Below are 107529 nucleotides of genomic sequence, written 5' to 3' on the forward strand. Positions count from 1 at the left end.
AGGGAAGAAAGGCTGGATAGAACTGAGCAATTTCTGCTATCATTAGCAGACACATGGACAACGTTCCAGTTCACCTCAGGGGCCAATGCAAGGTGCACCTAATAGAAGCGCTCATCCATTATCAAGTGGGACAAATTCCGACCCTGCTGAGTCCCGGAGTGGGCCCACCTTTGCGGCACCACAATACTAATTAGTGTGCATGCACGTGAAGGTAATAAATGTATGTGAAATACTCTAATAATGGCCAGTCGGCACTGAACTCGGGGAAGAAAGGCTGGATAGAACTGAGCAATTTCTGCTATCATTAGCAGACATGTGGACAACGTTCCAGTTCACCTCAGGGGCCAATGCAAGGTGCACCTAATAGAAGTGCTCGTCCATTATCAAGTGGGACAAATTCCGACCCTGCTGAGTCCCGGAGTGGGCCCACCTGTGCGGCACCACGATACTGATTAGTGTGCATGCACATGAAGGTAATAAATGTATGTAAAATACTCTAATGGCCAGTCGGCACTGAACTCAGGGAAGAAAGGCTGGATAGAACTGAGCAATTTCTGCTATCATTAGCAGACACGTGGACAACGTTCCAGTTCACCTCAGGGGCCAATGCAAGGTGCACCTAATAGAAGTGCTCGTCCATTATCAAGTGGGACAAATTCCGACCCTGATGAGTCCCGGAGTGGGCCCACCTTTGCGGCACCAAGATACTGATTAGTGTGCATGCACGTGAAGGTAATAAATGTATGTGAAATACTCTAATGGCCAGTTGGCACTGAACTGAGGGAAGAAAGGCTGGATAGAACTGAGCAATTTCTGCTATCATTAGCAGACACGTGGACAACGTTCCAGTTCACCTCAGGGGCCAATGCAAGGTGCACCTAATAGAAGTGCTCGTCCATTATCAAGTGGGACAAATTCCGACCCTGCTGAGTCCCGGAGTGGGCCCACCTTTGCGGCACCACGATACTGATTAGTGTGCATGCACGTGAAGGTAATAAATGTATGTGAAATACTCTAATGGCCAGTCGGCACTGAACTCAGGGAAGAAAGGCTGGATAGAATTGAGCAATTTCTGCTATCATTAGCAGACACGTGGACAACGTTCCAGTTCACCTCAGGGGCCAATGCAAGGTGCACCTAATAGAAGTGCTCGTCCATTATCAAGTGGGACAAATTCCGACCCTGCTGAGTCCCGGAGTGGGCCCACCTTTGCGGCACCACGATACTGATTAGTGTGCATGCACGTGAAGGTAATAAATGTATGTGAAATACTCTAATGGCCAGTCGGCACTGAACTCAGGGAAGAAAGGCTGGATAGAACTGAGCAATTTCTGCTATCATTAGCAGACACGTGGACAACGTTCCAGTTCACCTCAGGGGGCAATGCAAGGTGCACCTAATAGAAGTGCTCGTCCATTATCAAGTGGGACAAATTCCGACCCTGCTGAGTCCCGGAGTGGGCCCACCTTTGCGGCACCATGATACTGATTAGTGTGCATGCACGTGAAGGTAATAAATGTATGTGAAATACTCTAATGGCCAGTCGGCACTGAACTCAGTGAAGAAAGGCTGGATAGAATTCAGCAATTTCTGCTATCATTAGCAGACACGTGGACAACGTTCCAGTTCACCTCAGGGGCCAATGCAAGGTGCACCTAATAGAAGTGCTCGTCCATTATCAAGTGGGACAAATTCCGACCCTGCTGAGTCCCGGAGTGGGCCCACCTTTGCGGCACCACGATACTGATTAGTGTGCATGCACGTGAAGGTAATAAATGTATGTGAAATACTCTAATGGCCAGTCGGCACTGAACTCAGTGAAGAAAGGCTGGATAGAATTCAGCAATTTCTGCTATCATTAGCAGACACGTGGACAACGTTCCAGTTCACCTCAGGGGCCAATGCAAGGTGCACCTAATAGAAGTGCTCGTCCATTATCAAGTGGGACAAATTCCGACCCTGCTGAGTCCCGGAGTGGGCCCACCTTTGCGGCACCACGATACTGATTAGTGTGCATGCACGTGAAGGTAATAAATGTATGTGAAATACTCTAATGGCCAGTCGGCACTGAACTCAGGGAAGAAAGGCTGGATAGAACTGAGCAATTTCTGCTATCATTAGCAGACACGTGGACAACGTTCCAGTTCACCTCAGGGGCCAATGCAAGGTGCACCTAATAGAAGTGCTCGTCCATTATCAAGTGGGACAAATTCCGACCCTGCTGAGTCCCGGAGTGGGCCCACCTTTGCGGCACCACGATACTGATTAGTGTGCATGCACGTGAAGGTAATAAATGTATGTGAAATACTCTAATGGCCAGTCGGCACTGAACTCAGGGAAGAAAGGCTGGATAGAACTGAGCAATTTCTGCTATCATTAGCAGACACGTGGACAACGTTCCAGTTCACCTCAGGGGGCAATGCAAGGTGCACCTAATAGAAGTGCTCGTCCATTATCAAGTGGGACAAATTCCGACCCTGCTGAGTCCCGGAGTGGGCCCACCTTTGCGGCACCACGATACTGATTAGTGTGCATGCACGTGAAGGTAATAAATGTATGTGAAATACTCTAATGGCCAGTCGGCACTGAACTCAGTGAAGAAAGGCTGGATAGAATTCAGCAATTTCTGCTATCATTAGCAGACACGTGGACAACGTTCCAGTTCACCTCAGGGGCCAATGCAAGGTGCACCTAATAGAAGTGCTCGTCCATTATCAAGTGGGACAAATTCCGACCCTGCTGAGTCCCGGAGTGGGCCCACCTTTGCAGCACCACGATACTGATTAGTGTGCATGCACGTGAAGGTAATAAATGTATGTGAAAATAATCTTCTGTATGCCTGAGTTCTGTCTACAACTTTCACCCGCCGTGGTTGCTCAGTGGCTATGGTGTTGGGCTGCTGAGCACGAGGTCGCAGGATCGAATCCCAGCCACAGCGGCCGCATTTCGATGGGGGCGAAATGCGAAAACACCTCTACTTCCCCTCAACCCACCCCCACCCCCATGGTACTACAGCTGAGCAAAGAATTCAAGATTCTCAGAAGACAGAACGTGCAGCTGGAAACTAAACTCAATTGGAAAAGGATAGGGCAGAGTCACTGGATCCAGCAACAATGGATGAGGGGGACGACTCCGCACCAGTGTGCTCAAGGTTTGCTCAGATGTTGCACTCCCCTGTAATCGCTAACTTGGAAAGCTGCATAACAGCGCTTGAGCAAACCATGGCCGAACAAATGACCCAGCTTATTGGTCTGATTGCATAGACCATTCAAGCTCAGTTTCAACAAATTGCAGCCACCATCACCCAACAGGTGACACTACATGTAACACAAAGCATCAAGGCCTGGATCCAGGCTAGTCCAAAACTGTTTAGGCACACAGGACCTGTCAAAGAGGTGACCACATATCAAAAATGTGTCGTTCTGTCGAGACGATGAAAATGGTGATACCCCTGTAACAATTGCGCAGAGTACTGGAGCAGTTGCAGTCGTGGGTGGGGTGCACAAACTAGTCTTGAGTCAGCAGCATGGCCCAGGGAACTAATCAGTCGCCTCGCAAACCAAAACAGGAATCTTATTAATACAGTGGAATTGCAGAAGATTCCGTGATCGGCATAAAAGAGCCCACCTCTGCCTCTAGCTCGAAACTCGAATTCCTAACAGCCATTGTAGCTCTGCAAGAGCATGGTTCATCTGCCAAAATCTCAGGCTACAACAGATTCCACTGAGACCCATCCAGCTGTATCCTTGTACAGTCATGGATAGCCTAAGCTGAAACAAAATAACAGCAGACGACAGATAATGGTGGCGTGGCCCAGCCGCGAGAACGGAAAGCTGCGATGAGATAAAATGTGTTCGAGAGTGCCCTTAGCTGCTGCCGTGCGAACCAGCCAGTTTCGTCTGCTACACTACTGAGAAGCTTTCACGCAAGCATTTTCTGCACTCTACCTCATCTGGAAACCTTTTGTTGCGTCAAGCCAATCTTTTTATGACGTAATCGGCAAAAGTGAATATAGATGGGACATCATGACGCCTGAAACACATTTGTTACTTAAGCTGTTGACGGCAGTTGCTAATTTTTTTTTTCGAGAAGCAACCACGCGCATACCGACAGAACGGATTGCTATTATTGAAATGTCGAAAGCCAAGGTACTGCAACGTGAAAGTGCAAAAAAGATGAGCTGGTCGTTCAGAACTGAACCGAATCTGCCAAGCCTTCGCCCAAGAGGGCCGCTTACACGACGCCCCAAGCCTCACGTCTTCTCGAACGATGATGCCTAAGGTGGACCTGCTAATTGTCGGGGCATGTGTAGCAAACCCCCTGAGAGATCCCTCTGACAATGCCCGAATCTTTTTGGACCCTAGCAAGCAGCTAGGGTGGAAGTCTCCGCCGCAGCTCCAGTTTCCCCGCACGTGGTTAGTCAACCGCATTTTTGCCAGGGCACAGCTGCCCATATCCCCAGCGGTTAAGTCGGAAAACCTTCTTCACCTAGCGTATTATTCTCCTCGAGGGAACCGTCAGAGATGTCAACTGTAGCTAGCTGGCCTGCTCGTAGTGTTATACCCGTGCCACACGGGCACAGAAAATGGTACTAACTTGCTAATGCCTTAAATTTTAATGTCATTTGCATGATGCCACACGGACAAACCTAATGTCATTTGCCTTAATGCCATTCGTTATTGAATGCGTTTGCCAAAACTCACTCGACTGAGAAATGCTTACTCTTGACGTCGTAGCTTCGCAAAGGCGTCAAGAGTACACATTTCTCAGTATAATTAAAGTATTTGAAACGTTTAAAGCTGTAAGAAAACATTTATACATAACTTTCAAGTACAAGCGGCACTTTTATGAGTAGAAACCTTTTGATTTATAGTAAACTTTGAGAAGAACACAAGGATTGCTGCAACTAGGGAAGCTGCACGAAAAGGTTGCAACCTGCGAAGCATACAAAGGTCGCCTGGGGATGGAATATATTTGTTGCACGGTGATCTTTCATTGCGCGCAAGCCATTCCCATGCAGCTCTTCTCAGCGCGTTTGTTTACGTGCTCCACATGGTGGAAAACAAAAATGCAATGTCCCAACTACCGCGCCAGTTGGCGGCCAACAAGGAGACTGAAGTTTTGATCAGGCTATGGGATGAAAATATGGGCTGTCTTCGCATGAAGAGACTCATCGGAAGGTAAACACCAAATTGAAGCCACCAGCTCCGCTGTTTCATCAGTCTTTGTGACGTTAAGTAAGTGAAGCTTCGCTGCAGCCAGAAAAGAAATGGAAAGATATATGAATCCATCACAGCCGCATTGGCGAGGTGCGGAATTGTCAAGACTAGAGCACAGGTGCACTCAAAAATGGAAAATCTGCCGAGCAAGAACAGATATGGGTTTTCTTTCACGTTTATGTAGCAGTGGGAGTTGTGTCGTGCATGTGGCACAAATGTGTGTCTGTGCATGCGAGGAGGGTGTGTGCTGTAGGGCTGTAAGGAATTCGGACTTGGTGTCTGGTGGCGTTAAGTATTGGTCTGAAGCACCTGAAATGAAAACAGTGCTCGTGTTACGTGGGCAACGGTAGTTCAGTTGTGTTCCAGTCAGCGCACTGTTGTGGTAATATGCACGCAAGTGGCCTAGTCGCGAAAATTTTTGCTACCGTGTGCATGCATCTGCTGCTTTGAATAAATCGTTAAAAAGCGTCAGCGTCCACATATAATGCCCGCAACAGGTATGGCAGCTAAGTTTTCGCCAATGTCAGTGTGCACATGCATGGGCCACCTAGTTTGTTTTATGGCTTCTGTCATTTGTTATGAATGTATCTTTTTTTTGTCATTTTTGACATAACCACAGGGTCTGGAGGAGTTCTGTGGAAATTTTATTGGAAGTTACACAAGTTCCTGGGAACATTACCAGCAAATGATGCCAGTCTCGCTGTTGAAACGCAGCTGTAGGGAGCTGTCAGTCTGAAGAAGGCATACACGAATCTTTCAACACCCCCTAGGATGAATAGTTACAAACTATTACTAAATAACACTGAATAGTATACATTCAGTATCTGTAACTGGATCTCTTCATGTCAGCAATGCCTTTGCAACCTTTTACAGATTGTCCGAAGCATGAAGACTGGGTAGTCGTGCGAGGTGAGTTGTGTTATTAGACAAAGTTTTCAGCCTGGAACCCCCAGAAAAGGAAGGGAACGGTGCATCACCATGCATTTTATATGTGTCAAACCCAACAGCACTGGACAATCAATCGGGTTGGCCAGCCTTCCACAAGCCACTGTTCCCCTGCCAGATCAGCTGCAGGCAAAAAAACGAAGAAGCAGGGACCGCGTGCTAGGCGATATTGTCCAAGAACAGAAGACATTTCAGATGAGTTCGCTCGATTTGAAAACACAAGAACTGGAACTATACAAAAGCAATCAAGCTACAAGAAGCAAATCAAGCTACAAGAAGCAGCTAGGAAGAGGGATACTCAACTCACTGATATCCTGAAGGATTTTTTTTTGTTGCATTCATAAACGTTGCATTCCGAAAGTTCTGCGCAGCTATTGTACACAGACTGAAGTTGCGTAACAAAAGGTTCCCCAGAGGACACGAAGTTTCCGAGCACTTGCGCCATTTCATGGCTGTCTCCGGATTCAGCAAATGCATGGGCACCATGGATGAATGCCACAATGAAGTGACCCCCCCCCCCCCCAAAGGACCATGCCACTGATTATTATTAATTATAAAGGGTGTTACAACGTTAGAATGCTGGCCGTTGTCTACCGCACCTATAAGTTTACACAGTGTAGGATCATCTGGAACGAATATGACGAGTCTTCCACCGGTCACGGCTTCTGAAAGTGCTGGCTGGGAGCTTGTTAACAAGCAAAACAAAAGTATTTCAGGGTGTTCACATTTGTTATATGCTGCTTGCCGACCAGGTCTTCCCTTTGAAGCCAACCATAATGAAACCATATGCACAGCCTTGCCGGGTCAGGTCACCTACACAGATTTTGAACTAGTGCCAGCCGAGTGCCAGGTGTGCGATTGCATTATGCTAAAGCGTGCCTTCAGCTGGCCGAATGCATTTTCATGTCCACGTCGATGGACTTGAGGTAAATATTTTGAACTTCATAATACGTCGTGTGTAAGGACTTAAGACAATATTTTCAATTAACTAGCTTTGTATATAGTTTGTCATGTGTCAGGTTTTGATATTGGGTTTATAACGCAGTGCTTTCTTCATATATGTATTTTTCTTACGCTCACGCCCCTAAAGGCTTTTCCCAACTCAAACGTTCCTTGCGTTGTGTTTACCACCCTGAGACCGTGACACTGATCACCTTGCTCAGTTACTGAAGATGGATCTACCATTCTGTATCGAAGAGAGTTGACACAGAAAAGAAAGTGCAGCTTGTTTTCGTTTCGTCAATGGTGCAGACTGCTGCAAGGTGATCCTACAGCTTGAACAGGATGTGGTCTTGGCAGAGGCACAAGAGAAATGCCAGACTTTAATTAGGAGTTATTTCAAAAGGGTCAGGCGAAAACGCCGTGTCCAGCAGACACGCGGGGAGCGAAGTAGTGTTTTAATATTTAGCAGCACGTTCGCATGACTAACACGTTCAGGCAACTTGTATTTCGGTTATTCCATTTTTTTTTTCTTTCACCATGCACATCCTTTACCCAGTATCTTAACTCGCTAATTGTAAAGCAATACTAACAGTAAAGAGCAGAAAAGTGCCAGCTAGGAAAGAAAGAGGTATCACAGGCACATTGTTGGAAGTGGTTACCGGGAGCCACACTAGGTAAAGATGGCTGCCACTGAGGTTTGTCAGGAAAGCACCTGCACTTCTCTGAAACTCGAGCGACAAAAAGTTCTGCGCACACAAGGCATGAAAGCTCGGGCCAGGCCCCTATGCCATTTTTCATGGCAGCCAATGGTAGGCTGTGCCAAGAGGCATGTCCCAGGGCTTTCGCAAAGTCAAGTGTCGCACAAAGTTTAAGGCATTTTGTGCATAAACGATGCACACTGCAATGAAACTTGCTTACTGGTGGATTGGGCAACAAGTCAAGCTCTGTAGACTTCTGCCACTAAAAGCAAGAGAACAAACAGCACATGCAAGCAAAAAAGAGCCAAGTCCAGGAACATGCGCCCTACAAGCCTCTGTGATGTCTCACTGAGGGGCTTAAGGACTGCCGAAAGACGCCTGAGAATGATCCACAGAATCAGTGGAATCTCCAGCAATATGTATTATGCCAAACTTACATGTCCCCATCAATAAGAACGTCCTTCAGTAGTGCTGTGAATCGGATTCATTCGAGTCTTTCCCCCTCTATAACAGAGTGGAACCGATTGCATAAAGGAGTTATATTGTAAGAAACCGAGGGGTCGCCGCGGAGCGCCCGACCAAGAGGACCAGCTCAGCAGGCTTTCAGAACGGACTGGCACGTGCCGTGCTGGCGCCGCTAGCACGCGCTGCCCAACTTTATTCTCCTCGCCATCCGCGGCCGGCCCCAAAGCGCCGGCCGAGAGCGCCGACCTTAACATCTCCGCATAGCAGCGTCGGTGGGCGCTACAATATCTTATGATGTCTAATAAGGTATTTGCATTATCATTGTGATGTTCTTGTGTTTTGCAATTGTTTCTTGTCACAATTGCTTTGATTGCTTCTGACCTGTTTGTATGTATCAATCATTCTTCCCAGGTTCCGCTTTTCGAAGCGGGACCACCACCACTCTGCCCAACTTCTCTCCATGCCACCACTTCTACAGCTCCCCCGTGGCCCTCTGTTTTTACGGCGTCGGAACTTTTCAAATGATCACTGGTGACTTGGTCAACATCTCCCAGATTACAGTGTCTTGCATCATTCAGCATATGACTGATCGCAGCGACGTTGTTCCCAGCACTCGTGAAGCTCCCCGATGCCGCAGAAGCACCTCGAATTCACTATGCCCAGTGACCAGCCTGAGCAGGGTGTAGCATGAATATTGGTGCTCTTGACACTGGTGATAAATGTGCCATGCTACCTGTCTTCTTACTGTTGAAGTGAGTGGGAATGCACGTGGATTCCAATGTCTTCAGAGAGGCAGCGCGCGATTGTCATGCATTGATTATGCGCGCACTCGCGAAGGGTAGTGTGGAGAGGGCACCTATCGCAGCTCCTGCTGCTGCCTTTCATGCCTTGCTGTGACGTTGTGGCCAGGGCACCTCATTCCTTTGTTTCCCCGTCCTTCGAACTAGGGAGACTCTCTCCACCACTTGGGAGGAGCGCAGTTCCCCTGATGCTTTTTTGTCTTTTGGCTGACAAGCTTGTGGCTGGCCGCAGCTCAACTCAGCCGTAGAGACCACAGAGACTGCAAAGGTGCTAGCGAGCGACTGCCGCTTTGCTGGCACGGTGCGATCCAGAGAAAGGTCGTCCACACACCTGAATTTGAGTAACACCTCCTATAGGTGGCAAGAGGGAAGGCAGTTGCTAGAGAGTACGCTAAATGATATTATTGTCAATGATGTGCTCCACTTGATTGGAGTTCAAAGCAAGATTGAATTCCACTGAAATGACAAGGCTTGAGCACCTTGAGACAAAATCTGGCCGAGATAATTATTGCAACAGCTATTTCCTTTTGTCTCCACTCGAAACCGTACATCTTTCAGATCACCCGAATGAGTGCTTTGAGTATCTTCCCATTCTAGAAACTATAAACGCTGTTGCTGGAGTGCCACAAGCTGCTGGTAGAACTCAAAAAATGCTGTGAAACCCCCCTGCGGGATATATACAATGACAGCTACTTCAAGGGGCATAGTATGCTTAAAAATGCCACCAATGAGAAATTACTGGCGCTTCAGCTTTATTTTGATGAGTTTTTGATGAATATGGTTTTCCCCAAAAGTGCACTGTGTGAGTAAAATTATAGGGACATAAAAATGCACCATATTGCGGTACCGTAATTTCTGCATTTACACATTGATGTACTTTACCAAAAAGGAATAGTTGGCAACACTAGCCCATTACATTTGTGCTGGGGTCACTGCTGAGCCAATAGAGAGTTTTAGAATAGGGGCCCCAAACGTTTTGGGGCCCCAAAGAAATAGCGTCGACACCACTGCGCATGCGTGAGACGCTAACTGCGTTTGGGTTTTGCGTTGGGCACGCTATTTCACCGATTTAGCGGGAGCCCCAAAAGCCGCCCCAAAAGCTTTGCGTCAACAAACATGGCAGCACCCATCGAAGCGACGGCTCTCTGAGTACCAAACTCGGCTTGATTCGTGGTAACGCGTGAAGTTCGTAAGCTAGGAGAAGTGACTGCGGTTATCGCTTTCTCTCAACTAACGTGTGTAATGAAGATTGATTCATTAGACGCCGCTGATTCCGAATTCGATTGTCGATTTATTGGCTCGTAGGCCTAACGTGGATTAGCTTGGCTGGTGAAGGCACGTCAAGTTGGTTACTCAAAATTAGGCGCAACAAATCGCTTGCTGCTTATAGAATAACCTCTCAATTGTAATTAAACGCAAAACCACGAAAGTCAAAATTACTCTTTTTATCATAAAATGGTATAGTTTATTTTAATATTTATACTAGTTTTTCTTTGACACCGTAGTGGCGCTGCAAGCGCAAGACGCTATTCGCTAACGCAAAGCCCTATTCTAAATCTCTTCACTCTTGCATGCCCCAACGCTAACACCCGCAAAGCTCTTTGGGGCCCCAAACATTTTGGGCCCCTATTCTAAAACTCTCTATTAGTGGTGCATTTTCTTGGCAGTGGCACGAGACTTTGTTGCTCAGGGTGACGTAGAAAGGAAGATCAACAAACATGACATCGAAGTAGTAATGCGTTCCCTGGTCCTTTCAATAAGTTTTGATGTAAATGCTCACTAAGGCAATTTATAGGCATCTGCCTTTGGCAGATGCCTATAAATTTCAACTCCAAATGTAAACACCAAATGTGACAAAGACCTCAAGCCTTTTATACATCACAAAGATTTACATGTTGTGACTGCTCCATTTTTTTTTTTTCTTTTCAGGACACTTCTGTCAACAACTGCAGCACGCCACCAGTCATTTTACGGCATGACCGCAGCAACTTTCAAAGTATACGAGCTTTATCACCCAACAGACAGTGTTCAGCTCTTGGGGCCACTGTGGGCACATTGTGCCTTTTCATTGAAGAGTGGGAATAGGCGTCTTGTAAAGTCTGTGACTGCTGCTCATTGGCCTGCCCCATCAGATTGTTGAGCAAGTGGTTATGGGACAATATCTAGAGCACTTCAGCGCCACAGCAAATATCTCAGAAGAAGACAGAGCAATGTGCGATCGTTTCCTCAGGCACCCCCACATATCCAGAATGCAGCTGAAGAAGGTGGTGCAACGTGTCTTGGCCTGAACAAGCATGCTACGTTCAGTGTTTCTGAAGTGCATGCCCTCAATGTGACTGGCTATGATGATAGTGTTGTTAAATGTTGCGAGTCTGATATTTTGGAAACAGTTGTTCCACAGCACAGTTTACAAAAGGCCAACTAAAAGCGACAGCACATTCGTGCACACATCCCAAGGCTTCTCCCGCATAGAGAAAATGATGCGCGTGTTGTTTTGGGAAGGCCATGGTTGCTTGCTGTGTTACGGAAAAGTGCTTTTCCTGGAACACAGGTAACTACACTGAACTCCTCCAGCCATGTTTTCTGTCAGCAAAGGCTTCATCCAAAGTTCAGAGACCATCGAACATTATGAAAAGTGTATACCTAAAATTCAGCAATCCAAAAAAAGCATTTTTCTGCCCTATGCCTCTCATAATTGAAAGGGATTGAAGAATGAAATGATGTGCCAGACCTATTATTGATCGATGGAGTTTAATAATGCAAAGTTATGAGGTATGGCTGTATAGCAGGTGTGCTGCCCATAGAGGCACTTTCGCATAGCTCGGGATGGATAACTAAGCACGGAGCGACACCCTCCCCTTAACTACATTTTTTCTTTATTTCTTATCACTTTCTTTCCTTACTGCAGCCCTGGCCAGCTCACAGTTTCGCGTGCTGCACCCTCCTGGCCCCTGTGTGAGATTGGCTCCCTTAAGGGGGGAGGCTACGCTCAGATACCGACTTTTTTGTTTATTAAAATATCTTAATAAAATTTTCAGGATAGACTCATAGCAAAAGCATTAGTAGAAAGACAAAGTTTCATGCAGTTATCTTTACTGGTTCTCAAGTTACAGGGGAACTGGAGGAGGGCGCTTACAAGGGCTTCGGGGCCGGTCCTGGCCTTGGTGGGACTCAGCAGCGCAACCGGCGTGTGTGCGCCATTTTTTCAGCCCCAGGAGCAGGTGAGAATCAAAACCAAGCCCTACGCTACTGCCATCGAGCAGGCAGGTTCGTCTTATGTGAGGAGATATGTGTATCGCGCGATTTGCAGCTTTTATCATCTTCCACCTGCGCCTATTCAACAAAATGAACCACAGTGCCTGCCCGTCCGTATTTTTAAACATCTTTACCGCAGGCACCGCCGCCGCCTACCATTGGCGTACCACGGGTAGCCTGGGTGTTGGTCGGCACTAGACCAGGAGCAAGTGGTGTCGCACGTAAGCAACTTTTGCACATTCTGGCAGCCCCCCTCCCCTTTCTTCATTCGCATTGCGCACTATATATGTTATCCCTTCCCTATTGGATGTAGCATTATGTTAAATAAAGCTACGTTGTACATTTAGTAATCATTTCCAAAACCCATCTGGGGTGCTGCTGTGTGCTAAAGCCGACGGAACTGACAAGCGTACACCGCTAGTTATCGGGAAGAGTGCAAGGCCCCATTGCTTCAAAGGGAATAGGAGCCTTCCCGTAAAATATGTGGCCAACAGCCAATCTTGGATGACGCAGGCCATTTCTCGGAATGGGTCAGAGCATTTGGCTGCGACATGAGGAGGCAGGGCTGGCGGGTGTGCTTGTTCCTGGACAATTGCTCCACCCATCATATTCCGGATTCAGAGCTCACAAATGTGGAGCTCAAGTACTTCTCGCCCAAATGAACTTCTATAATCCAGCCACTTGACCATGGTGTAATAAGAAGCCAAAGTGCACCTACCACGAAGCAAGTGATGCAGCATCTCCTACTGCATGTAGAGACTGGTCAAGACACAAAGTTGGACCTATACATGGCACTGCAGATGATGGCTGTTGCATAGGCTACAATCGGACGTCCAACCTTTCCCAACTGTTTCATGCATGCGGGCTTCGAGCTCGGAGACCCAGATGATGACTACGCTGAGGATCCTGCCGACTGCAATGAAGCAGTGCATCCGCGGGTAGAGGCAATTGCATCCTGGGTGGCCCTTTAAGATCCCGGAAATGTGCCATCCGGTGTTGAGAAATTAGTTACCCTCGGTGAGAAGATGGGTCTTTCTGGAGCTGAACCACCGAAGTAGGTTAGCCAGAAAGAAAATGAAGCTGTAGGAAAAGAGAGAAGCTAGCGGCCGAAAGGGCCAAAGAAGAAAGAGAGGCAAAGGAGCAAAAAGAAGAAAGGTGAAGGAGCGACAGATAAAAGAACAAAGAGAAGCTACGAGTGAGAACGCTAATGGCTTCATTAGCAGCAGCGCACAGATGCTCCCGCTCAGGCAGGAGTCGATAGCACGGAAAAGGAAGAAACTAAGCTTCTGTCTGAACCCAAGCAAGCTGGTTGTGGCATTCGATGAAAGAAAAGATGACCTGGATGCTTACTTCCACAGGCTTGACACAGTTGCTAAAAGCCAGAATTGGACAGAGGATCAATGGGCCTCTGCGTTGAGCACGTGTTTCAGTGGCGAAGCACTTAGAGTGTGCGGTAGGCTGACGCCAATGGATACCTCTAATTATGGAAGGGTGAAAGCTGCTCTACTAAGAGATTTAGGTTCACTGTAGAAGGCTTCCGAGATAAGTTTAGGACTTTTCGAAAGCTCGCCAGTGGCAAGACTGCTATGCAATTTGCCGCGTGGCTCAGCCACTATTTTGATACGTAGACCAAACTTTCAGAGATTGCACAGGAATACGGTGCGCTTAGAGAGCTGATCAAGGAGCAATTTCTTATCAGTTGCCACCAGAGCCTGTCTATCTATCTGAAAGAAAGGAAAGCTATGCTTCAAGATATGCTGGAATTCGCAGACCAATTTTTGGAAGCGCAGAGAGGCACCAATCTCTCCAAGATCAAAAAAGAGGCGCCAGAGGACACAAAGAAACCGGCATCCGACGAATAGAGAAATCCTCGAAGCCTGTTCCGAGGCGTTACCTTAGTAACTGACTAGGCCACCATGCCAGCAATTGTCGGAGCAATTTAACGCACCCCAATGATGCTTCCCTTTTACCCAATGGCCAACGGGATGGTAGAAAATTTTAACGGCACCCTAAAAATGATGCTCAAGCGCATGTGAGCAGAAAAACCAAGAAACTGGGACCATTACCAAGGGCCATTGCTATTTACGTACAGAGGTACCCCAGGCAAGCCTCGGATTTTCACCCATTGAGCTACTATATGGCCGACATGTCCGAGGGCCTCTGGAGATGCTGAAGGAAGTATGGACCAACCAAGAGTTGGGCGAGGATCTTAAGACAACCTACGAATACGTATTGGACCTCCGAAACCGACTGGAAGCCACGTGTCGCTTGGGTCACAAGGAACTTCAAGAAGCGGGAGCACACTACGTGAAACACTGCAATTGGAAAACCAAGGACTGGAAATTCAAGCCAGGTGAAAGACCCCATCTTCCTCCCATCTGAGAACAAGCTCCGACTTCATTGGAAGAGGCTATTCGAAGTCCAAGCAACAATCGGGGACTTACACTACACAGTAAGGACGCCTAGCGGGTGAGAAATCTTCTACGCTAACTTACTAAAGAAATACACACAGCGAGAAGCAACCAGAGACACACCGAATCAATGTCCGGACATCCTAGGGGTAAGCGACACAGGCGAAGAAAAAGACATCCCCGTCTTGGAATACGTTAAGACAGAAGGGGTAGAAGACGTGAAAATTTCTTGCAAATTGACCAGTCAGCAAAAGGAGGAACTAGAGGAAGCAATGTCAATGTATTGTCGTGAAGAACGTATGCCGCGGCCGACCTTGAAGAATCCCGAAACGGGTTTGAATGAGTGTGTGCACGTGTATAGCGCGGTCGCTCCACGCGCGGCTGTATCGGGGGGGAAAGGTTCATTTGGCATGGTCAAACTTGTTGTTCACGGTCTATTGTCGCGACCATGTCTGCGTGGTCCCTAAAACTCTGGCCCCTATTGGAGCACGACGGCTTGCCTGATTGGCTAGAATTGGCGATCGGTGCAGAGGCTTGTGTCTCCCACGGGTCCGCGGGCCCCGTGAATGCTGTAGAAACACATTTAAGGAAGGGGTTTTGGGTCATTTTGAGTGAGCAAGGACACAGCAGCCCACGGCGCCACTTCACCACGGGAGACCAGGCCGGTCAGGCAGGCCGTCGACGATCGGTATGACATCGTTTCATGTATAATATGTGTGTGTACAGTTTTAAGGTGCCAAGTTAAATGCCAAGTTAAATAAATCTAGTTTCTTCAAATGTTACTCCGCGTTGTCGTCGTACCTGCCGATCTGCACCTGCCGCTGCCAGAGCTCATCCCCCTTCATCGTCGTCTTCCTGGTGAGCTGATGCGTCCGAAAACTAACTGCTGCGTCACTTCGCTACAAGTGGTGGAGGTTGCTGGGTAGCGAAGTCCACGCTCTAATGGTCATGGGCCGTGGTAACAAACCTCAGGGACCTACCTCTGACAGCTCTACTATGACCAAAGCCCCTACTTTTATCGCTACCATGTCCGCCCCTCAAGCTAAACCTTTCGTCGGACCGCAAGTCTTTAGAGGCACGCCAGAAGAATCAATCGCCGAGTGGCTGCTTTGCTACGAACATGTAGCCTCACTGAACAACTGGGATCAAGCGACAAAAGTTAAATTTTTGTATCTGGCATTGGACGGGGACGCAAAAAAGTGGCACACAACTCAAATTTTAACGGGTGCCCCTAATTCATGGGAAGAGTGGGCGACTCTCCTAAAAATGTCGTTTACTAGTCGTCACTCAGTTGAAATCGCCTATTTGCGACTGCAAAACCGGACCCAGCTGCCATCAGAGTCCCCCGAGCAATATTACTACGATGTTGTGCAGCTGTGCGCCAGAGTTATCCCTTCCATGACGGAAGACGATCGGTTGCGGCACCTAATGCGTGGCTTGCGTCTGGACATGCAAGAGAAAATAATCATCGCGAACCCGGACAGCTGCTCTGCCTTCCTCCAATTCTGCAGTGTATTAATCATGCTGCTTTGATGACCCGTGCGTCCCAGCCACAATCAATCGGCACCCATTTCTCTGACGGCCCGCAGTCATGGATCCCATATGGCTCGACACCTCCCGTCGGAGTGACACACTCATGTACCAGCAATGCAGCCGCCTCCGACCTGTTTCGCTACTTGCGCTGCGGCGGAGCGTCATTGCCCGCGAGAGGCCACAGACCGCGACAGGCACCTAAAGGGGATCGCGGATTCCATAGCCTCGTTATCCGACCGCCTGAAGGCTATTGAAGACGTACGTCGCCCTCCCTTGCATTGGCCACCGAGAAGTTCCGCCGACGACGACAGCCGACCCCGATGCCAGCTGTGCGGCCGGATCGGCCACCTCGCGCCCCAGTGCTGGCAACGGTTCCAAGAAGACGGACCCCAACGGAGGGAGCAACGCGTTACTCACAGTGAGCAGTTCTACCCCTCGGAAAACGGGGACGGCCCGGGCGTAGGGGGCCCGTCTGGCCTACCATTTTGTAATCTGTCGAAAAGTCAGCCCCTCGCATTGCCTGTCCGAGCAAAGGGGACCGACCGCAAAGTTACGGCAGCGCTTTAGCTATGAACATGGAAACCCCGCTAAGCTTGCCCACCTTCCGCATGATTCCGCACCAGTAAGCGAAGAAAACCCGTTACCGCTGCTCGTGCTGGATCATGTGGAGGTTGGAAAAAAGCAGAGGGAAGATTCATGGATGAAGGAAGTGATACAGCACCTAGAGCAGCCGAGTGCGCCCGTTGTCAGAAAAACGAAAAGAACGGCACGGAGCTTTCGGTTAGTTGATGGTGTTTTGCACAGAAGGGCAAACGGCTTTCATGAAAGTCGCACGGCACTCGTTGTCCCATCGTGTTTGAGGCCGGAGGTTTTATGGCACTGTCATGTCGACACTACGGCAGGCCACCTCGACTTCGGGCGCACATGGGGGAAAGTTCGGCGCCGCTATTTCTGGCCAAAGATGTTCTCGCATGTCAGCAAGTACGTTCTATCCTGCTATGACTGCCAGAACCAAAAGCTCTCACCCAGAAAGACGGCCAGCGTCGACCCCTTTGTGGTCCCTAAGAATGAACCGATGCTGCAGGTAGATATAGGACAAGGTGCGCTACGCCGCATGGAAGACGTCAGAAAAGAATCCTATGGACTGCAGCCTCATAAAAAACTAGTGGACCAAACCAGGAAAAAACGTCGCGTTGTGAATGTTGCATGGTTAAAACCTTCCCACGTCCGAAAGTGCTCCAATGATGACGACGCAGACGACGAGTCTGTTGACGAACGTCGTAAGAAAAAGAAAAAGTGTGATCTTCGTCGTGGTGTGCGCAAGTGCCGGCCGAGTGCTGACCAGAGGCTTGCCTCGTGTGATCGTGTGTGTGAGACAGAGACCAACGACAGAGTGCGCGCAGCAGAAAGCTCGGACGCTGTGACTAAACTTTACTCCGACTGGAGGCATTCACTGCTTACGACACAGACACTGATGTGTATCACAGCGCAAGTGAATGAACTTTAGTGTTACTTTTGTTGTGTTTCGCGATTGTTCGGGTTTTGTTACATTTTTGTTAAACGTGCGTGTTCATTTTTGTTTTTATTTTTTTCCATTATTTCTTACACAAACCCCTCATGTATGTGTTTAATTTCTAGGGCCATTTTTTCACTTTTCACGTTCGAAGTACTCTGTAAAAACGAGTGGGACACTCTTTTTCTCAGGGGGAAGGTGTCGCGAAGAACCTATGCCGCGGCCGACCTTGAGGAATCCCGAAACGGGTTTGAACGAGTGTGTGCACGTGTATAGCGCGGTCGCTCCACGCGCGGCTGTATCGGGGGGGAAAGGTTCATTAGGCATGGTCAAACTTGTTGTTCACGGTCTATTGTCGCGACCATGTCTGCGTGGTCCCCAAAACTCTGGCCCCTATTGGAGCACGACGGCTTGCCTAATTGGCTAGAATTGGCGATTGGTGCAGAGGCTTGCGTCTCCCATGGGTCCGCGGGCCCCGTGAATGCTGTAGAAACACATTTAAGGAAGGGGTTTTGGGTCATTTTGAGTGAGCAAGGACACAGCAGCCCACGGCGCCACTTCACCACGGGAGACCAGGCCGGTCAGGCAGGCCGTCGACGATTGGTATGACATTGTTTCATGTATAATATGTGTGTGTACAGTTTTAAGGTGCCAAGTTAAATGCCAAGTTAAATAAATCTAGTTTCTTCAAATGTTACTCCGCATTGTCGTCGTACCTGCAGATCTGCACCTGCCGCTGCCAGAGCTCATCCCCCTTCATTGTCGTCTCCCTGGTGAGCTGATGCGTCCAAAAACTAACTGCTGCGTCACTTCGCTACAGTATTCCAGCATCTCTTTCAATGTTCTGGGCAAGAATGACTGGATAGAATGCCACCTGCAGTTAACAACAGACGCCCCAATTCATGTCAAACAGTACGTTTTATCATTTGCTACTTCTAAGGACATCGAAGCCAAGGTACACGAGATGAAGACGCTCGACATAATTGAGGTCTTGAGGTCGCCCTGTAATTTCCCCGTACTACTCGTGAATAAGCCCAACAAAACCAAACGCTTTGTTGTCAGTTTCTGGCGTCTGTATGACGTACTAATTGCAGATTCAGAACCCATGCCCAGAGCAAACGCAAACAAAAAATACTTCTCTAAGTTAGACCTCGTGAAGGGATACTGGCAAGTCCCATTTTCCGATGAGTCTAAATCCAAAACGGTTTTTTCGACGAAATCCGGCCTATACCGGTTCCACTATGTGGCCTTCGGTATAACGGCAGCACCCGCCGTCTTCGCCAGGTTGATGCAACAGATTATCCAGGGAATTCCTGGCGTCGAGCACAACTACGACGACATGCTTATAGCGAGCGCAATCTGGGAGGGGCCCATCTTGTCCCTAAGGCATCTTTTCGCTCGAATTGAAACAGGGGGGCTGACCGTGCGTCCAAGCAAGTGCAAATTCGGAATGGAATAAATCGATTTCTTGGGACACCGAATCGGGAAGAACAAGTTTGCACCACTGGGAAAAACCCTGGATAAAATCCAAGCTGCACCAGCACCGAAGACAAAGCGTGAGGTGCGAGCTTTTTCCGGTTTGACCAGCTGTTACCGAGAATTCATTCCAAATTATGCCGAGATCAGCGCCCTCCACTCACCAAGCTGACTAGAAAGGGTGAGAACAACAACGTCCAATAGACGGCGACACACGAGGACGCGTTTAAACAGCTTAAACAATGCATCTCCAGCCCCCTGGTGTTTCGCCTTCCCGACCTCTCGCAAGATGTTTGTACTGCGCACTGACGCTTCCGAGACCAGCCTCGACGCCGTACTCATGCACTCATGAAGGGACGCTCCATCCGATAGCTTATGCCAGTCGCAAACTGCTTCCCCAAGAGGCTTCCTATAGCACCATTGAAAGGGAATTTCTCGCTCTTGTTTGGGGAATCAAGAAATTTAGCATGTATTTGTACGGAGTGCCTTTCTTGGTCCAGACAGACCATCAGCCCAATCCACTAAATTAAACAAGCCAAAAATCTCAACAGTAGGGTCTTATGATGGAGTCTGCTGCTCCAAGGATATCAGTTACGAGTCGAACATGTCAAGGGTAGTGAGAATGTAGGTGCCGATTACCTTGGTCGGATTTAAATATGTTGATTATGTGTGGTGCAAAGTGTTTTAATGGGTGAACCGAGTGTTTATTCATGCATCATGAGCAGAGAGTTGGTTTGTTTGTGCTATGTAAACTATCCTGCCACAGTTTTGTATACTTGTACAACTGTTTCATATTGCTGCCTTCTTACACTGAGATGTGTTATTGTGTAGTACAAGTGTACTTGTGTGACTAGTGTTTGTACATGAAGTATTGCGAGTGAAGTGACGTGTGATTGGCGGTGGACTGATTTATGGACCTACGGACTCGTGCATAGTGGACTTTCGTGTGCGCTACTTTTGTGATTTATTGAGATATTATTGCATAGGGTTCTTAAAGTGGGGGCAGTGTTAGAAAAGTGCACATAATTAAAGCGCTCGCCACGAATCATCTAAGCTAGCAACGGAGCACGTCGGCCCCACAGCAGCTTCGACAAGGAGAGAGCACATACGCCACAGACAGCCGACGCGATCCACGGAAGCTAGAAGCTTCAGCAACATACGCGAAGGTTACGGTATCGAGAGAGAGAGAGAGAGAGAGGGCGCGTGCCTAAACACCCTCTCAGACCCTGACACACACACTGCGAACAGAGCGAGAGAGGGGGTACGACAACCCGAGTGTGCGCTAACAGATGAGTCACCCACCCGCCTCTAATACTTCGTCGGCCAAAACGCAACAAATGTCTAGAAGATTTCCAGGGTTTGTTCATGTTACGGGAGCACGATTCTGTCAGAAGGTTCGAGAAACGCCGGCGAAGGCAGTAAAAGCAGAGTGCGGGAGTCAGTAGGGGCATCAGACTGCGCCGGTGAAGAGATGCGACGTGAAGACTGACCATCTGTGGAAGAAGGGGATTCCCCGGCAAGCTAGCCAACAAGTTCCTTGAGCATCTGCATTTCCGGAAGAAGTTCCTTCTTCGAGATTTGCCTCAAGCTACGCCAAGTCGTCCGGCTCAAGACCAACACAGGTGAATACGAGTGCACACTTTGTGCTCCTATTCATTCTGTACTGTACGTGTTCGACTCTTAGTGCTTGTCGTTAATTGCATTGTGATGTGCCTAGCCGAAGTGTACATGTGTGTATGTAACTGCCTTGTTTGAAGAATATATTTTGTGTTTTGGCAACTCTGGGACCTGACTTTGGACCACAACCGGCATTCCCTGGCGCACCAGAAGGCCTCTTATTAATTGTCCGTGCTTTCGTGGGGTTATTTTCGGAAGCTGACAAGCCGGCTTTGGAATTTGGCCTGGCGTTGGCACCTCGTTCCCGGGGTGTGTGACATTAACCGACCGGGCTACAAGATATAAATCACTTCAGTAAAAGCTATTCGCTTTGGCAAGGGTCACCACAGGGCTCACCACTTGATCATTGAAAAAACAGAAAACAAAAAAGTCGCCACATCGCAACACCCTCTGTTTGAGGCCGCACAGGCCGCCTGGGCACAAACTGTCCCGGCGGTATTGCCCTTAAACAGTGGACACCCAAATTTCTTGGACCAAACTGCGCACCAGGCCATCGGTGCAGCTACCAGATTCCACACGTACTGGCAGTGGGCAGAGCCCCTCAGACTTGTCGGAGTGAAGACCCACTCGTTGCCTACTGGGTACTCCGACCTCTCTGCCCACCTCCCCGCGCGTGTGGTTTGTATCGCACAACATCTTGCTGGAGCCACGAACGAGCTCGAAGTGACTTCATTGTTCCAGCAGTTGTCTTTGAATGACACCCCCGTCGGTGACTTCCAGGCAGGTCGGCTATTCTCTGTCCCTATGGCTCGGGATACTCGTGCCATGGCCTGCTTGGTTGCCGCTCTCGCCCAGGGCGTTTCGGGTACAAAGGATGAAGCACCGTTCTTGCGGGCCGTGCTGATTTCTGAGTGCCTGATCAAGGCTGTAAACGTCCCACTCGCCACCCAGCTTCCGGTGCGGGTGGCTGGTGACCTTAAGGTTACGGGCGTGAAGAGAATGGTGGCGAAGTATTCATCTTCCGCCCCCGACGGGAAAATCATGGCCGTAGACCTGGCCAGATTTATGTCCATGTACGCGAACGTCGGCGCGACAGAACCCTGTTTCGCCGAGTTTCTGCGTGACACGTGGGGCAACTCCACAGCAGTTGTCCCCTTCCGAACGGACCTCTCTGGTCTCAGAGCGGCGGGCCCCTACATCCTATCCTTTTTGGACACGATGTACTGGAACGCCAGGACCAAGTACGTTCTCGAATGCTGCGCCTTTGCATCGGCAGATGACAAAGTGGACCTCATCACCATGCCTAACGCATCGTTGGGTGTGGTTGATGGAGAGGTGAACGTGCTGTTGGTCTTGGTTGACCAGGTTGTCAAGACTAACAACCGTCTTGAGCTCACCATCGGAGACCAGAAGGTCCCAGTCACCGGCAACCTTCGTCTGACCGCAGACCCAACGTTCGAGCCGCCCATCGCCACAAGTCGCACCGGACGCGGGCGGTTCAGTGGCGGCGGGCGGTTGGAGCAACCGGGCACAAAATTCGATTCACGCTGGGACCGCGCAAGCGGTGCCGTACGCATGCGCCCTCTGGCTGGCAAAACAGATAACCAGCGACTGGAAACCACGACCTACTGGAACTCCAGACCTGCACAGATATCCGGCTTCTATGGGAGCCGCTTGCGCCCACTTTCGTTCAACCGGTGGCCATAGGTGGCACTTTTATAACCTGTTCGTCGCTACTCAGCGGGCGGCGTTCGAATGTGTGCGCCTGCTCTTCTGTAGCGGGCTGCTAGCATATATGAATTTCTCGCGAAGACAACAGCTAGTATGTCCACATTGTTTAAGTGTACTCATTGTAGTGGTATGTAATAACGCGTAAAATAGTACACGAATACTTTCTAGGTTTGCCATACACGTATACATGTTTATCTTTCACCGGTTGCCGCTTTCCACCGGCTAACAAATGTTAAACGTTATCTCTCGGCGCAGGACGCGCCTGTATCAGAAGTTTCTAGAACATTATCGATGCTTCTTTCGGTTGCCTGTTTTCACCGACACTTATGTTATCTGATTGTATGGCCGACGCGAATTGTCTAGAACTTTCTGGAAGACACTGCGGGTACCAGGGATTAATCTGTAACATTCGATGACTCATGTATAAAAGCCGGCGCGTTTCACCGCAGATCCCTGGTCCCCTGGTCACCTACCACGACATTACCCAGCACTATCGCCTCAAACGGTACGCCTACCCACCCCCACATGGCAGTCTTCCCAAGCGGTCTGAGATCGCCTGGCGTTGCCTCAAGACTCGCACCTTTCTGTGCCCCCTAGTGTATTCGCACATCAACCCTGGTGCCATCGATCCACGCTGCTGCCTATGCAGCGACGTTGCCTCATTAAACCACATCCTCTGGGGCTGCCCGGAAGATCCCCCCGCCTGCTGACCTCGTCTCGCCACCCCCCACCAACGAACAATGGGACGCCCTTCTCTCCAGCACAGACCGAGACATCCAGAAACGGGTCCTGGCACGAGCTGAATACGCCATCATGAAACACAGCCTGGCAGCCTACGTAACTTAGCCTCCCTTACCCCTTCTAATAATAAAGTGGACGCTCACTCACTATCCGTTGTCTATTGTCACCGACGCTTATGTTATCCGATTGTATGGGCGAGGCGAATTGTCTAGTACTTTCTGGAAGAGGCCATCCGCACCAGGGATTACTCTGTAACCTTCAATGAGTCATCTATAAAAAGCGACGCGTTTCGCCACAGATCAGATTTTGGACGATCACCGACTGTGTTCGTCGCTATCGTGCTTCGAGTGTAGCTTTTTTTGTGGGCACAGGTTCGCCCAATAAAGAATCAGTTTTGTCATTCACAGTTTTACGACCGTTTCCTTCACCATCACTACCTAACGTCTGGTGGAGGTGCTTTTGTGTTCATGCACCAGACGCCCCCGAAAAGCTGTAATCCAAGCCCGAACCCCGAAGACAGTACCAGCGTTGTCCCAGACCATCGAGCTAGCCTCAGGCTACGAAACCAGCCCTCGGAGTACTGACTTCTGCCAGAGAAGACCAGGAAATTCACAGCCACGACCGCATCAACAATTACAGCACCAGTGCCGCCTACACCGATCGTGTTACAGCACCCCCGGGAGCCACCGACGTTCCGCGGATCAACATTTGAGGATCCGGAAAGCTGGCTGGAGACATATGAAAGGGTCGCCGTATTTAACAACTGGAACAGTGACGACAAGCTACGCCATGTCTTCTTCTCATTGGAAGATGCTGCCAGGACATGGGTTGAGAATCGGGAGTCGACTTTGACAACATGGGACCTGTTCCTCCCCCGGCTTACAGCAGACCTTTACAAGCATGCGCAAGGAAAGGGCCGAAGTTCTCCTTGAAGCCCGGGTGCAACTGCCCAACGAGAACATCGCGATTATCACGGAGGAGATGACTCGCCTGTTCAAGCACGCCAACCCCAACATGCCAGAAGAGAAAAAAGTTCGCTTCTTGATGAGGGGTGTCAAGCAAGAGCTCTTTGCCGGATTGATACGCAGCCCGCCCAAGACTGCTGCTGAATTTGTTTCTGAGGCCACAACCGTGAAGACACTCTATGTGCGGACAAGGCAATATAACCGCCAAACACTGGTCAAGAAAAACATTGACGTTCAAGCACTTGGCCGCGATGACCTGTGCGAGACCATCACAGCGGTCGTTCGGAAGGAACTGCAGAAGCTCTTTCCCAGGTCGCAGTCTCAAGTGGGATCCATCGCCGACATCGTCAAAGAAGTTCAGAGCTCACTTGTATTTCCCAATGTGCAGCCACAATCACCGCAACCCCAGCCAGAAGCAATGACATATGCCGCCGTCGCCCGCCATCAAGGTCCCCCTCCACGCCCTCACCAGGGCCCCGTAACGACGCAGTTCCGTCGTCCACCGCCGCCACCAGCATATCCTGCCCGTCGCCCAGTGCAGTTACCCGAGAAAGACATTTGGCGTGCCCCCGACCACTGCCCGCTTTGCTATCACTGCGGGGAAGCCGGCCATGTCTACCGCCGATGCCCATATCGCGAGATGGGCTTACGAGGGTCCGCCGTCAACACGCCACGTCAACAGCTTAGTAAGCGGCCACGTGAAATTGCCAACTACATCACCGGAACGCAGTGGAGCCTGTGGTGAAAGACGACGACGATGACAACAACATATGCGACACGACAAATAAGTGAGCATGGGGGTTGGTGGCACAAAAAAGGAAGAAGACACGAGCGAACGGGCAGCTACGGCCACGAGGGCCGATCGAACGAGGGTCGAGCGAGGTTCGTGGAAGCAGCCCCGAGAGGGCTACCCGGGTGTATCGCTGGGCAGCCTCGTGACAGGTCGCAAGCCACTGAACCGAGGTCCTGCCCGTGTCCGTGCCTGGCCGGTTCCCGAGATCTGGCAGTTCCTGTGCTCTCGGGAGTCTGGTGCGTTCGCAGTTCCGGCATCAGAATCCTGAGCCACCACCCAAGCGGCTGTCGCTGCGTCACCGCCACTGCCTACTCAAGCCGCGTCCGACGCATTCGGCATGTCAACGAAGGTTCTGACTACACGTGGGCACCACTGGGGGGCCGTATACCGCGACGCCCGGACTTTGCACGTTAGTGGGCGAGTGACTGAAACTTTGTAGTCTGCCGCGTCATAAGACTTCATACGCTATCAGATAATATGTGTTGATAATCTTACCTGTGTGAGTGTAAAAGGACAGTGTGAATTATATGTCTGTCTGTACAACACGTCCCAATATCGCCTTTGAGTCTTTCCTCACGGCACCGCACACCAACAAACGTGACGGTCCACGTTATTCCTTCACAGAGCCCTCGACGTCCTTTGCGTTCGCTATCGCCACGACGCTACCTGTTGCCGTAGCGCCGACCATACACTTTACCAGCCTGGTGCCAATCCGTGAGCCCATATCCGGGAAACTAAAAGCGGCAACCGATGGAGGTGCGGTTGCTGTACGACGCAATACCGAAGATCCTCAGCCAGAGCCAACGACGATTCGTGCATCATCACAACGAGGTATCAGCCCGCCGCCTGGCAAGAGCCTTGACAACAACAGTTCGCCGCCGAAAGAAGACCTGGCGACGTGATGTAGCAGCAGCGAAGCAAGCCGACGCAGCTGTGATCCGATGCCATGATTTAACCGCAACACCAGATGACGGTCTACCGACTGTTGCATACGGACCCTTTCCCGGAATCAATCAAGTTTCCCCACCATCTCAAAAGGCCGTCGCATGCTCGGCGCACCAACCACACTACCGGACCCGTCAGACAGGTTGGCGACTCCTACCTCACGCACCGCACGTCGAGCTATTGTCTCTCCCCCTGCTTGACTCTTCCCAAAAGTGGAACGGGAGGCTGGCCCGGTTCCAGGAAGGAAGCCTTGGTCGAGTGCAAAGCGGTTTTGCAGCTCTGGAGGGCCGTTCCGAGAACATCCCGTCTCCTTCAGCCGAGCGCTTCCAGGCGAGGAGGCAAAACCGGAGGTAAACCAGCCATCGGACAATGAAGCCCTCGGAGCGTCCCCATTGGCCGAATATGACGGCACTTGCACGGGCCAATACCAAGGGATGAAAATGACGACACCTGAGCTGGCTCGACGATTGGCCAAAAATGACGGGACCCCGAGAGACCCCGAGGGACCGAAGGGGTTAAAAGAGCGACAACTCGAGGAGAGGGGTCTCTTCTTGTCACGGGCCGCAGCGTCCGATTTGCTGCCGGCCGTCGATCACTGTATGACTGTTCATTTTTCACTGTAAATAATGTAAATAAACCTCCATTTCCCAAAGTCCGTCCTCGACGTCCCCCGACTCCCGCACTCAACGGCAAGATCTAATACGGACCTAGACGTGCTAATCGATGGTCATAACGTTACCGCTCTCGTCAATACTGCAGCTGACTATTCCATCTTCAGTGGCCCGTTCGCCGCCAAGGCTTGGCAGAGACCCGATATCCGGACAGCGGGAGGCCACCTAATAACGCCGGCTGAAATCTGCACAGCACGAGTCGTGACCTGGCGAGCTTCGTAATCCTGCAGCACTGCTCCAGGAATGTCACATCCTAGGCATACACTTTCTAAACCAACACGGTGCAGTCATCGGCTTAAGGTCCAAGTCGATAACGCTTTCAAAGCACAAAGCGATACCAGCTGGATACAAACAACAGTTACCATGCCTTGAATGTGCTTGAAGAACAAGTCACCGTTCCGCCTCGCTCAAGCGTAATGATATCCGTCTGTACCAAAGTGCCTGCAGACATGGAGGGAATCGTAGAGGGCGGTCATCACTTGCTGCTCGACCGTGAGATTTGCGTCGCTAGAGGCATAGCTGAGCTACGTGAAGGGAAAGCAAGAGTGATACTCACAAACTTCAGCCACAACTACAAACACATTAACAAAGGCACCACAGTTGCCTGCATCGATCAAATAGTACAAGCCAGCCGTGCATTCGCCTTCACGGACTCTAGAGAACCTGCAACGACGACTGTAGTACCTGAACCAGCTTTCAACGTAAATGAGAACCTTCTCAGGCATAAGAAATAACAGCTAAAAGCCCTGCTCCTCCAATACAAGGACTGCTTCTCGTCGTCATCAAAAAAGACGAACGGTTGATGAAGCTGCATTGTGTAGTCAGCCGGCTTTCATCGTTTCATGTTGTACAGTTTGTTAGTTTACCGTAAATATGGCTTGATTTGTACTCAACAGTGGAGAAAGGCCCCAGGGACCAGAGATTGACGCATCGTGAGTGAAGGAACAGAAGTGATTAATGGTAAAGCTGCTTGACTCGGCATGTTCGAATTCGCAAAGTGCCGAATTTGTCGCCGTGTGGTGTACGCTTGTGTGCTCGTTATGTGCTGTCATAGCGCAGACATATTTGCGTTGAGTGTGTTTCCCTTCGTCTACAAAACTCTGCACGCTGCGGCATCGGAGAAATTGTCCTGTGTTCGGGTGCACATATGCGCTTGGATGCGGGATAGCCTGTCCTCAACAGATGTTCGTCTATGTGCGCTTGTAACTTGCGCATGAGGCAAGCCCATTGTAATTCTGTTCGGTTTGCATAGCGTAGGTGTTAAGATGATGTGTGGCAAGCTGGCGTCGTGAACAGAACTGTTGTTTCAAAAGGCCAGTAAACTGCGTCTTAGGGCAAAAATGGCGCGTGAATGGGAAAAAGGATCACATATAACTTCAGATCGATCTCAATGGTAGCGCAATCGAAATTTTCTGTGGCGCTTATAACCTCTTGCTCACTTGCATTAAAAATGTAGAATAAGAGTGCATTCCATTGCGCACACAACTTGTATTGACGCTTGTACTGGCTTGAAAGCAGTGGTTTACTACGTGTGATAGTTGCCTTCTAGCTTGCATGCACTTTATCATTCTAGTGACCAAAAAAATTGTTAGCTCTGCTGTGTCTTTCCTTCGTGCTACTGCTTGTGATGCAGCGAGTCGTTTTGCTTCAAATGTTGTTTGGGCAGTCAAAGCATTCATGTCATGTAGCTAGCTGTAAATGTTGAATCAGTTGCAAAAAAAGTTGCACATACCAGAGAAGTGAATGCAATCACCATAGACTGCATTTAAGCTGTTAAACTGCTTAAATGGAGAGTAGATATGCATGAAAATCAGATGATTGTGCTGATACTTAGCAAGAACAAGGTAACAACATTACTAATTCAATATTTTCTTTTACAGAAAGACTAGTTGCTGTTGTCCTGCTGAAGCTGAGAAGAGGTCTGCTGCCTGCCATGTGCCCATGCACGGCCGCTCGATAAAACGCACGAGGTGCGGCCTGCCACGTCACGCGGCGAAGTATGGGCGGAGCTGTGAAGCGCAAGTTGACATTTGCCGCCGCTTTTTTTGGGGTGGCGCTGCTGCTGCGGGACTGCTCTTCCTCCGGGAAGGCGCCGCGGGAGAGATTTCGCGTCTTGCTTGCACGCCTTTTGTCCACACACGGGGTAGTATAAATGTACTTCTGCCCTCAGCAGTTGTGCACTATTATCACGGCATTTCTTTTTCTAACTCATTTTGCTTATTATAGAGGGATTACTGCCTGTGTACATAGGAAACAAATCACATGGGCAATCAAAAGCCAACAGTGTGTAAACATGCAACGTTGAGCATTTTGATGGTTCAGAATAAGTAGAAATACAGAATACACAACTTTTACTTGACACAACGCTAGAGCATACAGTAACCGTACTTGCCTGCTGTAGCCCAGTGCCAAGTAAATTTCAGTTCTAGTACAGCTTTCCCGTGTATGCTTCTTGCATCCTGTCAGAGGGCTGGCAACATCTTTCACATTTCTAGCAGCCAACTAGCTTGTCTAGTAACAGTAGTATAATGTGGCAACTATATTTTTAACGATATGCTTGAATGTGCAGGAAAACAAAAGCCATAGAATCAATACAGTGATGCGACTTTCTGTTCACATGTCACAGGTTGAGAAAAGTAAGGTGGGAGCTGTTTCCAATGTTCCAACTAGAAAGCAAAGCCGGTATAAAAGGTCGCACACCACTGATCTCTATTACAATACGGGGCTGGATGGCACATCGAGTGCCCTGTACTGAAGCCAACCTTGTCCCAGAAGTTGGTACTTCACCACCTTGCAGTGGCATTTAGCCCGCGCAGGATTGCAGCATTTCATCCACTAAAATATGTGCCTGTTATGCCATAAACTATTGAAGCAGTCCAGAGAAGTATTTCGAAAAGAGGTCTAGAATTTTCCATCACAGTGCCGACAGCGTCGCTAACATGAGTGGCGCGTGCTTAAAACACTGGTGAATGAGCTTTCTGTAAGAAAAACTATCGTGTACGGGTTGAGCACATCATAAAAGCTTTTACCAGACATGTGGAGACATTTAAAATGCGGAAAACCATGAAGAAAAATTTTTACGCCAGCAATATTACGAGACCGCACGCACTAATGGCTGGATGTTGTATTTCAGTTCTTGAAAATAAAAGCTTTGTTTACAACAGGCCTGCTAGCTTCATTTCGTTTACCCTTACATTGCTGAACATAAGCATAACAAAAGTGCAACTGCATAATGATGGTTAATAATAAATGCAGGAGGCTACTGTCACACATGAAATTACTAAAGTCGAACAAGGAAATATTTAAGCCATATATGCAATTTGATTTTAGCTAAGCAAAGGGACAAACGTGGCTAGCATACCTGCATTTTTTTAGCTAGGCTATGAAGTATGAACGCACAGTTTTCTAATTCATTAGTGGACTACCGGCCATAATCTTGATACAAAAATCATTTTAGGTTAGCTTGACAAGGCATGAAATCGTATATTTGGTCACCAACCCTCTAATTTAACAAGATTCATTTTTTTTTACGATTGCCCGATAACTCAGAAAATTTAAAGCCCCTTCCACATAAGCAAAATCCATCGGTTAGGATAGGCAGCAAATCGCCTAAGAGTTGCCATCTTCCTTTTCCACAAGGTGCTATTGTGACAAATACTATGTGGCCTCAACAAATATAGCGCTTGCTAAAGGTATTTAAAGAATCTAAAGTGTGCCAAAATTAAAAACAAATAAGAGTGTGAACTGCTTTCAACTGAAACCAACAGAAGCGCAAGGAAAATGAAAGCTTCTGCGAACAAACGGAGCTACGCTTCCATTGAAGTTGCCTGTGGCACCACCTCTTGGATGCGACGTTAAGGAAGCGTCAAAGGAACGGCTGAGTAAGGCCCGCTGCCCCCTTCGAGGGCACACTATCTTTGTCTCGCTTTTTACAGCAAGCTGCTTATGGCTAGGCTTCTGTGCACTTTTCATGTGTGTGGGCCGATCCTGGTGATTGTGCAGAAAGTGTCCGAAGTGCAATGGCACATACCCCTGTGGACTCCCGAGTGGTGGGCGGCGGTACCTGCAACCCAAAGTGGTCGCGGAACAAGGATAACAACAGGGGCGCGATCGGAGATCGTTGTTCAAAACACGTGTGTCTAGTCTAGGTGACAACACTGGCGCCACTGGCGGCGTGTAAGGGCCAACAGAAACTGATATACTACAAAGGTGCCGTTCTTTATTGTGAATTTCACTTCTCTCGTCGTAATGGGGAGGCCGCGTGTAGTGCGCACTCCTGCCGTCGCTCTTTGTAGGCGCGTTGCTCCTCGGGAGCCCGGACTATATGCAGCCACCCCATTCTGTGTCACCCTTGCGCCGTGTGCTAAACAGCTTCGCTGGTCATCCACCTTCACAGAATGGAATGGCTCACGATTTTTTTTTTTCCTTTTCAAAAACGGCTCTTTGCAGAGGCACTCCCCAACCATTTACGAGTGGTTTTTGAGGCACAATGAACTAGAAATAATTTTTCGAACTATTTTCCCAATATATATACGCATGAGAGGTGGTACTGCCATGCCCTGTCGACCAGTGCATGCATGCTTTCTTACGTGTCGTGAACATCCTCGGCCGTCGCCGCCGTTGTTGTCGATCTGTCGACGCTCGGCACAGGGCTTGGTGCGTCTCCTCAAAAAAGTTCCCGCCTCGAGGCGCTCGTTGTCTGCTGTCCCATACACTCATACTGCTGAAAGTTACGTTTGTTCGCCATGACGACACCAAACGTTTTAAACGCGCACTCGCAAGCACCAAAATACAAAGAATGTACGGACGCTGTACTCAGACATGCCGAGGCCGCCGGCTGCCAGCGAACTGAAACTAAGTGGTTCGTTGGGAAAGGGGAAAGGTTGGCGCTATCTTCAGCAGCCCTTGAGGGAGCACGGCTCAGCGCCATCAACTGAAAACTAAGCACGTGGTAACGCACGGAGGCCCTTCCTCCATGTGGTAACGTGATCACTGCAATCACGTGATGAACAACAGCACTCATAGAGCATTGAAGTGGAGGGGTTCTGAGGGATGCTGGTAGCATGGCTGGTAGCGCCACTTATCGGTGAAGTAACAGCTAGCGCCACTACAAAAATTTTGAAAATAGAGAAATAAACTAATTCAAGCGCAGCGTGTTTCAGCATATAATGTTCGAGAAAACCTTTCAAACGCACAAACATATTGTTTAGCGTTGGAAGTACCGCTAAACGTTTACTGACACGTACTGAAGGCTGTTTGGCAGAACAGCTGTGGCTGTAGTGCCTCCTTCAGTTACACTAGTACTGACAAGTTAACGACGCTAACTAGCGCTAACATTCTACAAGCTACACAGACAGAGCAAGAGAGGCAGGACAACTAAAGGTATAGTATTAATGAGGCGCTTTTATTGTGGACGATGATAGAGCTGTACCGGCCTCAACGCACGCCTCTGGAGACGGGTTCAGTGTACTAAAGCACTGGATTTCTTGGGGCCTTTGTCCCTTTGGCATCGCTCCATACACTACTTGTGTGTTTGCTATGGCGGCGGGAATAAGCGAAGGATGACAACTTGATATGACTGATTTGACACTCTTGGATGCCCTGCGAGAGGTTCGAGGGAACTCCGGCATAATTCACGGTCGCCGGTGAACTTCTTCAAGAATTTACGAGACCAAGATAAGCTGCTGCTGTAAGTGAGTTTACATTGCCGGTACGCTGGTGACAACAAAGTTTGCCTGGATGCCGGCGTTCTGGTCAAACAGCGATGATGCGTGAACATTGGTCAAAAGAGAGCGATAATTTTCGTGCGCGTGTGGGGGTACGTAGATCACGTTCAAACGTTTAGTGCAAGATGTAGAAACTACGAATGCATAAAGCGCGGAGTGCATATTTTTCGCGAAGCTACAATCTTTAAAGCTTCGTACAGCGCAAACAGCTTTGCAGTTCGGTATCGAGTTATCGCCTTTCCTTATCTGACGGAACGCCTATGCTCCAGTCAGCTCGCGACGAGCCTGAACACGTTTCGTCGCCTTACATCACAGATATTGAAGATATTCGCCCCTAATTGATAGGCTCATATTCACATACAAATATTTTAGCCGTGCCGAAAGGCTTTCAGCAGCCCTTTGCCACCTGAGCTGCGCACATGTATTTTAAAGTCAGGGGGGCTGCAGTGCTCTTTTTTGTGTGTTTGTGTGTCTGAAAAGGATACCACTGAAAAATCCAATGGGACGCCGAATATACGTTCAGATTCGGCTAAATGAGCTTTTCCGCAGGCCTTAGAGCACTGGTCTTGACGGTTTTGTTTAGTTCTCTACTTGCATATCTAATAATTTATCGGTATTTTGATCTCTGATAACGTGGCCTTCTGATATCTTTCGGAAACACCATTTTTCACATGATGCATTGCCCCCTATTACTAGCCAAGTGAAGTGGTATCGAGGCATCAGCAAATTGCGTGCTTGCTGTTAACTCGCAGCATGTAGCAGATAAGGCACTCTTATCGCACACCTGCTCTTTTTCTGTTTCTTATGTGCCCCTTCAGGCGCCAGTTAATGATTTCCATGGAAGTGTAGTTTCACAATATTTCTTGCATCTTTAGAATCGTGAAAAGTGCACAGCTGAAGAACGGATTACGAATTTTCAACTCGCTGAGCTTGCTAAGTGTGGACTTCATGCGAGAAGTCTCTACAAGAATGTCAGACATGAGAACATCAACTATTTATTTCATTTCTGGAATTCTGAGAAGACGCCTATCTAACCTCTCGGGAAAATGTGGCTGATGTAAAACACAGTGAAAAATAAAAGCGGTGAACTTGCTGCATGGTGACATACTGATGCCGAGAGCAAACATCCAGTCTTCTACATTCAGACTTGTTTTATACTAAGACGCTTTGAACAAATTATTCAAACTTGCAGCTTGGGTCCAGACCGAAGTGTTTCAAGGTGTATGCAACACATTCTATATATTGTTATTCTCATCAGTACTGCACACGGCAGCAGAAGGGGATGTACATTGGAGCTCTGTAACCTGGCAGAACATGTTGTAGCGACCTGTGGGATGTGGTGTACAATTGAAAGTCTGCACCGGTAAGAGAAAACTGTATTAGGGCAGGTATTGGTGAAGAGCACGAAAAATGTAACTCTTTAGTAGTAGCCCATTTTGCTGGGTAAGTGCACCAAAAGCAACGTTCTGTTGCAGTATTGGTTATTTCTTTAGTTTCGTAATATGAGCCACGTGTAATTTGCATTAGCTCAATGTTATTCTCACAGTTTCTTAATACCTATTGGTTAAGACTATACAGTTTTAAACTGTCTGAAGTTATGTACTTGCATTTTCATTCCAGAATTTTCTGGAATGCAGAATGTCTTGCCGAATTGTGTTGTGTATTTGTGTAAAGGGAACCGAGACTCCATCGGGCATTGCTCACCATTTATCTCGGCCTCCTCTTAGACCATGTCTTAGGAAAAGGAAAAAAGTTAGCAGCACACTCTTGCGCAGCGGGAATTGAAGCACTATTTGCAAATTGTGTTGATCAGTGCTCTCGAACCTCTTGATTTTTTCAGGCGTGCGTTCCTCATCTTCGTGTTCAACTTCCTTACGCTGGCTTGGAAGGTCAACGACAACTGACTGATGGCTTTCGAGGTATGTCAAAGAGGGTGCAATGCCCCACACATTCTGCAAGTTCGCAAGACAGTTTGCAATAGAGATGAGCATAGGAATAGTGCTAGATAGGGAAAAGACGCATTAGTTAGATTTCCAGCTGCTGGTGGAGGCAAAATTACGTGAAATTTGTTGTTGGAATATAGGTAGTTTCGGACGCTTTTCTCGGTCTCCTTCTAGTTCGAAAAAGTTGGATCAGTGGATGGGGGGGGGGGGGGTACGGTCAACCTTAGTATAACAAAGTAAATAAACAAAAAAAACTTTTCTCACGGATAGCATTGTGTAGCGAACATATGCTTATAGTGAATGTCTGATGCGACTTTGCTATAATGAGATTCGACTGCATGCTGTTGTCTATTGGTACAGGAAGCCATGAGGCCATGAAATTTAGAGTTCAGCCGTAGTTCGATTTTAAAGCGAATAGCTTTCTTTAGCTCTTTAGCCCGTTTTCTTGGTTTGTTGTCGGTGGTTGGCAGTCGGGACTTTCAGTCAGCGCATGCTCTCGCGGCACCATGTTGCAGGTTACTTTCATCAACAACGGTAAACTTATCACATTTGAAAAAAAAAAAAGAAACAATGCAAACTTAGTTCTCACAACCTACGAGTTCTAGATATGGCATTTGCAACGATGAAATAAATATTCTGTCATTTTTCATTAAGCATCCAGGGCTATTGCAAAAGTTGTGAAGATAGGCAATGGGTGACAGTGCGATGGTAGAACACGGCACCATTGAAGACATGCCTTCATGATGTTGGTGTGCATGTAATCTAATAGCTGGTTCTCTCAGGCGCGTGGCACACAGCCTCTTGGCACAGAGCTTTGGGGTGTCTAAAGGGCGTCTAAAGGAGTGCTTGGGTAGGATTGCCCTCCCCCAGTGGCATCTGCAGGTGAGGGCTCCGGCACTGCTACAGGTGTACTGGTTAAGTGTTCTGTTCTCCGCAGAACTATGCTAAACAACAAATGCTACCTAAATTTCCTGTCTGCAACAGATAAACACCTTCAAGGGCACCATTCCTTTAATAAAGCGAATAGCTTTCTAAAAGTGTTCGGCTGTTTGAAATCATCATTGCTCGTTCCTGCAGGTTTTTTCTTTTTTTTTTCGGAGTGAATGAGCTCACTGATCATTCTCTCCCTTTTTCCTGGGCAAATTCCGGTGCTAAGTGTGCTCTGTTGCTTGCTTCCTGGTGCAGCTGGAGGTATGTGTGGACTCGGTGGCATCGGCGCTGACGGCTGCAGAGTCTGGGGCCACACGACTGGAGCTATGTGCTGGTTTGGCTGTCGGAGGACTCACACCCAGCTTTGGTGAGCTGCATGTCGATTCCTATATGTATATATATATATATATATATATATATATATATATATATATACACATACATACAGGGTGTGCCATCGATTATGCACCAAGTTAAAAAAAAAGGAAGAGCAATCTTCTATGCGAATGAAACCAACTGCAGTGTGGGATCAGCAGCAACCTGAATACTTGTTGCATATATTTTCTGGTAATCCTAATTCGTTTGCAATTACTAACCTTTGCAATTATTATATTTACGGCATACTGTATGTCAGCACTGTGTTTCAGAATGCATTCGAATACTACACCAGTTGCAATTGTTTAAAGTGCGCTGTCAACTTCGTGGATTTTTCCCGTTTGCTTAAAAAAAAGCACGCAAAGTAGTATATAAAAAAAAGCTGAACCCAATACCTCGCTTGTGTGCCACAGCATTGCTGCTCTCAAACATGCAGCAATTGAACTAGTGACTGTTTCGGACACAACATATCACATGTCAGCTTTTTTCCGAGGTGGCTGCTTTATCCGTGCCTATGTATGGATTGATGCCACAGGGTGAACTGACAGCATCTGCTGCGATATTTGATAACTTGTCTTTGGCAGTCTTCCGAGTGCTTCCAGAAGTGGTTGTGCACTTGGCCGCGGGGCTTGTTGCAGTAGCAGGAATTTCTTGGCCATACAAGATAAACACGTTCTCAAAAAAAATTTTTTTTAATCATCGACCATGTTAGGTGTGGAGTGCATTTAGTTCCCTTATGGCATTTTTGAGAGCGTCACTGTTGTGTGATGTGCGAGAAAATGGGTTAGTTTTTTAAATATTTTATAGGCTTTTTTCTGAAGATGAAAAAGTCTGACACGAGGTGCTGCACCACAAAAGTTAAAATTGTTGTTTTTGAGTGTGCTGTAACACATAGTGATAAGAAATCTGCCATAAATGTAACAACTAAAAATTTTGCTATTCACTCATTAAAGACGAAATGGTAAAAACAAAAAAAGATACACGAGGTTTCTTTAGGAGGATGCTGACAATATACAATGGGTTTCGTCTGCATAGAAGGCTTTGCTTTTCTCTAGGGGTTGTTGCATGGTAGCTAGGACACCCTGAACATCTTTTTTCTATCTGAGCACACCTATATTCCACCCTCCCATACCAGTCTCAGAGCAAAAGGGTCAGGGGAAAACAAAAAAATATGCCACAGCGTACTAGCTCACTTGGATTGTGCATAGCACTGTCTGCGCAGCAATTGGGAGATGAATCAAATGCCTTCCTCTATCCTATATAACTGCTTGCATTACATATCCTTGTCTCCACTACTTCCACTACCTTTAACCGAGATTCTGATGGTGCCTATGGTAGTTTATTTTCTTTTTGGTACTTTTAGCCTCATATTCATAAAGGAATTTAATCACTAATCTAAGCCAGTCTTGTATTGTGCTGTAATTTTTTTTTCTTTATTGTACCTTCAGGGCCAATAGCATTACAGAGAGGAGTGGGTTATGAGAAATAAATGCTACAATTGTAAATGTGCAGGTTATAATAAGTTCCTGATCATACAGCTTTAGTTTAGAAATATCAGTTATTCAACACTAGGACAGCATGTTTTCTGTTAATTTATCAGTATCCAATAACTGACAAAAAGTACATTTGGGCTTTATACTATAAAAAAAAATAAAAGCAATCACCAGACTCCTTGGTGTACAGTCAAACTTCGTTATAATGAAGTTGCCACTAACACTAAAATTATTTCGTTATATCCGATACTCATTGTCAAAGCACGCAGTAATATAGGTGAAAGAAATCCAAGATTGCGCCTGCACAAGCGAAGTGCATGCATGACTCTGTGCATTGGCACCGCTAGCCACCCAACAGGGGCGGTATTCTCAGTCGTTCACTTTTGGGAATACAATAGCTTTGGCAAGATTTCGCGTGACTGGCAACTGACGTGACGGGCTACTAGCATCCTTCTTGCACAATACCAAGCATGCTGTCGGACATGACTGGCACGCCACGGCACCATCATCACCGGGTTCGTCCCCGCGGCGTGCCAGTGATGTCATCATCGTCGTCAGTCTATGTATGTGCACTGCAGGACAAAGGCCTCTCCCAGCTATCTCCACTTGCCCCTCTCCTGAGCCACCTTACCCCATCTCATGCCACCACCTAATTCTTTGCCGTCCTCGACTCCGCTTTCTTTACCTTGGCACCCATTCTGTAACTTTCATAGGCCACTGCGCCATGCATTACATGACCTGCCCAGCTCCATTTTAGAGTGCAGCTCTTAGCTGCCCATTCCTGCATTGAGCGTTGGCGTAAACGGCAGAACGAGCGGAGCGCAGCGGAGGATGAAAGACGCTCCAACGTCCTTGAACCACGCTAACACTTCTTTGACACCAGAATGCAGTAGAACCTCGGTGATACGAACCTCGCGGGGTTGCGTGAAATATTCCTATCACCCAAAATTCGTATCGTCAAAACATGTGCAAAACAAAAAAAAAATGAATTTATTTTTAGCAGAAAAAATTCCTAATAGTGGAACCCCGTTGATATGTTCCTCGCTGCTGCGTTTTCCCGGCAGCTATGTCATGTTTTCGCGGTCCCGACCTTAATCCTACATTTACTTCCTACTATTAAGTTCCCATTGATACGTCGCCAATCTGTAATTTTCCTGCATCTTACGTTGCATTTGAATGCGGCAGTCACGTAAATTTAGCGGTGCAGCCAGCTTGTACGTTGCAACAAACGATCGACAGGCACGCTGTCGATATGGCGCGTGCGCTGTATCACATGGCCGTATCTTGAAAGCGATCTGCGACTTGCGCAAAGTGGACGGGCACGCGGGCCTCACCTTCAAAATGATCTGCGATATTCACACAGTGCGCCTAGTGCCGGATAGCATAGCTGTGCTTTTGACATTTAGTTCGCGTTGAAGCGAGAGACAGCTGCTGCTGCCTTCCGTACTCCAGCGTTATGACAGCTAGCTCCCACGGTCATCCAGCGAGATGGGTTCGTGTTTACCTGTGCGTGCGTGACACCGTGCTCATCTATTTAGTTAGTAAGCGAATGTTTACAGCTTTATACGGCCCATTAAAACTACTATCCTTGCTTCGTACAGTTGTTTACTAATTTGCTATCGCAATCGTTGCCTCGTCTTTCAGGTGAAACTGCAATTTTTTTTTTTCTTTCTCGGTCCCTTGAAAAGCGTATCAACGGGGTTCTACTATCTGTGTGCGTTTTCTTGTTGCCCAAATCGGCATTGGTCGCCTTCTGAAAGGCGTAAAAGTGCGCATGCGTGATCTGACGAATGTTTTTGCACGCCGCTGAACGTCTCAACACGTCGAATGCAGGGAGAGTTTTGCCCGTCGTAGCTGCTGCCACGGTCATCGTTGCTGTTGCGGCCCTCGTCTTCTTTCTCGCCAGTCAAAGCACTAGCTAGGCTGTGATGTGGTCCGGTCCGCTTGACGGGGGAACCAATGAGAGATTGCGCAGCAGCATGACATAGCCGATTGCTTGGCGACTATGGATCCCGTCCAGATCCCGCCCTGGTCCCGCTGTGCCGGCTTGTCTGTGCCGGTCGCTCCGCTGGCTCGGTCGCCGCTGCTGTTACTCATGCGTTTGTATGATACGCAGCGGCGCGGCAATGCGTTCATAACAGCCAATGTTTTTCGTATTAAGAGCAATGTATTTCGGCCGGGGAATGTTACGAATTCGTATCACACCGAAATTCATACCAGCCGTGATCGTATCGCCGGGTTTTTACTGTAATTGCAAAACCTGACATGCTTTCTGTAATGCTTCAGTATTGTTGACGTAGGGGCCTTCAGTTGTCCTTCTTGGCCTTATAATTGACGACGTAGACCTTTGCCCCAACCCGAATTACACTGCTACATCCTTCTCCTTGCAACCACCATCCAAAACTTTCAAAACTTTAATTTTTGTTTCGAGAGACGGTTCTTTACACTTTACCGTCATTTTGCCGTACACGGGGGAGCATCGTGATAAATGAAGCCTTCCGAGACAAGCCCAGCATTGTGCTGTCAAGCCACTGGCCAAAACGCTGGCGCATACGGGGCTGTATTCATTGTCAATAGCTTTGCGGTATACGATCACGTTTTCCAGATGTCACGCAACTTAGTACCAGAAGTGTCACTATCTATAGGTGGCAGCGTTCCTCGCATAGCGCACAGTGCAAGCAACACTGTTGCTCCTAGTCGCTGACGTGTTCTGTTCCGAATCACGCAAAACAATCATATCCCCAAATGGGGCTGATCGCCAATACCATTCGAGAGTGTGTCTCCCGAAAAATGTGTTTTTAACTGCATGTGAACAAACATTTACTTTGCCATAGCCAGTATTGTGTTGAATTGCATATTTTCGGTTTCATCATGGCCTAGGTTAGCCCGTTCAGATAATGCGTGGGCAACGAAATTTTTAGGGTGCCTCGTATTTTGTGTTTGCTAAATCAAGGTTCGACTGCACAATCTAATTAGCTATGGTCGCATGAGAATGTGTAGAATTATTTATCGCTCTCTAATTGCCATACACTGCAAATTCATGATATAATATACTTGGCTCCTACAGACGTGCAACCTTTTTATGTTGAACATTGAACCACTGCTGCCAACATCGCGCAGGCTTGTTCCAGGCAATCCGGCAGCGAGTTCCCCTGCCGATCATGGTGCTGGTGCGGCCGAGGGCTGGCAACTTCTGCTACACGGTTGAGGAAGTTGAGGCCATGGTGACAGACATCACCCTGTTTCGGCAGAACGGCGCACACGGCTTTGTCATTGGGGCACTCACCAGGTGATGATTGTGACTAGTTTCCCAACTGCTTGGAGCTGAATTGTCGTTTACAAACAAAGGAGGAGAATGATCTTGTACTTTAAAGCATGCAAAGATCTTGATTAAGTACTGTTTTTAATGATATTTATAAATTGTGTATGTTTATTATGTCCTCGTATTTCCTTTACATCTATTTTATTGCAACTTCTGTCGCCCATAACTTATATCTTAGCCCGTATCTTTCTTACGGCCGCGGGTAAGTTGAAGTGACCACTGGGAAGTGAAGGCAGCGACAATGCTCATGGCTCTTCATTTCCTGCCCCCCCCCCCCCCCCCCATTGTTATTAAACCATATATGTATGCCCAGTGCCCTATATGTAGAACACTTCTTTGATGGCCGATAGCCTCTTAATTATACCTGAAGACTAGCGCTACCTGCAGTAAAACCAGCACATTCTTACCTCTTTGCATGCAAGCCAATATATTTGTGGCTCCACTCATTTCCACATGCGGACAGTTTGTTCGCAGTGTGTGCATGCTGTTACGATGGCACGAATATTCCAATGCTTCTTCAGCTCGTTCCTGTGCTGCTAGAAGTTCATGTCACCAAGTTTTGCTGCGACATTCGAAAGACGTCATAAATTAGAAGGCTTCAACTTTGGCCGTCCTATATATAGAACGCTGGGCAAATAGGGTGCGATAGTATGTTGTAAATGGCCAGAAAATTATTTCTGTACTTTTGGTAAATAAAGAGCAAACAGCTCTATTCCTTTGGATGAACGCTTACTTCATTTGTTTATTTTTCTTGCTCAAGGAATGAAACATGTGGAGTTTTATTCGAAAACACCGGGAAGGCTTAATGATGTCTTGGACAGCACTGATGCTGGCGCCAACATGCCATCAACAGTAGCTATACTGGCGCCAGAGAGTAGAGACGGAAGCGACACATACATTGCACCCTTTCCTGGAATGGTTCTTCACACAGAGGTTCTTGGCTTCGATAACATGTCCAGCAAAGAGCATCCACACGACGATGAACCACTAAAGAAAAGTAATGTCACATTGATAAACCGTGTCCTCAAGACAAACCTGTCTCAAGTAGAATGGCCCAATAACGTTAAAGACGAACCCCTGTCACATGGCAGATCTAATACCATTTCCAATTAGTGATATTTGGTGAGGTTTTATGTCATTATCAGCGCACGCCATCACAGGGCAAAAACTAATGTCATTTGAAAATGATGACAATGACGATAGTAAAAAAAAGAGGCAAAAACAGTGGCAAACCTAATTTTGTTCACTCCTTATTTTCCAATATGCTAAAATTCATTAAAATATTTTAGTGACCCTCCCTTTCACATCGTGCTGTTGGATCACTAACTCATTACACTGGCAACCAAGTCAAGCCAAGCAGAAGATCAGGCAAACAACATGGCAGAAAGCACGACGGGCGCTTTAACTTTTTTTTGGGGGGGGGGGGGGGGTTGCAGGTCTCCTAAATGGTCCTGCCAGACTCTTTATCAGTGCGTGGGTGTCCCCTTTGGACCATTACGCGTGGCTCCTAATGTCCATATCGCTGTCTTGTGCCATAGCAAAACACTGCGTGCTCAACCAAAGTAACCGAAGCGGCCGCGGCTGGTGCAAACACGATTGCCACAGCCAAGGCCAAAGATAGCTGTCTAGCCACTGGATTGAGAGTAGCTTTCTGAAATTGTGCACTGTGATGCACTTAAATGTCATTAAATTAATAATTATGCAACAAAATTGACAGAATAGTTTTTTTTTATTAAACAATAAAAAAGGATGCACTGTTTGCGAAGCTGATAGGCTCTTGGTATCGAAGGTATGCACATTCACCCCGTCGACGTAGTGCTTCAGGTACAAAAAAGGGAATTTCGACTTATTTTATGTTTTCCAATAATCAGCATTTGTTTTGCAGAGGAGCTATAACATAATTTTGAAAAATCCTCCGCCACTCTAACAGAGTCAATCTTACAAGAGGTCTCGCTGTAACATAGCGGTTGTTGGGAGAACAGACGCTGCTCATTCTCAGCGATGGCGGGAGATAAGTGCATTCCGTGTGGTGAGGTGTTGGTCTCCTTTTTTTTTTTTTTTTTTTTTCTAGGGAAGGTGATGTTGACATGCCCACCTGCCAGCGGCTGCTTGGTGAGTGCTGGCTTTTGTTTGTGCACTTGATGCAGGTCGTGCACACCTAGTGCGCACACACTGAATGTACTAGTAACTACCAAAGTGAAGCTGCACTGCATAGTTTAACAAGACACAAAGCTGAGATTGCCACACATGCAGGACAATGTGCAAACTATGTTAATCCTCATTCAGGAGGCAAAATGTTCAGGATGAAACAAGCAGGACAGTGCATAAAACTAACTAGAACTGATGGCCAAAAACTAACAACTGTTTTACTCGTATTCAAAGGGCAGAATGCAGAAGATACATCATACATGAGCTAGATTATTGGAGAGGCGAACATTACTAGCTTGAGGAATCGAAACACAGATTCCACTAATTAAAAAAAAAGTCCACTAATTAGCTTCTCAATTACTTTACGGCACATATTGCAATTTATTAATCGTAGACTGCCATAGAACACGCACACACATTCACAGTGCCAGGGCTGCTCATTGTTACATCTGAGTATTATCAAAACTGGGGTCATTATAACTGGTTTCAACTGTTGTAGGGGAGTCCTGTAAATGAGATACTCGAATAGCTCAGTGTAGCCAAAGTGGCATCAGAGGCATTGCAAATACAGAGCCCAGACTATGCTTTTGTTCTTTTCTATTCATGCTTTTGCTTGTGCATCCTCACAGTTGTGTGAAATGAAGGTGTTAGCCACGCTTGCCATCCAGGTTTTCTGTGAGCCATATGCTGTGCCTGTTAGTGCACTCCAGTCAACGTCAACCCATTCTAATGGTTAATTTGTGTCTTTCTGTCTGCTAACACCAATGCTTTTGGCTAGTTGGTTGTTAGATTCTCAATACAAGTTATAAGTGCAAATTCAAACGGGATGCAACTGTGTCCACACAACAAACTGTGTCTTCTCTCTGTGTACCACTTGATTCTGTGCTGGTAACATGTATCGTAAGTTTCCTCTACTGATCTCTGCGCACACTTCTGCTGGGCTGTCTGAGAAATATTCTAGTGTTGAGTAGAGCTTTAGAAATAGCGGACCCAATGTTACGGGACGGGGACGTCCATTGCACAAAAGAACTCGTAAAGGTGTACAAAGGAGTTCGTGTTCCTGGGTGCGCAAAGCTGCTTTCCATGCTATTTCTAAATCTCCCTTATACATGAATGGTCAGTTGTATTATACCATTTTATAATTATGCAGCTGCTGCTGGTCCGCAAGCGGACACCACCTTCCACAGAGGTAAGCACCAGCTGAATGGTCTCTCGGATGCCCGACCTTAAAGGGCCCCTGTGACACTTTTCTTCCAAACTGAGAACGCACTGATGCGAGTTCAGTGTCTTTCAGTCAATACATTCCTGCATAAGTTTCTGAAAAAGGCCTACCGTATTTATTCGATTCTAACGCACCCTCGATTGTAACGCGCACCCGTTTTCCATGACCGAAAAAAAAAATCCTTTACAGTACTATGCACCTCATGCTTTCATACAGAAATACAACTTTCTCTCATTTGGAAAAAACGAATATTTACTCCCGATGCACTAAAGTTGCGATTAATAGAAAAAAGTCGCAGTTTCGCCTGAAAGACGAAGCAACGATTACGATAGCAAATTAGTAGACAGCTATGCGAAATAAGGATAGCGGTTTTATTGGCCATATAAACTTGGAAACATTCACTTACTAAATTAACAAACATCTCGCTCGTTGACCACGGAAACTAGCTGTCAAAACGCGAGTGACAAAGCGTGGCGATTGAATTGACCTTCATGCTAGCATGCCTGTCGCTTCAGCGCGAAATATAAACGGTGAAAACACCACGCGCGGCCAACTCTCCCCATCGCAGATCGCTTTCAAGATAGGGTTAACGTATTGCCGAGTGGATCGTCGCACAATACGTTCCGCTTCAGTCCACTGAAACCCTTCCGCGTTGCTTTGCTGGCGAAAATCCTCTCTTGTTTGTGCCAGTCCCGCACGCTAGTTTCGGATTAGCCGAACGCCCGTGATGCGGCCCGATTTCCGTCCGTCTCGTGCACATGATCACTTTCCTTTTAAATGTGGCATCGTGATGAACTCGGCAGTTCACGCTGATAGAGCAAATGCAGAAAACAGGAAGACAGACGGTAGACTAATGCCGAAGCACAAGTGCTGCAGCACATAGTGAAAGTTACGACAGCTAGGCTCGAAGCGCGCACGAGGCGGCCATTTTGAAATGCCGATGGCTATATGGTAGCGCAGATTTAGAGTCGTACTCGATTCTAATGCGCACGCAATTTTTGGACCTGTTTTATAGGGAAAAAGTGCGCGTTAGATTCGAGTAAATAGGTAATACAGTCGCCGGCCGAATTTCCAGCCCTCGCAGAGACTGAAAAATCCGCATGGTTCGTTCAGCCCCCAAAAAATTACATTTATTAGGCCCTTAGAGCTGCTTTAAAAAAAATTGCGAAGAATTTGCACAAGAGTCATGTCGTCTCCGTATACAGACAACAGAGCGTCAGCGATCTCCGCCAGCAGAGATAAAGATTAAAGAAACGACGCTCGTTTTTTTCGCACCTCTCGGCTCTCACGAAGGCACAGGAGGTGGCACCAAGCACACAAAGATGCGACAATGTCTCCGAGACACAGTTGTTCTGTGGACGCACCACGTGCAGAATGCCAACCGAAACTGAAGAAAAAAAAAAAGACAACATGGATCCTGTGTCAAGTGAATGTGACGATAGTGCTGACCGAAATAGAAAACAAAGAGCGCCCCCTGGAGGGCTTTGTCAGCCAAAGAGCGAGCATGGCCTCCGAGACCGAAGGATGGTGTGCGCTCTCTACTGACAGCGTGCACCTCCCAATCTTGGAGGCTATAGAGCGGGCCACTGGAAGCCTAACCTGACCAAGCCGGGTGGAAAATCTGGCATGGCGGTCTCCCAAGATCGTGTAGCATGGCTCAGAACGAGTGATTTAGTCAGGAAAATCGAACTTTAGGGCCTAAGTTGGGCCAGAAAATCTGTTGCAAAATTGCATTAGCTCTATGCGAACCCTGACAGTGCATTTATGAAGTCCGGAATATCCATCAAGTCCAAATTTTCGGAGTCCAAATAATTCGTCGGCAACTGCAATTACGAAGATTTGAAGAGTGCAATGTTTACTTTTTCCAATCCTCTTCAATGCTGCTGGTGTGCTGCTGATAGCAGTGTCCTGCCTGCTGTTCCTTTCTTGCATTTTCTTGTCTCCGCAGTGCATTTATGGTAACTAAAGGTGTGCAAACATTCGAAATTTCGAAGACTAGTTATTGCTATTCTATTTGAGAATTTGCTATTCAAAATTGTTGCATATTTCTTTCTGTTCGAATATAAGGGATAACAGTTAAAATCTTGACGGAGAGATGATGCGAAAGAGGCAGAGGCATCAGTTCCTGAGCGAACGCACGGAGTAGACAATGCCTGCTCACGAACTTCTACTCAATAAATTTGGATGCCTTGCTTTTAGGGAATCTATACACGAATCGGGTGTCTCAAATTAGGCAAAGCAATATATTGTTTAACCAGTCTAACCTATTTCTATTCCTTTAAAACCATGCGGCTTGCTGTAGTAACACACATCTCTTGTTCAGCAAACACCACACTCAACATACCTTTGATGCTCTGATGTTTATAGCTGCCATTCTCAGTGTTGCACCAGATAACTGAAAGTTGTTTTCTTATTCACAAGCTACTCACTTGACCGGACATCCAGTTGCAAGCACCATTACATGATGTATGTACAATACCATAAATAAGCTTAATTTTTTAAAAACCAGAAGGACTCCGCACTTTATATTTACTTTGTTTAAAATAATGAAACATCTGATTCGAATAGAAAATTCTACTATTTGATCACCCTTAATAGTAACTCTTCAGGATTGGCGTTTAGCAAAGGTACCCAGAGCACCAAAAGCCCCATTTGCTGGAAGATTGGACGAGTGTGCAGGGCAGGTTGAAGTGGGCCGCTTCATTGAAGGGTCCGTGAGAAGCTCGTCACGAGCAGGAAAGGTATTGTAGAAAACAAAATAACATTTAATGAACAATGAACTTGGAGTAAACTCACACAGTTAAGCACGGCACATGCACCAGAAACGCGCTCGCAAGTTAACCTAGGCCCCGGTGCGCCAGGGTGAATGATTTGCCGTTGATCAATGATGAATGCACATCACCATGCCATGATGACAACAATCCCGACAAGTTTCAGCTTTTATGCAGAGTATCTCGTGATCAAGAATAGTCGGCCAAAGACTGCGGTCTCTGGGATGTCAAGCGCTGGTCATAATAGAGGGGGGGGCCTTGAAAAGTTTTGGGTTACAGTGAGTGATCTTTTGTGCAAGATTGTGGGCTCCTTGTTGAACGCAGCAGAAGAATATTTGACTCGCTTATTTCTGGCAGCATCGTCTACAGCAGGGGTTCTCAGGTACGTTCATCCCAGGGAACCCTGCTAAGCTCCATAAAGTGCCAAGGAACCCCCCCCCCCCCCCCCCCCCCCCCCCGATTTAACCGAATTATCGAGGGTATCAAGAAAACAAACAAATGCTGCACTACGTCAACACGCTTTTATTTACTCAATGAATCGTCAAATCTTGTTTCTACTTAGCACAAGACCAGTGCGGAAGCTGAAATTCTCTTCATCTCATGACTGATTAGCGCTAGCAGCGGCGAAGGCCACGCGACATCCTTCGCGGCGCGCTTTGCACCAACGGGCGCACATCCCGATTATTTTTTCGCCACTCAGCTGCTCGCCAACAAATTGTCCGTCCATCGCGATGTAGCCAGTGCTTTTTATCTTTGACAGCTTTGCACTAAGTAAAAGCGAAACTACTGCTTGCCGCACTGCTGTCGACGAAACCGCGGCCACTATCGACGCGATCATGGACGGCGATCTTGCGGTTCAGAAGGCAGGCGGCTGACGCACGCACCAAGTCAAGACGAAACTACCTTTCGCTGCAAGAAGTGCGGACGAAACTGCGGTCGCTATCGACGCAGCCGACGCGCGCATCGAGTGAAAACGAAACTACTATTTGCCACAACCGCTGCGGACGAAACTACGGTGGTTATCGACGCGATCAGAGATAGCGACTACGCACTACGGAGGCACGCGGCTAGCCGCCAACGCGGTGTTACGCGTGGCGATAAACGCAAGAATAAAGGCTTTAAAGGCACAATTAGGCACGAAGCGCTTCGGCGTTGCTGTCAGTCACGTGCCTCGTACGATTGCCGCTAAGGACCACGGCGATGCGGACTGCGCCGCTTCGTTTCGGTTGGACGCTAGGCCGTTCTTGCTCTTCTGCGACGCGCATTTGCGGTGCTCCGCGTTTTTTTTTTTTCTCCCCTTCAACGTATAGGTCAGTGCGCACGCTATCGGCACCTACCCTATCTACAAATAGGAGAAAGGCGCATGGTGGTAAGTTACGGCCTCCGAGATTCAAGTGCGAAAGCTTAGGCGCGCTGCCCGTTCTCAGAGGTTGGGTGGCTACAAGCTGCTTGCGTATTTATTGCACAGTTCGCGCGTTGCTGTTACGCACTGTGATGTGCTTTTTGACACTCGGGCATGGGTAATGGAGGTTCTTTGGATCAAGCGCACCTCGTGTTCGCCGTTTTAGACACTTGTCGGGAGCGGGACCAGGGAAAATTTATCAGTGGCTCGCGGAACCCCGAGCAGGGGCCTGCGGAACCCGTAGGTACCGCGGAAGCCACTTTGAGAACCCATGGTCTACAGGACAAACATTTTTCTTACCACACTTAAAAAATATTGCAGTGCTCCTTAATGTACAAAAAAGCACGCACTCTACACTATAAAAATAGTTTACACACTTTGGGGTAAATCTTTGTCCCCCACTAGTAATCGTATCTATCTTGCGTACCTTTCCTTACTTTACCGATGCAAGCCCAGTGCTTCGAGATCAGGAATGGCATGTGCATTATTGGCGTGACATAGCATTCTTGACAGGAAAGTAGTGAGCACAGAGTTAGAAAAGCCAATGCACGAAAGACAGATGACGATTATTGTTGTGGGACAAAGATATGCTCCAAAGGGTGTAGACTATTTTTAGTGTGTACATATTAGACGATCAAGCAAGAATGCAGTACGCCTGCATAGTACAGTCCGCCCTGTTTGCATAAGGATGCACACGATCTAACTCGCCCAACTAGCAGTTCCTCTGGGACCGACTGACCATTGTTGCTCACCTGTGCAGCATTTGACGTGGCCCGGAATCCACAGACAGCCTTGGAGCAGGTGATCGAGCTTGGCTTTCGGCGTCTGCTAACCAGCGGCCAAGCTGCCAGCGTGGATCACGGCCTGGAGCTGCTCGCTAGACTTGCCGACCAGGTGAGTGCACTAGCAGCTGGTTGCCTGACTTGTCGTCGTGTTTTCTACAATCGTGAACAAATAGAATGCGAACGTGGCCTGCTGCAATGTTCTTTAGCTTATTTGATGTCTACTTTTCTCGATGGCTCAAACATCTTCATTGTTCGAGCCTTTGACGAAGATGGGTCCACTTAACAAAACATCGGCCAGCCATTTTGGGGCATGTTACCCCTGTTCATCCAACTTTTATCCCCCAGTATGTTTCCCTCTGTAGGCTGACTTTGCATTTTCGTTGCTTCCTAGTACAGTACCCCACTGATACGTATTTCACGGGACCGTAAAAAATAACGTAAGAGCCGGGAAACAGGAAACATTGAGAAATGGGAGTAGTGTTGAACTGCACACAATATTATTTAATTCTTACGTGCGAAAAAAAGTCGTAGTTTCGCCCGACAGCCGAAGTATTGATTGCGATAAGCTATACAAAGTAAGAATACTAGTTTTATCGTCCGTATAAACTTGTAAACATTCGCTTATTATTTAATTAACAAGCATGGTGTCAACGCCCACAGGCAAACATGAACATATCACACTCGATGAGCGCGGACATGCGCTGTCAAACGCTGGCAGTGAGGAATTTACGCGCCGCTGCAGAAGCGAGCGAAGTGACCTTCGTACTGTTGTCTATTGCTTCAACGGAAACTGAGCGCTGAGAACACACAGCACCCACAAAGCTATGAGCCGCCGACGCACCTACACTGCATAGACTCTGCCCCCACCGCAGATCGCTTTCAAGATACGGCCCACGCGACCTTGCGCTTCCAGCGCAGTACAGCAGCTGATGCCAGAGCACAACGCTGCCCACTATCCCTCCCCCCCTCTCCTCCTTCGCCGGTGCCTCGAGCGCAACGGAAGAAGGCGCGCTTCCTCCCTGCTTTTCTTTCTTTCGGGCGCGAGATTTAGACGCGGTCATCGGTGCCCCTCGCACGCTTTCACTCACACATACGGCGACGGCGTTATCACTCTTGGATTTTATACGGAACATCCATGAGCCAAAACCAATTTTAGGGTCGCAAGTGCATCATAGACGTCATCTTTAAATAGCAAATGCGAATCTCAAGGGCCATGCTTTTGCTGGCGGAAACCAAAAATACCTCATAAGTGTCGCCCCCGTCACTTTGGGCGGTCAATGCCATCGTTAAGCAACCAAGCCAAGCGACCTTAAAAGTCAAAATGGCCGCTCGGGCCGGCGTGGGGTGGCAGTTCGCAACGTATGATGCGGGAACGGTCCCACAGTTGTGACGTAACAGCGGGGTTTCCAATACATTGGGTTCTATGGGAGCTGTGTCGGGACCGGCTGAAAACGACGTAACAGCCGGGAAAACGCAGCACCCGGGAACATAACAGCGGGGTTCTACTGTACTAGCACGAGAGGGCCATTTCCTACTGCTACTTTTCTGTCCCCATTGGTGGTCCAGGCCTCAAAAGTGTGCAACAAGTGGAAACCAATCTGCCATAATGACAAGTCTCCAAAGAAAACAAAAAAATTACACCATCTTCCCGTAGGGGAACCCTGAGTAGTATGCAAAGCAGCCATGGGGTCCACTCAAGCTACAGTGGCGCCCCCCAGCTAAGTATGCAGCGCCTACCGTCGCGCCTCTATTCTAAGCTGCTTCGCATTATCGCGCGCGGAGCCGCAGGTGTTGCCATTCGTTGCGCAATCCGGAGAGGAGAGGAGATGAGACAAGGAGAGGAGGGGGAGGAGGATGCGCAGTGCGGGTGTGGACGCTGCACGGCGAATGGATGGAGGGAGGGAGAGAGTGACATAGCCCCGACCATAAGCTGCTTTGCATCTAAAAAACGAAAGAATGTGTTGTAGTTAGCCATAACTTGTTCACACTTCATTTTTCCGTGATAGTGCAATAGCACTGCATATAAATAAGCATTTGCTAACTAACTGCAGCAGACGCAACCCACTGCGGTAGCTTAGTGGCTTCAGCGTTGCATTGCTGAGCACGACGTCGCAGAATGAAATCCTGGCCACAGCAGCTGCATTTGGATGGGGGCTAAGTGCAAAAACGCTCGCATACTTAGGTTTAGGTGCTTGTTTAAACCCCAGATGGTCCAAATTAATCTGGACTCACCTGCTAGGGTGTACCTCATAATCAGATTGTGGTTTTGGCACATAAAACTCCAGAATTTAATTAACTAACCTATCGTTGTTCATGCCATCACTTGTGCAGCCCTTGTGTCAAGTGATTGACTTGTTCTATTTCTTATTTCTTTTCAGGCCAAGGGCAGAATACAGCTGATGCCAGGTGAGTGCTGTCTGTACACTATATCTTAGGTGTTTAAACATTAAGGGACACTAAAGGAAAATATTAAGTCAACTGTGGACTGTCAAAAGTCAATTACAGGAACATCGCAGCGCTCGTTTCGTGCCCAGGAATGACGTAGTTTAAAAGAAAATAGGTTTTTTTTTTCCTCTTGTTTAATTCGACCTGCCAGATAATTTGACCAAATTCAGCGGTCCCGTCAGGGTCAAATTAACGGGAGTTGACAGTATACTAAATAAGGGTGCATTTAGCTTAGTACAGTTAAACCTCGATATAATGAACTTCAGTGTAGTGAAGTTCTTGCCATAACAATGTATTTAATTTTTTTTATCTTCTTCTCCATAGAACACCGTTTATTTAGAACCTCAATATAATGAAGTGTGTTTATACATGATTTCAAGATAAGATTTCACTGCCACTGCAAAGGAATACCGAATACTAAATGGAAACTACCGCAGATGCAGATGATCAAATAGTTGAATTACAAGCAGCTGCCTTGCGCAAGCACCTATCAATTCGCGCGCTGGGCGACCAAGAGCAACCGCTGAACCGGAGCTGCGTCACGTTTCGTGTAAAGTCCAAGTTCCCATCGCGCCCCGTGCACTGTATGTTTTGAGTGCAAGTGACAGCGTGCGAGGGTGAGCCGAGAAAGATGGTGGCTTGATGAGCACTCTGTTCCCACACGAGCAAGGGGGAAAGGGGTCGAGGGGAGTGAGCTAGCTCGTGGTAACGTGATCAAGCCCTTGCGACGATGGGGTTGAGGAAGCAGGTTGGTGCACGTCTCATGACTATCAGCGCAGCTGAGCGCATATGCAGCCTGCACACCCTGTTTTAGAGGCAATCTGCTGCGGGTGCAAAGGCTGGGCGTGCCGAGATGGCATGGCATCATGTGGGCTGTCTTCCCGTGCATTTAGTGCTAGAGGTTGCGTAATCTCGGGTTTCGGAGACACGTTGAAGCGAGAGGGAAGTGGTGCATTCGCGCCTCACTGCTGGCACTTTGCATGATAGCATCATCCCACGTACTGCGGGCGACACTCGGGACGCTATCAGCCGCGGGGGTGGAGTGGAGTGCCTACTTCGCTTCGTACTGCCGATGTGAAGATATGCATGGAACCCTATTATTCGTCGGAGACTCTCAAATCCGACGAAATTATTTTTTTTTTTCTGATTGCCCAATAATTCAGAAAATTTTACGGCCCCTTCCGTGTGAGAAAAATCCATTGCTGACTGTAGTCATTTGCATAAAAGGTTGAATATCAGTGTAACAAAATTTTGATATAACAAAGCAAATTGCCCATTATACCGACTTCGTTATATCGAGGTTTAACTGTACTTGCACAAATTCTCGTTTCCCTCGCAGCCTGGCTGACGAGACTGGCTTGCACTGGCAGCTAGATGTGTGTGCAAACATGTGCTGTCAGAGGAAGGAAGGGGTGGGCCCTTTTGGAATGTACTGTACCCCTTAGAAGGCCTGCATCATATTTGATTGTATTTTTCTCCGTCAAATTTGGCAGGCAGACTGGCAGCATTGACCCCAGAATCTATGGCAATGACTTATGCAACATCTGGCAGAATCTTGCCCGAGTTCTATGTGCCCAGCCAGAGTTTCTTCGTTTATATTTCAAGTTGTGATGCAGCCTGGTAGACTTGTTTGATTGCTGTTGCAAGTGTTTGTCAGTTAGTATCATCAAGCTTCCAGTGGTGCCAACTCTACCCTTAACTCTTTCCTTACCATGGGGAAATTGACTGTTTTTTTGTATGCTTGAGTTAGGAATTTGTTGTGCAACAGCTAATAAGTTTACCGTGTCATGCAGTATATAAAAGTGAAGGCAAATGAATGTGCTTTCAAGTAATATTTATTTTAAAGAAATACAAAAAGTTTTAATGGCATAAAAAGAATTACTCAACAAAACAAACCCTAAAAAGTTTCTAAAAATTTTGAGTAAGAAGTAACATCTCTGGCAAAAATATTTTGGAAAAAAATTCCAAAATGTACGAATTGTTGATATATCTCTTGGCAACATTTCTTTAAAGAGCTATACCCATAGATAAAGTACTCTTAGAGTTAAGAAAAATTACATGACACATAGTGAATCAAGTTCTAGGTTGGTCCTACTTACGATATTTTTTTTTCAAGAAAAAAGATTAATTTACAGAATAATATTATATACAAAAACACAAGCACTAAATGCACATTTCAAAAGTACATTTCGGAAAGGAAACGATAATTACCAAACAAATAATTAATGAAATTCACTGGCAAACTTTCCTAATGATAGACTTATACCTTCAGAGAAAAACATTCTGTACGTTGGTTTGTCAAGGATATGGGTCCTGTGCATGTTTGTTGGTGTTTATACATATAGCAGAACGACCTCTGCCGTAAAAGACGGGCAAAAAAAAATCGAGAGCTCTCGCCAGCCGCTTTGGACCCCTACGAAGCATCATCCCGAGGTCAATCCCCGGATCTCTCTGGGGTCGAAACTGGTGCTAGCACGTCTTGTTCAAATGAAGTGGACACACCATAAATAAAGAAAACAATAGTTTGGACACCAACAGGGCAATTGAACCGGTTGTAGATACCAATAAACAAAACGGGAGGCGAAAACGAAACTTGCTGGCAGGTAACAGCTGGTGTTCCCGGCTGATCTGCTGAAGTTTCCTCATCCAAACAAAATTCCGACGAACGCGACATTGATGTCCGAGTCATCACTGCTCGAAAAGTCCAAAATATCGCTTCTAGGATTGTCAGGATCAAGCAAAAATGCTTTCTTCCGAGCACGCGCGGTTCCGGATGTCGACGCCATCATGCCGCTCAATTGCACCTCAACCTTTGATCTCGCGCGCCCTTTAAAAAAAAATTTCGCTACGTGGTAAAAAATGTAAAACTCTACTTTGTATACAATCACCGAGATGGCGCTACGAGTCCAGGAGCGCGGTGGTTTTTTAAAATACGCGCTCAAAAAACGTCGGTCACCGGTGATTGATGCCTAGTGCTGTGGTAAGGAAAGAGTTAATGTCTGCGCTGACAAGGGAGGTGATTGTGTCAAGGAAGTACTAGTCAGTGACTGTTGCGAAAAAATCCGAGATCATTCAGCTATCGCAGGGCGGTCAACTTCTATTATGTTACCAGGCAATATGTATTTGGTGTATGCATTGACTGTACCTTTGCCTGTCTGTAGTGACAGCATGAGAATGATCAAAGTACTGACAGGCTAGGTCGCAGGCAAGTGTAGGGGCTTGTAGCAACGTGTTCACAAGCTTTCCTGGACAATTTTGAAATAAGGTAACTTATTTTCTGGCAAATCTGATATTTCAGACTCCCAAGTATATTCTAGCTTTTCGCCGATTCCTGTCGAGTTCAAATTATCGATCGGCGACTGTATACCTTACTGGCTGCTCTTCACATTTGTCATCCGCAGGCGGAGGTGTCAGCGAGTCCAACCTCGCCCACGTGCTGCACGCTACAGGAGTCCGGACCGTACATGCATCCGCAAGCGAGCCCGTCCCCACTGCCGCGGCATCTGCGCTGTCGTTCGGCGAGCTGCGGGTTTGCAGTGCCGCTCGAGTGCGCTCCCTTCTGGCCATTGTCTACGCACAGGGCCATTTGTAGACGAGCCACGCAGTCATCACGGCGACCAAAGAGTGTGTCTTTCAAGGCTCGTGCAGTGGCCTTTGGTAACACGCACGTGTGATGCTTTGGGGCGCAAGTAATCATTATCAGAGTTCTCTGGAACTGCAATCATTAAGCCAGCATGGGATTGTGAGTAGCATGTATGGATTTCTCCTGGATTGAGGTAAATGTTGATTGAGATTGTATGGTAAAATGCCACTAATTCAGCTTTGCTGGGATGGGAAGAAAGGTCCAGTTTATCCAGTGAGTGGATCAAGAAATTGCACGGTAAAAGCTTGTTAATTATGATATGCTGGAAGAGGAAGAAGTGTTTGAATTCTCCAAAACAAGAGAACAGCAAATGTTTACCATGCCAGTACTATTCCTTATTTACTGGAGAATTCTGTCGTCCTCGTTCGTACCTTGCATGAAATCTGCCGCAATTTCCATCATCCCATGCAAATCGTGGGCACCTTCAACCTGGTAGGAGAGCTTGCGTGAAATGTGCACAGAATGTCGAGGGTCTCGTGACTTTCTTCGCAGCACGACACGCGTGCGTCTTGATCCATGCAAACTTCTTGTTTACCAAGCTCATCTGCCAACTGTTTTGTTGCCATTGGGCTGACCGGCTACTGATCATCTGTTGCTGTATTAAGCAAGCCTTTGGAAGAGGCTGCGTTTCTACCAGAAAGCTCGCCTTCGTGCATAGTGTTCGTCGCCAGCGTTTGCCGGTAAATGTTACGGTTACATAAGCTGCAGTGAATGTAATCAAGGCCGCAATGTGTGCTGCAATGGCCATCACTGGCAGCGCGACAGAACCGCTCGGTGGCACTGATACTAGCAAAAGAAACTGCATCTCTTCCTTGGCGCTCGACATCGCCTCCTGCCTGCACATCCATTTCATGCTGCACAGTAGCCACGGCCCAAGTGCAGACCGTGAGGTACCTGTGTTAATCCATTGCTGTATGAAATGCATTGCAGCTGTAGTTGCAGCGGCACATGGGTAATGTTAATTATATCTGGACGCTGTTTAAATGGGTAGGGTGGGACAATCCTAAGTGAACTGAAAAATATGGTCGTTAAAACTGATCGATCGATGTAAGTAGGTTCAAATGTATTTCAAATATGAATGGGGTCATTCTTGCTGTTCGATTTGAGAAATTGCTATATTTGAAATTGTTGATTATTCATTTCTGTTCAAAGTAAAATTTACTGGAGTCTCAAGGGAGATGTTCTTAACGATTCTGCAGCAGGAGAGCCACGGTTGTTGTGCAGAGGCACCAGTTCCTAAGCAAACGTACGAGGCAGATAAGTTCTGCTCACTAGTTTTCAGACATTCAATAAGAGTGCGTTGCTTTTACGATTCCTATCTGCAAATTTGTTGTCAGTTTAGGCAGAGCAATGCATTATTTGACCAGTTTCGCGATGAAGTATCCCACTTCTCGCCGTCGACGAACATTCCAAATGTTGCTATGAGAAACCGTTTCGTTAAAATCACGTTATTCATTATGATGATGTTTGACCACTGCAGTATGGCTGTTTATGCAAAATTATATCGCAGCTTGAATTTCACGGTACAGTATGACATCTGCTCTAAATTATATAAGTTACCTAGTAATAGAGGAGCCAAACATTTTTGTAGGAAATACCTACTACCTGGCAGTTTGGGCGCAGAGTACTCGGAATCTGGCAACCCCTATAGCAGCATCAGCCACGTGTGCCACAGCTAACTGCCGACTGCCGGGACGTTTTTAAGCATGGAATGCTTTTAGCTCCCGTTGTCGGTGGCCTTCAAGTGACCTTGAGCCAAAAGCCAGAGCCGTTATTCGGGCACTCAAACGAGAACATCCGGGCATCGTTGCGAGAAAAAACTAGATCCGGGCAACCATTCAAAAGTCAAGAAAATGCAGTCTCTGGCCCCCAACCCTTGGTACAGGACCACATTACATGCGCTAGTTACTCTCCAAACAAGTTATAAAAAATATTGCTTCCGAATTCTTCCTGATGTTTGTCACCAATATCACTCAAGCTGTAACTTCTAGTATGCTGAAGTTTTACTTGCCATTTCCAATCGTGACATTCAAAAGGCAGATATAGGGCACCACTCACTTGATTGTCATCTTTTGACGTGGAGACAGGGTTGCCTGTGCTCTTTTGAACACCAGCAGTCCGTGAGTTGGCCACACATTTGCAGCCGACTACTTCGACGCGACAAGAAGAAAAAGTAGCGACAGATGCTGAGCGCGCTGCTCTATTGAAAGAAAAAAAGCGTTTGAAGGCGGCAGCACCACAGGCAGCAAAAGACGTCATATGGTAGCCATTTTGTGCTTACATCTTCTCGATTACAGAAGAGCCAGCAATTTTTTTTTCTTGTCCCATCTGGCTCGGCCGTGCTACTTACCAGGTCATTGCTCGTCACCTACGACAACTGAAAAGACCACTCTGTTCTGACTGCTGTTTGTGCCAAATTGTACAGTAGTGTGAAGTGTGTCAGTTTTCAGAGCACAGCACATGATGTTCAGCCTGTATGCACTTAGAATACTGCTGCCTTGCCGCTTGCAAAGCTTTATGCTAAGAGAGGGAAGCTGCACCATTGAGCCTGGTCCCCCAGAAATGTGGCAACAATGTCACATTACGAACTGAGAGTAAGTAGTGACTTGTTCCTGGAGATACGCACATTTGTGCTGCGCTAGTGGTGCAACTAAGGCTGTATTACGAGATGCAGAAACGTCTCGCCTGGCGGAAAAGCAGACGGTGCACTAATGCCTTCTGTCAGGCTGAATGATGCGACTAGAGCACAAATGGACTTCACCGATTGCCATTTTGGCAGCTTGCTGCTACAAGCACTCGAATTTTGATTGTTATTAGTTGGAAAGGCAGTCATTAATGCTCCCTTCGGGTGCTGAAAAAAAGAAAATGGACCTTAAAATGGCACATGCTAAAACTGCTTGGACAAGCAACAGCCGTTTTCCTATTTGCTGTCGTACAAGGCAATGAAGTGATAGTGGTGGTCTAGCTTTGAAAGCAAAATGATCCCAACTTGAAGAGACACTGCATTTGCCTTGGTAGGTATGCGGGAGGTGGGGCACAATAACCAGGTTCTGTTCGCTGTTGCTTTGTACATGCCGCAGTTCACCATCTGTTTTTATATATTTATATGTGTGTCGTACGTGCATCTTCCACAGCCGACGAGTATTAAGAGCTCAGATTGGTTACACGATGGTTTCATCGTGTAGCCCGCACAGCTGAGCTCGCAAATTTCGGCAGATTGCAGTGGGTGTTCAAAGAAAGTGCTGTCCTTTTAAAAGAGGTTATTTTTGTGGCCTGGAAACCATGAGTGCAGGGTTTGGACGTGTGCACGCTAATTGCACCTTCAAGAGATGTGTATTTTGTGTGATAACCCAGTCAGGTGGGCAGTGTAGTGACACTTTGAGAGTGTGCACTTCGCCTCGCCAAGTGCCAATTTGCCAGTATGGTGCTAGACGCCAGAATGTAGTGTCATTCGGGATTGATGCAAATGACAGTCTATGAAGCCATAGGGCTCGTATGATTCTCAGCATTTAGAGTTATATAAACGATTACTGTTTCATTATAAAAAATAAAATGCTTATTTACAAGAACCTTTGAATGAGAGATAGAAATACTATAACATAGTCAACACTTAATTTCCTTTCAAACCAGTACAAGCAAGGAACATATCCAAAATCAAGACAGTCATATTGGCGGACTCCAAGTCGGACGATTTCACAAGTGCCAAAAATGAATGTTTGAAGAATGTTTTGGCTTCACTCATGTCACGGCGACGTTCGTAACATTAACAACCATAAAAATCTGGTTTCGGAATCGCTGCTGACTATGCACTGAGTATTATTCTCTTTATTCTTGAAGCACTGTTATCGAGGCTACACACTTCAACGCAGCGAAGCAAGTTCGATGAACGCACCTTCTGGCAAGTGCATTCTACAGAGAGGGTCGCTAAACCTTTCCATCTGACAGCTTACGGATGACACCAAAGGCAGAGTGCACTCACTCTAAGTGACACTAAATTTGCCCTGTCCGACAGGGTGCAATTTTCATTTCAGGCACTTTGCCATGAGAGTGTGTGTGTGTACCAACCAACTTGACCAATTACACCTGAGCTGTCGTATTCAGCAATAAAGTTCTGCTTCCCTTGTGATTTCACAACTCTAGTGTCGCCCTTTGTTGTTTTATTCACCAGATTAGTACATACCACTGTTGGGCCTAAGTTTTATGAAAATCTGGCTGAAGCCTCCTATAGGCCTGTTCCATAAAAGCCAACCACCGTGTGCGTTCGCAAGGCGACGTTTGAGTTCTTAGCACAATCGTGAGAGATAGGTGCGTGTGAATAAGAACAGCCCCATGCATTAGAGTTTGCTAGTTTCCGACACGTACATTGCGTATTCGCTCATAACATGGCCTTGCGAACACAAACTTGGTATACCACAATGGGATGGATGGAACATCTCGGCAGCTTTCCGCGCCAGATGACTGTGCCATTGTGTCTGCAAAGCAAAATTGACAATAAAGGCCTTCACAGGAGCGACAACTTATTTGTCAAGCAGTGTGTAACTCCGCATTCCATAAGAGCAAACTCTGAGGCAAGCAAACCAAAAAGCACGGCATACTGCGACATGTTTATGTGCTGTTGCCACTAGCAATCTTGCACGGTCAGCTAGTGTAGCCTCGCAAGCGCTAGTATTCAGCCATGCAATAGCTTCTGCATGTCGTAGCCACTCGGCATCTTGTCTTTGGCTCAAGAAACGAGACTGTTGCCAACTGCTGGGGTCTGAGCGAGTGGCAGATTATGGAAGCGCTGCAGCTCACGATTGTGAAAATGGACATGTAGCCATGTGTGTGCTGCACGCGTCTATTTAAAATTGTACTCGTTTATTGGTGAATCAAAGCTGCTGCACTTGAAGAGGAAGCTTTAGCTCAGGGGCTTCTATCTAAATATGTACGCTCAACCACGAAACTTTAGGGACTACAGCATCTCTGGAAACATTGAATTTCCAAGCAGCCTGTAACAGTAGCCAGTAAAACCGTACATCACAATGTTTTTTGTATAAACTAGTAGAGGCTGAAAAAGCAAATAGCAGGTTGCATTGCGATGCTGTGGAGATATTCAGCTTTTTCTCGGATCCCATGGTGCGTAAACTTTTGTAGTTGACTGTACATGGGAATGGAAAGCTTTTCTCGGCAACCAATGCACCGAATTTGATGTTTGTCGCATTAAAACAAAAATTCGAATCTAGTGACTAGACAATCACTGCTTTAGAAAACTTTCTGAAAAGCTCGAAATTTCATAAAACAATACTATGAAGTTTACAACTGTAACTGGGCAATGAAAAATATCAGTTCTGTAAACTGCACTTAATAATACACCTAAAGTGGACAAAATTGATGTATTGTACACCTCTCTGAAGTAATACCACTAATACATGAATAGTACTTTTCCAAAACCTTCGTGAACCTTTGCTCTAATGGATGCAGCAAAGTACATAACTGGGATATCTGTTTTTGATGCAGTTATGGAATTGTAAACTTCGTGATTCTACAGTGAAATCTCGATATAACAAACTTCAGGGAACCGCGGCAAAGTGTTGATTATTGTGAAATGTTATAATGAAAGCCCCACAATTAACCATTCGCTAAACCTATCAGTTGTCACCCAAAAACGTTGCTGTTGGCTCTCGGCCCACGCTGTTTCTATGTTCCATAGATTCCGCCGCCACGCACAACCGAAGCGCCGTATAGTAAGAGTGGCACATGCAAAAGATATGCTGAAGCCGGAAAAACCACTGAAAAAGCTCCACGTCATGACTGCAAGATCGTACCTACTGCATAGTGCTATCTTCCTCCTCGGGGATCATTACTTGCCTTGCGAAGTTCTCATGACGCAGAAATTCACTAATTAAATTTTAACTAATTACCTCGTGGCCCATATTACAACTTACAAATTCCAGCCATGGAGTTGCAAGGCGGATCTCCTTGGAACGAATTCTTAGGATGACACCAGTTTCGAGATACTAATTCCCGAACTTTGCGAAGAAATGTATTGGCGTTCTAGTTACTTTTGTGCTTCAATGCATAAAACGATGTTTTGTTAAGAAAGTAACTTGAATGCCAATGCATTTCTCCGCAAAGTTCAGGAATTAGTATCTCGAAACTGGTGTCATCCTAAGAATTTGTTTCAAGTGGGAATCGCCTTGCGAACTCCGCTGCTAGAATTTGTAAATTGAAATATGGACCATAAGTAATTAGTCAAAAACTTAATTAGTGAATTTTTCTTGGTCGATTATGCATTTAAATTTTTTATGTAATATACGCCTCTTTGAGTAGACCAGCTCATGAATTAGAATTGTGCTATCTGCCACAGGCAACCTTTAACATTTTTTGAAAGTGTTCAGAGTGAACTCACAGGGACAACTCGATCAGCTAGATACAAGGGATGAACAAGACAAGTGCTTTCTTAGCATGCTGTAGGTATGCGCTGTTCCAAGGAGAGAGCAAATGGTGTACGGGCAGAGATACTATATATATTTGCTGAAACAAGAAACCAAATTATCAAAAAGTGATGTAAATAAGTTAGCATTGAGCCAATTGTAAAAGCATGTCCCTTATCAAAAAAGTCATGCCTGCGCGTCACATGCAGAACAATCACGGTGTAAACTGGAGGAGCGGCTCCATAGGAGCTCCATTTTCGGCAGCACACACTAGAGGGTCTTTGCAGCAAAGTCTCTTTGCGTCACTTCCACGAGAACGAACTGAACTGTCCACTCGCCATCAACGGCAAGCTGTGGCTTGTACTATCTTTGCACAGCGGCCTGCTGAGCCCGACGTAGCCTCGCTGCAGCCACGCGCGTAGCTCTACGATTCGCTTGTCAGCACATTTCAAGATGACATTCTATGCTACGTGGAATCTGGAAATGTCATTTAGATGCTGTTTTCATCTTCTGAAGGTGCCTTTTCTATCCACATACACCGCATAGTGAACCCAGACGACCACTCCTGGGTATTGAGCGCATTAGTGGGTCTTTTGCATTTATGAGCTAGGTAATTTCCAAGTTTGTTGGTACGCAGTTCATCTGCCCATGTGCCAACATTCAGTCTCAGTACATTCAGTAGCGTTAGAACTGACCGCCACGACAGTAAAAAAAGTAATGTGGCCAACGAAAGGACTCAGCGACGTACGCTGGGAATACTACAATGAACGATTTCAACACATCAAACTGTGATGGCATACATGACTGCTGAAAGTCGTAGTGCTGCAATGCTAGACCATGCTAAATCCTGCTGTCAGCATAAATTTTAAAACATACATCATTATTAGTTATGAACTTTTAAAAACCTTCATGTTTACAAGCCTTGCTTGTAACGTCTTGTCAGCATGTGTTGTATGTCATTGAAGATGAAAGCAAGATGCAGATGCCCACAGCTGAACGGATGACGCAAGCAATGCACAACCAGTGTGCAGCTGAAGGCATCGTTGGTAAATGTGTGCAGTTGTTATTAACGAGTTTATTTGTTCAATAGTAGAAAATGGCTTTTACAGGGAAACAGAACAACTTTCCTTAAGCATCTACTAGAAACAGGGCAGTGGCAGCGACTTAGAAAAGCGAAAACGCACAAGGAACAAGTGAATCTATTCTGACAGCACAAACACCTCAGCAGCAGACAATGACTGACCAAAGTAAACTGCAAACTGCCACATAACTCCATGACGTGGTCGGCGTTGGCACGCTTGCTGCAAACGGGTCGACTTAAGGGTTAGTAAACTGCCACATAACACCACGACGTGGTCGGCATTGGCACGCTTGCTGCAAACGGGTGGAAGTACAGGTTAGCAGAGATCCAATGACGGCACAATAGAAACAGCAACATTCAACATGTTTTGCAACCTTTATGTTAGGTTCGTAAAACTGCAACCATACTATGTATCACGAGCCAGCAAGAAGTTGGGCTCTTAGTTTCTACTTCATGTGTCACTGGGAGCCAGCCGCTGGGAGAATGCGAGGCTGGGCCCTTTTGTGTTTAGGTCAAATGCTAACACCTCGCATGACTGCTCCATCAAAGAGGCGCCAATGAAGAACAGCAGAACAACACACACTCGCCCTGCCAATATGTCATGTGTTGGCTTAAACAAATGACACTGCCCTTCAACTTTTCCTGGCAAACCACAGCATCGCGCTCTTAGAAGTATGAGCAAAGTGCTGTCACATGGCCTACCAGTATGAAGGAAACAGCGCAACTTGTTAATTTTAACTGCTTTCCACTAAAGCTGGCACGGTGCAAGCGACAGTTACAGTGCATTAGTGAACCTTCAGCAGACTTATAATTTGCTCACGTGTCTAGTTCCTCCCCAGAGGAACACGCAGGTCAGGGCCCCTTTATTCAAGTACACGTGAAACATAGAAGTGCTGTTATTAAGTAGTTGCTCAACCAGTTAGATCCCGCAGTGCACTTTCGATTGCAATCTAAAGTGCCCCGTGTAGCTGATGTGTAACATTTGTTGGATTTACAAGCAAGGCAGTCTCGAGTAGAGCAGGCAGTCAAGTTTTATAATCGTTAATGAATATCTTGGAAAAAAAATTAACATGATGTTTACAATGTTTAGCTGAACAACAAATTCTGCGAACCGTGCCAGAAAGTGGACTTAAACGTAGACAAAATGAATGTGCTGACTTGCAGTTTATTCCTACCTTGGCAACGCGACGACTTATGTGAAAGTCATGTTCACGAAGTAACTGATTGCTGTAGAGCAATGTTAGATGCTCGAAGAGCTAACATGAACAATTCACGTGACTTTTATACCTGCATATGGGTTCGAGCTAAAGGATTTTAAAGTTGAGAGTTAACTAGAATTTAACCTTTCTTTCTAACTGTATGAGGGCTTCTTGAAAAGCGGCCCAGTGGCTGCCTCGTGAGAACACGTGTTTCACATGGACATGGATAAAGGGGACAGCAGCATGAAGCTTTCATCTTCATAATATTCAAGCCCCTGCGGGACAGAACTAGATGCAGTGCTGCATTGCACTATTCTGTTATAATGCGACATAAAAATGTGTACTGAATATCAGCAGTGCTTTGGCGCCATTGAACCCAGTACTGTTTGTTATAGTCGTGGGTCCAAATAATATTGCAAATATTCCGGTATGGTAAGCAAAGGAATGTTGGCAAACTTCAATTTCACGCACTGGCCAGACAATGGTGGTCAACTTCCAACAAGACTTGCACTTGGACAGATGTGCGCTGGGTGTATTTCAGACTCGCGTCACTGCCAGTGCATTTTTCGAACTGCGGCAACACAAGGAACAGGTGCAACAGAAGGAAAGGACCACAACAATGCCTCTGTTCCTTGTGCTGCAGTTAAAAAATGCTCTTCAAACTGCACCATGGTTCCAACTCTCAATCCCGCTGCCGCTTATGGTGGCCAATGGCCAAACCATGCGACTTCTAACAACAAACATTCTGAGTGCAGAACTTCCACTCAAACACTATCTCTCGAACGCGTTGGCAACCACTTGGAAGACTTCACGGACAGGCATTGAACATGAACCCTGCAATATTGAAGTGGGGTCCGCAAGTTAAAGTTGTCTGGCAAAACTGGTACTCGACACTCGAGAAAGCTTTCATCTGCGCGGAAGGTCTCTCACCCATTTACACAGGCATATGGACTGCAGTTAGCCTACCAAACATGCTCACTGTTAACGTTAAAAATACGAACACAGTTTAGTTGAAAAGGATTTGTCACGAGGCAACTCAAATGTCAAGCCAAAGGCAAAACCTAACCGCATACATACAAGATCTGGTTAGCTTTTCCCGGTAAGTGAGCGTGACTTCAGTAGGCTGTAACTGAGGTCGAGCACAACTACAGGTAGCGCACCTAAACGACTAGGCTATTAAATGCAACCAGCTCGGTTCTACACTGTAGCACTACCCTCTCAGACTTTCGCTAACAGTTCACAGTCCCTTTATTTCTTTAAGTGCTAGTAAAAAATGTAAGTAGGAAGATAGATTGCAAGTGAGAGTGGAAAGCTGAATGACTGCACGTACCAAATATATATGCCATGGGGAGTAAATTTAGTATCGACATGCCGCTTTTATTTACCACGCGTGAAAAATGCCAAAAATTAAAGTGAAACTAACTACCACATAGTATAAGTCACCGCTTCCTTGCTATCATCTTACAACAGTGCTCTCTAGAGGCAAAAAAGAGAGAAGGTCACTCTAATGTTGTGAAGGAGCTGACAACAACACATTGTCACCGGCATTCAAAATGAGCAGAATAACTCACGGGCAATCTAGACTCGTCCTTGGCAGTTCTGACAAAGAATGTTCTGGACAATCAGCGCCTGTGCATGGCGCTCGAGGGGTTAATGCATGGATCAACAATACAAAGCTCTCAAAGATGGTAGGTATTACATGCTTCGCTTTCAGCTGCCCTCTACTTGCATTTACTATTCTCAAGGCGAGGGGAATCGCACAACCTGATTGGCAACAGACCAACTAACCGATTTAAACATGCCTATACATACGAAGTGCCAAAATGTGCATCCTTATGCTGGATTCGACAAAGTATGGCATCATCAAACAAGCTTGTAAACTTCCTTGCTGTGTTTTGCAGGCAGCTTCCCAATAATGGGCTGTTGCCCGAGTGTACAGACAAGCACAGCTAAAACTATGGTGCATTCTATTGGTCGGTACAGAACAGGAGCGGTTCTGCAGCAGAATGGAGGGAGAACTACGTATCGCGTCAGTTTTGCAAGCTAAAGAGACGATTGCAACAACCATCAGTGCTTCACGTCAACATCAGCATGCTTCCTTGTATTTTTAAATGTTCCATTTTTTTTTTTTTCGTCGCACAATGGCTTTTTTTTTTCTTTTGAACTGGTGCTCGATTTACACTTTAAACGTTACGGGCGAAAGAAGTAGTGACACCAAAATCACTGTGCCTTGATGGTCTACATCCAGCAGATACCTGAGCAGTATTCTTAGCTGATCACTTTTGTAAATACTCCCACTTTCATAAGTGTTCGTGTCACTTGGTGCCAAACATGTCAGTGTTTTATTGGCAACAGCGTCCCTGGTGTCGCAGCAGGACACCACGATTGGCACCGTGCAAGCAACATTGTCACTAGTAGGCGTAAATGCATGTGGCGCCAAGTCACGTGAAATCTTGCGAAAGTGATACTATCCCCAAAAGTGATGTACTAAAAATACAGCTCCTAGACACTACTTCCTGAATTGGCTACCTATCACAACTTCCACGATGAGCCCAAGTGGAACGGTTTATTTTTTTTCTGCCGAGCCCAAGGGAATGGTTTATTTTTTCGCTGCCAAGTTAGGATTCTCATAAGGGAGCACTCACTTTAGGATTCATACGGCTTTCTCTGATCGACTAGTCGTATTCACCATTAAGGTTCAGTGCTTGCACCTGGCACACAAGAAAAACTGCTTTCTCTTCACTTCCACACGGTTCCAATTAACAGTTGTTTACTCAACCACGGTTTTCAAATCAAAATTGGGGAGAAGAGCAAATTCCATGACACACTGTCTAAAAGGTGAAAGAGAAAAGTGGATAAGGCAGAAATTGCCAAAATTAAAGAGACCAGCATTGTAACTAACAAGCAGCCTCATATTGAGCCACTAGGAAGTACGAAAAAAAGTACCTAGCAGAAAGACACAACAGTAAGCAGCCTAACTGAACCTTAGATATGCCAAATATGTGTGCTAATCTTAAAAAAAAGAAAAAAACAGAAAAGAGCAGTCAGAAATGAACAGAGAATAAGTCTTTTGTAACCTGTGGGGCCTAAGTGGAATGACCTTGTTTCATTGATAACATCAGTCACCCCCACACCTACAAAAGAGCGAGAAAACATGCAAAGGATGTAACATGTCTATTAATTCCTACAACGATCAGTTCAATGGATGGTCCAAGGCAGTCGTTACCAGTACCTTTCCAGAAACGTGCATTTCCTACGGAAGCCACAAATATGTGTATGCTTGGAGAACTTCCTGCCAGCATTCACATCAGCGGTGCCATCTGGTAATGCCTTGCTGGACATGCGACAGGTCTGTGGAGATTACACTATTGTGGCTCCTGTTGTGCCTTGAAGTGAAGGGTAGAACATGTGGACAGATTCAAACTGTACTATAAAAAGACAGGTGCAAACGAACTTATTTTTGCTGGCACTACAATTCTACCAGTAAAAAACTGGCTGTTCTGTTCAAACAACAAAAAATTTCAAAATTTCAGCCAGCTACTCAACATGCAGCTTGTTCGCACGAGCTTGACTGCGCCGACTGCTGCAAAGGTGTGGTACTGTACCTACGAAAGGCACAAGGTTGTAGCATTTGACAAATTCACCCCAAATTTATCGGATCAGTCTGCGACTATTTATTAAACTCTCAAATGTGAGTGCATGCCCAAGTAGCAAAGAAATTTCGTCCTTTATGATATCATTGTTTGGCACCCTTCTACGGCAGTGCATCTGCAGATTTCTATATTCTATAACGTTAGGACAAGCAAAACAAGAACGAATAGAACAGAAGGCTTGTGTAAAGCCCGTCAGAGGTCAACAGCCAAAGATCGCAGTTGCACGCGATATGTGTATGCAGCATTAGAAAGCAATTTAAAAAATGCCTAACCTGAACTAGCCTTTTCAGGTATCGATACACCTACTACCGACTGTAAGCACACATGGTACAGTTGCCCATTTCGGCTGCCTTGCTGCTTCCGACGAAAAAGTCGTGCCCCAGTCACAAGCTCATTGTGCAAGAAAGAAGAACCGGAGATTGAACTAGACCATTTCGTTTCATAACTACAAGAACTATAGTGATGAGAGAACCCAGCACTAACAAGGATGCAGAACAAGGTCGGAAAGAACACAGTGGATGAAGCAGAAGCATCTCAAGAAGCAGGTTAGTTGATTGATCATGAACGAAGGATTAGGTGCGGTGCAAACCAGTACACCGACACGAAGAATAAAACAAAGGCCAGTGCCATCTGCTTATCAGTGATGTGTTATTCTGAGCCATGCTTCGTGTCCTTATCTGATTATTGCACAGGATGAGGAGGGGTCTTGAATGACATGTTCCTTCTTCCCGTTTTGCAACCTTGTGAGCACCGGGTCCTTTCACCAGTGGGCAACTGAATGCCCAAGAAAGGCAACAATCCTAGAGAAACGCTACTGCTTTGGCATCTGCTGCTCGACCGGGAAGCGGACCTGCCCGAGCCCCTCGATGCCAGCCTCGACAACGTCGCCAGCGTGCACCGGCCCTACGCCACTGGGCGTCCCAGTGAGAAGAAGGTCGCCGGGCTCAAGGGTGAAGCGGGCGCTGGCTGCCTCCAGCAGCTGCTGAATGGTGAACAGCATGTGCGACGTGCTGCCCTTCTGCCGCTGCTGGCCGTTAACCTTGCACCAGAGGGTGAGTGCGTGCGGGTCGCTCACAGACTCCTTGGGCAGGAACTGCCCCACGGGGCAGGACGTGTCGAAGCCCTTGGCACGCTCCCATGGGTGACCCTGGGCTTGGCACTGCAAGGTACAGGCAGCAGGTACTTCATTTTTGTTGTTCTTTAAGCAGATATGGCAATCATGAGCTAGGATATGGGTCAATTGTGCTGGTTCCAAGTTTACTCATTCACTAGAGTGCACAGTTCGGCACAATAAGCAGATGCCCACTCATACTCACCAATATTTTGCTGGCAATACATTTTTTTCACTCTCTTGTGCACTGACTGAACAGCAATCATTCACTATTTGCGCCCATTCATACTAACACGCATTCAGTCACTTCAATTCGCACTTACCTGTGCACTCACGTTCATACTCAAGTTCACTCACACTCGCTGCCATACTCACGTACACTCAATATTACTGTCGCTGACTTTCACTGATACGTTAACCAGCACTCACTCATCCTCATACTCACGTCCATGCACGCTCAACAGCCCTTATATGTTCATACCCACGTTCAATCACACAAAAAATGTGCACAGACACAAAAATATGTGTCCATACATCGAATATGTTAGGAGGACACAAAGTAAAGGGAACTTCCAGTCAATAATGGATACATGTTAGTAACATATCCTGCAAGCAATGGGCATACAACTATACGAAAGCAATAGATGTCATATATACAGGCGTTGTCAGGGGCGGTTGTTGGTGCTGTTGACTCATGTTTCGGAGGGGTGGAAAGGAGACGCTTTCTTTTTCCTGTCACCGTAGACACCCAGTTAGTCCTATTTAATTGTTATAACCAATAAAGCTGTATAGGAACATCGTAGTAAGTGGTGTAGCTTACCATAGAAAACACTTAAAGTTCACGGTGTCGCAGCTGATCATTTTTATATCCAATATATTGTTCAAACCCATATTATTATAAGTTGTCTCGACTGTAAACTAATGCAGAGGAGTACACAACTTTATACTAGCGAGTAAAGAGTTCCATAGTGCTGTCCAAATCGCACTTTGGCGGTCACATGAAACATACACTTTGTACGACATTTTAGCATCACAATTTAGTTCGTGCCACTAAGTACAACGAACACAAGGAGGCGGAGAACTAAAGGTTGAATTGGGGTGAAACCTTTAAGGTACACAGAGGGACATGCAAGGGATTTATGGCGACTGCTTCCAGTGCGAGAAACAATTGGGGAAAAGACAAGAAATAAACGAAGTACTGCAGCAGCCACTCAGATGAGGGACGTGAATAAGTGAAGATAATTTCTAAACTACCCCAGTAGGTGGGGAATAAGGATTTCGAGAATACTTTGGATGGGTATAGTTTAATCTCTGTAGGAGTCAACATGGGGACTGGAAATTGCTTTTGAATTCATAAATATTTCAAGCGTGTTATTGAGAGCAGGGTGAATTCAGCAATGGAAGAGAAGAGACCAAGCGACCAGCGTGCCTGTCGCAGAAAATAAATTTTGTCTCAAGAGCAGGGGTTCTCAAGCACACTCGTTCCAGGGAACCCTGCTAAGCTCCATGAAGTGCCAAGAACCCCCCCCCCGAATTAAATGACTTAAAATGTCCTAATTAACCGGATGTCGAATTATCGAGAGTGTAACAAAGAAATGCGTACTACGTCAACACACTTTTATTTACTGAATGAATCGGCAAATCTTGTTTCTATTGTGCAAAGGAGCAGGGCGGAAGCTGAAATTCTCGATCTTCTGTTGGAGCTAGCGGTGGCAAAGACCTCTCGACACCTTCGCAGTACAGCCGCGGCGCGCGTCTTAATCTCATACGTGCTTTTCACTGCCGCGTGCACATCCCAATAATTTTTTTCGCCAGTGAGCTGGTCGCCAACAAATTGTCCGTCTATTGTGGTGTAGTCGGTGCTCATCTTTGACAGCTTTGCACTGAGTAAAAGCGAAACTACTGCTTGCCGCAACCGCTGCGAACGAAACCGCGGCCGCTATCGACGCGATCATGGACGGCGACCTTGCGGTTCGGAAGGCAGGCGGCAGACATGAACACCAAGTTAAAACAAAACTACCGTTTGCTGCAACAAGTGCACACGAAACCGCGGTCGCTATCCATGCGATCATGGATGGCGACTACGCACTTATGAAGGCACGCGGCTAGACGCCAACGCAGTGTTACTCACGGCGATTAACACAAGAATAAAGGCTTTAAGGGCACAATTAGGCATGAAGCGTTCCGGCGTTGCTGTCAGTCACCTATTGCGTACGATTGCCGCTAATGAACCATTGCAACGCGGATTACGCCGCTTCGTTTCGGTTGGATGCTGGCGTCATTTTTTCTATTTGTGGCCCGTACGTGAGGTGCTCCGCGCACTTTTTTTTACAGCTGTTATGGGCTCATTCTAATAGCCATTTCGGTTCGCGTTGCTGTCCGCCGCCGCGTGACCGCGGCGGTTATAGCTGGTAAATTTATAACTGGTATACGACAAGTCAACCATTAATAAAAATGCTCAACATGAAAGAAAATTGTGGTGCCAGCAATGCTTAGCTGTAGGCTATCTAGCCTTGGGGAATTGCCAGCAATTACTCCACCCTGACATCCCTTTGTAAATGCAGCGGCAGCTAAATGCAAGAATAAACTTGAGCATGAAGTGATGCAGGTGAAAATCTTTAGAAGACAGCAGAATGCCCATGAATATGGGCCAAGTCATATCATAAGCACGTTGGCGCAGTGCAGGGTTCACTTGAAATGTTTTGGAGCACCAATCTATTACTTCAACTTGAATTAGCTCATGTTTAATGCTTGTTTGAAAACTTCAGATTTACCAATTCCACAGAATTTTCCTATCAAACTTCCTACATACTGCAGTCCAACGCACATGTAAGAATACCAGTTGTAAAAATATATTGAATATAAGAATGAAAAGTCACGACACCGTCAACTTTAGGGCATGTTCTATGGTAAAACAACCTGCTCACCGGACTGTCCCCAGACCCCGTTATCGGTTATAAGAATGGATGTGGCTGCTGTAAGCCAGCTTTGAGAGAAAAAAGCTGAGCAGGATGCCAACGAAACCATAAGCCTCAGTGATGACAGCCCTGAGCACAAGTACAATAGAACTCCATTGATACATTTTTCAAGAGACCACAGAAAAAAAAAATGTAACCGAGAAACTTTAACAAGTGAGGAAGGCCCCAAATCGCCACAGCAATGTCAGAAACATGCTATGTTGTGACAAGACCCCTTTCCCCCTCTTCACCACATAACACGATTGTACTGCAGTGAAGCTGACTTAAGGGATCCAGCACCAACTACAACCACGCTGTGACATAGTTGTCAGGACTGACGATCGCATCCTTCCAGCTTTTTCTACTTGCGAATTTGCCTCTGCAACACTAAATTTACATGACTGCTGCACTCGAACGCAACTTAACATGCGGGAACATTACAGAATGTCGACGTCTCAAATGGGAGCATAATACACAGGAGTCAATGGGCTTTAGGTTGGGACCGCGGGAACGCGACATAGCAGCCGGGAAAACGCAACAGTGAGAAATGTATCAATGGGGTTTGTGGTGTGTGGTAGTGTGCGAAGACAAAGTTTAGCGAATTGTGCGCGTGTGAACATGAACATAGTGAGCGCAAGACAACGACGACGACAAAGAGCGTCAAGCACGAGGCACCGCAGCCCACAAGAAAAACAAACAAACAAACCAAGCGCCACCCAATTGGAAAGGACCACGGCGCTCACAGGGGCCAATGACCGATGCCCACGGAGCCCGAAGATAACCAATCCAGAAGTAACACACGGACCAGAGGGAAGAAAAACGAGGCACGCTGGCAGACGGGGAAAAGTTCCAGAAGCGGCACCAGGAGAAGGTCGGCCACGGGATCGGGAGTTGAAGACGGCCGTCGGGTTCCGGACCCGAGCCACCAGGACTTCGCCCGGCCGGGGCCTCCTGCCAACCCATTCCTGGGCGTCGCTACTCCATCCGTTCGGGAACTGCTGCCTGAGGCCTGCGAGCGTCTGCGCCCGTGGGCAGAACGAGAGCTGTCGGGCTACGGGCCCGAGTTCCACAACCAGTTGCCTGGCCAGAACGCCGCCGTCGTCTGCCCGTGCTGCCGAGCCGCCTGCCCGTGCTGCCGAGCCGCCTGCCTTCCTGGGCATCGCCACTCCACTCGGTCACAGACTGCTACTTGAGACCGGCGAGCTCCAGCGTCTGTAGGCAGCGATTGAGCCGTCGGGCTACGGGCCCGAGTTTGCGCCCAGCTGCCTGGCGAGAACGCCGCCTCGCTCTTCACGTGCCGCCAGCGTTCCTTCTATTAGCCGGAGCCGATGCGATTGGGCGCTCTACCCAGTCGTCAACTAGGCCGTCATCCAGTTGGTGAGATGAACACCTTTCTTTCGTCGCCTTACCACCCCCCTTCCACATCAAACTGTTACGCGCACTGTCACGTATGCCTAGCCCTAGCTCTGTGTGTTGTCTAACCTGGATTTTACTTGTGCCTTCCTTTCTATTCATTTCCCTCTGCTCTTCAATTCATTTCTCCTACTTGCCTTCATAACGTGTGTATTAAATGTCTCGTTCTGTTCTTTCAAACCAACGGCTTCGTCCTTTGATTCGGTCCTCTGAGGCTCTGCCTCAGTGGCCTGCTTTGAAACAAGAACCTGCACATCACAGGGTTCCACTGCAGTGCAAGCTGCCCATGCTGCATCTTAACAAGATACTTTACAGATGACCAAGTTTCTACGGAGTTTCATTCTGGCTATGCACGGGGCACATAGACACTTAAAAAAAAAGAACAAGATTTCAGCAAGTTTCATGTAAAGCAAGCAAAGCTGAGAGATTATGGGTTTTCTATGAAACAGTGAAAGGGACATGATTTTCCTTTGAATTAGGATGTTTACATTTTTCTCCTGTCTTCTTTTTTTCCATAACCACCTTTAAGAATTGTCAGTTATAAAATGTAATATCCATGGCAGTAGAATATTCTTATAAATGGGTTGGACTGTACGCCCTCACACTCACGTCCATTGCATGATATCCAGTGGCACAGCTGGGAATTTCAAGGGCTATTTTAAACCTGGCGTTTATAAGTGTTTATCTAGGTAGGTGAGGTTGGCCTGCTAGTAAGAGTTTCTCTTAATGTCACGCAAAGTTACGCTTTCCGGAAGTGTTCCAGCACCGAACACAACCCCAACCCCCTCACATTATGTAAATAAGAATTATCAATGACAGCCCATGATATTTTCCGAATTCCAAAGAGCAATCACTGCCATCTGCCTGACCTAACATTTTCACATAACGTCACTTCAACTGGGCACCACTCCTCACCTGTCTCTGCAGCTGCCGGTCAGTCATGTCCAGTGCGACCACATATCCCGCCACGTAGTCGAGTGCCTCTTCCGCGCGGATGGCAGAGCCTCGGCGCCCTACTACCACACCCAGTTCGACCTCATGGTCTAGCTCCTCGCAGTCCCGTGGAATCTGGAAGAATGAAAAAGATGGGTGCACCACTGGTCCACAGGCACTGCGCATGCTTGCACATAGGCACCATAAAAACCATAAGAATTTCCTGCTAACACTGCTAGAGGGCATTCTGGCGCTGCGACAGTTCAGCTACCATGGGAATTATGGGCAATGCAGTGAATGCATTTGCCCAATCTTCATGCTTGTGCCTTCGGACATTCTTGTGGCTTTAATTACAGTATAGACCACTTATAAAGTAACCGTTTATAGTGCAGAACTGGCTACAAGGCGGCCTTTTGCGACTCCTGTTTACCCTCCCAGAGAACTCCATGTATACGCATACTGCTTACAGTGCAGCCGCATGAGACGAAATACCAGTTACAATGCGGCTTCCGCGGGAAAATCTCACCGACAAGGGCGGCAGCGAGCACTCTTCTCAACAAGGTGCGTGCTGCCGGCGGGCGTATGCATTATTCAATGCAATCAAACTCTCGTTAATTCGGACTTATTTGGCTGCACATGGGTTAATTCGGACTACTTTCGGAGCTCGGCGAGCGAGGAGCGCCGCAAATGTGCGACGCAAATGAGCAAGAACGGCGCTAGCGTCCAACCGAAACGAAGCGGCGGAGTTCGCATCGCCACAGTCATGAGTTGAAATCGTACGTGCATGACAGCAACGCCGAAACGCTTCCAGCCTATTTGTGTCTAAAGCCTGTATTCTTGAGTTTATCGCCTCGCATAACAGCACGTTGGCCTGCGAGCTTTCGTAACTGCGTAGTCGTCATCCACGATCGCGTCGATAGCGGCCGCAGTTTTCTCCGCAGTGGTTGCGGCGAACAGTAGTTTCGTTTTTACTCGGTACGCGCGTTGGCTGCGTGCCTAAAAAAACTGTGTAGTTGCCACCGATGATCGCATAGAAAGCGACTGCGGTTTCGACTGCAGTTGTTGCAGCGAATGGTAGTTAATTCGTGCAGACTCAGTGCATGTGCTCAGGGCGCATGCCTTCAGCACCGCAAAGTCGCCGTTCATAATCGCGTCGATAGCAGTCACGGTTTTTTCCGCAGCGGTTGCGGCAAACAGTTGTTTCGTTTTGACTCGGTGCAAAGCTGTCGAGCTTGAAGAGTACTGGCTACATCGCGACTATGTTTTCCCCAGCTCACTGGCGACAATGTAATCGCAATGTGCGCGCGATAGTACAAAGCGTGTCTACATGCTTGGTCTACATGTTTTGCATACGTGCAGGGCTTGAGAATTGTTGTTTTGGTTATAGTACGGTACCGCTTATAGTGCAGATATTCGCGACTCCAGAGACTTACAGTTATAAGCGTTCTACACTGTACTAAGCTTTACCAGCCTTTAGTGGTCTAGATTTCCAAGCAGTCATATACTTTTAGAAACACAGCAAGGCTATAGGACTCTGCACAAACGCATAATCGTCGCAAACTGTTGTTGCATTGCAATATTTTCTTGAATATCATCAATCTGCAAGGTTACAAGGTCACTTGAAGCTAGGACAAATTTTAGGCAGACTGCAGGTATACTAACCATACTTCCTATGTTGGCTCGACCAATCTACTCGCAGCTCCGATAGACGCTAGCATCAAAGTTCCCTTTTAACTTTTGTAGAAAGACTACGGTGAAAACAAGCCAGATGGTCAAGATACACCTCGTGGTGTGAACCTCAAGTGAATCAAACGAACACACTGATAATTGCAGCAAGGGGCCCTACAATGAAAATGAACCAGCTGCATTTCTTTGGTGGCTGTATGCAGCGGTGGCTGTTCTGTTTGTCGTAACACTGACATTGAAGCGATCATTCTTTTAATCTAAGAAATTGAGACAATGGTCTTGACGGCATAACACAGCTGCAGCTTTCCGCACAGCTGTGTAGGAAGTATCAGCATATATAGTGGTAGAGACGACACTACTTAACATAATAAAAATGCAGCATGTCAGCAATGTTCTTAATCAGTTTCCAAGCATTTAATTAAGATATTACACGCTTTCCCCTTTAAAACCTTTATAATTTGTGCATGCACAGGAGTACAGCCATGCAAATTGTTTCATCGCACTGCTCTTGTGTGCTGCCACTAATAATGTTCTCCAAGTACGTTTGCCGACACACCAGCTCTACTGTATTCAAAGATCTCCTCAACTGTATAATCCTTTGGACTGGCTTTTGTTAGCATCGGTGACTTTCAATGTGTCCTTTCTTCTTTTTCTTTACACATTTTTTTTTCTTTCCTGATCACTGCATTCACCATCCTTCATAATATTGGCCTGTAGCAAAATAAATAAATCAGTTGTAAGTTTGCACATTGTGTGCTCTCTGTTTCCGTGTTGTACATAGCGCCTAAAGAAAGATATGAACTGCCGCCAACTAGCCCCTTTTACTGCCCTCGTGAACCACAACTAGGAAATGCTACTTAAAAGTATTACAGGGGTGTTCACTAGTCCCTTACTTATGGTCATTTCCCTGCAGGCTTGTAAAGTCAATGAACCTTACAGAGAAGGTGATCTACTTCTTTAATCAGTACTTTCTTTGTTATACCACTTTGTGACATTTGTAAGACACTAGTGCCACTTGAAAAGGTTTCTAAAATTACTGAATGCATTTCCCCATGGTGTGCTTACCATTATAGACTGCCCTTCGGTGATGTAGGCTGTTGGAGGCTTCATGAACAGCAGCGGCTCCTTGGGCACCGCATGGCCCAATTCCTCAGCATGCTCTCTGCAGAAAGAAAAAGCCGTATCGGTTAGCTTCCAACCATCAAATATCTTATGGTTACCCTCCTTCACAAACTTTCTCTTGAACTTCCATTTCTTTTCCCAAATTTTATCTCTCTCACATGTTACAGGCACAAAGCAATATTTTCTATGAAGGGTAGAGACTGGGGCATGTCGGTAGTTCATGCTAAAGCAAGATGTGTGCGTCTATCTTCGTTTGTCCCTGTCTCTCGTACTGTTCTTATTTTAATATTTTCTGCTGACAGCGCGACTCACTTTCAAGCTTAAACAACATGCAGATCTGTTAAAATAATGCCACTGCCATCCTGGTGGAAGGTGTGACCTTTGTCTTCTTTTAAATGTGAGATACTAAGTGCTTCCAATGCTCAGACTGCTATTTCATTTTCGGCCGATTGCGGTGGATGCAGGACTAACTAATAATAGTAAGAAATCTAGCAAGAAAACTGTCCCTCTCACTGTCAAAACAATGAGAAATTGCCCAATGATACAATGTACATCTGCCCTTGCACCAGAGAATGCGAGCATTATCAACCAAAACCTTTTAATAAGTGAAGCTCATTCCTTACAACATATGATTTTCTAGATTTTGGGAGATGTCCAACCTGTACACTAAATGCTACACTGACAACTGGTGACCTTGCATGACACGTAGGAAAAAGGGCTTGGCTGTGGTAGTTGGTTTCCATAACCTAGACACCTAATGCTTTTCCAACAAGTTTTTCTTACACAGAGCATTTCATTGGTGTATGTAATGGCCATTGTTACACGAAGTATTGAGCCCATTTTCATGAGTTACAAACAGTGTAATCGGCAATCACAGCTCTGTAGTCCATCCTTAAGGCGTACTGACATGATATTTTCAACGTTTTTTGTTAGATAAAGATCCAGGACCTCTAAACCGTAGAAAGGATACTCGCAAGCCTCTCAGAACGTCTTAAATAATTTAATATAATAGCTTTTCTACAGCCAGTTTCAGTTTAGTTTCTCAGTAGGTTACTGTATCATGACGTCACGTGGGAGTAGGACATGGGACCCTCTCCCTCGCTCGGTTGTCTCCTATGCTGCTACTCACAATGAGTAGCTGCAAAGGAGGTGACCGAGCGAGCCGGAGTGAGTGTCAAAATGTCGCAAGGTCTTACTCTCACATAACCATTTTTTGCGTCATGATAGCGCGACACAGTAACATACAGGAAAACAAAACCGAAACTGGCTGTAGAAAAGCTATTATCGTATTTTCTGGAATATAATTCGCATCCCTCACTTGCCAATTTAGGAGGGGAAAAAAATGATAAAGGCCACACCGGTGTATAAGATGCACATATTTTAACTTTGTCGGCAGGACGAAACGTGATCACGCTTGTACACTCATCTCCAAATCCTGTACTTACCCCCTTTCAGGGCACTAAATTTCTGTAAAAATTTTTACGAGCTGCAAGTTCTAGCAGAAAGAAATCGCACACTGTTACTTGCACTCATGAAAATAAAAAGATGCTCATAATGGTCATGCAAGCAGGCATGGTTTTATGCATATGTAAGTCGCACTAACGAAAACTTTGGAAAAACAAAAATGTGACTTATAGTCCCAAAAATATGGCATATTAAATTATTTAAGGACGCTCTGAGGCTTGCGAGAATTTTTTCTATGGTTTAGGGGTCGCAGACCTTCATTTATTGAAAGAAAAGCAGTCTAAAATATCATGTCAGTGTGCCTCATTGCAAATACAACATGCCAGTGTCGTGAACTTGAAGAGACAATGAGCAGCAATAGGTCAGTATCCTTGATAATTATTCTTTCTAAGTTCAATTAAATTAACTAGGTGGAAAAGGGTTGATTACAAGTGGAGGCAAAAATTTTAACTTCTCTTTCTTGCACAACTTGGGAGCTGTTTCTTCCCCGTGAAATTATGAATTTCAGAATATATTCTTGTATTTGAGCCATTTTGGCACGGATATAGTTTTACAAGCTCGCTGGGTCAAGTCTTTGGTTGATTTTGAATGTGAATGTAGCACTTATTTACTCATAAATAACCATCCAGACTCGAATAAATGCTGACCAAATCCTCATCATTGCAAGCTAGCGCAGAAAGTTCAGGGCGGTGTTGCGCCGCCCTGAAGGAGGTGACCGAGCTCTTTGCATCTTTTCTGGTTTGCCGAGCTTCCTCTCGCAGTAAGAGTCGCCATTTTGGTATCGCTAGAGTGTAATTTATTAAAGCACAGCTTAAATTAACATTACACTCTAGTGTCCTTTTAGGAGAGTCCAATAGTCGAGGTTCATACAGAACATTTGGCTCAAAATTCAAGGACAATTAAAAGATTTCAAGGATGCCGAAGAGGGAAACAAATCTTACTCGTAGACATACACCGAAAAACAGTGATATTTCCTTCTCAGCTGCAATTCTTTTCAGCTAAACAGCTGCTGAGTTGCACACACACTTCAAGCTCTTCAGGATGTTATTCCAAGTTGACTTTCCCATTGTAATGATGTCAGTTGCCTACTGGCATGATGATTAGTTGTGTAGCAAACGATACTTGTCGTGCTGAAGCCAAAGGGATGAAACTAACTTTCCACAGGCATTCCTAGAGTCAAGGGCTCAAGCATGGTGCCATGATGGCTGTGGTGTGCCCAAAGTGGTGAAACAGCCAAATGGTGGCACGGCTTGGTCACTTGATCTAGCCTTGTCCAGCTTCATGATGGCAACGGTTATTTAAACAAGCTTGATGTCTGTGGCTGGGGACACGCCATATTGCAATCGTTTAGCGACACTCTCAAAAGAAAATATCTAGGATGTATGTTTTTTTATATAGACAGTGCCCATAGCACAGGTAGAGTTTGATACTTTGGATGTTCAAAAGTCACCTCCAACCCCTGTTTTCAAGGAATTCTTGAAACTGGGGTTTCAAGAAACACAGAAACAAGGCAAAATCAGTAATACAAAGAAAGATACCCACTTCTAAATTTTACTAACCGCTCTAAGACTCAAATCATTGCCGTCACCCCTAATAACTGGTAGAAGCTTCATGGATGTCTGCCAAATGCATGCCTGCCAGCCTCTAAACTTCAGAATTCACAATATTTTGGTGTGTGTGTGTGTGTGTGGCCTAGTGGTAGAACGCCCGCCTCGGCTGCGGGAGGCTGTGGGTTCGATTCTCACCGCCGCCGGGCACCCACTGGTTCAAAAGGGTACAAGCGTACCCCGGCCTGGCGTTCGGCTTCCTTCAGGGGTGATACGCTTGGGAAAGGAGCCTGCGCCCTGAATTCCCGTCGAAACCAACGTGAGCACAGAAATCAGGTGATGTCTGGGCCGCTCCCATGGCGGTCATTTCCCATGTGGCGCCCCAAGCACCTATTGAGGAGGGGGCACCTTCGGGTTGAGGTCAAACACCCCTTTCCAAGCGTTGAGGTCCCATAATGGCCGAGCACCAGGCCGGGAGCGCGCTTGTACCTATTTTACCGGTAGGTACCCGGCGGCAGCACTTGCCTCCCACAGCCGCGGCGGATGCTCGTCTACAAGGCCGTCTGTGGTTGGACAAGAGGCACCCAGAGACAACAGCTGAAATCTCTATTGGGCCCTCTTTCGAGATGTGGACCCCCACGACACCCGAGCACCAGGCCAGGGGACATCTCTACCCATTAGAAAAACCGGTGGGTTCCCGGCGGCACCGGGATTTGAACTCGGTACCTCCCGCATACGAGGCGGATGGTCTACCGCTAGGCCATCGCTGCGGTGTCGCATAGACATGCTATTTACCCAGGAAAGAATTGGCTGGTATATTTTCTTAAAGCATGCCCTTAATACACACCTTTTGTTGGATACATGCGCTCTTTATTAACGATTATACCGCTTTAGATGTGTCATGCAAGCTGCAAACTTGAAACAGAGGCAACCAACAAGCAACACACTGTTGTTAGATCATAAGTGACTCTTTCAGCGACCTTGACGGTGGCGATTTCACCCGATTCAGAAACTCTTTTAAATACTCTTGCTAGAGGCAAGTACAGCCCCCCAAGCACTTTATAACAAACTGCTTGGGGGGCTCCAAAATTCTTCGTTACACCGGTCACTTCGTTGTAAAGGTCACACACCACACCGCTCACAACAGAACCGGGACACAATATTCCCTTTGACATACAGGTCATTTTGTTGCAGAGGCGCTCCACTGTACTTCTCAGGATACAGATGAGCGAGATTCAGTTTTGGTATTGTTTGCAGTACTAAATATCTATTCGCATTCTGCATCAGCATCAGGAATTGGCAGGATCCCCAGCATTATCACCGATTCTATGGAACCTCAGGCGGAGGCACTGAATAGCACACAGGAGGCTGTGCTTAACGTATGACAATTCGTGCTGGCACAAGGAGGTGGCGCAGCCATCGTCACAATTTATTTTTTGCATGCACCTTTCTGCAATCTTCCGCCACACCATTTTTTCAACACCTTCAAAACTTTTTCGCGAACAGTATTTTTCATAACACTTGACAAAAAACACTAGTAACTCTCAGTACAAGCCCAAATATGTAAACTTTCACGAAAATTTGATAGAGTCAGCAGCTGCTCCCAATGCTGTTCCACGTGCACTTGGCCTTTCCACTGGCTGTGGGATGTAGCCCGGCCAACAACAGCAATTTGGCGATACTTGCTACATAGCTGCTCTACATTCTAGCAAGGTAACAAATGGGACGAAAAAGACATGTGTAGCAGAACTGGTAACATTCTACCTCCTTCAGTCTCAATGTGTTCAGCATTCACAGGCACAATTCTACGCAAGCAGCTGCCAGGTGATTCTCTCTTCCGTCTCACTGTCTGTCCTTTTCTCTCTTTCCCTCCCATTTCTTCATTCTGCTGGTTCATTTGCAGGTGTAAGCCATGTGTCAAAATGTTACCGTACGCACTTAAAGAGAGGTCCCACTCATTTAAGAGCTGCACCCCCAACTTGACAGCCCAAAAATAAACAAATTTGAGAAAATAAAATAGGCCAAAGATACTGTGCATGGCATGCAGTGTCTTTGGACATTGTTGTGAAAACCTTTAAGTCACAAGCATTATTTAATGCCATGGATGGCACGGTGGACAAATGTATCAACAAAGTGTGCTACCAAACAGTGCCAGAGAAGCGGCAACATTGACAGTGCTGAGAGCTAGATGGGCACCAGGTGCGTGACGTGAATGTGTGAACAAATAAACACATCATGAAAATAGTGGTGTTCGCTCTTTCGATACCAAGGGAATAAAGGGCATTACACACGGCCAGAAGAAAAAAATCGATTGAAATGACCCGCCTCCGTGTAAGATCCTCTTGTCGAGAGCAGGAAAATATGTACGGCCCTTACTTGAGTGCATACAGTATCGCACAGTCAACAAGCTTTCCACTTCCTTATAACCAATCTCGCTAAGACGGGACGTGCCTGTTGCGGCTGGTCGAAATGAAAGAGGAAGGATCTTCTGGTTGACTATGCCTTGTCGCCAGTTCCGAAAGTGGGGAAAAGGGTGAAATTGGCCACTACATTGCTATGAAATTGCCAAAGGACACATAGATCTAGGCCACCAGAGGGTTGATAAATAGAAAACTGAAATATATGCACGTTTATGCGCCAGGACGAAAACGGCACTGAAGAAGCGTACAGTACCGGGATGGTTCCAAGATCGTTTTTTTTTTTTTTTTTTATCTTGAAATGTTAGCTGTGGAAGCCGGAACCCGCATGCAATACAAGTGATATGATACAGATATCGACGGGTCAGTGCCACGTACTACATCAATATCTCCTGCCGGAACTCCGCCGCGATTACCAACGTGTTCACACAATCGACAGCCTGCTTTAAGTCGCCGACGCTGTCGAAACTATTCGCAATAAAAGTAATAGAACGTTAGGCGTGAGGCATACCAGTACGACAGCGCTGATGCCACGCTCGAGGCGAGGCCATACACCACGCTCAAACCCGACACTTGGGGGTCCAGCAAATTTTAGCCCGCTCTGCGTAACATGACGAACGGGTGGTGTAAGTTACGTCGCGCAGGAATCAGAGACTACGATTTTTTTTTTCTTCAGCCTGCGTGATTTCTTGATTACTTCTACTAGTGGAGAGTAATGACCCAACCGCTAGGATAGCGGCGGCATGATACGGCGTCGATCAGGAAAGGCCGCGCTCCGAAGGCTATCAGCATTCCGGCGACACAAACGTCGCACTCCGGCGAGCCTCGATTACGCAATAAACAGCTGTCAACGTCCACCAGCGGAATGCGACGTGCTGACGACGCTCGTAGTTTATTTGAAATAGGGGTGGAAAAATGGAGTGAACCGAGTGAACGATTTACCAGGGCCCATACCAGACTTATTTTTTGCATGCATAACGCCGGACAACGTGCAAATCCCCGCAGTGCTGACTTGTTGGGAAGACACACGCGCTGACCTTGCGATACGCAAAAAAAAAAGTTCAGCGCACGTTTATCGCGGTGTCCCGGCCCCCTCCAGTCCACACGCGTGGAGAGTACGCAAACACGAGAAAAACAAAACTTTTATCACTCACTTGTAGTTTCTTCCAACGCATATAATCTTCCTGCCGAATTCCACAAATCTGCTTAGTCTCATGTTTGTCTTCCGGCGATGTTTTCCCGCTGGTAAATTGAAAGTTGCCTCACCGAAAAAACAAGCGGCACGACAGAGCAAGCCCAAGGAGCCCGAAAGTACCGCAAACGACCGCAAACGGGGAGCCGCTTGTCGCTCGGATTGGATTGCGTTGGCTTGTTACGGGCTGTTTTATTGCGTAGACGTGATAGACAGCACGACCTACTGAACTACAGACCTGCACAGATCTCCATGCTCCAGCACGCCTGGTCTAGTTCACCCCTTTTGCCGCTAGGGATAGAACGTGCGAGCAGAGTGGCGCTAGTTATAACCTGTTCGCTGTCGTCTGCTTCGGCGATCTGTTCCAGCGCTCGTGCCGCTATTTCGGCAGCCACAGATCGTTTACATTGTTTGTAAATGCATAAATTCACGAAAATAAAAAAAAGAAAACAAAATTTGCAAATGATTGCTTCTCATTTCAATCACGAGATACAGTAGGAAGAGCGGTGCAAGAAAGAAAAACGAGTACAGCCGGCAGACGATAACATTTCTTCCCGTTGCCTTCGCAGAAGGGGGAAAAATCTGATTACCAGAAGATTCATAGGATAAAATATAGTACAATGGAGTAATAACAAAATACAATAATAAAGAACTTGATATATTGATATGAACAAGGAAATTTAAAAGAATCACGCAGACGATATGTATACGCAGACCACACACAAACTGCGTGAATCTGCAGACGCTGCAGAAGGCATGTAACTTCAGCCTTGGCTACATGCAGCTTGCTTGAGTTAATTACAGGTGGGATAACGTAAACGATCACATTATGGTATACATGCTGTGTGCCATCATGTAAAGCAGAACAAAGCAAGGACTCTACCATCAGTTTTCACAGTTTCATAAAAGCTTTGCGATGCATATTTGACGGGCCGAACAAACACGTAAACAATCACTCGATCAGTTAGTTTTTTTTCTTGTGTGGAGCAGCGCGAAATTTCCGCACAATGGCAAACCGAGAAAGAATTCGTGTACTATTTTACGTGTTATTACATACCACTACAATGAGTACAGTTAAACAATTTTGACATACTAGATCTTGTCTTCGTAAGAAATTGTCACATATGCTAGCAGCCCGCTACAGAAGAGCAGGCGCACACATTCGAACGCCGCCCAGCCACCCGCCGAGTAGCAGACGATGGATGGATGGATGGATGAGGCTGAACCCTTTAAATCGGGCGGTGACATACGCCACCTAGCCATGACTATTAAGATAATTTGTACTTTGTGGTGGGTGAAATTTCACCCCTGCCTTAATTTTATCCACCAATCAGATAACCTCTGTTTGGTTATTTCTACCCGCTTAAAGTCTATTTTGCCTTCACTGTCCCTAAACCCCAATGCTTTGAAAAAATCAGCCCCGTTGCCTTGCACTGTAGGGTTAAGCCCCTTACAGAAAAGTATGAGGTGTTCAGCCGTTTCCTCCTCTTCTCCACACGCACAGCACAATGTGTCTATACCTTGTTATTTGACTCGGTACATCTTAGTCCGCAATACTCCCGTCCTGGCTTCAAACAACAAAGAGCTTCCCCTAGAATTATCGTAGATATTTTCTTTGGCAATTTCTTGCTTGAAAGTTCGGTATGTGCCCAGTGCTGATTTCGTCTGCATCCCTGTTTTCCACAGACCCCTCTCTGTTTCCTTAACCTTTTTCTTAACCGCTGTTTCCTGGTTTGCACCCCTCCTGCAGTCCAAATATTTGATTGACAGTTTTCTGGTCAGCTTCCTCCATTTTGTATCAACATTCCTCATGTACAAATAACTGAAAACTCTCCTTGCCCACCGCTTTTCTGCCATCTCTCTCAATCGCTCCTCAAATTCTATCTTGCTGCTGGCTTCCCTGCCCTCGAATGACGTCCATCCCATGTCACCCTGTACCCCCTGATTTGGTGTATTTCCGTGTGCTCCCAGAGCCAGTCTACCTACCCCTCGCTGCTTAACTTCCAACCTTGCTCGAACCTCTGATCTCATGCACAGGACCGCATTGCCGAAAGTCAAACTAGGGACCATCACCCCTTTCCAAATCCCTCTCACCACTTCGTACCTATTGTAATTCCACAGTGCCCTATTTTTCATCACAGCTGCATTTCTGCTACCTTTAGCCGTCACATATTTTTCATGTTCCGTTAGGTACTCAGCCCCATTGTTTATCCACACTCCAAGATATTTGTACTTATCCACCACCTCCAGCGTAACCTCCTGTATCCTATGCTCGCTGCCCTGATTATCATTAAAAGTCATGATTGCCGATTTTTCTTTACTAAACTTCAAACCTAAGCTAGCTCCCTCTTTACCACAGATGTCCATTAATCTCTGCAAGTCTTCCTTGCTGTCAGCCATAAGTACAATGTCATCTGCATACATCAGTCCTGGTAATGACTGTTTAATCCATTCTCCCTGCTTGGAATAGGAAAGGTTGAAGCCAAGTCCGCTCCTCTCTAATTTTTTCTCTAATCCTTGTAAATACAGCATGAACAACAGAGGTGACAGAGGGCACCCCTGCCTAAGCCCCTGCTGTATCTCTATAGGCCCAGATACCTTGTTTTCCCATCGAGAACAAGGTATAAAACACGAACAGGTTATAAAAGCTCCACCTATGGCCACCGGTTGAACGAAAGTGGGCGCAAGCTGCTCCCATAGAAGCCGGACATCTGTGCAGGTCTGTAGTTCCAGTAGGTCGTGATAGACAGCACGCCTCGCGGTCACCTTGAAGCTGCTTCGAGCTTACATGAAGCAGCTACGAAGACGTCTCGTGTCCGTAACACTCGCATTACATCCCGCCATGCAATAAAACATTCATAGGGGAGTACATTTTATGCATTTAAATAGACGGTGTTAAAAACATGACGTCTCTAACGTAAATACCGCAAAAGCATTTAGCAAAAACATTGCCTTTGAGATCAGAGTTTCTTCTGCAAAATAAAGCCTTGTTGCGAGTTGTTGGGAGCGTAGATTTGAACACAATCGAGCGAGAAGTTGGCGTGGCGCCCTCTACGAGTGACGTCACGGCCAGGACGGCGCTCACTCGGCAGCTGCGCGCGCTCGTTCCCATCGTGCATGCTTGGGGTATTGGTGGTTCGAGCCGTACTAATTGAAGGATATGTCGGATTCTTTTATTGCGATAGCAATTATATGGACACTTCCACCGCATTTCTGCCGTCGGCATCGCCGTCGTCGTCGCCGTGAGGTTCCGTATAGATAAAATCTTCGCCGCGCGCCGTATGCCCGAGCGGAAGCGGGGACGCACGCTGTCACGGAGAGCGAACGCACTCAATCTTCCACGCGCAAGCAAGGAAGCGGGAAGCGAGCGCCGGAGGGAGCGGGGGGGGGGGGGGGGGGGGGGGGCATTTCTACTCTGCCAACAACCGCGCTCGTCGCTCGCTGGCACCGTCTCTTATCTCCACACGGCTCTGCCTGACCTTTATGCGCCGCTCAGTTTCCGTTGCAGCGATAGACCGCACGTACCTTCGCTCGCTGCGGCGTATATGCGCTTGCTGCCAGCGTTTTGACAGTCGTTGTCTGCAGTCATTCAGTGTGATCTATTCATGTTTGTGCGCGCTCACACCACAGTTAGTAATAGTCGGGCCACATTTTCCAACGCACGCTACACATGCAATGCTGCCCGGATCGGCAGTGCGGCGCTACAGGTGTGTCCCTTCGCACGCGCTGCCCACGGGCAGCGCTTCTCATAAACACCACCGTTTCACACGCGCCTTCTCGTGGTCATCGAGTCTCTCTTCATGTCGGTCTACTTACGCTGCAGCACACCTGCTTACTTAATCAGCTCATGTTTACTACAATTCATATTGCTACCAAAGCCGCTCACCTTACTTCGTATGACACTGCTGTGTTGCTATCGCATTCATTGCTTCGCCCTTAGGGCGAAACTGTGACATTTTTACTGTGGTTTTGCAATGCGTATGTGCGCAGTGTCTGTCCATAAACTTCGCGTAAAAAGAATGTCTGCAATTTCAACACACGAAGTTGTGTATGATGCTCCCCAAAACAATAACATTCCCTCTGTACTTAGCTATGAGAGAGATTGCATTTTACAAGGAAGAAAAATCTTGGTATTGAAATTTGATATCAATATTATAAATGCATGTTAGTAGGAAACTGCACAGTGTTAGATACGGACCCTTTCCAGGAATCACCGAAGTTTCCCCACCACCTTAAAAAGGTCGTCGCCTTCCAATTATGGGGCACCGAGGCGTGTCAACCACGCTACCGGACCCGTCAGACAGGTTGGCGACTCCTACCTCACGCACCGCACGTCGAGCTATTGTCTCTCCCCCTGCTTGACTCTTCCCAAAAGTGGAACGGGAGGCTGGCACGGTTCCAGGAAGGAAGCCTTGGTCAAGTGCAAAGCGGTTTTGCGGCTCTGTTGGGCCGTTCCGAGAACATCCCGTCTCCTTCAGCCGAGCGCTTCCAGGCGAGGAGGCAAAGCCGGAGGTAAATCAGCCATCGGACAATGAAGCCCTCGGAGCGTCCCCATTGGCCGAATATGACGACACTTGCACGGGCCAATACCAGGGGAGGAAAATGACGACACCTGAGCTGGCTCGACGATTGGCCAAAAATGACGGGACCCCGAGAGACCCCGAGAGACCGAAGGGGTTAAAAGAGCGACAAATCGAAGAGAGGAAACCTCTTCTTGCCACGGGCCGCAGCGTCCGATATGCTGCCGGCCGTCGATCACTGTTTGATTGTTCATTACTTTGTATTTTAATCACTGTACATAATGTAAATAAACCTCCTGTTTCTCCCAAGTCCGCCTCAACGTCCCCCAACTCCCGCAACCAACGCCTACCAGATCTAATAACTGGTGTCAGCGATAAGGATGAACCTTCGACCGAAGCAGATTCTATAACAGCGAATCTTTTATAATGAGTCTTATTACTATACATGATGAGTTGTTCTAGTAAAATATGGCTACTTTATTAATGCGTAAAAGGAAGAGTTAGGCGCGCATTTTGCATCAAAACGTTTACTAATACTTTCACCGTTCTCTGAAACAGGCACCCCGAAAACGCATTGCTCATGGCTGTTAACACGACGGCGCGTCACGTATAGTTTGCATATACTTCACGAATACCATAACGGCAATCACCTGAAAGAACAGTTGCGTGGTTAACATCGAGAGCCTATCAATTGCACGCGTGAAAATGTTTCAAAGTGACCCTCAGTTGCCTTTATCGACATCATGGCATAGCCCTTACGCAATATTGGATCTGATAGACGTTGGTGCGGGAGTTGGGGGACGTAGAGGCGGACTTGGGGAAACTGAGGGTTTATTTAAATTATTTACAGTAATAACACAAAGTAATGAACAGTCATAAAGTCATCGACGGCCGGCAGCAAATCGGACGCTGGGGCCCGTGGCACGAAGAACCAACGTCTCTCTCTCGCTTTTAAACCCTTCACTCTCTAGGGGTCACGTCACTTTTGACCAATCGTCGAGCCAGCTCAGGTGTCGTCATTTTCCTCCCATGGTATTGGCCGTCATATTCGGCCAATGGGGACGTTCCATGGGCTCCATTGCACGATAGTTGACTTGCCTCCGGCGGTACCTCCTCGCCTGGAAGCACTCAGGTGAAGGGGACGGGTTGTCTTGAACGACCTTCTAGAGCTGCAAAACAACCTTGCTCGGGAGCAAGGTCCACTACCTGGAACCGTGCCAGTCTCCCGTTGCGCTTTCGGGAAGAGTCAAGCAGGGGGGAGGGGGGGGGGGAGACAATAGCTCGACGTGCGGCGCATGCGGTGGGGTCGCCAACCTGTCTAACGGTTCCAGTAACGTGGTAGACGCGCCCCGGCGCACCACAATTCGAATGTGACGGCGATGGGATGTGGTCGGCGAACTTGATCGAGTGGTGCCCGGAAAAGGGTCCGTATCTAACAGCAACTAAATCTACCGACTGTAGTTATGGCGAGGCAGGCATTATTCGCGAAACCCACAGTTCACTACAACTTCGAATTGAAACCATGAAGCAGTTCTTCAAGCGCCAATTGCAATGCCAAAGGTATACTCGAGGCTATACAGCGCAGCTTAGGCTGCGCTGATAAGGAAAATTCAAACGCCTTCTGCCTCACCATGTCTCGATCCTGCGTTGTTTAACTACACAAACTGAGAGCTATTCGCTTCGGGAGTACATGAAAGAGAACCTCACATACGCGCCTCATAGAGAAAACATCACAAGCCTCAAATGAATTCACTTGATTTTTGATCTCTACAGGGGAATAATGATATCTTCAATAAGCCTCATACTGCTAATGAATGAGGCTTCGGCTTCGTTCTAGCTGCAGCCATACGGTCCAAAAGGCATATTTCACTAAAAAATTTGGGCTGAGCAGCCTGTGCCAGTTCGCCAAACAGATTCGTGATGTCTGTTCCTCAAGAAACAAGCAGCAGTAAATTGCACAAGTGAGTTGAACGTGTAGCACGGAACAGTGAATAAATATTGGTACAATCCTTTGCGTATTCTGCAAATATATGTAAGCCTCAGTTAGCTTTACTTCAAATTACCACCACTTGAAATTAACCGGTGAAGAACTGCCTAATTTTGAGAAGCAGTTAAAGGAACAAGTGGTGTTGGTTTAATCTAAACTGCAGTGTGAGGTCCTCGTGTGACTGCCGAGTGTTTACGGGAAGAAATGAAAAATTAGATATTATACCATGGAGCTACTCGTAATAAGCAAACACCTTTTAATGGGTTAAAATCAAGGTGAATGTAGCAGACAAAGTGACATGCACGTTGCACCACTGCAGGTATGGTATCCTAACTCGATTCTTATGTGCTATGTTTATACGTTTATGCTTTTATTAGTCACGTGCTATTTACGCTTTTTTATTAGTCCCTCAATCTGCAAAGTCTAGATCCGCGCATGAAAAACACGAAATGGGCTGGTTTGAGCTCCTTCGGCTGGCACTGCAGCGTTGCCCTTGAGAAATAAATTGTCTTCTAGGAAATAAGCTCTTTGAGTAAGCTTGCGCGAATGAAGACGTCGTAAAATGTATTTGAGATGACCGTCATAAGTATACAAGCACAGGGAATGATAGCCAACAAACGGAAACACTGCAGAAGGCGCCCGGACATCGCCCGAAGTAGAGTTACTGTATATGCTACCAAAGGTAGGATAGAGTTGCGCGTCTGATTAATAAACGCCGATGGTGCCTCCATTGGCCGAACGCCATCACGTGGGTTCCAAGCAACTGTGCACTGAGGAGAAGCTGGTGCTCCGGCCAGTTTTTTTTTTTTTTTTTGTATTTCCCGACCCCGCTGCTTCAGCGAACTGGATTGACGCAAGTTAACGCTAGTCAAGTTCAAAGCGAATCCGGTCGATCTTGGCGTTCGCTGTTACGTGCGCAGCAGATCTCACAAGTGTTTCATCGCAGTTCCATCGGAATGATACAATGACCGGGTGCTCTGCTCCCAACTGCACCAATCGCTCGGAAAGCGGAAAGTTCCGAGAAGGTGCACAGGTGAATGCACCAAGTCCAAAAAACAACTAATACTATTCGCGCTGCATCTCACGCCACGTGTTAAAAATCAGCAGCGCCTTTTTTCTTCTTGACTATTTTATCTAGTGAACTGTTTCCATGCGCTTTATTTGCGATTAGATGGAGAAGCGCGCCCACGGAAACCGACACGCTAGGCATGTCGCCTGCAAGAACGGAGTTCGGCTTCGCCACATAGTTTTGGTTGCTTGCCAGGCAAGATGGCGGATCTATGCGGAACTCTGCTCCCGTAGGGAGCATATACAGTAACTCTAACGAGATGTAGATTTGGGCACCACCTATTGTTTCCATATTCAATGCATGCACGCGCCACTTATGAAAAAAAAAAAGAAAACACACAGCAGACATAAGTAACCTTATACAGGGTGTCCCTCCTAATATGCAGCAATATTTAGGAATATGCAAATGCCGCGTAGCTGTCTTGCAAATGGCTTTAATGTTGATACCAACGCAATAAACTGAACATCTGTGCTCTAGCTCAACTCAAAGGCGTGGCTTCCTCGCAGCTGTGCAGTGTATGATATGAGGGCCATCCCGTGCAACTAAGACTGTAATGAATAAAGGCCGGATCTATAGGCATTAAAAAAGCGCGTTTAGGCGCCAAAAATAGGCAGGCAAAGCAACGTTTTAGGCCTCCAATCTCGTAAATATAGGCACAATAAATTTTTACATAAATGCATATAATTTCAAACCAAGACGTGCGCGACCTGTAGTATCTACGACAGGAAAACAAGAAATGTTATTGTTTATGATGGCACAAATGCGCCCACCGTTGAACATAGCCATGCAATTGTCCCATAAAACTGCTGGACTAATGACGATCAATTGGCTTAATTCAACAAGCACACTGCTCATATTCATGTTCAATGGCCACTGTACTCGAGCGTCTCATATAGTGAAACAGGCATGAAAAAGAATGCTTGAAAGCTGGGACTACTGGTTAAAGAAAGCGCTACTTTATGTCTGCCTTAAGCAATTAAATTAAGATACGCCTAAACAGACAAATAATAAATGCAAGAGAGACTACGATTTATTAAGAAATATAATATTGCAGCATCGCACGTGGTCGTCAATCAGATCCGGACGCCGAATCATTTCCACGGGAGTGCTTCAGAGGACGCCGACGACTGGCTTGACCATTTTGACCGGGTCGCCAACGTCAACGACTGGACCCACGAGCGTAAGCTTCGATACGTGTACTTCGCTCTTGAAGATTCCGCTAAAATATGGTTTGAGAACCACGAGGCGACACTGACGTCATGGGAAGAATTTCGTCGGCAGTTCCTCAATGCCTTCGCCAGGGCGGACAGGAAGGAGAGGGCGGAGTTAGCAATGGAATCGAGAATCCAAGGCCCGAATGAGCGAGTGACGGCGTACGTAGAAGACATGAATCGGCTCTTCAGACGTGCGGACCCCTCTATGACGGAAGCAAAGAAGGTGCGCCACCTAATGCGCGGCGTCAAAGAGGAAATCTTTGCTGGCCTCATTCGAAATCCGCCGACGACAGTGGCAGAGTTCCACGACGAAGCCACCACCATGGAAAAGGCCCTTCAACAAAGGGCCAGGCAATACAACCGCGACGCCGCGATTTCAAGGGAGCTCTCTGCCGTTACCCTCGGCAACGACGTCGGCGCCTTGCGCGAACTCATCAGGGCTGTCATCAAGGAGGAACTGCAGAAAATGCAGACGACCGCTGCCTCTGTGGGACAACTTTCGATTGCGGAAATGGTGCGCGCCGAGGTCCGACAGGCCGTCCATGTTCCTGAACAGTACGAGGAACCACAGCAGAGACGGCGTCCTGAAATGAGTTACGCAGAAGCAGTACGCCGTCCGCCACCCTCAAGTGCGTATAGCATGGTACACCCCGCTCAGCAATTGGACGTTAGCTTCAGGCCTCGCAGCACACCGCACATCGCCGAAGCAAGAACTAGGAAGAGCGATGTCTGGCGCACCGCAGACTACAAGCCCCTTTGTTACCATTGTGGCGAAGCCGGGCACATCTACAGAATGTGTCCTTATCGTCATGTGGGGCTCCGAGGATTCGCCCCAAATGCACCTCGTCCACGACCTGGTGAGCGGCCGCCGGAAATAGAGAGTTTCGTCGCGAATCGTCGCAATGGTGATCAACGATGGCACGAGCCCCGTTCGTCGTCTCCTGCTCGTTACAGGTCACCATCACCAAGCCAAGCCTTCTCTCGCGGCGCTCTCAGACGCCGCTCGCCTAGCCCGGCGGCTCGGGAAAACTGAGTTCAGCGACCTCCGGAGGTGAGGCCGCTGACGTCGACTGTGCGCAAGATCCTCCACCACGACGACAACGACGAAAACAGAACGACGCAGACGTACAGACGCAGTCAAACACCGTACGAGAGGTAATAACGTCGAACATTCCCGTCACCGTAGACGACGAAGAAATAACAGCGTTAATCGACACTGGAGCGGACACCTCAGTTATGAGCATGGACCTTGCCTGCAAGCTGAAGAAAGTTTCTACCGAGTGGACTGGGTCGCAGATTCGCACTGCAGGCGGCCATCTGCTAACCCCGGTAGGAAGATGCACAGCGCGAGTGAGCATTCGTGGGTTTACGTACCTCGGAGATTTCGTTATCCTCCCAAGCTGTTCGAGGGACCTAATTCTGGGAATGGACTTTCTGCAGGCTAATGGAGCCGTGATAAACTTACAGAAGTCCCTGGTAACGTTTTCAACGGCGCAGGCCTTAGCAGGGAGCAGCACTGACGACACGTATGTCAACGCCTTGAGGATTGTCGACGAGAACATCACGGTGCCGCCAAGGAGCAGCGTATTGACCCTCGTAACCTGCGACGCATTCGACGACTATGAGGGTATTGCCGAGGCAAATATCCCGCTGTTGCTCGAAAGACACATCTGCATCGCCCGGGGCCTTGTTCGAATACAAAATAAGTGCTCGCAAGTTTTGTTGACAAACTTCAGCCATGAGTATCAGCACGTCCCTCAAGGTACAGCTGTGGCCTTTCTGAACGACATTGCTGACTTCTCCGACGTCGGCACGTTACAAGTGACTTCACCGGATGCAACAACTCACGCCAGCCTGAGTACCCGCGTCCACATTAATGCTGACTTAGCAGATGTACAGAAGGATCAGCTACTGGGCCTAGTGACAGAATTCTCTGGCTGTTTTTCCACAGAATCTAAAGTCCAGCGCACCTCCATTACGCAACACCGGATAGTTACACAGGAGTCGGCGCGGCCTGTTCGTCAGCACCCATACCGCGTGTCACCTATGGAGCGGGAGACGATTAAGCGTCAAGTTGAAGAAATGCTCAATGATGACGTCATCCAGCCGTCGACAAGTCCGTGGGCGTCGCCTGTCGTACTAGTAAAAAAGAAAGACAACACGCTCCGCATCTGCGTTGACTACAGACGGCTTAACCAAAGTCACTAAACGCTACGTTTAACCCCTGCCACGGATCGATGACGCTTTGGACCGTCTGCGTCATGCTGAGTTCTTTACTTCGTTCGGATCTGATTGACGACCACGTGCGATGCTGCAGTAGCGGCAGGAGGTGGTTGGTTCGTCATTCTACTTCGTTCGGGTAGCAGACCGTGCTGTGGCTGGAGTCCCTGGAGACGTCGGCTGGTACGTACGTGCACAGGGGTAAGCTCGGCCGAACTACTCGCCGGGCTTTGGTCTGGGGTACGCTCCGGAGATCTTAACATCGACTGTACCCCGCACCTCCACCAGAAATGTCACCCAGCTAGTATACCTAGAATAGTTGGCCAGCAGCAGATAGGCAAAAAAAAAAAAAAAAACACGTCAGCCTTTTATAATAGCTGGACCTCGGAGAGCGCGCGCGCAACCACGAACTTCGTCGTTCTCGCCTCAAGGGGCCAGTGTCACCACGTGCCAACTTATTTCGCGTCAATATGTTTCACATTAGGACTCTTAGGTACAACTCTGGCAATTTTCTCATATACAATGACATTATCCGAATTGTACAGGCAACACGTCCCAACACTGCCAAATACACTTGTGCCCATTTGAAGTGCAGATGTTTGAAGAAAGCTCTTTGGAGAGCACGCGGAATGTAGTCAAAGAATCATTGTGAAGATTGTGGAAACAATAGCAAACTACCACCATCTCCAGATTTTTGGATTCAAAATTGTGCCTCTTGTCACTTGGAATCTTGTACGCTGAGAAGGAACGCTCGATGGCGGTGAACGCCTTAAAAAGTAAATTACAAACAAAACAAAAGCCGCGTGCACATCACATTTTTATTTCTTCGTTTGCTCTTCACTCTCCTTTCCCCTGACGGCCCTCCGCGGTTTCGCATTCGCCAACCGCTCGCGCCATGTCAGCGAGGCGGCGTATACTGGCCGGCGCGTCCCATTTCACTGCTGGTAGCGGTTGTTTTCCGGGAGTTGATTGAACTAGGGGACTAGGTTGAACCCCATAGAGTTCCCAACAATGTTGCCCGGCAACATGAATAACGATCTCTAACTGCACTCGAAAGCGAAACTTGAGGCTAAATCGTGTTCATATAGGCGCCGATATTTAAAATAGGCATTTATAGGCGTTTATAGGCATTTAGGCACAAACGACAAAATAGGCATTTATAGGCACTATAAAAACACTATAAAGGCCCTCCTGAACCTCTAATTCATGCTCATTTATCAAAGTGGGGTGATAGGAGTGCAAGGAACAAAAAAAGGCGCTTGCCTAAAATCCGGTCTCTATAGTAATGAACTCACCAAATCATGAAACCGGCGGCCTTAACTTGTGTCTCGTATCTGCCTGGGCCTTAATGCATTAGATATACATGAGGATAGAGAATTGTAAATTTTCAACACAAAAAATGGATTCCAGTTGCAGCATATAGTATGAAGAAATACACGGTGCCGTTCTCATGAACTGCAAACATTTATTACATATAGCCAGAAGTGTTAAGGCTAATTCCAGCACTTTGGGTGGTCCGGTGGCGCTTATTAGTCTGAAAGGTGAAGTATTAGGTGCTTTAGCGTTTTGCTTATGACCGGGAACGAAGTATCGACTGTCCTCGACGTTATTCTTCCAATCGGTAGCCAGAAGATCTTAGAATCTTTGATTCGCCAGCATTGCTCCTCAATGTTGCGGATGTGCTGCGCTGAAAGGCACGTGTTTAGAGCGAGGAACTCTTTGAAAAGACACACTTCACGGATCATGGCATTCTGGGAAGTTTGCGACGAGCAGTGCATGCGGAGCTCGAGTCGCGCGCTGCCTTTGCTGGACATGTCCAGTATGTCCACTATAGAGTTCAACTTGCGTATGGCTTCCGTCGTATCTACGGCGATGTGCAACTGTGCTCGCACGAGGTTGGGGAGCTTGATCAGCTTGGGTAGTACTAGTCCCTCGCCGCAGAGATCGTGAATGGCGATGCTCTCGAGGGCTCTGCATCCATAAAGGGTGTTCAAGGAAGCAGGCGTAAGCACTTTCGCGCTAAAGGCGATACTTCTAAGCGTGTCACGGCAGCTTTCGGCGAGCAGCGTTAAGTGGTGCTCTTGCATCTCGAGGCGTGGCACGTCGAAGCACTGTAGCTCTCGCGGCGTGTGGAACCTGGAGTCGAACCAGTGCTCGCCGCAGTTGTCAAACACTGAGACGACTCTCAGCTTGCGAAACCGCTGAATTGCTTGGGCGACGCTCACTTCGTTCTCGTTCCAAACGTCAGTTACCTGGAGGGTCTCCAGACTGCCACAGTTCCTGGAGGCATGAAGCAATCCAAGCGTAGAAATTCGAGTTATCGAAAGCCTCGTAAGATGTCGCAGGTACTGGAGGCCTTCCCAGCTGTCTCTGCGGGATATGAGGTCCGAGTTGAAGCGCAGTCGCTCCATATGAGGACAACTGATGCACAGCTGTTGAAAAACGTCGTCATCGATGCGCACTTCGCCGGAAGCTAGTAGCGCTTTGAGGCACTTGAGTTGCTCGAGGGCGCGCATGTCAACAGGCAGCAGTATGTCCCGGCCGCGCAACACGATAGTTTTGAGTGATTCGCAGTTCCGTAGTATGGCTGGCATGGTAGCATGCGACAATAGCCGACCAGGGATCGCCAGTTCTTCCATCAGCTTGAAGCGGTTCGAAGCCGATGCTACGACCTCGAGATAAAGGGGGCCCGTCGAGACGTCCAACTTACGGATCATCGTAGCTCTTTCTAGAATGTCACGCACATGTTGCACGCTGCTTCCAAAACTAGAATCAATGTAAACTTCCGTCCAGAGGCTCGGATCGAATGCAAGCGTCTTCCACCATGCTGAGACTTTGGCTATGGTCGGCAGGCAATGCTGAGGAAGGTAAGATAATATCTTTAGCGCAAGCTCAACTGGCAGATCGTCGAAGTTCACCATTGTCGGTCCCTTTCAGCTCGCTTCTTCTTCTTCTTCAGCTACTATATGGTTAAATTTCTAAAATACTGACGCGTCTCGGTGTTTTTGTTTCGTACTCTTCTTCTTCCACAATCGAGAACATAAAAGAACGTGCCCGCGCGTGCATAGTCAACGTCGTCGTCTTTAGAAAATTTTAGATTAGGGGGACGCATGCATAGGGGCCCCCAAGCGCTTGGGGACCCTTACGCTTGCGTCCCCCTAATCTAAAGCTCTCTTTTATCTATGCGAGATGCAGGTTCTCGCGTTCGTGGGCCGGGCCCACAGCCTGTGCATCTCAGTACCAGAGAGAGTGAGAAATAACTTTATTTTGCCCAAAATGTGGTTAGAGGAGGGGGTAATGACTAGAAGCCTCCCCCGTCCCCCCTTTAGACGGCGCCAGGCAGCCCATGGGCCGCGGCGGCGTCTTCAGCCATTTGGACTACTCTTGCTTGAACCTCGGGGTCTGAGCTGAGCAGCACGGTCTCCCATTGCTCCTCATCTGTTATTATTAAACTTGGTTGTGTTTTTTACTAGTTATTGTTATTATATTACCAACGATGCAAAAGCTGTGCTCAGTGGCGGTATATCCGCGTGCGATGGCGGGCTTCCAGCGCTGTCGGTCATCATCGATGACGTGCTTCATTTAGTAACATCTGTTCAACATCAAATGAGCATGTAATGATTAACGGTGGCGATGTTTCTTAGTCTGATAGGCGCATATGATAATGCAGCGCATCAAGGAATAATCGAAGTTCTTTTGGACATTGGCAGCCGTGCATTGCGCTGGATTCACAGCTATTTTAGGAATAGATGATTCTTCGTGCTTACCGAGGCTGGGATGACATCTCGCCATCTAACTAGCAGAGGTGTGCTGCAAGGCGTAGTGTTGCACGCTGTTCAACGTAGCACTGTTATACCTTGTTGGATCATTGCCAACGACAGTCGAGATATTGATTCATGCAAGTGATATCTGTACATAGGCGTCCGGCATGACACGTCCGCAGTTACGAGCTCGATTGCAGAAGGCGACCACACAAACGTCGTTTTACCTGCCCTAGAAAGGCCTAGAACTATCTCCAGAAGAGTGTGGCTTGGTCGCATTTACATACAAAACAATGACGCTATAAGTTATACGCATAAGTGGACAAGTTATTGAATATAAAAAAAATCACCCCCGAAGCACTCCGTTAAGATGGTTAACCAGCGAAGTTGAAACGTGCGGCCCTGGTCTTTCATCATCATCATCATGATCATCAGCCTATATTTATGTACACTGCAGGACGAAGGCATCTCCCTGCGATTTCTAATTACCCATGTCTTGCGCTGGCTGATTAAAATTTGCGCCTGCAAATTTCCTAACTTCATAACCCCACCTAGTTTTCTGCCGTCCTCGACTGCGCTTCCCTTCTCTTGGTATCCATTCTGTAACTCTAATGGTCCACCGGTTATCCATCCTACGCATTAAATATGACCTGCCCAGCTCCACTTTTTCCTCTTAATGTCAACTAGAATATCGGCTATCCCCGTTTGCTCTCGGATCCACACCGCTCTCTTCCTGTCTCTTAACGTTAGACCTAACGTTTTATTGCGATAGCAATTATATGGACACTCAAAAGCAGATTTCTGCCGTCGGCGTCGCCGTCGCCGTCGCCGTGAGGTTCCGTATGACGTCAATGGAGATGAAATCGTCGCCGCGCGCCGCCGAACGCTGTATGTGCGAGTGAAAGGGTCCGAGAGGCGCGCGCTTTCACGGGGAGTGAACGCACGGCGGAGAACAAACGCGCGTTCTGCGCCGTGCTCCCTTAAGGGCTGCAGAAGTAGGCGTCTCTTTCCTCCTTTACAATCACCATATATGTAGAGCAAACGCGCCTTCTTCCGACGCGCGAGAGGCCGTGGGGGAGGGGGGGGGGGAGGGAAGGGAGGCGACGTTTAGTTGCGGCACCAAGTGCCTATTTATATCAGAGGCTCCGGCAACAGTCACCAACGCCGCACGCATTTTGAGCGAACGCGGGCAAAACGCCGACGGCGTCGACAACAGTTCTGCGCGTTGCCGGTGCTGCTGCATGTCCAAGTTTATACAGCTGATAAAGCTAATATCATTACTCCGTATAGCTCTCTACAAATTTGCTATCGCAATTGATGCTTCGCCTTTCAGGTGAAACTGCGACAACTTTTTTCGTTCCATCGCTTTATGTGCGGTCCTTCACTTGTTCTCGAGATTCTTTGGTAACCTCCAAGTTTTTTCCCCAATGTTAGCACCTGTAGAATGCAATGATTGTACCATTTTCTTTTCAACGAAAGTGGTAAGCTCCCAGTCAGGATTTGGTAATGCTTACCAAATGCACTCCAACTCAAATTTATTCTTCTGCAAGTTTCCTTCTCATGATCAGGGTGCGCTGTGAGTAATTCACCTAGATAAACGTACTCCTTTACATACTCTAGAGGCTGACTGGCGATCCTGAATTCTTGTTCCCTTGCCAGGCTATTGAACATTATCTTTTTCTTCTGCATATTAATCTTCAACCCAACTTTTACACTTTCTCGGTAAAGGTCCTTAATAATTTGTGGTAATTCGTCCCCATAGTTGCTGAATAGGACAATGTCACCTGCAAACCGCAGGTTGCTTAGATATTCCCGATCCTCACTCACAAGCCTTCCCAGTCTATGAGCTTAAATACTTCTTCTAAGTGAATAGCATTGGAGAGATTGTGTCTCCTTGCCTGACCCCTTTCTTGATAGGTAACTCTCTACTTTTCTTGTGGAGAACCAAGGTAGCCGTGGAATCCTTGTAGATATTTGCCAAGATATTCACGTACGAGTATGCCTCCTGTATTGCTTGATTACGCAATGCCTCTATGACTGCTGGTATCTCTACTGAATCAAATGCATTTTCATAATCTATGCAAGCCATATAGACAGGTTGATTGTACTCCGCAGATTTCTCGATTACCTGATTGGTGACATGGATATGATCCATCGTAGAATATCCCTCCTTGAAGCCAGCCTATTCTCTTGGTTGACTAAAGTCAAGTGTTGTCCTGATTGTATTGGAAATTATCTTGGTGAATATTTTATATAATAGTGAAAGCATGCTAATGACGCATTAGCATGCTCCCTTGTTTTAAAGACATTTACCGAAATGTTCAGGAGGGTGCCCGTGCGCTGCTTTGTCTAAGCGCAGGCAGCCAATTCTTCAATTCTTCAACATCTCCCTTCTTATGGATTAATATAATGTTGGCGTTCTTCCAGCTCTGTGGTTCACTTGAAGTCGTGAGGTATTTGCGTATAAAGGGCCGCAAGCTTTTCAAGCATGATATCTCCTCCATCTTTGAATTAATCGATTGATATTCCATCTTCTGCAGCAGCCCTTCCAACTCCATCGCTACTTATAGAAGGAGCATCTGTATACTGTTCGTCACTACTTCGAATGAAAGTAGTGATGAACCTTACTTTCTTCTTGTTAATCAGTTTTGATATAGTTCAGCGAATTCTATCTGATCTTTTGAGTTTGCCACTTGCATGTTTTGTCGTTTCTTTATTAGGTCCTTTGTAACTTGGGAGAGCTTACCTACTGGTTGCCATTTTAATTGCTGCTTCTGAGATCAGCCTAGTAGCGGTTTCGTGCATTACCTCTATGTTGTCTTCATATTCCTGCTCTAAAGCTGCATGTTTGTTTGCGAGCACTAGCCTGCACCACGTCTGCTTTTGCCTAAGCTTACTGCGTCTAGGTTGGCTTGTTTCTTCTTGACTAATTATTGTTCTTTCTCTCCTCAAATTGAGGGTAATCCTAGGCCTCACTAACCTGGGGTCCTAACCTAGCTTCCTGGACCATGCTGGGGTCAGCAGAGAGTATGAGATCCATTTCATTCCTTGTTTCTCCATTAGCTCTGTTCCAGGTCCACTTGCTGTTGCTGGGCTTCCTTATTACTCCTTAAGGTATTCATTATTCGTAGCTTATTCCTTTTCGAGAATTCTACCAAAATCTCTCCTCTCGCGTTCCTGGAATGGATGCCGTAGTTGCCAATTGCTTGCTCACCAGCCTGCTTTCCCCCCAATTTTGTATTCAAGTCGCACATGACTACAGTGTACTGGGTTTTTATCGGGTAGTGGCCGAATACTGTACCAGGGAGGCGAATTCCTGTTCTGGCTAGGGAGTAACTTCGTCGAAGCTTAGGGCATTCTTAATTTGGTTGCACCTGGATTGCTATAGCCCCACTAGCTATCGGCGATTTTCTTTGCCGGTGTCTGGCGCCACTCCATGCCTGAAAATGTAGTGGACTGGCGGAGGATTCGAACTTACGAACTCCACATTAGAAGTCGGGTGTTCTACCTCTGCTCCATGCCACCAACACGTTGTACCCGGTGATTATGACTAGGTTAATACCGATGGTTCATTAAAGTATTTATCAATGATTGTTTACGTCTGTGTGTTTCTTAACGAGGTTACACATACGTTCGGTTGCGACGGAGAGAACGACGTCACTGACGGTATGCCCGCAGTCCGCCCTTGTTGTTTGCGTTCGATCTCGAGTTTCTCGGTGACGTGGTTGGCAGCGTTCGCTCGTCATTGCCGCTTGCGATTCTTCAAAATTAAATTGATTCAAAATTGAATCTGTCCGTCACGTAAGACAATGAATGGCTCATACCACCGTAAACGAAGCCACCCCATAACGACGACAGAAGAGAAGTAAAATTCTACGCTGGAATCACGAGCGGCAACGAAGCCAGCTGTGGAAGAAGACGACGACGAACGCGGGAGCAGTGGCATGAGCGCAGGCCGGGCACGAGCACCAGCGCAACCCGAGGGGTGCCACCATGCAGCTGCGGTAGAATGCGACGACGCTCGAGCCAATGCTGATGATGATGATAGTTTTCCGCGTACACCGGTCGACCCCGACACAACTGAGCCAATAAAGATTCGCTTAAAAATTCACAATTCTGCCCGTGTTAACAATACTGTTCACTGGGTGCAGGCACAAGGTCATGACCACATCAATTACTTTAAAAAGGTCTGAAATTTACCTTGTTGGCTTGGCTTCATTGCTGCAAAACAGCGCGCAAAAGAGAAGAAAGAAAAAAAAAAAGACCGGACGAGCACTGATTTCCAGCATAAGCGTTTCTGTTTGCTAGAATAAATATATACGCATATACGGGTAGGACGGAGTATTTTATCCCCTCTCCTGGTATTTGATTGCTCCTTTCGCGCGAAAAACCGCCTCGGCGAGCTCTGCCGAAACTACAGCACACATGCAGTGGCCGCGTATTTATCTTTTTGGAGATACGGCGGGTGTAAACCGTTCGGCGTTTCCAGTTTGCCTAGGACTATACTCATTCGGTAGTTATAAACCTCCCTTGTTTTAAAGACATTTACCGAAATGTCCAGGAGGGTGCCCGTGCGCTGCTTTGTCTAAGCGCAGGCAGCCAATCTATGAGGAACGTACTATCGACCAATAAAGTTTACGGACCAAGGGATCTGACAAAAAGCTGAATATCTCCGCAGCCTCAAAACGCAGCCTGATATTCCGATTTCTAGCCTCTACTGGTATAGGCGAACAACATTGTGATGTACGGTTTTAGTGGCTACTCTTATATAGGCTGCTCGGATATTTAACGTTTTCCCGAGATCCCGTGGTCCGTAAACTTTTTTGGTCGATAGTATACGTATACGCTCCTCATAGCTTGGCTACCAGCGCTTAGACGAAGTACTGCACGGGCGCCGTGTTATCCCTCATCATAGTTCGGCAAACTGACTCATAAATCGTCTCTCTCAGAGTCACTCAGCCTCAGACCGACCCGTGAGCCGGAGTGCGAGTGAAGCTGGATTAGTAGAATTTTGGTGAGTTTGAGTCCGAGTAAGCCGTGAGCAAGAAAATAAGTTGTGACTGAGTCTGAATGGTGCTTATTTTGCTGACGTAAAAAAAAAAATTAAGACACACCGATAAAGTCGCGGCGACGGCGACTTTCGAGGGGAAGGAGGATAAGGTTCGCTGCGGATCGAGCCACATCGAGGCACATGCGAGTAGTGTATGCTATGCTGCGGAAGGTTTCCCTTTTGTCCTCGCTGCCAAAGTCAGGTACAACTAGACGCCGTGGCACTGTGGGCTGTGGGGTAGCGAGAAGCGAGTGAGGTCGACGTCGAGCCGACTTTCTAGGGCTTGATAGGTTTCGTCAGCTCCGTTACAGGTCCCGCTCAGCGCTCGCTCGACCTCTTCCGTTTTGACCTTGGACGCCCTTGCTTTCGTGCCGGAGCCGCGTTGGCTGGCGTGCAGCCCGATTGATGACCTACACCATGGCAGTGGTGATCTACTGGTCGTGCTGCGAATCCACGCTTGTGGCAATTTCTTTAATAAGTGGCACCCCTGCTGCTGCTGCGGAGCGGCCAAACTTTCCAAATGCTCCGTGTCCAGCGCAACCTTCGAAAACCGACGATGTCAGTGGGACTGTCAGCAGTGCAGTCGTGAATCGTAGTTCCAACGAACTTCGGCAATGTAACTTTCGCGCGGGCACTTTGGTGCCGTGGAGGAAGGGAAAAAAAGGAGCATGGGGCAAGCCAGTTAGCCTCGGCAAGCTAGCCTCCTCTGACACTGCCTACCACCTTCTCTGCGGAGGCTACCTGCTCGACGACTCTTGGGGAGCAGGCACTCCACGATTGTCGATCGTTTTCAAGACTCTCGTTCGCGGTAGCTCTTAGTGGCACTTATCACTTTAATCTGAAATAACGAATTTCCTTCGAACTTTGAAGAAGAAGTAGTTTATTGATGTGAAAATGTAGATAGGTCGGCCGGAATATGGAGCATCTGGCTTGCTACTCCACGTAAGGGAAGGGGAAGAGGGGAAGAAAAAGGGTCACAATGGGGGATGATAATGGGAGGAACTAGGTGAAAGGACACATTGCATAAATGATTATCACAAGCGTGAGTCCAGGCCCGTGTCGACTAAGAAACGTGAAAAAGCACGCATTGCCTCTGTTGTCTGACAACTCTGTGGCCCTGCGCCTAGCAAGAGGTCCTCCGACAGTGGTCTATAATATAAATGTCTCAAGGTGGCTGCCAGTGTGAGTCTTTCACGTGCATACTCAGGGCACACCACGAGCACATGGTCTATAGTCTCTGTAACAACACACACTCAACATTCCGGGGAGTCTGTCCATCCAATGATGTGCAAATATTTGCGCGTGAAAGCGACGCCTTGTCGCAGTCTGTGTATCAAGCATGTATGAGGGCGTGGAATTCCACGCAGAACAGGAAATTGCATATCAGGATCCAGCCTTTTAAGGCGAACGTGACGAGCGTCTGGCTGGGCCCAGTATGTTTTCGTCGCACTCCTCATTAATTTCGACAGGAGGCATGTGATGTCTGGTCTAGAGAACGGCACTACAGTTCGTAGGCCATTGCTGAGGGCGCGTTTTGCTTCAGCATTGGACATCTTATTACCATTGAGCCCACAGTGTCCCCGGATCCATTGGAACACTATGCGGTGGTGTTTTTCTTGAGCGCATGAAAGTAGTTCGGCGATCTGCAGTGCCAGAACCTGATATTCGGTGTGGCGCAGGAAGCATCTCAAAATTTGCAGCGCGGGTTTTGAGTCCGTGAAAATGCACCACTCTTGAGGTCTTTCCCCGCAGATGTGGCGAATCGCTTCCCGTATAGCCACAAGCTCTGCAGCGGTTGAAGTTGAATTATTATCTAGAATGAAACCTCGAGTCATCTGCTGGGTTGGTATCACCACAGCTGCTGTCGATGCCGTTGGTGACGCGGACCCGTCTGTGTAAGCATGAACATACGTCTGGTATTCTGACTAGATGTATTCCAAAGCAAGTTGTTGTAGTCCGCTGACAGGAACCAATGATTTCTTTAGTATGCCGGGGACGTTCACGCATACCGAAGGTTGAATCATCACCTACGGTGGTTTGACGGGGTCATATGGAAGGATATAGCCTGATGTTATGTGGGGTAGATGGCTGCGGAGTGCACTTGTGAAACTGCTCTCCGACCGCTCATGTAGAACCGACGTCAATGGATGGCAATGGTGTCGTGTAAGTAAGCGTACATATACTCGAAGAGGTTCGTAGGACAGGTATACCGATAATGGGCATACGCGGGCTTCCTCAATTGTGCCTTTTTGGAGGCACGCGTACCACCAGCTCTTTCAAAAGCTTGAAGTGCGTTGAGCAAGAAGTGATGTCTTCGATGTAGATGATTCCGGAGACATCAAGCTTTGAGTTTTACTCACTCCACTATGAACTAAAATTTAGGGGAGGCAGAGCAATGTCTAGCCGCCGGCGCCGCTAAGCTGGGACCGCTGATCGCGGCGCCATCTATCGGCGCGCAGCAGAGCTACTCGGTGCGCCTGTGCGCCGCCGAACGTATTCAGGACGCTCGCGCGCGCGCAGTGTCAACACCTAAATGTTCTTACTCACCGTGCCTGGCAGAAACGGCGCACTGCGCGGCCGCGCGCGTCCTATCTTGAAAGCAATCTGTGTGAGGGGCTGAGTCTAGGTGCGACGGCGGCTCATACCTTTGTTCGTGTTGCGTTCTCTCCGCTCAGTTTGCATTGAAGCGATAAACACAGCACGAAGGTTACTGCGCTTGCTGCTGCTGCCTCGCTTCCTCTTTGACAGCGATTGTTCGCGGTCATCAAGTGAGATGTGCTCATGTTCGCCCGTGTGCGCTGACATCATGCGTGTTAATGTAGATAGTAAGCGAATGTTTGCAAGCTTATACGGTCGATAAATCTACTATTCTTACTTCGCATAGCTCTCTACGCATTTGCTATTACAATCGATGGCTCGCCTTTCGGCTGAACTTGCGACTCCTTTCCTGCAATGAGATCACGTTACTTGCTTCGAGAATCAACAGCAGTGTCACCATGTTGCAAATGAGTTTAAATTTATTTTGCGCTCGTTCAGCGAAACAATGAGCCTTTTTCTTTCCTTCGGAATGTCCGCTAGTGTTCAGTTCTCGTACACGTTGACTACAAGATACTTTAGCGTATTGCTCATGACTGGAAGCGAAGTTTGGACTGTGCGCAAGATTTTTCTTCTCCAGGACACCCAAAAACACTTCCCGTCTTTCATCCGCCAGCACTGCTCCTCCAAATCGCGAATGTGGTCCACCGAAACACCCGTGTTGAAAGCGAGGTACTCCCTAAGGTTCCACACCGCACGTACCATATCGTCCTCTGCGGCCTGCGATGCGCAATGCGCACGAATCACGAGACGGGTGTGGCCCCTGGCAGACTTGTCCAGAACATCTACCACGGCGTTCAACTGGCTTACGGCCTCCCCTGCCTCCCCAACAACGTCCAACTGAGCGCGAACAAGCTTTGGTAGCGCGATGAGCATCTTAAGCAGCATGTCTCCCCCGCAAACGCCATACACTGCGATACTTTCCAGGTTCTTGCAGTCGTGCAGCAAGTTGAGGGCATTCTGGGTGAGCGTCCTGGCACTGATGGTGACGTGACGAAGTTTCTCTCCGCATTTTAGCACGAGCTGGTTCATTTGGTGTTCTTCCATGTGGAGCTGTTGAACGTCGAAGCGTTCCAGTTCTCTCGGCGTTCCGAACCGGGTGTCGAACCACCCGGTACCGCACTCCCCGTCCACCGAGAGGATCCGGAGCTTGAGGAAAGTCTGAAGTGCCTGCGCCACCGTCACGTCGTTCTCGTTCCAAACGCTGCCGATCTTGAGCGACTCCAGGTTTGGACGCGCCTTAGATACGTGCAGCAATCCGCCTGTGGACATACGGGTTACCGAAAGACATTTCAGATGCTGCAGTGACTCGAGGCACCCCCACGTGCTTCTGTGGCGTATGCGATCCGAGTTGATGTCCAGCCGTTCGAGCAAAGGACAGTTGGTGCACACCTGGCGAAGAATGCCGTCCTCGATGCGGACTTCTCGCGAAGTCGAGAACACTTTGAGGCATTTTAGGCTCTGCAGATGGCGCACGTCATTCGGCAGCAGCGTGTCCTTTCCGCGCAACGCCACGGTGGTAAGGGACTCGCAGTTTCGCAGTATGACTGGCATGGTACGATGTGAGAGCGCACGGCAAGGTACCACCAGCTCTTTCAACCGCTTGAAGTGCGTCGAGCAAGAAGCGATGTCTTCGATGTAGATGATTCCGGAGACATCAAGCTTGCGGATCAGGGTGGCTCTGTTTAGGACCTCCCGCACCTGCTGCTCACTCTCCATGTCGCGCAGGTTGATACGAACCTCAGTCCAGAGGCAAGGGTCGAAGGCCAGTTCCTTCCATCGCTCACACACCTGGGCTATTGTCGCGAGCCAGAATTGCGGTAGGTAAGTGAATATCTTCAGGACGAGTTCAACTGGGAGGTCGTTAAACTGCAACATGGCCTTGCCAATTCAGTGTTCTTCTACTTCTTCCTCTTTGATCCCTATAGCGGCTTCATTTCATCAAATATGGTTGTTTAAGCAGAGCGACATTTGGGTGTTCTTATTTCTGACGAGGAAAT

The 107529-nt window shown here is 47.3% G+C and overlaps 2 protein-coding genes and 1 long non-coding RNA gene across 6 annotated transcripts in view; 1 reads left to right on the top strand and 2 right to left on the bottom strand.

The window, feature by feature from the left end:
- LOC125946882 (uncharacterized) overlaps nucleotides 1–2806 on the bottom strand; it is a 21876-nt gene extending 19070 nt beyond the window's left edge. The window contains exons 1-4 of one of the 2 annotated variants that reach the window (XR_007467945.1): nucleotides 2668–2806; nucleotides 1891–2408; nucleotides 1114–1372; nucleotides 1–74 (exon numbers count right to left, since the gene is read on the bottom strand). The exon at nucleotides 1–74 is cut by the window's left edge and continues 2002 nt beyond it. This is a non-coding gene — a long non-coding RNA (uncharacterized LOC125946882). Of the gene's footprint in view, nucleotides 75–1081; nucleotides 1373–1890; nucleotides 2409–2667 lie in introns of those variants that run through there. The other variant, XR_007467944.1, reaches the window with a different exon arrangement.
- A 29167-nt stretch (nucleotides 2807–31973) lies between these two features.
- LOC119458287 (copper homeostasis protein cutC homolog) lies at nucleotides 31974–59059 on the top strand. Of its 3 annotated transcripts, none has more exons than XM_037720121.2 (9): nucleotides 31974–32102; nucleotides 34287–34365; nucleotides 35575–35686; nucleotides 40308–40476; nucleotides 42581–42621; nucleotides 43808–43846; nucleotides 48813–48946; nucleotides 51216–51243; nucleotides 54684–59059. In XM_037720121.2, the coding sequence occupies exons 2-9, from the start codon at nucleotides 34354–34356 to the stop codon at nucleotides 54872–54874; spliced, it is 726 nt and encodes a 241-aa protein (XP_037576049.1). In that variant the 5' UTR covers nucleotides 31974–32102; nucleotides 34287–34353; the 3' UTR covers nucleotides 54875–59059. The 3 variants fall into 3 exon arrangements, with proteins under 3 accessions (XP_037576049.1, XP_049526970.1, XP_037576050.1); XM_049671013.1 differs by lacking the exon at nucleotides 31974–32102 and adding an exon at nucleotides 32143–32413; XM_037720122.2 differs by lacking the exon at nucleotides 31974–32102 and adding an exon at nucleotides 32143–32409.
- Nucleotides 59060–62395: 3336 nt separating this feature from the next.
- On the bottom strand, nucleotides 62396–83277 carry LOC119458289 (acylpyruvase FAHD1, mitochondrial). The gene is made up of 4 exons (XM_037720123.2): nucleotides 83076–83277; nucleotides 76437–76533; nucleotides 73668–73820; nucleotides 62396–68430 (listed from the first exon to the last, which is right to left on the bottom strand). The coding sequence occupies exons 1-4, from the start codon at nucleotides 83135–83137 to the stop codon at nucleotides 68083–68085; spliced, it is 660 nt and encodes a 219-aa protein (XP_037576051.1). The 5' UTR covers nucleotides 83138–83277; the 3' UTR covers nucleotides 62396–68082.
- Nucleotides 83278–107529: the final 24252 nt, after the last annotated feature.

Source organism: Dermacentor silvarum, chromosome 7 (genome assembly GCF_013339745.2).
Source record: "Dermacentor silvarum isolate Dsil-2018 chromosome 7, BIME_Dsil_1.4, whole genome shotgun sequence".
NCBI lineage: Eukaryota > Metazoa > Arthropoda > Arachnida > Ixodida > Ixodidae > Dermacentor > Dermacentor silvarum.

Bases quoted from the DNA above. Each gene is read 5' to 3' on its own strand.
- LOC119458287 (XM_037720121.2), top strand. The intron at 48,947-51,215 runs GTGAGTGCACTA...ATTTCTTTTCAG, and splicing joins TCGCTAGACTTGCCGACCAG to GCCAAGGGCAGAATACAGCT. The intron at 51,244-54,683 runs GTGAGTGCTGTC...TGTCATCCGCAG, and splicing joins CAGAATACAGCTGATGCCAG to GCGGAGGTGTCAGCGAGTCC.
- LOC119458289 (XM_037720123.2), bottom strand. From the start codon at position 83,137: ATGAGACTAAGCAGATTTGTGGAATTCGGCAGGAAGATTATATGCGTT. The intron at 76,534-83,075 runs GTGAGTGATAAA...TTCTTTCTGCAG, and splicing joins TGCGTTGGAAGAAACTACAA to AGAGCATGCTGAGGAATTGG. The intron at 68,431-73,667 runs GTGAGGAGTGGT...TGTACCTTGCAG, and splicing joins ACCGGCAGCTGCAGAGACAG to TGCCAAGCCCAGGGTCACCC.